The 128,032-nt window shown below is 40.2% G+C and overlaps 1 protein-coding gene and 1 pseudogene across 4 annotated transcripts; both read left to right on the top strand.

The window, feature by feature from the left end:
- PTPDC1 (protein tyrosine phosphatase domain containing 1) lies at positions 26,392-100,254 on the top strand. Of its 4 annotated transcripts, none has more exons than XM_018052507.1 (10): positions 26,392-26,765; positions 52,316-52,403; positions 83,879-84,050; positions 86,102-86,182; positions 86,406-86,524; positions 87,705-87,842; positions 89,549-90,804; positions 93,610-93,795; positions 95,982-96,092; positions 98,393-100,254. In XM_018052507.1, the coding sequence occupies exons 2-10, from the start codon at positions 52,322-52,324 to the stop codon at positions 98,507-98,509; spliced, it is 2,262 nt and encodes a 753-aa protein (XP_017907996.1). In that variant the 5' UTR covers positions 26,392-26,765; positions 52,316-52,321; the 3' UTR covers positions 98,510-100,254. The 4 variants fall into 4 exon arrangements, with proteins under 4 accessions (XP_017907996.1, XP_005684236.2, XP_005684233.2 ...); XM_005684179.3 differs by lacking the exon at positions 26,392-26,765 and adding an exon at positions 38,279-38,329; XM_005684176.3 differs by lacking the exons at positions 26,392-26,765; positions 52,316-52,403 and adding an exon at positions 83,005-83,394.
- Positions 75,677-76,306, top strand: LOC106502435 (annotated as a pseudogene).

Genomic DNA, 128,032 nt, shown 5'->3' on the forward strand with positions numbered 1-128,032 from the left:
GACAATGTTTTTGATTTTCAGTCAACTCATGAGGCACCCACTTACTGAGATTTTTCACCTTTCCAGTTTGCTTCAGATGCTGAATGACCATAAGATGGTTGACGTTGAGTTCTTTGGCAACTTCTTTGTAAGAGGATCAACTTTGATGATTCTCTCAGTTTGTTGTTGTCAACTTCCCATGGCTGGCCACTGTGCTCCTCATTTTCAAGGCTCTTGTTTCCTTTCTTGAACCACCTCTGCACTATATTCATTTGCAGTTCCTGGGCCAGATGCATTGTTGATGTTGTGTTATCTCCACTCCTTTACAATTCATTTTGAACTCGAAGAAGAAAATCGCTCAAACTTGCTTTTTGTCTGCCATCATTTCCCTAATTTAAAATAAATACGAAATAAATAGCAAGTAATGTCATTAGCAAAAATACATAAAGTGAGAAATGGGCATTAAAAATGTATAACACAACCACATTTATTTAAGAATGCATTCTAATATCAAATGGCAATGTTCAACAGTGCAAAGCCACAATTACTTTTGCACCAACCTATTAATTTTATTACCAGCAGATAGTACAGGGTCACAGCTAGAGCTGAAATGCGCACCACACCATCTTCCCAGTGGTTTGCTGAAGGGACGATGGCCCATTTTCCTTAGGTCATAGCTCCATATTTGATTCATTTGAAAAGATCAATGCAAAGCCTGTTGAATTCAGTCAACAGCTAACATCTAAAAGGTCAAAATCTGTCCCACTCCACAGTTTCATGATTGTCATGATATCATTTTTAATCCAGAAATACCTTTGAAAGTTGCTTTCATACCTATGATTGATCATGAGTCAGGCCTGGGACCTGACACCCTTTGATGCATGCTACAATGCTTGCACCTGGACATACCTATCCTTGAGCTAGAAAATACAAGGAAATTTTATGAGAGTAAAAATAATGGTGTATGTGCAGTTGGGACAAATTCTGGACCAAAAGACAAAAATCCCAACTGCCATTTCTGAAGAGCCAGGAGCAAAAACTGGGTGTCGGGAGCAAAACAGCGTGCTGGGCATGCCCCCAGCACTCAACACCACAAAGGGGTGAGCAAATCGCCTAAGCCACCCCTCCAGCCTGACCCCTACCCTCACCCCATACAAGGAATGAGCTTGCCCACCCTGCCCTTCCCCTGCTCTGGGGAGTAAGGGAGAGAATGTATTTCTTGTTTTTGCTCCCTCCTGTAGCTGGCACAGGAACCCCAATAAAGCCTTGCCTGAATTTCTTGTCACTTTCTTAAGAGGGCATAATTTCCCTGATCCTAGGTGAGAGGAAGCTCTACTACAAGTTACCCCACAGGGACTAGTGACTCTTCTTGGGGTAAAGAGTATTGAGGGACATAGGGAGGTAGAGGCTGGGATTGGTCCGAGAGACGGGGAATAGTACGTGACTGCAGAGAAGTGAGTGGCTCTGGAGAAGTAGAAATACTGTCAGAAGTTGGGGGAGCCTGGTGATCCCCTCTGAGAGATGGGAGATCATAGAAGGGGATCATATGAAATGTCAGGAAAGCTTCTGGTTCCCCACATTTTGGATTACAAGAGCTATATAGGGCAGGGTTTTGGTAAAGAACCTTGAAAGCCTGAACATAGGAAACTTCAGTCCACTTCCCCATCCTGCAGCAATAAAGATCCAATTGCAGAATGGTATTATAATTTAGAGACCTTTTTTTCAGGCTATTTTTCTCCATTTCCCAACAAACTTAAGTTTTTCCTTTCTAAGCCCTTCTATTAAAAAAAAAAAAAATTCCAGTTCTTAAAGATACACTTCAGAGGTGTTTCTTCTGGCTTAGAGAGGGATCCTCCCATGTCAGGTAACTTGCAACTGAGAACAAGAAAGTTCTACAAATGGAATCTGGTGTTCCAGAAACATTTACCAGGAGGATTTAACCTGAAGGGGTTCAGGGTGTCCCCCAAATTCCTTTCAAACCTGATGGGGTTTCAAGCATTCTCTACTCTGCTATCGAGATGTCTCTGGTCTTCTTTAGTGCTTCGCCCAAGGTGTCCCCCAGTGTGGCCGGCAGTGGGGGGGTAGCATTTGAATCATTGCAGACTGGTTGCCAGGATTTTCCTTTGGAGAGATCCATTGTCTACATAGCTTATGTCCTACGATAAGTCTTCCTATACTGGGGTGTATTGCTCATGATTGAGCATCTACAAAGTTTTTAATTTGGGCTTCTGGGTAGTGGTCAGCCAGATAGGCTGGTCATAACAATACATAGGCTGTCAAAGCCTGGAGTGAAGGAGTCCAAAAGATACAAAGAGGGACCTTTGGAGAAATTGAAGTTGGATGTTATGGAAGATGGCACAGGGTTCAAGGGTGGAGGCTGGGAGACAAAGAAATTCTCACAGTAAATTTTGGGCATTGAGTAAAGTAAGAGTCTAAATAGCAGAAGAATCCAAAATGCTTTGCCCTATATATCTGGCAGCTAAGACAGAATTGGGAATCGTCTGACAATTTTGTCTGACATAGACAGGACCGAATTTGGCAGAGCAGGGACACAGTTTAGGAATGATGTCCAAGAAATCCTCCCCTAAAAGGGCATGGAGATATAAAGTGAGAAGATACCTTGTTGTGAAAGTAAAGTGCGAACGAAAAGTATAGTGGAGGGTTCCACATTGGACAGTGAGAGAGCGAGAGAAACCTCATGGGCTCCTTCACGATGGGGAATCACATTTTCACCAGGTCCCAAAGGACAGCATCAGCTGTCACTCAAGTGATTATTATTTGTATCTTTGTGACCTGGGGAATACCCTTGCCACCCCCAACTTTGGGGGGAAGACTTAGTGCAGTGGGAGAACAGAGTTTATGCCCTGTGGGTATTGATAATAGAGCAAAGCAGAGAGCGAGAGAAAGAGGGCAAGAGAGACAGTCAGGGACCTCAAGTTGCAGTTGGGCAAGGCCTGCAGTTTACCTTGAGTTCCTGAGTTTTGGCACCAAATATGATCTTGGGGTTTCCCTGGTAGCTCAGACAGTAAAGAATCCGCTTGCAATGTGGGAGACCTGAGTTCAATCCCTAAGTTGGGGAGATTCTCTGGAGGAGAGCATGACAACCCACTTCAGTACTTTTGCCTGGAGAATCCCCATGGACAGAAGAGCCTGGCGAGCTACAGTGCATGGAGTCACAAAAGCTCAGACATGTCTGACCAACTAAGCACAGCACTGTGTGATCTTGGGTGGCCTCAGCGGTAATGGCTTGAAGCAGGGTTTAGGTTCCCCACCAGAAATTGAGCTTGGGCTGCAGCAGTGAAAGTGTGGAATCTTAACTCCTAGAAGAGTGGCCAGTGACAAGGCCCTGGCCATTCAGCTTTGCAGAAATGAATTCCCACAAAGACAGAAAATAGTGAAACAAGTAAAGTGTTTATTAAGAGGAAAAAGAGTACATGTAGATGACACACAGGCAGGCTCAGAGAAAGCTGAACCCTCATGGTGGTTTAAATTACTTCTATGGGGGCATTTCTTCTGGGTTTCCTCTGACGAATCATCTTGCTTTGCCTGGTTCTGAGTCTGTATTTGGTATATTTCAGGATCCTCCCATGAGTGCATGCACATCTCTTAGCAAAGATGGATTCCAGCAAAGAGGACTATGGGTATGTTGACATCACCTGCTACAGGGTGGTGCCCATTCCCTTTTTGACCTTCAAGGAGCTGTATAGTCAGGAAGGTCTCCTTGTGTTCAAGAATGAGAAATACATAGTCCCTTATCTTTTATTCTGGGCAGGACTGGCCTCTCCTACCTTCATCTTAGAGTGCAAATTCTAGCTGCTCAGCCTGGGGCCCATCTATTTCCTGCCTCAGTATCATGTTACAGATGAGGAAACTGAGGCGCAGAGAAGGGCCATGTGCTGTGCTGTGCTTAGTTGCTCAGTTGTGTCCAACTCTTTGTGACTCCCATGGAGTGCAGCACACCAGGCTTCCCTGTCCTTCACCATCTCCTGGAGCTTGTTCAGACTCATGTCCATTGAGTCAGTGATGCCATCCAACCATCTCATCCTCTGTCGTTCCCTCCTCCTTCTGCCTTCAATCTTACCCAGCATCAGGGTTTTTCTAATGAGTTGGCTTTTTGCAACAGGTGGACAAAGTATTGGAGCTTCAGCTTCAGCATCAGTCCTTCCAAAGAATATTCAGGACTGATTTCCTTTAGAATTGACTAGTTTGATCTCCTTGCTGTCTAAGGGACTCTCAAGAGTCTTCTCCAACACCACAGTTCAAAAGCATCAATTCTTTGGCTCTCAGCCTTCTTTATGGTCCAATTCTTATATCCGTACATGACTACTGGGAAAACTATAGCTTTGGCTATACGGACATTTGTCGGCAAAGTGATGCCTCTGATTTTTAATACATTGTCTAGGTTTGTCATAGCTTTTCTTCCAAGGAGAAGTGTCATGCTTGCAGTCACCACCTGCAGTGATTTTTGAGCCCAAGAAAATGAAGTCTGTCATTGTGTCCATTGTTTTCCCATCTATTTGCCATGAAGTGATGGGACCTGATGCCACGACCTTAGTTTTTTAAACGTTGAGTTTCAAGCCAGCTTTTTCACTCTCTTCTTTCACCTTCATCAGAAGGCTCTTTAATTCCTCTTTGTTTTCTATCATAAAGGTGGTGTCATCTGCATAGCTGAGGTTATTGATGTAAAGAATCAAGAAGCTGGCAACTTGCAAATGCCAATGAGTACAGACAACAGAAGCCCCATACACCCGCACCCAGAGCCAATTCTGTCTAGCCAAAAGAATTGGAAAAGGACAACCTAGCAAGACAGAAAACTTTTAGACCATAACTTTAAGACCTTAAAGAGCCAAATAGAAATCTTAAAACTAGAAAATGCAAATTAAAAACTCTAATCAAATATCACAGAAAATACTGCAGCTCTATTGCCATCCCCATCCTCAAAGAGTTACTGGGGAAGCTAGATGCCCACCCTCACCCACCTGACTGTAATGAGACAGCCTCTCCCACTCACCAGCATGGTGTTAGAGAAGGCTGAATGAGGACCTACGGCTTTTATCCCTATTTGATGGTAATGAATCCCTCCTCCACTCTGTCAGTGGAGACCTTATAAGTAGGGAATCTGAATTTCCACCCCAGCTGGGCAGTACCAAGGTGGTATTCTCCTTTTCTTACCAGTGCAGTGACAGAGGAGCCTGTTGAAACAAAGAATTTAAGTATGAAACAGTCTCATAGCATAATAATTATTATTTCCAGAATATAATAGAAAATCATTAGATAAACCAAGAAGCAGGAAAATCTCAACTTGATTGAGAAAAGACAGCAGAAGCCAACATCAATAGGACACATGCTGGAATCATACAGCAAGGGTTTTAAAACACCCATAAAGAAAATGCTTCAGTGAGCAAATATGAGCATGTTTGAAACAAATGGAAAAAAATAGAAAGTCTCAGAAAAGTAATAGAAAATATAAAGAAAGTAAAATTAATAGTTTAGAACTAAAAAATACAAATGAAAAAGTCAATGAATGGGTACAATGGAAAACAGAGAGGAAAGTACAGAGTGAAGAATCAATAAAGTTGAAAGTAGAATGATGGAAATTATCCAACTGAACAAGAGAAAGGAAACAGATTTTCTAAAAGTGAGCCTCCAATTCCTGTGTGTCACGATTGTCCTGTAATACAAATCTTACGTGTGTTATTGGAGCCTCAGAAGGAGAGGAGAAAGAAGGTGGGACTGAAAAGTTTTCAAAGAAATAATGGCTGAACATTTCTCAAACTTAGCAGATGACATAAACCTACAGATTCTAGAAGTTTAACCAACTCCAAATAGGATAAACCCAATGAAATCCATACAAAACATCACAAAGTTCTGAAAATGAAATACCAACGAATTTTTTTAAGAAAAAATTTTAAGCTTTTTATTTTGTATTGAGGTATTACTGATTAACAATGTTGTGATAGTTTCAGGTGAACAGCAAAGGGACTCAGCCATACATATACATGTATACTTTCTCCCCGAGACTCCCTTCCCATCCTGGGTGCCACATAACATTGAGCAGAGCTCCATGTGCTATACAGCAGGTCCTTGTTGGCTATCCATTTTAAATATAGCAGTGTGTGCAAGTCCATCCCAAACTCCCTAACTATCCCTTCCCCCTATCCTTCCCCCGGCAACCATAGGTTCTTTCTAAAAATCTGTGAGTCTCTTTCTATTTTGTAAGTAAGTTCATTTGTATCATTTCTTTTTGGATTCCACATATAAGGGATGTCATACAATATTTCTCCTTTGCTATTTGGCTTACTTCACTCAGTATGACAATCTCTAGGTTTATCCCTATTGCTGCAAATGGCATTGTTTCATTCTTTTAAATGACTAAGTAATATTCCACTGCATATGTGTACCACATCATCTTTATCCATTCCTCTGTTGATGGATATTTAGGTTGCTTCCATGTCTTTGCTATTGTATACAGTGCTGCAGTGAACATTGGGGTGCATGCATCTTTTTGGATCATGTTCTTCTCTGGATATATGCCCAGGAGTGGGATTATAGGGTCATATGGTAGCTCTATTTTTAGTTTCTTAAGAAACTTCCATACTGTTCTCTATAGTGGCTGTACCAATTTACATTCCCACCAGCAGTGTAGAAGGGTTCCCCTCTCTCCACACTCTCGCCAGCACTTATTGTGCATGTATTTTTTGATGATAGCCATTCTGGCTGTAGTTTTGATTTGCATTTCTCTAATAATTAGTGATGTTAAACACATTTTAAAGTGCCTCTTGGCCACTGTATGTTTTCTCAGGAGAAATGTCTATTTAGGTCTTCTGATCATTTGTTGATTGGACTGTTTGTTTTGATGCTGTTAAGCAACATGAGCTATTTATAAATTCTGAAGACTAATCCCTTATTGTTCACATCATTTGCAAATATCTTCTTCCAATTTATGGGTTGTCTTATCACTTTGTTTATTGTTTCCTTTACTGTACAAGTTTTTGAGTTTAAGTAAGTCCCATGTGTTTATTTTTTTTAATTTTCATTATTCTAGGAGATGGATTGAAATGTTGGAGAGTGTTCTGCCTATGTTTTCTTCTAGGTGTTTTAAAGCATCTGATCTCATTTTTAGGAAGGACCAAGAAATAACATTTTACCTATGGAGAAAGCCATTCAAATGCCCCTATTTCTCTTTAGAAACCATCCAGGCAGAAATAAGTGGCACAACATACTTCAAATACAGACAGAAAAGAACTATGAATGCAGAATTCTATATCCAGTAAAAATATCCCTCAGGAATAAGGGGGAAATCAAGACACTCTTAGAGGAAGAAAACTAAAATTTGTCATCAGTAGACATACCGCAAAAGATGTTCTTGAGACCAAAATGATAAAAGAAGGAATTCTGGAATGTCAGTGAGGAAGACAGAAAAACAGTAGGGGTAAAAGTATGAATAAACCCAATAGACTTTTCTTCTCTTCCTGAATACTCTAAATCACATTGACAGGGTTGGGGGTGGGTGGCAAGCAAGAAGGAAGATTTCTCTTACGGCCCTCACTTTCCTGATGGCAGTCTGTCACAGTTTGGATGGCACACCCTCTGCTTTCTCCTCTGATTTTATTCCACAGGGTACAGGAGAAAGAGCCCTGCACTATATGACCTGGTTATAGTCCCAGTTCTGTTACTGACTAGCTGTGTGATCTTGAACAAGCTAATTCCTCGAGCCTTCTCTGTAAGATGGGTATAAATCTACTGTATCTAGTTTTTGAAAAGAATTAAATAATTTTGTATTTAAAAGTACTTTATAAACAGAAATGTACTGCATTGATACATTCCTTTTCAGAGGATAGGCCCCTAACTTGGTCTAGGGTGTAGAGAGAAGAAATAATAACTGAGATGAATCATGAAGGAGGAGAAAAGAAGACGGGTGATAGGACAAGAGAGGAGCATGAACAAGGAAAAGGAGGGCTAGACAGATCTGGAAAAAAACCAATCATAGTATGCATAGTCAGATTAAAGAATTGAGGGAAGTGGGTGGAGAAGACATGATGCTAACAGTACAGGCAGGCAAGGCCGGAAAGCGCTTTGCATATCACCCTAAGGAGTGCGGACTTTTTAACAATGCGGTAAACGAGGTGTTTAAAGAGGGAGTGGGATGATCAGATTTGTGGTATGGAAACCTCCTTGTGGGTGGGGGGGAGTGGGCAATGTAGAAGGAGGTGTAGAAGCAGTCGGACTAGCCTGAGAGATCACTCAGGAAGCAGGAGCAGTAACCCAGGCCAGAACACAACTTAGGGTAGCCATAACACAGGTGGAGAAGAGCATCAGTTCAGTCGCTCAGTCATGTCCGACTCTTTGCGACCCCATGGACCGTAGCACGCCAGGCCTCCCTGTCCATCACCAACTCCCGGAGTTCACTCAAACTCACGTCAGTTGAGTAGGTGATGCCATCTAACCATCTCATCCTCTGTCTCCCCTTCTCCTCCTACCTTCAATCTTTCCCAGCATCAGGGTCTTCTCAAATGAGTCAGCTCTTCACATCAGGTGGTTGGAGTTTCAGCTTCAACATCAGTCCTACCAATGAACACCCAGGGCTGATCTCCTTTAGGATGGACTAGTTGGATCTCCTTGCAGTCCAAGGGACTCTCAAGAGTCTTCTCCAACACCACAGTTCAAAAGCATCAATTCTTCAGCACTCAACTTTCTTCACAGTCCAACTCTCACATCCACACATGACTACTGGAAAAACCCTAGCCTTGACTAGATGGACCTTTGTGGACAAAGTAATGTCTCTGCTTTTTAATATGCTGTCTCAGTTGGTCATAACTTTTCTTCCAAGGAGTAAGCGTCTTTCAATTTCATGGCTGCAATCACCATCTGCAGTGATTTTGGAGCCCAGAAAAATAAAGTCTGACACTGTTTCCACTGTTTCCCCATCTATTTGCCATGAAGTGATGGACGGGATGCCATGACCCTAGTTTTCTGAATGTTGAGCTTTAAGCCAACTTTTTCACTCTCCTCTTTCACTTTCATCAAGAGGCTCTTCAGCTCTTCTTCACTTTCTGCCATTAACGGTGGTGTCATCTGCATATCTGAGATTATTGATATTTCTCCCAGCCATCTTGATTCCAGCTTGTGCTTCTTTCAGCCCAGCTTTCCTCATGATGTACTCTGCATATAAGTTAAATAAGCAGGGTGACAATATACAGCGTTGATGTACTCCTTTTCCTATTTGGAACCAGTCTGTTGTTCCATGTCCAGTTCTAACTGTTGCTTCCTGACCTGTATACAGGTTTCTCAAGAAGCAGGTCAGGTGGTCTGGTATTCCCATCTCTTTCAGAATTTTCCGCAGTTTATTGTGATCTACACAGTCAAAGGCTTTGGCATAGTCAATAAAGCAGAAATAGATGTTTTTCTGGAACTCTCTTGCTTTTTCAATGATCCAGTGAATGTCGGCAATTTGATCTCTGGTTCCTCTGCCTTTTCTAAAACCAACTTGAACATCTGGAAGTTCACGGTTCACATATTGCTGAAGCCTGGCTTGGAGAATTTTGAGCATTACTTTACTAGTGTGTTAGATGAGTGCAATTGTGCAGTAGCTTGAGCATTCTTTGGCATTGCCTTTCTTTAGGATTGGAATGAAAACTGATCTTTTCCAGTCCTGTGGCCACTGCTGAGTTTTCCAAAGTTGCTGACATATTGAGTGCAGCACTTTCACAGCATCATCTTTTAGGATTTGAAATAGCTCAACTGGAATTCCATCACCTCCAATAGTAATCCAAGTAGTTCTAAGGAGGTGGAGTCCATAGGACAGAATGCCAGTGAGCAGGGAGGTAAAGGAAGGATGGATGACTCCTGGTTTCTGATTTGAACTGACAGATCAAAAGAGGTTCTTTCACTCAGTTAGAAGGAAAAGCAATTTGAGGGAAAGAGAGAATCCAGTTTTAGAATGTTGAGTTAGAGGTACCTGTGGGACAAGCAAGTAAGGGGGGCTAATAAACTGTTGGAACATAGGAGGGAAATGTGGGATGTGTGTAAACAGAAGACGCTCTTAGAGTGTTATTAAGATCACAGTCTCACAGCTTGTATGTGGATGTGCTATATCCAGAGGCTTTTAAACTCTCCACCTTCATTCCTCAGAATTTGTTAAAAGGAAACCAAACAGGGAACCCCTTTAAAAACACACATCTTAAAGGCTTTTTACATAGATTAAATCTTTATCATTCATGGTTAAGCTTGGAAACACTCAGATTCATAATGGTCTTTTCTAAGAACACCGCTGGGTTCTTTTCCAGGATGGAAGATCTGTAGCATGCGTAGTGTTGCAGTCAAGAATTTCCATCCACATTCAACCTACATCTCTTTTGTCTGGTTAAGCCCATTGCTTTCGGTTCTTATTCTCACTGGAAATAATTTCTTACTGTCAGCTTACACATTAAAGTTTATAACTTTAAACCTGTGATTGAACATTTCCAAACGTATGGATGAAAATTTTTAAACGCATTTGTCAATATGTTTCCAAATCTCAACTACAATTAACATTCTACGTTAATTTCTCATGCCCCTCCTTCCCATTGCCCACTCCTTGCCTGCCATAATGGACTTGTTTGCATTTCTGGAAGGCCCAAGGCCTTATTTTTACTAACTGTTTCTTTATAATGACTGGAAGTAAACTGACATGCAATTTAACATCAAGAGCAGAAATAGATCACTTCCTTTCTCTTGTGTCATAGTTTATTCATCTGTAAAACAAGAAGGTTGAATTCGATTGGAATTAGATGACAAGAATGGAACCCCTGGATTCCCAGGGGGCTCTCAGTGATGTAAACAAGAATAAGTAAGCTAATAAAATGGAACTTTTGCCCACAAGAAGGCCACAGAAGGAATAAACATTTACTAAGTACACAAGTACTTAGGTTTATGTTTCCTTGAAGTTGCATACTGAAGTAGGTATTTCCATTTTCAAATGAAGAACTAGCACACAGAAAGGGAGATAACTTTCCTAAGGCAGAATTGGCATTTTATAAAACTAAATAAAACAAAAACTCAGGTTTCTTTGCTTTTAAATGGAATTATATCAACTTAATAATTTAGCCAGGATTATCCAGTTAACTGGAGAAGGAAATGGCAACCCACTCCAGTATTCCCAGTGCTGGAAATCCTATGGACAGAAGAGCCTGGCAGACTCTTGACATTCCATGGGGTAGCAAAGAGTCGGACACCACTCAGTGACCAAACAACAACAACCAGTTACAGAGGGAAAAAAGGAAAAAGAAGTGGACTTTTGTTCGATAGATGCCATTCAAAATATGACTCATAGGGAGAGGCATACAATTATGTGTATCTTTCTCAATAAGGTTAGAAATCTATGGAATAGTTGTTTTCTAAAGCAAGGACCCTACCCTCTCAAAAAAATCCTAGGACTCCAAGAAAACCTTTTGATACACAGTATGTGCATTGATAACTAGCTGCCACAAGGTGGCACAATTTCTCAGTAAATGCAATGAGGTTGCGCGCATGCATGCAAAGTCACTTCAGTAGTGTCCAACTCTGAGAACTCGTGGACTGTATAGCCCGTCAGGCTCCTCTGTCCGTGGCATTCTCCAGGCAAGAATAGTGTAGTGGATTGCCTTTTCCTACTCCATCATTGAGGTTGGTCTAAGTCTAAAATCTCAAATTTGCCTTCTTCACTCAGAGCATCCTTTCTCTTTTAGAAACTCAGTCTGATTTTTCTATTTAATAAGGGCAAGCTTACATAAATGTGGTTATTCCTTTAATCTGGAATCCCTCCCACCGACTCTTATCTCCCTCCTCTCACTAACTCACATTCATCTTTAGCTTACGCCTACAATATCATTTCCTTAGAGACTCTCATCTCCCTGAACAAGGTTAGTTTCCTGAGAACATGCTCCTGGAGCATCTTTGCCCTTGGTCATACTTTATACTCTTGACATTTCTAACTTCTAGGTTTGAAGCTTCATATAAGGACAAACAACCACACTGATCTCGTTTGCAGCTCAAATCTGGAGGCCAGCCCAGTGTCTGAGTCATAGTGGGCATTCAATAATTAGCATTGCTCAATGAAAAAAGTAGTGGTAGACTAAACATTAGACAAATAGATGACCTCTAAGATTTCTTCCTCCAGATTTCAGGAGAAACATTGTTTCCCACCAAAAAGAAACAAAAGATGGACCAAGCTTCCATAATTTCTGGTCTTTAACTCCATATTGTGGTGCGAGACGATTAGCAACACTTAGGAACTACTTTATATTTCCTCAGTTAATGTCACACTATTATCCATAATTGTGTAATTTAACTATCCGCTTCTGAAGCTGTCATCTAGAGTAGTAATAAATGAGTCTCCTGTGACTGAGGAGAACAACTTGGATCTAGTGCGGAAAGGGGATTTCTTCCAAGCTTGCCTCTCGCAGCTGAACAACTTTCTCCCAGGAACAGGGTCTGAAATATGATATTTTCCAAGTGAAATGTGCTCTAACCAATTGGCTCTGTGCTTTGAGGCTGCTCTGGTTGGTGTGTGCAAAAAGCCTGAGCACTATCTATTGGGGAGATTTTTATATGATCTTTGCTCCTTTTGCCTTTGCATGCTAATAAAACTTAACTCAAATTAAATTTAATTCAACAGTGAACATTTGTTGTATGCAAGAAACTGTGCTGAGTCCTATAGAGATGTGAAAAGCAAGACTCCTGTCCTCAAGAAGTTTACAGTCCACTATTTCTAGCTGCTGTTGTTGTTCATTTGCTAAGTCATGCCTGACTCTTTTTGACCACACGAACTGCATCACTTCAGGCTTCCCTGTCCTTCACTGTCTCCCGGGATTTGCTCAAATTCACGTCCATTGAGTTGGTGATGCTATCTAATGATCTCACCCTTTGCTGCTCCCTTCTTCTTCTGCCTTCAATCTTACCTATCATCAGAGCCTTTCCCAATGAGTCAGTTCTTCGCATCAGGTGGCCAAAATGTTAGATTTCCAGCATTTCTTATTTCAGCACTATTAGTCATAGTTTACATTAAGTTCATATTTTGGACAAATGATTGCTACTCTTTAGGAGGGCCTAATGGAATCTTGAATTGGGTAACAGAAAGGGGTGATGGTGAGGTCATTGGAAAGGATAGATTCAATATGTGCATATTAATTTGATTATTCTCTCTGCAGAAAGTGTGTGTGTGCTAAGTTGCTTCAGTCATGTCTGATTCTGTGCAACCCTGTGAACTGCAGCCCACCAGGCTCCTCTGTCCATGGGATTTTCTAGGCAAGAATACTGACATGGGTTGCCGTGTCCTCTTCCACGGGACCTCCCCAACCCAGGGATCAAACCCACGTCTTTTACATCTACCTGCATTAAGTGGGTTATTTTACCATTAACACCACCTGGAAAGCCCAACTATAGAAAGTAAAGCACAACAAAACTATCCTTCTGAGGGTATATGCATGAGATTGAAGGATCAATAAGTATCAATTATGTGGAGTTAATATTAGAGAGGTGATAACACACTCAAATATTAGCACAGTTCAGTTCAGTTCAGGTCAGTCTCTCAGTCGTGTCCAACTCTTTGCGACCCCATGAACTGCAGCTCGCCAGGCCTCCCTGCCCATCACCAACTCCTGGAGTTCACTCAGATTCATGTCCATCGAGTCAGTGATGCCATCCAGCCATCTCATCCTCTGTTGTCCCCTTCTCCTCCTGCCCTCAATCCCTCCCAGCATCAGAGTCTTTTCCAATGAGTCAACTCTTCGCATGAGGTGGCCAAAGTACTGGAGTTTCAGCTTTAGCATCATTCCTTCCAAAGAAATCCCAGGGCTGATCTCCTTCAGAAAGGACTGGTTGGATCTCCTTGCAGTCCAAGGGACTCTCAAGAGTCTTCTCCAACACCACAGTTCAAAAGCATCAATTCTTCGGCGCTCAGCCTTCTTCACAGTCCAATTTGCACATCCACACATGACTACTGGAAAAACCATAGCCTTGACTAGACGGACCTTAGTCGGCAAAGTAATGTCTCTGCTTTTGAACATGCTGTCTAGGTTGGTCATCACTTTTCTTCCAAGGAGTAAGCGTCTTTTAATTTCATGGCTGCAGTCACCATCTGCAGTGATTTTGGAGCCCAAAAAAATAAAGTCTGACACTGTTTCCACTGTTTCCCCATCTACTTCCCATGAAGTGATGGGACCAGATGCCATGATCTTCGTTTTCTGAATGTTGAGCTTTAAGCCAATTTTTTTCACTCTCCTCTTTCACTTTTATCAAGAGGCTTTTTAGTTCCTCTTCCCTTTCTGCCATAAGGGTGGTGTCATCTGCATATCTGAGGTTATTGATATTTCTCCTGGCAATCTTGATTCCAGCTTGTGCTTCCTCCAGTCCAGCATTTCTCATGATGTACTCTGCATATAAGTTAAGCAAGCAGGGTGACAATATAGAGCCTTGATGTACTCCTTTTCCTATTTGGAACCAGTCTGTTGTTCCATGTCCAGTTCTAACTGTTGCTTCCTGGCCTGCATACACAGAGGTACCCTAATCTCCCTCTGGCATGTCCACTCCACCGCTCCAGCAATAATCAACTAACAGCTCCCACTGACTGAATACCCACCTGGGCTTTAGGATCAGCAGCTATTATCCACACCTTCACATGTACTGTTGCCTCTTTGTGCTGCTCCAACCTAGTGTGGCTGGGAAACCCCTTCCCTTCAAAACCCAATCCGAGCTCACAGATGCCTCTGACAAAGCCTCTCTTCCTCCTCTGGAGCTTCTGATCACTTTGTTGTCTTGGCTTATTCATATGGACACCATCCTCTCACATTGCAAGGCTGGAGCTGTGCCTCATTCCTACCGTACCTCCAACCCTGTAGCTTGGGTTTTTCAAGATGCTAGAGGGTGTCCTTCCCTCTGTGTGCTCCCTGAAGTCTGCCAAGTGGAGAGGAGTCCCTGGGGAGTCAGAAAGTCTCTTTTCCCTATATGACCACAGCTGTAGTAATTTTAGGGCTTTTCATGGGATTACTTTTCATGGGAAACTGTCCTAGAAAATCCCAAGAGGGCATCAGATGACTAGACACATCATTAGATTGATTACTATTCTCAATTCACATGTTTTCTCAAGATTAAAGTGCTTTCGTATGTACTATTTTCTTTCCGTCTTTATAAAAACACAGTTTTAAGAACCTTAGAATCATCTAAGCTGGAAGTACCTTAAAGAACATACCAATTCTCTTTCAAATGAAAATGAAGGCCAGAAAATTTAAAAAACTTGCTCTGAGTCCTAAGATTTAGCAAGAAAAGCAAGCTGCAAAACAAATTACCACAAATTTAATGGCTTAAGACAACACCCATTTATTAACTCACAGTTCTATGGGTCAGAGGCCCTGCCTGGCTCAGCATGACTGGCTCCTTGCTCAGGGTCTCATGAAGCTGTAATTAAGGCATCAGTGGGCTGAGTTCCCATCTGGAGCCTCTGCGGAAGAACCTACTCCCAAGTTCATCCTTACTGGCAGGACTCAGTTGCAGGATTGAACGCCCAGTTTCCTTGTTGGCCATTGGCTCTCAAATCCTTTCTACCTGGCCCCTCCATCATCAAGCCAACAACAGGACATCAACTCCTTCTAATACTTCCAATCTTCTGATTTGTGCCATGGCTACTAGCTACAGAAGATCCTCTGTTTTCAAAGGCTCCGTGTGATTAGGTTAGGCCCACCAGGATCCTCTCTTTTTCTTATCATCAACTGTGCCAGATAACATAACCTAATCACAGTGGGAAAACCCATCAGATTCAATCCCAAGGATGATTCAGGATGTATATGTGGAAAGTAGGCAGGAACTCTTGGAAAACAAGTTAGAATCCTGCCTACACACAGGGAATGGAAATCAGAGACATGGTTTTGATATCAGCTTCACTACTCACCATTTCTGTGGTTGGACATATCATTACATTTGATTGAGCTCATGTTTCTTCATTGGTAGACTGAAATTAATAAATACCCCACAAAGTTTCTTAAGTGTTAATGAGAAGATGGATATGAGGATGGCTTTAAGCTATAACGCATAACCTGGCAAGGTCTAGCTCAAGTTAATATGTACAAGTATGTGGCATCACTAGACTCAAAATTGCTGAAAGTTAGAGGAAAGTTTGTCTCTTCAGACCTGCCAAAAACAGGGGCTTCCTCCTCTGCAGTGTCAGCCTTGCAGTCATAATGACATGGAAGTTGAGGGCACCAAGGAAAGGAGAGGAGCTACAGGATTTCAAAAGGCAGTTTCCTCCTACCCAGGACTAAACTGTATGTGGTATCTGGACTGCTCTAGCCCTTGGCTAAAGCTGGGATTTCTTCAAGTGACCAAACAGTCCTGGACCCCCAAACTGACATGTTCATCTGATAAAGCTGGGGCCTAACTCAGAAAGGGAAGGCACAGCAGAGATGACTGGGCACATGTTTCAGCAAGGAAGACAGCTCATCTATCCCTCCCCACTCTCCAATGTTCCTTAGGGCAAAAACTGTGAGCTATGTTAACATCTAATCACAGCTCTCTTCATTTAGAACACCACCAAAGGGGCAATGTTCTAAAGGTACAAGTAAGCCAGCACATGCATCTGTAGGAGCCTCATTTTCTCTTCCTTCAGTGTAGCTTACTTTCTGAGAAAGGAGCACATAAACCTAGATGTAAATTGCTTAAGAAGGATGGCTTACATATACTAACCGTGTTTGCCCCTTCAGCAGAAGAAACCATTATGCGATGGTCTCCCTCAACCCTTTTTTGCTAAATACATAGAATAGAGCAGAGTCTGGCATAAAACAGATATTTCAAAAAGCATTTGCCAAATGAACAAATTTATAATAAAAGTAATGATAATAAAGCAGTGAGTTGGACCCATATTTCCTATTTCCCACCCATCACTCTTTCTAGTAAACCGTTTCCCACTGTATTGGGCTGCTGCTGCTGGTGGTGCTGCTAAGTCGCTTTAGTCGTGTCCGACTCTGTGCGACCCCATAGATGGCAGCCCATCAGGCTCCACCATTCCTGGGATTCTCCAGGCAAGAAAACTGGAGCGGGTTGCCATTTCCTTCTCCAATGCATGAAAGTGAAAAGTGAAAGTGAAGTTGCTCAGTCGTGTCCGACTCTGCGACCCCATGGACTGCAGCCTACCAGGCTCCTCCGTCCATGGGATTTTCCAAGCAAGAGTACTGGAGTGGGGTGCCATTGCCTTCTCCATGTATTGGGCTGCCTTTTGAACAGATTTAATAAGCAGGTGTTAAAGCTCAGGCTAAACTTGAATGTGTCAGCTCCTATATCCACTATAAATTCCAACCAGTCTGTCAAGTTAAATGTCTCTATAAATAGTCATGCAGCTGAGGACGTGAACAGCACGTTGACCATCTGTTGTCTTTCTTCCCTGGGGAGCTGAGTTGAAGGAATTTGAAAGGTTAATGAGCTCTCTCTAGCTCCTGTGATCTTGCATAATCTTTGGATGTGGGTCTTGTCCATTTTGGAAGATCAACACCCATGAAATACCTTGGGAGTGTACATGCCTATGCAATGATTAGAGGTGTCTCTCCTTGGTGATCTGTGACGTTTTTAGAGGCTCTAAAGGAATACTGGGAAATTACTTGGGCTTTGTAGTCAGCTCAATGTTTTAAACCTTGATTCCTCCTCTTAGTCAGATATCTTTGGTTCCTCTCTGATATTCTGTTTCTTCACATGCAAAATTGGAACAATAATATTAATAATATTTATATCATGGGGTTCTTATGAGGGTTAAATGAACTAAATACACAAAGCACTTAGTATAGAAATAGGCTCTTCATAAATTGGTTATATGATTGTTTGTATGTAACTAAATTTCCTCTTGAATACCTGTACATTTAGTTCTTGAAACCAAGCAAACATTTATTCCATAAACATTCACTAAGTGCTTAATAATATTCCAGTCCCTGTGCTAAATGATAGATGTTGAGTTAAGTGAGAGGATGGCTCAGGGGAAAGGGAGAGGAAATTAACACTGAGAACCCACACTGAGCCAGACTCTGTGCCAAGTGTTGGGAATCGTAGGCGAACAAGTCACAGAATTTGAATTTCATATCTGCTTTTGTTTCTTTATTTCACACATTAATTCATTTAAGAGACATCAAAGCTCAACAAGCCACTTTGGTGTACTGGTCACCAAAATTTCTTTTTGACTCAGTCTTCTTGAATTCCACTGGGGCAGGAGAGCGTACCTAAGAGACTTGCTTTACACTCCAGCCAAGTCTGAGGTCAGTCTTGGCCTCCCACTGCTCCCCAACTATTTTTGATTTCCCACTTGTAGTGAAGAATAACTCCACTTTCTCAATAGAAGCTTCAGTGCCCTGGGCCTCAATGTGATTGCCTTTGAAAGTAATTGTGTTTTGGCAAAAACATCCTGCTCTTTTAATTAAGGGCTTCTGTGGTTTGGTCCTTGTCCTAGATCCTTTCAATTTATTCCCTGTTGTCAATTTCATCACCAAGTATGTCCTCTTATATAATGTTATCATAGCACAAGTGACATAGTTCCATAACATTTCAGGAAAAAGTGCATTTTACTGGAAACAAAAGTACTCAGAGAACTGCATTATGAAGAAACATTCCACAGTGCTGATTTGTTCTCTATTTCCCACAAATCTACAGCAACAAGTGACTCATTTTAAAACTAGCTCTAGAGTTGCCCATCTAAAATCACTCAAGTAAAACACACACACTTGTCATGTTTGTCACAATTAATCAATCTTACAACACAATTCCAGAGCAATTAAAAGTTAAATAAGATATAAAACTATAAGAATTTTGGAACAACAAATGTGTGGAAATGTTTATACTTCTCAAGTGGGAAAGGTGTTACTGAGCATTGTAGCAAAGGCAGAAAGCATTAAGAAAATGACCAATAGAACTGATTTCTGAAAAAAATTTAAAACTTTTACAAGGCCAAGAATTCTGCCAAATATTGAAAAACATAAATTAGGGAAAATATTTGCAATCCATAAAAAGCAGTTAACATATAGTTTTTCATAGTTGCATGCTAGGCAAAAGTCATGAGAAGACAATTCACAAAACAAATGTCCTGTAAACATATAAACATGTTTGACTTTACCAATAAAGCAATACAGATTAAAACTATGAAACATAGTTTTTAACCATTAGAATAGTAAAGCTTAAATTTATGGATAAGGCAAGTATGTGCAAGAACTAGCAGTCTCATACATTCTTACTGGATGGGATTAATTTTTTGGATGGCTATTTTGTAATATGCAAATTGTTTTTAAAAGCGTATACCATTTGACTCAGCAATTTTACTTTTGGGCATTATCTTAAGGAAATAACTGGAGAAGTCACAAAAATGTATTGTAGCACTGTTTATAATAAAGAAGAATTTGACACAACCTTCTATCTACAGAGGGTAGTTAAATTATAGGACATTTGTACAGTATTAGGCTACTGTTATGGGCTTCCCAGGTGGCTCAGTGGCAAAGACTCTGCCTGCCATGCAGGACACCTGGGTTTGATCCCTGGGTTGGGAAGATCCCCTGGAGAAGGGCATGGCAATCCATTCCAGTTCCATGAATTTCAGGAACAGAGAAGCCCGGTGGGCTACAGTCCATGGGGTAGCAATTCTCACTCTTTTACTGGCTTCAAAGAAGCTGCCAGTTTGTAAGAGGGTCAATGGAGAGAACCACGCGGCAAGGAATTGAGGACAGCTTCTAGAAGCTGAGAGCAGTCCACTGCTGACAGTCAGCAAAAAAAATGGAACCACAGTCTAGAGCTGTAGGGAGATAAATCTTGCCAATAACAGCTTGGAAGCAGATACTTCCATGGTCAAACCTCTGATGGGACTGCTGTCCTGGCCAACAGCTGATTGCAGCCTGGCAACAAAAACTGTGAGATAATAAATAAATATTGTTTTAAGTCACTAAGTGTGTGGTAATTTGTTATTCAAAGCTGTCTATGTTATGTAAGGTAAAAAATAGTATGTTGTATGATCTTATTTAAATTAAGCTTACGTTTGAACAAATTTGTAGAAAAATGTCTTGGACAGTATAAGCCACTTTTATATATTTTAAATTTATGTATTTTTACATATAAAATTTATATATTTTAAAGGTAGTCCTCATACTTTTCTGCTTTCTTGCAATTTATTTTTCAATGATTTTTTTTTATAATTAAAGATAGGTATATTCTCATTTTCAAAAATAATATATTCAAAACCTTGGGAGGAGAGTGTATCATTTTTTTGTCATAATGATGCAATATTTGGGGGGGAACCTTGGAATATATTGAAATTCATTGATTTAAAGATAATGTAACATATTTCTGTTCATTAAGGTAATCTGTGAATATGATTAAACATGAATGCCCATCTTTTATTAATACTAGGGATAAAATGAAAATATGCAATCAGAGCTTTTGCACTGCTAAAAACAGCTCACATTAACTTGAGACAATTACATTATGGCTTATTTCAAACACAATTGCAAATAATTATCAGTTCAGTTCAGTCACTCAGTCATGTCCAACTCTTTGTGATCCCATGGACCACAGCACGCCAGGCCTCCCTGTCGATCACTAACTCCTGGAGTTTACCCAAACTCACGTCCTTTGAGTCGATGATGCCATCCTTCTCATCCTCTGTCGTCCCCTTCTCCTTCTGCCTTCAATTTTTCCCAGCATCAGGGTCTTTCCAAATGAGTCAGCTCTTTGCATCAGGTGGCCAAAGTACTGGAGTTTCACCTTCAACACCAGTCCTTCCAATGAACACTCAGGGCTGATCTCCCTTAGGATGGACTGGTTGGATCTCCTTGCAGTCCAAGGGACTCAAGAATCTTCTCCAGCACCATAGTTCAAACCATCAATTCTTCGGTGCTCAGCTTTCTTTATAGTTCAACTCTCATATCCATATATGACTACTGGAAAAACCATAGCCTTGACTAGATGGACCTTTGTTGGGAAAGTAATGTCTCTGATTTCAATACGCTGTCTAGGTTGGTCATAACTTTCCTTCCAAGGAGTAAGCGTCTTTTAATTTCATGGCTGCAGTCACCATCTGCAGTGATTTTGGAGCCCAGAAAAATAAAGTCAGCCACTGTTCCCACTGTTTCCCCATCTGTTTGCTATAAAGTGATGGGACCGGATGCAATGATCTTAGTTTTCTGAACGTTGAGCTTTAAGCCAACTTTTTCACTCTCCTCTTTCACTTTCAACAAGAGGCTCTTTAGCTCTTCACTTTCTGCCATAAGGGTGGTGTCATCTGCATATCTGAGGTTATTGAGATTTCTCCCAGCAATCTTCATTCCAGCTTGTGCTTCTTCTAGCCCAGCGTTTCTCATGATGTACTCTGCATAGAAGTTAAATAAGCAGGGTGACAATATACAGTCTTGACATACTCCTTTTCCTATTTGGAACCAGTCTGTTGTTCCATGTCCAGTTCTAACTGTTGCTTCCTAACCTGCATATAGGTTTCTCAAGAGGCAGGTCAGATGGTCTGGTATTCCTATCTCTTTCAGAATTTTCCACAGTTTATTGTGATCCACACAGTCAAAGGCTTTGGCATAGTCAATAAAGCAGAAATAGATGTTTTTCTGGAACTCTCTTGCTTTTTCCATGATCCAGCGGATCTTGGCAACTTGATCTCTGGTTCCCTTGCTTTTTCTAAAACCAGCTCAAACATCTGGAAGTTCATGGTTCACATATTGCTGAAGCCTGGCTTGCAGAATTTTAGGCATTACTTTACTAGCATGTGAGGTGAGTACAATTGTGCGGTAGTTTGAGCATTCTTTGGCATTGCCTTTCTTTGGGGTTGGAATGAAAACTGACCTTTTCCAATCCTGTGCCACTGCTGAGTTTTCCAAATTTGCTGGCATATTGAGTGCAGCACTTTCACAGTATCATCTTTTAGGATTTGAAATAGCACAACTGGAATTCCATCACCTCCACTAGCTTTGTTCATAGTGATGCTTCCTAAGGCCCACTTGACTTCACATTCCAGGATGTCTGGCTCTAGGTGAGTGATCACACCATCGTGATTATCTGGGTCACAGAGATCTTTTTTGTACAATTCTTCTGTGTATTCTTGCCACCTCTTCTTAATATCTTTTGCTTCTAGTCTGTCCTTTATTGAGCCCATTTTTGCATGAAATGTTCCCTTGGTATCTCTAATTTTCTTGAAGAGATCTCTAGTCTTTCCCATTCTACTGTTTTCCTCTACTTCTTTGCATTGATCACTGAGGAAGGCTTTCTTATCTCTCCTTGCTATTCTTTGGAACTCTGCATTCAAATGGGTATATCTTTCCTTTTCTTCTTTACTTTCACTTCCCTTCTTTTCACAGCTATCGTAAGGCCTCCTCAGACAGCCATTTTGCTTTTTTGCATTTCTTTTTCTTGGGGCCCCCAAAAATAAAGTGCCACTCTTTCCCCATCTATTTGCCATGAAGGGATGGGACCAGATGCCATGATCTTAGTTTTCAAATGTTGAGCTTTAAGCCAACTTTTTCACTCTCCTCTTTCACTTTCATCAAGAGGCTCTTTAGCTCTTCTTCACTTTCTTAAATAGGGTGGTGTCATCTGCATATCTGAGGTTACTGATATTTCTCCCTGCAATCTTGATTCCAGCTTGTGCTTCATAAGGAAACAAAATTACAACTTTAAAAACTGCCAAGCCAGAACATTCATTCAACTCAATAATGAAATATTTGAGATAAACTAACACGGCAAGTCTTCAATAAGTGCAACAACTTACCATTGAAGAATGACTGTCCACTTATCTCCCTTAACAGTAGATAGATTCAGAGCAGTGGCTAAGGTGTATTACTGAGGATATCATAATTGGAGATGGTGCCTGGAATAAACTGTTTTAATATTAACTAAAAAATGATTTCTATATAGTACAGATTTTCTGTAACAGGGATGATTAAATACAATTTAATTTTTGGCTAGAAAGTACAATAATCACAATAATTATAGAGTACATCTTTTCAGCAACGAAAATACAGTATTTGTACCTAGTCGTGAGATGTGAAAATGAAGTAACTAATCTCTAGGTTATTGGGTTTTCTAATGAAAATATTGTCAGTTGTGAGTACCATCCAATCTTGGAATCTTTTCATGGGATCCAAGAGCCTCACCAGCTCTATAGCGCAGATGTTTAAACACTCAACTCCCTATCCCTCATATTTTCCTCTCATCTGATTGGCTTTGCTTGTGTCAAGTGCCCATCCATTGGCTGGGGAAGCAGAAGATGTCTAAATTAAGAATGCCACCAAGAAAACTGCACACAAGATAAAAGTAACTCCACCCACCCCCACCCACCTCCCAAAGCAAGGAGACAATGGATGTTACCGGCCATAGCAATCAAACTCCTTAGCATGAATATGTGACCCATCATGATAGGGCACTGCCTAACTGTTCCACGTACTCTCCTATCCCCTATCTCTTCATACCCGGTAGTCAGTATGCCTCACCCTCTTTGCCATCTACATACTTTTGTACTACCATTCCTTACACTTAGCTGGTGGTCTCCAGTTCCATTTTCAATACCCCATTAGTCATCAGCTCTTTTAAAAATATATTATTTAGAGCCATCAGTTCTTTAGAAATTCTTCTGTGACAACTCCCTTCCCTCCCTTCCAGACTGGATGCCTTCTCATCTGTTCCATATCATCCATAGTATCATGATGTGTTCAAACTGTCTGTACTCTTGTCTTTCTCCCCCTTGACTGTGGAATCCCTAAAGGCAGGGATTATCTGACTAATACTTATGCTTAATGGAGCAGCATGTATTCAATAAGCATTAAAGTTTATTGCATGCAAAAAATCAGTCTCATTACTTACTGCTGCTGCTGCTGCCAAGTTGCTTCAGTCGTGTCCGACTCTGTGCGACCCCATAAACGGGAGCCCACCAGGCTCCCCCATCCCTGGGATTCTCCAGGCAAGAACACTGGAGTGGGTTGTCATTTCCTTCTCCAAGGCATGAAAGTGAAAAGTGAAAGTGAAGTCGCTCAGTCGTGTCCGACTCTTGGCGACCCCATGGACTGCAGCCTATTAGGCTCCTCTGTCCATGGGATTTTCCAGGCAAGAGTACTGGAGTGGGTTGCTAATAAACTCTAATATGGGCACTGTTCTCCCCTGGACAGTGTTGAGAAGTACCAAGTTCAACTTTTTCAGTTCTCTTTTAGCTTCGACTGTTTATCAAAAGCATTTGTTTGTAAAACATTACTATATCGGTGTTTTGACATAACTATAGTTTTACACTGGTATATTACCTGATGCCTGCTTCCTGCGCTTATAGGGGAGTGGCCTTATTCTCATTTTGTTTGATTCTAGTCAGCTTTAGACAGAGTAGAGTGGTCCTTCTTGACTTAGTACGTGAAATTATATTCCTGAGGCCCATATGCTTGTAAGATACCGTGTAGCAGCTCAGTAGTATATCTATATAATTTGGTATATCTATGGTTTGTCACTATTATCTTTCAGTGTTCATGTGCATGAGAGGGCTAGTAATGCCTGCCCACCTTGCAGGATTGTTGTGCATTTAAGAGGCAAATATATGTAAAGCATTTAGCACAGAGTCAGCCACAGAGTTTATATTTGCCTAGTAAGTTGTTCAGCACACCCAGGGGAAGGAATTATTTCTACTGAGTTGTGTGGTACAGGACCACTTGCAAGTGTTTATAAAAAGAGGTTGTAGTTGTTCATCCAAAGGCATTCTTCCTTCCTTTTTTGGAAGGGAATTTTATTGAGGACAGAAATATGCTTAGAGTACCATGCAAGGCCATGTTACTAAGTTCAAATCTGTAAGATGTAGATAGAAGTTCTTGGGTGGCGCTTCTGGAAGAATCCTTTCTAAAAGAGATTTTTTTAAAATCTGACAAATACTCAAGTCTGAATACTAGTTTCTTAGTCAAGTAAAATTGGTGTTTCATTTTGCAAAACAGTGACTAGTTAAGCTCACAACTCAAACTGTATTTGTTTAGAACAAATGGCAATGCCGTATCATATCATTCAACCTAATAGTCCAAATGCCTTTTCAGACAATCATCATAGAATTTTAAAGATACATATATCTCAAGGGTCAACTTTTGATAGTTAATAATTGTTACTGTGAAACTTTTTTTTTTTCTTTTTCTGCAAAGAGTAGTGGTGAAGAATACAATGACTACTAGTTCAAACTAAAACTAAGGTGATGTCTGAAGCTACAACCATTTTGGCCCAAACTTGGGGATAGAAGCCAACAGTAAGGATAGAGCGGAGTTTGCATTCCTGGGGTACCAACCTAACACCTTCTGAGAGAGGGGAAAAAAGCCTAAGGGTTTAGGATGTTGAAAGTTAGGCATGCAGGCAAACCCATCCTTCCATCTGTTAACGGAACTAGTGTGAGGCTGACTGCTGGGCCTTGATCTAATCCCAGTATTTCTGCCCTTGGGAACATCTGGGGCTAGCTGGAGGCTAGGTAGCCAGACTGCAGCCATGAAATTAAAAGATGCTTACTCCTTGGAAGAAAAGTTATGACCAACCTAGATAGCATATTCAAAAGCAGAGATATTACTTTGCCAACTAAGGTCCGTCTAGTCAAGGCTATGGTTTTTCCTGTGGTCATGTATGGATGTGAGAGTTGGACTGTGAAGAAAGCTGAGCGCCAAAGAATTGATGCTTTTGAACTGTGGTGTTGGAGAAGACTCTTCAGAGTCCCTTGGACTGCAAGGAGATCCAACCAGTCCATTCTGAAGGAGATCAGCCCTGGGATTTCTTTGGAGGGAATGATGCTGAAGCTGAAACTCCAGTACTCTGGCCACCTCATGCGAAGAGTTGACTCATTGGAAAAGACTCTGATGCTGAGAGGGATTGGGGACAGGAGGAGAAGGGGACGACAGAGGATGAGATGGCTGGATGACATCACCAACTCGATGGACGCGAGTCTGAGTGACCTCCGGGAGTTGGTGATGGACAGGGAGGCCTGGGGTGTTGCGATTCATGGGGTCGCAAAGAGTCGGACACGACTGAGCGACTGAACTGAACTGAACTGAGGTAGTCAGTAAGACTGGGGCTGGACTAGGATGACAACGGAGGAAAAAAAGGTGGAAAACAGGCTCTCGGTCCAGGGCTGAGAGGCTGGCCAAACCCCATACTGTGTCAGCCCTCGTCCCAAGTACTCCTTTCCCTTTTTTCTTCTACTGGTGTAGTCCGGGGAGAGCAGGGGGAGTCAAAACTGGACTTCGGCTACCCTCAGTCCCGCAGAACTGACCCCGAAACCACCCAACACCGTCAGCTGAACAGGCACTTAGCACGCCGCAGCCCCCTCAGCCCACTTTGAAAGCTCCCAGAGCCACCAGCCGCGTCACGGGCCATCTCAAGCTGCTATTGGCCCGCGCGCGTCACGTGCAGCAGCGCGCGGCGGCGATTGGTGCAGTGCGAGGCAGCGGGGACGCGCCGGGGATCGCGGAGGGAGCTTTGCCTCAGCCCCTAGAGCCCAGCGGCGGTGAATGGACCGCTAGGCGGGCGCGGCCTGGTCAGTCAGGCGGGACTGTGAGGGGCGGTAGTATTGCTTGTCCTGCTGGGCAGCGCTGGGGCCTCTGGGACACCTCGGCGAAGCACGGCCTGAGGGGTTCAGTTAGGGCTGGGGCGGAGGTCAGCCGGCGGACGGGAGACAAGTGGGGCGGGGAAGGCAGTAAAGCCGACCCGGCCGCCGCTACGAGGGCTAAGGATGAGAAGCCGCGGGAGAGGCGCGCGATCTGCTGTTAACTTAGCTGCGCCGGCGATTCCAGCTGCATGTTAAACGTCTGAATCCTCACGTGGTGAGTGCTGGCGGGCACCTCAGTGAGGGGGACTGGCCTGGGTATCGGGGCTGCAGGGCCCGGTTGCGAGGGGCCTCTCTCAGCCCCGCCCAGGACCCGACATCCTTCTGTAGGAGCTCTGGATTTTTAAATATCAGTAACTAATTAAAAGTAAATGAGTAAACTGAGGGGGAGGGCGGATGGGCCGGTTCCAGACCATCGGTTTGTGGCCAATGTAGACTAGATCCTGCTCCTAATTTGTGGTGTGACCTTGACCAAGTCACCTCTCTCGAGGATGGACATTGTCAACGTGGATGATGGTGCTCATATTTTTGAGGGGAAAAAGATCTCGGACAATACAATGGCTTGTGGCTTTCCAAAGGGCCACAAAACTTAAGTACTGTCTGTCTCGGACTGGGGAATTAGAGGAGAAAATGCTTAGAAAGGCTCCTGGGAGGAGAGGGGGTAGATGAGAAAAAGGTGAGAAATCCTGCTTTAAGGGAAGAGATAAAGAGACGTTCTAGTGATAGGTGTATATATTAGAGGATTAAAGCAAACGAGTTGGAAGAACTTGAAAGGTCGTCTATTAGAAAAGTTTTGTGACGCCTCACACGTACATACACATAATTTTACTTGGTCTCCAAAACAGACTGTCATTCCACCTTCTATAATGAGAAAATTGAGGATCCAAGGGTTTGGGTGACATGCTACAGTTAGAGCTATTTAATGAAGAACTGGAATTTAAACCCAAGCCTCTGTGGCTCCAAACCCATTCATCATGTTGCCTCTCAGCCTCTGTTCCAGTTATGTCCCAACCAAGAATTCTGCTTTGTGACTTAAAATATGAATACTCCCAGCCCGCCACACCCAAGAAACGTCAATTCAGTATCTGGGACCTAGCCTGGTAATCTGCATTTTAACTGTTACTAGGTGATTCCATTTTGGTGATCCAGGGACCATTTGGAAAACAACTACTCTATTTCCCACCCAGCCCCCACGTCCTCCTTGGGTGTACCCTAGGGATTCAAAAGAGCAGAGATTACATCTTTTCTTCTAAAGAGGTGGCCAACCAAGCTTTGGGAGAAGCCAAGGTTTATGAGCTAGCACCTTGCACAGCTCTCAGTTTGAGAAAGTGCTGGCAATTTTGGTTTTCTTTCTTCCTTCCTCCCTCCCTCTTCCTTCCTTCCTTTCTCCCCCCTTTCTCTCCCCTCTTTTTTTGTACACCTTCCTTTGTTGCTACTCTGATACATCTAAGAAAATGGCTCAAGGCATTTATTTTAAAGTCCATATTAAAATTTAAAACACCATTAAAAAAGTTTAAAAACCACAATTCATTCATAATGCTTCCAGTCTGTAAGTTTGCATGTTCTGTTGTATTGTTCTACTATTGATTAATAATCTCCCTCTTGTTAATCATATGGATTGTTCAAGTTCACACAATTTAGAAAATTCTTCTAGGAGATGAGCTTGAACCTCACAATTCCATTGGAAATCATAAAATTATGCTGAAGATAAACCTTAAATCACAGTTCTCTTAAGAGCATATCTCATTCTCCTTCCAAATGCCTCAGAATCTGAAGATTTTTCTTTAGTTCTAAAAATAAATGGTATTGTTGGTATGAATATGTATACACTGAAATGTTTCTTTTCCGGTGACTTTATCTGTTCTTTCCCATATCACTTCATTCTCACCAAAAGATATATTTAATTATTAATTCTTAATTTGCTTATATATTTCATGTTCTAAAAAATGTAAGTTAAATAATCAAAACATTTCTTTGCAATTATTAACTCTCATTTAATGCACTTTGCTGCTAAAAAGGTTTTATTTTTCTAGTTCTTATGGAGGCAATATGGGATAGAGGAAATAAAGTGAGTTTTGGTTTAAGGAAGACCTGGTGCTCCAACCGCAATTCCAACACTTTCAAACAGTGATCAATCTGATCACAGTAAATTGAGCAAATTGGATTTTTAAAGAAGCTATGAATTTTGCATTGTAACTAGTTACAGTGATGAAAAATTGAAACTATCTACTTACACTTGCATGAAAAAAAACTTTATTAATAGGGATTCTGCTTTAACATTTTCTCAGTTTGGTAATGATCATGTTTTCTTCTTTTTTTTTTTTTTTTTTGTCTTGTTTAAAACCTAACATTTGTTCTCTTGGGTAGTAAACCTTTATGATTTTAATCCATAACTTTTTGAGTGGCAGATTCTACTGCAAAACCATTAACTAGCCTATTCCAGTTGCTATGAAAGAATACTTCCTCTCTTTGTTCTTTCTCTTGGATGTGAATAGGTATTAGTCTTTGGCTCATACTTTGCTGTCTGGATGCTGCTGTGTTCATAGTGCGAGGAGCTGGCCATTGCAGGTGGAGAATGGTTTAGAGAAGGCCTACAAATAGTACTTGAGGGAAACAAAGGCATGTCTTTTTTGATCTTGGAGTTGTGTTTATTCACTACAGTTCAAGCAGCACCATTTCTTCTGCACACTTGATCTAATAGTTTGTGGCACTCTTCCCTTCAAAAGGAAGGTTGTCTGTCCCTATAAATGAACTCAGGACTTTATTTCATCAAAAATGTTTGAATACTTGTGCTAGACATTATAATATTTTAAATGGATCAATTATTATAGATTCTTAGATTCCTATATGTTTAAGAAGGGCCATATGATCTTAGCTACTCATGGAAACATTTTCTCATTTAGAATGATACTGTTTTCAAAGTCAATCCTAATATGTTACTTTTATAGCTTTATAAAGGCTAATTTAATTTAGCTCCAGGTGAAAAATGTTCTAGAGGATTTATATTTTCTCCATTTAAAAAATCTTCTGAGTTAGGGTTTAAATTGCCCAGTAGTTTAATTCGTGTTGTTTCTATGTTTTTATTTTATTATAGACACAATACTGTTTCCCAGGAAGTTTGCATATAATATGTATTGACTTTTAAAAATAATGTTTTCTAGAAATAAATAAAGATAGGTAAATATAAAGTCAATATCAAACTTGTACTGATAATCAGAAAATAAAATACACTCTGTTAATATTTTGGCATATGTTCTTCTGGTCTTTGTGTACCTGTTCTATTTACGTATTTCTTAATAAAAATGAGATCATACTCTGCATTCTATTTTATACCTTATATTTTTTAATTGAGTAGCATATGACAAATAAATATGCTTTTTACGTGCATAATTTCAGTTCTTTGTGAGCAGATGTTTTGTTGCTAAAATAGGGACCTAAGAATCTATTTATTAAATTAGTCTACAGAAACCCAGTCTACCAACCCAGGAACAGAATTATTTCTGTGCTCCTTTTTTACCTCAATTCTGTACCTCTTTCTCCCCACTGCCCATTTCCCCACCCCCAGGAGGGTTCTGTTGGGGAAGTCTCTGAAGGAAGTTTTATCTAGTCAGTTATACATTGTTAACACTTAAGTTCTCTTCTTTTCCAGTCTTTTCAGTAAATCCTTCAGAATTTTTATATTTTATTTTATTTGCTGGAGACAAACATCATGAGTGGATTTGGGAGGATTTGGAGTAATACAGGAAAACAAAATCATATGCTGGAATTCTTTCTCAGACTTATAGGGAAAGGAGAGATAACTGAATAAAAATACTCCCTGGGTATATGCTTTTATTCTTTCTCCCAGACAATGATGTTTTTAAAGGTCAGGAACTATTTATCCTTGTATTCCTCATGCCTCTCATAGTTCTTGGCTCCTAGTAGCAACTCAGGTATTTATATATGGCCTCATGAGTCCCTAACTGTCCTGGCTTCTTCCCCGCTTAACATATACTAGTTTATATGTCTCTTTTCAGTATGTTCCTGTATACTCTGTCTTCATGCTTTGAAAAATATATATATTTGCACAAAGACGCAATTATATACGATTAAAATTTGGAAAAATATCAAAGATCTAATTTTATTATTATTGAGGGTGTCAGAGTTTTCGATCATCATACAGTTATAACTAAAAACTGCATTATTTATTTTGTTGTTCAGATTGTTCCAGCATTTGCCATTGTGAGCTGTTTTAGTTGGCTTCTGAATCACTTTGAGATAGCCCTAGCAGTTTGTGTTTTGAGCACTTTCCTACTTTCTGGGCCAGGATCATCTTGTATATTCTCTACTCCACTTCTAAAATCAGCCATTTCTCTTTTTGTTTATCTTTGTTGTTTTTTACTTTTTTATTTTCCATATGGCTTTTTACAAGATATTGAATATAATTCCCTGTGCTGTACAGTAGGACCTTGATGTTTATCCATTCTATTAATATATATAATAGTTTGCATGTGTTAATCCCAAACTCCCAATCCATTCCTCCCCATCCCGCTTCCCCTTGGCAACCACAAGTCTATTTTCTGTGTCTGTGACTGTTTTGTAAATAAGTTCATTTGTGTCATATTTTAGATTCCACATAAATCATATGGTATCTGTCTTTTTCTAGCTTAACTTCACTTAGTATGACAATCTCCAGTTTCATCTGTGCTGCTGCAAATGACATTATTTCATTCTTTGTTTATGTAAAATCACATTTCCCTGGATCCTTTCATTGGAAAATGGTATTAGAAACCAGGACTTGCTCTAATCTGCTCATCATTGAAGCACACTTATTCACCCAGGCCAGGGAGGGGTACGGTGACCCCTGGGCTATGCGCGAAGTACCTGTGGCAGTGGAGACTGACAGGCAGTTATACTGGGGCAGGATCACTCTGGTGGGAGTCCCTCCCAGTGCCTGCAGAGGCTGAAGCAGATGGTTGAGGAAGGGGGTTGCAATGGTGGCCCTGCCCCTTCTGTGCCACTCAATAATGATGCCTTGCTTCTATGATGTCCCAGCTTTTTTGTGTAAACTTTCCTAAACTTTCCTGGTTGTGGGGCCCTTAGTCCTGTTACTTCAGGCTGCCTTTTCACAGCCAATCCTCCCTGAGTCCACTCTCTGAACCCCACTTTCCAGCACTCAGTGCCCTCTACACCAGGAGACACACAACTCATACTGGAGTGCTCAGGGTTGAGGCACAGACCATGCATGCATTTCTTACTTTGTTCTGCCTTCCACAGAAAGGGCCATCTCCTCTGATTCCCCAAAGTTCCCTTTCTGCCCCAGCTGTTCTCCCCACATTTTCTGAATGTGGGAACCTGTCCTCACCTTTAGCTTCCCGCCAGGATTGCTGGCCCCTTTTTTGATTCCTTTTCTTTTTTTCTTTCTTTGGTCCTACCTGGTTGTTAGGGGATTTTTTTTTTATCCATTTAGGTGTCCAGAGTCTTCCACTAATGTTCAGAAGGTGCTCTGTGAGAATTGTTCCATTTGTAGATGTATTCTTGATGTAATTGTGAGGAGAGACAAGTTCTGGGTCCTCCTATTCTGCCATCTTGACTTCTCCCTTAAAATTTTTTTCTTTAATGAATTTTGCTTTTAGTATTGTACTTAAAAACTCATTACCAAACTCAAAATCACACTGGTTTTTTCCCTAAGTTTTCTTACAGAATTTTTTTTAGTTTCTACATTTTACATTTAGGTCTGTGATCCACCTCAAGTTAATTTTTGTGTAAGATGTGAAGTTCAGTTTGTTGTATATGGACTCCCAACGTGTAGCATGATTTATTGAAAAGACTCTTCTTTCTCCATTGAATTGCCTTTTCACCTTTGTCAAAAATTGACAGTATTTGTGTAGGTCTGTTTCCATACTCTCTATTCTATTTCATTGATTGATGTGTCTATTCTTCCCCCCCCCCGCCCCGCCCCCATGTTCATTACTGTGAGTCTTGAAATGAATAATATAAATTCTTAAGCTTTTGCTTTTCTTTCCCAGAATTGAATTGGTTATTCTAGTACCTCTACTTTTCCACAAATTTTTGAAGTAAGTTTATATATTTCTATTAAAAAAAAAAAAACCTGGCTAGAATTTCAATAGGGATTACATTAGGTCACAGAAAATTAACATCTTTACTGATTAGTTGACTTTTATGTGTCAGCTGGAGTTCCAAAAAAACATCTATTTCTGCTTTACTGACTATGCCAAAGCCTTTGACTGTGTGGATCACAATAAACTGTGGAAAATCCTGAAAGAGATGGGAATACCAGACCACCTGACCTGCCTCTTGAGAAACCTGTATGCAGGTCAGGAAGCAACAGTTCGAACTGGACATGGAACAACAGACTGGTTCCAAATAGGAAAAGGAGTATGTCAAGGCTGTATATTGTCACCCTGCTTATTTAACTTCTATGCAGAGTACATCATGAGAAACGCTGGGCTGGAAGAAGCACAAGCTGGAATGAAGATTGCTGGGAGAAATCTCAATAACCTCAGATATGCAGATGACACCACCTTTATGGCAGAAAGTGAAGAGGAACTAAAAAGCCTCTTGATGAAAGTGAAAGAGGAGAGTTAAAAAGTTGGCTTAAAACTCAACATTCAGAAAACAAAGATCATGGCATCTGGTCCCATCACTTCATGGCAAATAGATGGGGAAACAGTGGAAACAGTGTCAGACTTTATTTTTTTGGCTCCAAAATCACTGCAGATGGTGACTGCAGCCATGAAATTAAAAGACGCTTACTCCTTGGAAGAAAAGTTATGACCAACCTAGATAGCATATTGAAAAGCAGAGATATTACTTTGCCAACAAAGGTCTGTCTAGTCAAGGCTATGGTTTTTCCAGTGGTCATGTATGGATGTGAGAGTTGGACTGTGAAGAAAGCTGAGCGCCAAAGAATTGATGCTTTTGAACTGTGGTGTTGGAGGAGACTCTTGAGAGTCCCTTGGACTCCAAGGAGATCCAGCCAGTCCATTCTGAAGGAGATCAGTCCTAGGATTTCTTTGGAGGGAATGATGCTGATGCTGAAGCTGAAACTCCAGTACTTTGGGCACCTCATGTGAAGGGTTGACTCATTGGAAAAGACTGTGATGCTGGGAGGGATTGGGGACAGGAGGAGAAGGGGACGACCGAGGATGAGATGGCTGGATGGCATCACAGACTCGATGGATGCGAGTCTGAGGGAACTCTGGAAGTTGTTGATGGACAGGGAGGCCTGGAATGCTGCGATTCATGGGGTCGCAAAGAGTCGGACACAACTGAGCCACTGAGCTGAACTGAACTGAACTGTGTACCTTTTGACTTTGCTAAACTCATTATGAAGAAGAGTTATTTGGTAGATTCTTTGGGGTCTTCTGAATACAGTTACATTGTCTGTGGTTAAAGCAGTTTTACATATTTCTTCCTTTCTAGCCTGAATACCCTTCATTTCTTTTTTTTTTATTTAAATACACTAGCTAGGACTTTCAGTATGAGGTTGAATTAGAAGTGATGAGACAGGACATCCTTGCCCTGTTACTGATCTCAGGGGAAATACTTAACATCTTATGCTCAAAATTATTCAAGCTAGGCTTCAGTAGTATGTGAACCGAGAACTTCCATATGTACAAGCTGGGTTTCAAAGAGGTAGAGGAACCAGAGATCGAATTGCAAACATTCATTGGATCATGGAGAAAGCAAGAGAATTCCAGAAAAACATCCATTTATGCTTCATTGATTATGCTAAAGCCTTTGTGGACCACAACAAACTGGAAAATTCTTAAGAGAAGGGAATACCACACCGCCTTACCTGTCTCCTGAGAAACTTGTATGCAGGTAAAGAAGCAAGTTAGAACTGAACATGAAACTACTGACTGGTTCAAAACTGGGAAAGGAGTATGACAAGGCTGTTATTGTCACTCTGCCTATTTCATTTACATGCACAGTATATCATACAGAATGCGGGCTGGCTGAATCACAAGCTGGAATCAAGATTGCTGAGAGAAATATCAACATCCTCAGATATGCAGATGATACCACTCTAATGGCAGAAAATGAAGAGGAACTAAAGAGCTGCTTGATGAGAGTGAAAGAGGAGAGTGAAAAAACTGGCTTAAAACTGAATATTCAAAAACTAAGATCTTTTTAATCACTTCATGGCGAATAGGAGGGAAAAAAGTGGAAACTGACAGATTTTATTTTCTTGGGCTCCAAAATCATTGCAGACAGTGACTGCAGCCACAAAATTAAAGCTTGCTCCTTGGAAGAAAAGCTCTAACAAACCCAGACACCATATTCCAAAGTAGAGGCATACTTTGCTGACACAGGTCTGTATAGTCAAAGCTATGGTTTTTCCAGTGCTCACATACAGTTCTGAAAGTTGGACCATGAAAAATGTTGAGCGCTGAAGAATTGATGCTTTTGAATTGTGGTGCTGGAGACGACTCTTGAGAGTCCCTTCGACTGCAAGGAGATCAAACCAGTCAATCCTAAAGGAAATCAACACTGAATATTCATTGGAAGGACTGATGTTGAAGCTGAAGCTCCAACACTTTGGCCAACTGATTCGAAGAGCCAACTCATTGGAAAAGAGCCTGAGGCTGAGAATGATTGAAGGTAAAAGGGGAAGGGAGCAGCAGAGGATGAGATGATTAAATAGCTTCACTGACTCAGTGGACATGAATTTGAACAAACTCCAGGAGATAAGTGTTGGACAGTGGAGCCTGGCATGCTGAAGTCCTGGTATGCTAAAGTCACAAAGAGTTGGACACAAGGACTGAACAACAGCAACAAAGAGAGGATATCCTTGCCTTGTTCCTGATGTTGGGGGAAAGCTTAGCATCTTGCTGTTGAGAATGATGTTAGCTGTGATTTTTAAAAAATAATCTGTATTAGGTTAGTGAAGTTCTCTTCTAATTTTTGAGAGTTTTTATCATTAATTGATGTTAAACTGTTTCTGCTCATGTATTATATGATCACATGATTTTTCTTGTTCTCTGTGTTAATATGATGTCCCATGGACAGAGGAGCCTAGCGGGCTACAGTCCTTGGAGTCACAAAAGTTGTAGGAGATGACTTAGCAACTAAACAACAACCATCACCACTTTAAGTGTACAGTTCACTAAGTATATTCATATTGTGTAAATTAAGTTGTACTTTTCACTTTCATTTAGTTCAAAACATTTTCAAATTTATCTTGAGACTTCTTAACCCATGTATAATTTAAAGTACATTGTTTAATTTCCAAATATTTTGAAATGTCTAGCTGTCATCTATTATTGATTTCTAGTTTTATTTTGGTATGCTCTGAGAGCATACTTTGTAAGGTTTGTATTCTTTTATATTTATTAAATTGTGCTTTATGTACCAGAATGTTGGTGAATGTTCCGTGTGTGCTTCTGTTGTTGGATGGAATGTTCTATAAATATCGGTTGGGTCAAGTTGATTGATGGTACTGTTCAGGTCATGTATATTGTTACTGATTTTCTGCCTACCTGATTTATCAATTCCTTGGAAACAGGTGTTGAACTTCCAGTTTTAAATACAGTCATCCTGCTTATTCACAGTGAATTGGTTCCAGGATCCCCCACCCCACCTTGGATTCCAGAATCCATGGATGCTCAAGTCCCTTATATAAACTGATGTAATGTCTGCGTATAACCTATGCATATCCTCCCAGATGCTTTAAAGCATCTCTGGATTACTTATAAACCCTATAAAATTATTTATAGATACGACGTAAATGCTATGTATGTGCGTGCGTGCGTGCTGAGTTACTTCAGTCATTTCTGACTCTGTGCGACCCTGTGGACTGCAGCTTGCCAGACTCCTCTGTCCATGGGATTCTCCAGGCAAGAATACTGGAGTGGGTTGCCTCCAGAGAATCTTCTCAACCCAGGGATTGAACTTGTGTCTCTTAATGTCTACATGCATTGGCAGGCAGGTTCTTTACCATTAGTGCCACCTGGGAAGCCCAAATGCTATATAAATGGTTGTAAATACAAGCTAAAGATTATGTATATAGTTAGTTGCAGGTATGTAGCAGATTCTTAAGTTCTGCTTTTTGAAGCTTTCTGGGGTTCTTCTCCCAAATATTTTCCATCCGTGATTGGTTGAATCTATAAATAGGATTAAGCTTCATTTGTGTGTGTGTGCATACTCAATCATGTCTCTTCAGATTTTCTGTTTTTTAATTACCTTTTTGTTGAGGTAACATTGGCCACAACATTATATAAGCTTCATGTGAATAATAATATATTTTTACTATGTACATTACAGCTCACCACCAAAAATTCAGTTTCCATCTGTCACCATATAGTTGATCCCCTTTACCTATTTCACTCTCGCCCTGATCACTCCTTCCTCTCTGGTGACCACTATGTTCTCTATATCTATCTATTTGGTTTCATTTATTCAAGTTTTTTATTTTTTATATTTCACATGAGTGAAATTACATGGTATTTATTTTTCTTCATCTGACTTATTTCATTTAGTATAATACTCTTAAGGTACATCCATGTTGAAAGATGATACTGAGCAGTATCATCTTGATACTGAGCAGTGTTCTATCATTTTTGTGACTGAGTAGTGTGTATTCTTGTGTATACATATCTATCTATCTAGGAGATGTATCACAGTGATTGGTTTGAGGATGTTGAATCAACTTGCTTTGATAGATCATGGTTTGGTTTGAGGATGTTGAACCATCCTTGCTTCTGTAGATCATGGTTGTGTGATCTTTGAATGTATTGTATTTAGCTTGCTAATATTTTGTTGAGAATTTTTATGTTTTTGCTTATCAGAGATATTGGCTATAATTCTCTTTGTGTTGTCTTCATTTGGTTTTGGTATCAGAGTGATGTCGGCTTTATGAAATTACTTAGCATTCCCTAGTTTTCAGTTTTTTTGAAGAGTTTGATAAGGATAGATATTAAATCATCTTTGAATGTTAGAATTTACATGTGAAGCCTCTGGTCCTGGGCTTTTGTTTGGGGGGAGGTTTTTATGTTTCCACTTCACTGTCTGTCTGCATGATTCAGTTTTGGGAGGTTATAATGATTCTAAAAATGCATCTGTTTCTGTGTTTTCAGTTAGTTGTTACATAGCTGTTCATGATATTCTTTGATAATTCTTTGTATTTTTGTGGTATCTGGTCTGCTCTATTTCCAGTGCTTTCTAATGCATTCTTTATGTCGTATTTTGAGTTCTTCAGCTCCAGAATTTGTTTGGTTCTTTTTTAGGGTTTCAACCTCTTTGGTGAACTATTATTTCAGTTCATTAATTTTTATCTTGAGCTAACTGAACCATTGAGCCTTTCTGAGTTTTCTTGTAGCTTGTTGAGTTTCTTCATGACAGCTCTTTTGAATTCTCTGTTAGATGATAATACTTCATAGTTTTAATTTTGTTTTGGATGAAATTGTCGTTTTCTTTTTGTTATAATGTTACTGTGGTTCTTCATGATGCTTCATGAGTTGTTCCTCTGATGGTGTATTTGAAATAGAGAATACTTTTCAACTGATTCTGATAACGCAAAAGTAATTAGAGGATTTTCTTTTTCTCTTCCAATAGGTGGCGCTATAGCACAAGTTTTTGTTTTCTCTGAGCTGCCTCTGGTTATATTTAGGGAGTAGCACTTTGCACCCTCCTCCACCTGATGGGCAGAAAGCAAAGATGAACTAAAGAAGAGCTTCTGGATGAAGGTGAAAGAGGAGAGTGAAAAGACTGGCTTAAAACTCAACATTCAAAAAGCTAAGGTTATGGCATCCGGTCCCTTCACTTCATGGCTAACAGGTGGGGAAAAAATGGAAGCAGTGGAAGATTTTATTTTGTTGGTCTCCACAATCACTGCAGATGGTGGGGCTTAATTGCTCTGTGACATGTGGGCTCTCCCCAGACCAGTGTCACCTGCAGCTCCTCAGACCAGGGATTGACCCTGTGTCAGGCAGATTCTTTACCGCCTAAGCCATCAGGGAAGCCCTGTCCTTTACTTTTCAGCCTTTACTTTTCCTTTACTTTTGTGTCATTGAATCTAACATGTCTTTTGTAGATTGTATATATTAGTAGTTTAGTTTTTTAGGGGGAGGATGAAATCTAATTTATGCTTTTTTGTCTTATGGTTTTGGGTCCATATTTTTAAGACTAGTTTTTTAAGATCAGTTTTAAGTTCACAACAAAATTCAGAGGAAGTTACAGGGATTTCCCAAATATCCTCTGCTCCAACAGATACATCACCCATTACCAACATTGCTTACCAGAATAACATATTTGTTATAATCTATGAACGTATGTTAATATATCATAGTCAACCAAAGTATCATTTACCTTAGGGTTCATTCTTTTATTTATTTATTTTTTAGTTGAAGGATAATTGCTTTACAGAATTGTGTTGGTTTCTGCCAAACATCAACGTGAATCAGCCATAGGTATACATCTGTCCCCTCCCTCTTAAACCTCCCTCCATCTCTCTCCCCATCCCACCTCTCTGGGTTTTTACAGAGCCCCAGTTTGAGTTCCTTGAGTCATACAGCAAATTCCCATTGGCTATCTATTTTACATATGGTAATGTAAGTTTCCATGTTACTCTCTGTTGATATGTTGATGTTGGCAATTTTATCTCTGGTTCCTCTGCTTTTTCTAAATCTAGCTTGTACATCTGGAAGTTCTTGATTCACATACTGTTGAAGCCTAGCTTGAAATATTTTGAGCATTACTTTGCACGCATGTGAAATGAATGCAGTTGTGTGCTAGTTTGAACATTCTTTGGCAATGTCCTTCTTTGGGACTGGAATGAAAACTGACCTTTTCCAGTCCTGTGGCCACTGCTGAGTTTTCCAAATTTGCTGGCACATTGAGTGCAGCACTTTAACAGCATCATCATTTAGGATTTGAAATCTTTATATATGCCCTATGATGTCAGTCATTTCAGCCTGAAGGATTCCTCTGGTATTTCTCATAGGGCAGATTTGCTAGCAACAAATTCTCTTGCTGTTTTTTTAGTCTTTGTTTTTAAATCTGGAGATGCCTTAATTTCTCCTTTATTTTTAAAGGAGAATTTAGCTGGATATATAATTCTTGGTTGACCATGTATTTCTTTTAGCACTTTGAAGATGATCATCTCACTGTCTTTCATCTTTTCTGATAAGACATAACTATCTGTTAACTTTCTTCATGGTCGTATTTTAGGCTACAACTTCCTCCACTCAGTTTTAGTTGCCTCTACTTCTATCTGCTTTCTTTCTTCCCAAATCCATTGAAACCTCTTGCTTCTTGTTCTGTGAGCTTATTCTTTCTAAAATTTCTTCTCACCAGGATCTTAGGAGGAAGGGGAAGCTAGTGTGTGAATTCAATCCACTACTTAAACCAGATGTTCTCTGTATCTTGCTATAGAAGGTCTGATCTAAGCCTGTGATTTCCCAGGAGCTACACATCTGCCCTTGTTTTCAGTTATCCAAGCTTGTCACTTAAGTGTTTCAAATATGTTTCACAGAATAGTGTTTTCTTTGAGAAGTAGTTCAGGAATGTAAAAGATGTAAAATCTTGTTATCCTTCCCAGTCTGTAAATAAATGGGAATAATAAGGTGAATAGTAAACTCTGCTTCATCTAGTATTTTAAGTTTTTCATGTTGAACTAGCTGCAATTTATTTTAAAAATTCTAAACAGTGTCACAGTATGTGTATTTAAAGGTGGATGTAATTATATGACCACAGTGTTTATATACTAAAAAGAATATTCAGATAATAAACATCTTTTGGTTAGGAATCCAAATTATGGTCTGCAAAATGATGTGGTATGCTGTTTTTTACTGAAAATGACTGATGAGGAGAATCTTTCTTGCTGATAACCACCTGCATAGCAATGCTGTGATTCCAGGTAATGTGTTTGGTTTAAAATAGAATTTTGATAGGAACATTAATGCCCAGGTCTCACCCAGGAACATGAGGCTTTTTCTAGATCTGGTTGATGATGTAGAACTTCTTAACATATTTCAGGAGGCTGTGAAGATTGGGTCAGAGAAAAAGAAGGTTTTATTTTTCTGGCAGCTAAATAGAACCCAGGAGACACACTTTCACAATAATTTATAGAATATGTGCTGCTAGGTAAATGCAGATTGCCTACCTAATGCATTGGTTCTCAGAGCATCAGGGTCACTGAAAACTAGTTAACAAGGCAGATTCTCAGCCCCACCCAGACCTACTGAGTGGAAATTCTCGAGGTGGGGCTGACCAGTCTGGATTTTTAGGAAAGCCCTCCAATTGATTGTGATGAGTGTTGAATTAGGATTTGTTGACTTTTTTTTTTTTAATGAATTTAGAAGTATCTGTGGTAGTGGCACTCGTGAAGATGGTTGAAACCTGTAGGAATAACCAGTCAGATGTAGTTGTTGGGAAAGAGTATGGAAACCTTGCTTATGAAGACCAGTTTCACCTATTGTTAACATCTTACCTGTTTTATCATCATATGTTTTGTAAACAGTCTGAACCAAACAGCATATTTCTTCAAATGATGAAATACTGAGAATGATACTGTAGTGTTGTTTTTCTCTGATCTGTGATTAGTCTCCTGAGAGCTGGGAACCTTCCCTAAGGTGTATTTAAGGTATGAGATCACAGAAGCCAGTGTGGTTCATAGCAAACTGCCAGACATAACGTATATTCAGAACAGTTGTAAGTTATTTCTCTGAGGACTTACCTAGTTAGAAAGGCTGGAGGGATTTGAAAAAAATAAAAGGTGTGTTTTAAATGTTGCTAACCTGTTCTCCAGAGGTGATTTGAGGAGAAAGGGGATTTTATATAGTTCTAGGGGTTTTTGTTGTTGTTTTGTTGAGGATGCAGACTTAGAGGTGGGATTCACAGTTGAGGACTTAGAGTTTAAAAGAAACTTGTTTTTATTTTGTTTTACTACATAAGGAGTCATAAGGAGTGCATTAATTCTTTTAAGGATAAAATACTACATACTGTGGTATTAAGAATCTGTTTTTTATAGCATCTGAGACACTAGATAAATCTTGTCAGCCCTTCATGATGAGGGGATGTGAATAGAATCTGTAATTAGCATTAGAGAAAGCATCCTAAAGGAGAGAAAATTTGGGCTGAGGGTTGAATTTATTGTCCTTGTGCATATTTGGCTAAAAAAAAAAAAAAAACCACTAGCTACGCTCCTTAGGGAATTAGGAGAAACACAAATTTTTCAGGTTGAAAATTGAAAAGATGTTGGAGATGTCACTGTGATCAGGGAAGTTAAGATAGAGAGAATGCCATTTCTTGCATTTGTGTAGTGGTGCTATTATTTATTTGATAGGCTCTTAGCAACAATCTTGAGATAAGTAAAGCATGATTACTCTTCCTCCTTTACAGATGAAAAACTGAGGTACAGAGAGATTAAATGATGGTGGTGTGGTATATGTTGGGTTGACCATAAAGTTCATTTGGGCTTTTCTGTAAGATATTATGAACAATATAGTTTGATATATATAGAACAATATAGAAAGTCCATATAATCAAAGCTATGGTTTTTCTAGTAGTCATGTACAGATGTGAGAGTTGGACCATAAAAAAGACTGAGTGTCGAAGAATTTATGTTTTTGAACTGTGGTGTTGGAGAAGACTCTTGAGAGTCCGTTGGACTGCAAGGAGATCAAACCAGTCAATCCTAAAGGAAATCAGTCCTGAATGTTCATTGGAAGGATTGATGTTGAAGCTCCAATACTTTGACCACCTGCTGTAAAGAGCCGACTCACTGGAAAAGACCCTGATGGAAAGGTTGAAGGCAAGAGGATAGGGCGGCGGCAGAGGACAAGATGGTTAGATAGTATCACCGACTCAGTGAATATGAATTTGAGCAAGCTGTGGGAGATAGTGAAGGACGGGGTGCTACATTCCATGGGGTCTCAAAAAGTCAGACATGACTTAGCAACTGAATAGCAAACAACACTGCAAATGACTGAACTCTTTGGCCAACCCAATATTTATTAAACAAATTTTTGAGCATCTACTGCATAACAGGCCCTTTTCTGGGCTATTAAGACACAGTAGTTGACAAAGCAGACAAAAATCTATGACTTGGGTAGAGAAAGGCAGATGGTAAATAGGATAAATAAGTAAATTATGTAATGTGCTTAGATATATTTTCTTTACAAGCCCTAAGGAGAAAAATGGAACAGGGAAAGAGAGCTGGTTTAAAATGTGAATAGGGTGACTAGAAGGGTTTTGAAGAGGATGGTGACATGATCCATCTGAAGTTAACAAGATCATTCTGGCTTCTGTGTTGAAAACAGACTGTATTATCAATCAGGTATGGAATTAGATCTGTGTACTGGCTCTCAGGTAATCTTTACAACTTCTAGAGAGCAGATAGTGAGTCTCAGAGCTGTTAGTGTGCTTAAGATCACAAAGCCAGTAAGTGCCAACAACTCTATTGAAAATATGTTTAGATTTTGTAACATTATGTTTAGACTAGCTGCATTTCTGTTTCTATTGGGAGGGGGGAAACTAAAATATGTAAAAGGGCTGTGTTGTTGATACTTGTCTTTGGTATAGCAGTGAATGAAGATTTGGAAGGAAGAATTGACAGATTGTCTGCACAGAGCAAGACAAATTTGAAAATACTACTGTGGAAAGGAGCTCTGAAGAGTTTCTTGAAAGGGAAGCAATTATAAATGGTGCAGAATCCAGTGTAGCTAAGTTCCAATGCATAGTGTAGCAGACTAAGGTCTGTCTTTATTGTTGAAAAGCTGTATGTATAGTGGTTAAGAGCACAAACTTTGGAGCTGAACTGTGTAAATTGAAATCCCAGTTCAAATCCCAGTTCAGATAATAGCTATGGCTTTAGACAAATGGTTTGACTTGATTTTGCCTTAGTTTCCTAATCTGTAAAATAGAGATAATGTACAGACTAAACATGTTCTTGCCGTAGAATACAGCAATCATGCTCCTTGATGTTTACCCAAAGGAGCTGAAAAAACCTTTGTCCACACAAAAACCTGTACCCAGATGTTTATAGCCACTATATTCATAAGTACCAAAACTCAGTATGGTACATTTAGAGAATGGAATATTATTCAGCACTAAAAAGAAATCCACTTTCAAGCCATGAAGACATGGAAGATGTTAATTGTATATTAGTAAGTGAAAGCTGATCTGAAAAGGCTACATAATGTATGATTTCAACTATATTGCATTCTGGAAAAGCCAAAGTATGGAGACAGTGAACAGATTAATTATTACTGGGATGGGGTATAAAGCATAACTAAATGGAGCATAGAGGATTTTTAGGGCAGACACAGTACTGTGTATGATACTATAATGGTGGATACATATCATGATTCTTTGCAACCCCATAGACTGCAGCCCACAGGCTCCTCTGTCCATGGAATTCTCCAGGCAAGAATACTGGAATGGGTTACCATTTCCTACTCCAGGGGTTCTTCCCAACCTAGGGATTGAACCCAGGTTCCTGGTGTCTCTTGCATTGGCAGGTAGGTTCCTTACCACTAGCACCACCTGGGAAACCTATGCATGTCATACATTTGTCCAGTTCCATAGAGTGTCCAACGCCAAGAGTGAATCCTAAGGTAAACTATTGACTCTGGGTGATTATGACGTATCAGTGTAGGTTCTTCTGTTATAACACATGTACCTCTTTGGTGGGAGGGTGTTGATAATGAGAGGCTGGGCATGTGGGAAATAGGGCGGGGATTTAGGGGAAAATCTCTGTACCTTCTACTCAGTTTTGCTATGTATCTAAAATTGTTCTAAATGTAAAATTTTTTTTTTAATGGAAATAATGGTGATACTCATCTAATAATGTTGTCATGGATATTATGAGTTGAGATATATAAAGCATTTGGAACAGGGCTTGGCATTAAGTAAGCGTATGTGTTATTATATTATTCATTAACACAAAAATATATAGATTGCGTAGGTTCACTCATAGACTTAGGCTTATATCCGTTTTTCCCCATACAAACTTAAATTTTTTAGCCACAGAAGCTTTTATCATGATTGCTGTGTAGAATCTAATCATTTTCATTGTATTTCTTTAAGTGTGGCAGAAAGCCTCTTATCAGAATGAGCTGGAGTATAAGTTTATGATAGAGATTGTTAGACCAAATTTAATAAATCATTTTGAGTATAGGCCAAAGAATCTGCATTTTCCACAAGCACTCAAGGTGATTTTGATACATGTTGGAGTGCTAATGCTTTGAGAGTCTAGGAAGAATATACCATACTTCTAATATCTCAGGCAGTTATTAATACAATCCCCATAAATTCTCTCCCAAAAATACATGTATAAATTTTGGCAGATCACTATGTATCTGGAAGATGGAAGAGAAAGTAGTGATGGGCATACCAGACCACCTAACCTGCCTCTTGAGCAACCTATATGCAGGTCAGGAAGCAACAGTTAGAACTGGACATGGAACAACAGACTGGTTCCAAATGGGAAAAGGAGTACATCAAGGCTGTATATTGTCACCCTGCTTATTTAACTTATATGCAGAGTACACCATGAGAAATGCTGGGCTGGAAGAAGCACAAGCTAGAATCAGGATGGCCAGGAAAAATATCAATAACCTCATATATGCAGATAACACCACCCTTATGGCAGAAAGTGAAGAGGAGCTAAAAAGCCTCTTGATGAAAGTGAAAGAGGAGAGTGAAAAAGTTGGCTTAAAGCTCAACATTCAGAAAATGAAGATCATGGCATCTGGTCCCATCACTTCATGGGAAATAGATGGGGAAACAGTGTCAGACTTTATATTTTTGGGCTCCAAAGTCACTGCAGATGGTGATTGCAGCCATGAAATTAAAAGATGCTTACTCCTTGGAAGGAAAGTTATGACCAACCTAGATAGCATATTCAAAAGCGGAGACATTACTTTGCCAACAAAGGTCCATCTAGTCAAGGCTATGGTTTCTCCAGTGGTCATGTATGGATGTGAGAGTTGGACTGTGAAGAAAGCTGAGCGCCAAAGAATTGATACTTTTGAACTGTGGTGTTGGAGAAGACTTGAGAGTCCCTTGGACTGCAAAGAGATCTAACCAGTCCATCCTAAAGGAGACCAGTCCTGGGTGTTCATTGGAAGGACTGATGCTGAGGCTGAAACTCCAATACTTTGGCCACCTCATGCGAAGAGTTGACTCATTGGCAAAGACCCTGATGCTGGGAGGGATTGGGGGCGAGAGGAGAAGGGGACGACAGAGGATGAGATGGCTGGAAGGCATCACGGACTCAATGGACGTGAGTCTGAGTGAACTCCGGGAGTTGGTGATGGACAGGGAGGCCTGGTGTGCTGTGATTCATGGGGTTGCAAAGAGTTGGACGTGACTGAGCGACTGAACTGAACTGAGCTGAACTGATGGAGAGTCAGTGCACAAATGAGCACTTTTGCAGAGTTCTCCTGGATTTGAGTTATTTGAAGAGAGCCAAGGGGGATTTCTGCTTCCAACCAAGATGAAATAACAGAGACCAGAATCACCATCCTGCCTGAAATAAAACTAGACAAAATATGTAAAAATGGTTTTGAACATTTGCAGGGGTCCAGCCCCAGTGGATCCAGGGTGATTTGAAGGGGAGACAGAGCAGGCAAGGAAAAAACCTATTTATTTATTAATATAAGATTAGATTAGGAAGAAATAGTGTAGTAGGAAAATTAAGTGGAGAAAAGAGGCTGAATAACTTGATTTACGTGGAAAGCCAATAAAGTTCCAGACAAGGAGCTTGCACCATCTACATTAGGCCACTGGTGTCCATTTGAATATCGGAGAGTGCCCCGCCTTGGGCTCTCTCTCTTATGGATCTTAGAAGTGGGGACAAGTAAGTAGTCATGGTGAGCCTCCACACCCCAGATGGGAATTCAGCCTGAAATTAGAGTAAAGAGGAGACACAGGGGAAACCAGTCCTTCCAATGACTGGCCCCCCCTCTATTGTCCTTCAAGGCCTTTTATACTTTTGATTATACATAGAGATCAATGGGTAATACAAAGTTATGCAGCGTTAGCAGCCCAGACTCTTATCAAAAACAGGCTTTTCTCTCTGCATACAAGTCTTAGGTGATTTACATCATCTTCCGGCCAAAAGGGCCAATTAACATTTTACAACCTTTCTTCTGATAAGGGTTTGTCAACCAGAAGACTTATTTGTGTTGTTCTTCCCAAAGTCTGGTGCCACTCTCAGAAAGCACTAAATAAAGTTACATTCTTACATAGCAAAGACACAGCAATTTATAACAAGTAAAAGGAGTACAGTGATTTATAACAAAAGAAAAGTAATTAACTCAAAAGTCTAGTGTTGCTAACATCAAAACTATTATATATCTTTTTCCATATCCCGTCTACATTGATTAACATCCTTCCAGGTGCCTAAAAGATAAAGAATATGGAGGCCTGGCAGCAATCATCGAGTCAACAGTGAAATCCTGTCACCAATATGATTTTTGGCTCTTTAGAAAAGGCTCTGTATCTTTAAGATGTTTTTAAGCTTTGTGCCTCTTGTGGTTGGGGGGCTGCAAGCAATTCACAAGCTGTAAGAGGTCCGGGGGAACCTGTTAGGCAAGCTAGAGAGTTATCAGAGGGGTTTAACTGAAACATCCCTTTCAAATGCAGAAGACTAAAGCCCTGATTTGACTTTTTCCAGAGAATATCAGAAGAGTGGGAAAGCAGGCAGATTCTTATTTTTGGGGGTACATGCTCAGGAAATACCAGGGGGAAAACCTGAGGTCTGATTAGCCTCGCCATCAGAGCTCTGCCACATGACCTTGTCACCGGTGGGATTCCTCACACTGGCTCCCGGCAGACATTGAAAAGCAGGCAGCTTGGAATCATGATCTTTGAGAGAGGACCAGGAAACACGGTGAGATTCAGGTTGCACCAGCTGCCTCCCTGGAAGCAGTTTGCATGCTGCAGTATGAGGAGTACCTAAACAGAGCCTTCTTGGAGATGTGTAGAGAGCCAGGATGGCTAGAATTTGCAGTGTAATATGTTGGAGAGAAGGGAGTAGCATGAAGAGAGGCTATAGAAACATGTGGAGGACCCTCAAGTTTTTGCTGGCCTAGAGTATTTGGCTGAGTACTGATCTGCACAGACTACCCAAGACTAGGGAAAGATACAGGAAGAAGTAGACAGAGCAGTTCCAGGACATTCAGGGGGCTGGAAATAGTTCATACCCCCACCAGTCGGAGAAGAAAAGCCTCATGATACCCAGAGCAGCAGGTGGAAGCCTTACAGAGTTGTGGCCTTAAGCAATGGGCTCAGTTCAGTTCAGTCGCTCAGTCGTGTCCGACTAAATTAGCCTAAAATGAAGGCAGCTGTGGAGCTGCCATACTATTGTCAGATAACTAGTCTAATGAGGCAGGAGAAAAGTGAGTAATTGAGACCTATTGAATAAGTAATGAGGATTTCCTTGTGGAGAAAGAAGGATTAAGTAAAACAGGATAAAAGTATGACTGGTTGTTCAGGCAAACAGGAAAGCTGTTTAATTTGTAAACCAGTGGAACCGAGTTTAAACAGTACTAGAGCTACTAGTACTTGAGCTACTAGAGTTTAGATGAAGGCACGTGATCAACAACTGCAAGAAGCATGAAAGGGAATCTGCACTGAATACTTTTGATAGCCCTACAGATACAAATGGGCTTCCTAGGTGGCGCTAGTGGTAAAGAACCCACCTGCCCATACAGGAGACATGAGAGATGCAGGTTCAATCCCTGCGTGGGATCAAGCCTCTGGAGAATGAAATGGCAAGCCACTCCAGTGTCTTACCTGGAGAATAGGGTTGCAAAGACTTGCAACTAAAGTGACTTACCATGCATGCATGCATACATAATACATGTATATAATATCTAACACATACAATAATTATTTTGTATTTTGTCTTTCATATTAGAATAAGCCTATAGGCATGGAAAACTTGATTACAGGTTTTTTTTTTTTTGTTGTTTAGTTGCTAAATCATGTCTGACTCCTTTGCAGTCCCATGGACTGTAGCCCGCTAGTCTCCTCCAACCATGGAATTTTCCATGCAAGAATACTGGAATGAGTTGCCATTTCTTTCTCCAGGGGTTCTTCCTGACTCAGGAATCAAAGCTGCATCTCCTGCATTGGCAGGTGAATTCTTTACTGCTGAGGCCCCAGGAATGCCCAATTGCAGATATAGCTAAAGGGTAAAAATTAAAAATTATTTAAAAAATTATATAGGTCCCCTCCACTTCCAAGTTCTTCTACCTATATCATTTTTTCAATTACTTTTAATTTTTAAGCTTTAGCTAGATCTTAATTAGCTAAAGCTTAAAATTAAAAATTGTTTTTTAAAAAAGGAAATAAAACAGGTAGCAGAACTTGTAAGTAAAGGGGAAAGGTGAAATGTAATAGTACAGATAAAACTACTTTTCTTATTTTACAAGGTAAGGAGTTAAGATACTGTTTAAAGTTGATGGAATAAAATATGGTTAAAGGATGTTACTTAAAATTACAAAGATAATGAGAAGAATTAAAAATGTTTTGATGTGTTTAGTGGAGAAAGATTTGGCATGGTGGGAGGTAGGTAGAGTAAATGAGCCAGTTTTCTCATTTTGGTGAATCATTTTAAAGATGATAAAATAGTAACCAGAAGTATACATGTAGTCATTTCCCCTGGAAGAACTAAACCCAGTGTTTACATTTTTTAACCTCTGGGGAGTAAAAGTTGGGCTGGGAGATAGGAATGGAGACTTTTCATTCTGTACCATTTATTTCATTGTAAACTTTTATATATGCTTCATTATCTGTGTTTGAATGTCCATTTTTTTAACCTCAAAATGTACTGCAAATCATTTTTAGCCTTTTTAAAAAAAACTATTGTGTCTTGATGTATCTTGGGACTTCTGAAAACACTAATGTGATGGTAAACCACATACACTGTGCAGACAGGGGAACAGATTGTTTTTGTTTTAATTTTTGATGATTACAGCCTGTATCTGAAGGTTAGATCTCAGCTCTGAGTACTAGGATATGAATAACTATAGAATTTAAGTAGAAAGGGCATCCATGTCTACGAAGTCTAGAACCATTGCGTATGAAAAATGTGGAAGAGAAGATCTGCTGGTGGATAGTCTGGGAAGATGTAATGCGAGAGTACATGATCGCTAGCCAGCTTTAGATATATGGAACAAAGGGTTTATTATTCTGTGTGGTCTCAGAGCAGATATTTACAGAGTAGCCACATAAAAAGAGTTTTTTACTAGAATTATGTGATGATGTCACTGTTACTTTTCAAAGATATTGTGGAGAGAATGCTCATATGGGTTAGGATTCTAACAGGACTTCTGAGGTTCCTCACAAATTTGAGTTTCTGAGGGCTGAGTTGAGAAGTTAATACAGTCTACAATCTTATTTGTACTTTACCCAAAGGGATAAGATTAATTCAACACTATTTAAAGCCATTTTGGGGGTTGTTTCTTTGGCCACTCTGTGCAGCATGCTGCTGCTAAGTCACTTCAGTCGTGTCCGACTCTGTGTGACCCCACCAGGCTCCCCCGTCCCTGGGATTCTCCAGGCAAGAACACTGGAGTGGGTTGCCATTTCCTTCTCCAGAGCATGAAAGTGAAAAGTGAAAGTGAAGTCGCTCAGTCGTATGGGACATGGGATCTTAATTCCCAGACCAGGGATCTAAACCCCTTCCCTACATTGAAAGTGTGGAGTCTTAACCACTGGACCACCAGGGAAGTTCCTAAAGCGATGTTTTCAATGAGTTTTAGGTGTTAGATCCATGAAACTCGGTCTAATATGCATTTCACCTCAGGATATGTATGCAGTGAATGTGTCCTTTACATCACACTCTCCCCTTTTCAAGAGACAGAGAAGAGCAAGTCATGGCTTCTCCTCTTGAGACCCCATGGTGTGCAGGGGAGCCAGTCCAGTAGTTGCATTTTATTACATCACAGCTGAAGAGCTCAGGGTGGCTTCAGGAGAGACTTAACAGAAAAAGTGACAGCTAGGTCTGTCTTGTCACCACATGCTGAATCACCTGGGACATGCTTCATAACTCCTCATCTATGGAACAACAATTCTGACTGCTCTAAAAATCCCGTGGTTCTAAAATAGTGATAATTGTTTTTTGGGAGTCAAAATATGTTTTAAAGGTCCAGAATTTTGAAAAGTAATATGGTAAAAATACTAAGTGTAAATCTGATCTTCATGGGTATTCTTTTAAATTAAATTTTGACTAATGAGTTTCCTGGAACAGCTTGTTCCATTAGTCCATTGACCTCTTGTCTTTGTGTAATATTTGTTTGAAATATTATGTACATTATAAATTTCATATTAATTAGTATGATACCAGATTTGTGATATGAATATTGCAGGAATTTCTTTTATCTTTCATGGTAGAATACATCTGTGATTTTAATTTCTGTATTTCTTTTGAAGGGAGACCATTTTATCAAGTAGGACTTGAAAATTTTATACCTATTGAACATATAAAACTTGATTTTAGTAATAAAATTTTAGTGAATTTGAAATTGTCAGAGGGTCACTGAAATTTGTGAAGTGATTTTTTTCCCACAAAAATAAATGCTCCAAGGAAAATATTAATTAAGACTGTATTTAATTACCACTTAGTTTATTGGTGCCAAAATTTTCAACAGATTTTTAAAGCATTTTTAAAAAATTAACAGTCACATAAAAATTAGTCTTTGACCCCCTAGTCATTGATGCTCAAACAATAAACATGGCTTTTCAAAGAAAAAGATCATTATTTAGGAAAAAATTTTAATACTGTATGTGACTTTCTGTTGTATCACAGTTAAAATTCCAAGCTTCTAATCATGGCTTTCTGGTGACCAGCCCCCATCCAGGAGCCATCCAGTAGCCCACCCAGAGTTAAGAGTTACCCCATTAGAACTAGAACAAAGGGTCTCCAAGGGTCCTTATCACTTAGGAATTTACAGGTGTCTAGTTGCTCTGTGTCAGGAACCAAGGAGAAGAAATCAATATGTGTTTTGTTTATTTCACAATCTGACACATAATAGGGGCTTCAGAAAAATGACGATTTTTGCTTTTTGACACATTAAAAGATTTACTTAACTTTCCTCAGTGGAAACCATAGCAACACAATGGTTACTTAGCCATATAATTTACTATGAGATAGATGAAGACTGTTAACTGTGAAGTAGTAACCCTCACTGAATTGAATTAGTAAAGAAGGAGGGATTTTGTTTAATTGCCTAGTGTACCATCGTGTCCACAATAAATGTTACCCCTTGAGCCTAGTTCAAGTACAAATTCCTTTTTTAAGCATTTCACCTGCCCTCTTGTTTGTCCCAGACTGCCTTGTAACACTTAGCACATGTTAGCATTGTGTCTACATCTTATCTTCCCAACAGTCTATAAATGTACAGGAAGAATAGGTCTTAACTTTTTTCTATCATTTCCTTACAGTCTAGCACAGCACTGTCCAGTAGAATATTATGTGAGCCACATATTCAAATTTGGATTCTCCAGTAACAACAAAAAGAATCAGAAAAATAATTTTAATAATTTATTTAACCTAATATATTTTAAAATATTTAATATAAAATCAGTGTAAAAAATTAAATATTTTATATTTTTTGTGCCATTCTCCAAAATCTTGTAGTTTATATCTATAGCATATCTCAGATCTATACTAGCCACATTTTAAATGCTCAATAACCACTTAGCTAATGACTGCTGTATTAGACAGTAGAAGACTAGCACATTTTAGGTGATTAGCAAATAAATATTCCATAGGCAAAACTTCAAAAAATAATCTTTTCCCCCCAACAGACTACCATGGCTGCAGGAGCCTTGCCTCAAAATGAACAACCATATTCTACATTGGTGAATAACAGTGGATATGCTGCAAACATGAAAGGTAATAGTTCTTTTGTTTTCTTATTAATTTTTATTTTATTTTATTTTACTTTATTTTTTCTTAAATTTATTTTTTAATTGGAGGAAAATTGCTTTATAATTTTGTGTTGGTTTCTGCCATACAACAACTTGAATAAGCCAAAATTATACATATATCACCTCCCTCTTGAGCCTCCCTCCCCTCCCCCATCCCACCCTACCAGGTCATCACAGAGCACAGGGCTGGACTCTCTGTGTTCTATAGCAACTTTCACCAGCTATCTGTTTTACCCACTATAGTGTATATATGTCAGTGCTACTGTCTCCATTCGTCCCACCCTCTTCTTCCCCACTATCTCCACAAGTCCATTCTCTACATCTGTGTCTCCATTACTCCCATGCAGATAGGTTCATCAAGTATCATTTTTCTAAATTCTGTATATATATACATTTAATATATGATATGTATTGACTGACTTCACTCTGTATAACAAGCTCTAAGTTCATCCCCCTGACTACCACCAACTCAGATTCATGACCCTATGGACTATATAGTCCATGGAATTCTCCAGGCCAGAAAACAAGAGTGGGTAGCCGTTCACATCTCCAGGGGATCTTCCCAACCCAGGGATTGAACCCAGGTCTCATGCATTGCAGGCGGATTCTTTACCAGCTGAGCCACCAGGGAAGCCCTTTTATTTTTATGGCTTACTAATCCATTGTATATATGTACGTCTTCTTTATCCATTCATCTGTTGATGGACATCTAGGTTCCTTCTGTGTCCTGGCTATTGTAAGTAGTGTTGCAATGAAAACTGGGTTATGTGTGTCTTTTTGAATTGTGGTTTTATCAGGGTTTATCCCCAGTAGTGGGAGTGCTGGATTATATGGTAGATTTATTCCTAGCTTCTTAAGAAATCTCCATAATGGCTGTATCAGTTTACTTTTCCACCAGCTTTGCAGGAGGGTTCCCTTTTCTGCATATCCTCTCTAACATTTAAGGTTTGTAGACTTTTTGATAATGACCATTCTGATTGGTTTTTGCCAAGAGAATGCACTGGTCATAGCAAACACCCTCTTCCAACAACACAAGAGAAGACTACACATGGAGATCACCAGATGGACAATACTGAAATCAGATTGATTATATTATTTGCAGCCAAAGTTGCAGAAGCTCTATACAGTCAGCAAAAACAAGACCTGGAGCTGAGTGTGGCTCAGATCATGAACTCCTTATTGCCAGATTCAGACCTAAACTGAAGAAAGTAAGGAAAACCACTATACCATTCACATATGACCTAAATCAAATTCCTTATGATTATACAGTAGAAGTGACAAATAGATTCAAGGGATTAGATCTGTTAGAGTGCCTGAAGAACTACGGACGGAGGTTCCTGACATTGTACAGGAGGCAGTGATCAAGACCATCCCCAAGAAAAAGAAATAGACAGTGGTTGTCTGAGGAGGCATCATAAATAGCTGAGAAAAGAAGAGAAGCAAAAGGCAAAGGAAAAAAGGAAAGATATACCCATTTGCATTACTTTGTCAACAAAGGTCTGTCTAGTCAAGGCTATGTTTTTTCCAGTGGTCATGTAATGATGTGACAGTTGGACTATAAAGAAAGCTGTGCGCCAAAGAATTGATGCTTTGAACTGTGGTGTTGGAGAAGACTCTTGAGAGTCCCTTGGACTGCAAGGAGATCCAACCAGTCCATCCTAGAGGAGATCAGTCCTGAATATTCATTGGAAGGACTGATGTTGAAGCTGAAACTCCAATACTTTGGCCACCTGATGTGATGAGCTGACTCATTTGAAAAGATCCTGATGCTGTGGAAGATTGAGGGCAGGAGTAGAAGGGGACGACAGAGGATGAGATGGTTGGATGGAATCACCAACTCAATGGACATGGGTTTGGGTGGCCTCTGGGAGTTGGTGATGGACAGGGAGGCCTGGCATGCTGCAGTTCATGGAGTTGCAAAGAGTCGGACTTGACTGAGCAACTGAACTGAACTGAACTGAATGCAGAGTTCCAAAGAATAGTGAGGAGAAATAGGAAAAGCTTCTTCAGTGATCAATGCAAAGAAATAGAGGAAAGCAATAGAATGGGAAAGACTAGAGATCTCTTAAAGAAATTAGAGATACCAAGGGAACATTTCCGGAGAAGGCAATGGCACCCCACTCCAGTACTTTTGCCCGGAAAATCCCATGGATGGAGGAGCCTGGTAGTCTGCAGTCCATGGGGTCGCTACTAGAGTCGGACACTACTGAGCGACTTCACTTTCACTTTTCACTTTCATGCATTGGAGAAGGAAATGGCAACCCACTCCAGTGTTCTTGCCTGGAGAATCCCAGGGATGGGGAAGCCTGTTGGGCTGCCGTCTATGGGGTCGCACAGAGTCAGACATGACTGAAGCAACTTAGCAGTAGCAGCAAGGGAACATTTTCATGCAAAGATGGGCTCTATAAAGGACAGAAATGGGATGGACCTAACAAAAGCAGAAGATACTAAGAAGAGGTGGCAGGAATACACAGAGGAACTATACAAAAAAGGTCTTCATGACCCAGATAATCACAATAGTGTGATCACTCACCTAGAGCCAGACATCCTGGAATGTGAAGTCAAGTGGGCCTTAGGAAGCATCACTATGAGCAAAGCTAGTGGAGGTGATGGAATTCCAGTTGAAGTATTTCAAATCCTAAAAGACGATTCTGTGAAAGTGCTTCATTCAGTATGCCAGCAAATTTGGAAAACTCAGCAGTGGCCACAGGACTGGAAAAGGTCAGTTTTCATTCCAATCCTTAAGAAAGGCAATGCCAAAGAATGCTCAAACTACCACACAATTGCACTCATCTCACACGCTAGCAAAGTAATGTTCAAAATTCTCCAAGCCAGGCTTCAACAATGTGTGAACTGCGAACTTCCAGATGTTCAAACTGGATTTAGAAAAGGCAGAGGAACCAGAGATCACACTGCCAACATCCGTTGGATCATCGAAAAAGCAAGAGAGTTCCAGAAAAACATCTACTTCTGCTTTATTGTCTGTGCCAAAGCCTTTGACTGTGTGGATCACAACAAACTCTGGAAAATCCTGAAAGAGATGGGAATACCAGACCACCTGACCTGCCTCTTGAGAAACCTATATGTAGGTCAGGAAGCAACAGTTAGGACTGGAGACGGAACAACAGCCCCGTTCCACATAGGGAAAGGAGTACGTCAAGGCTGTATATTGTCTCCCTGTTTATTTAACTTATATGCAGTGTACATCATGAGAAATGCTGGGCTGGAAGAAGCACAAGCTGGAATCAAGATTGCCAGGGGAAATATCAATAACCTCAGATATGCAGATAATACCACCCTTATGGCAGAAAGTGAAGAAGAACTAAAAAGCCTCTTGATGAAAGTGAAAGAGGAGAGTGAAAAAGTTGGCTTAAAACTCAACATTCAGAAAACTAAGATCATGGCATCCAGCCCCATCACATCATGGCAAATAAGTGGGGACACAGTGGAAGCAGGGAGAGACTTAATTTTGAGGGGCTCCAAAATCCCTGCAGATGGTGATTGCAGCCCTGAAATTAAAAGATGCTTGCTCCTTGGAAGAAAAGTTACGAGCAACCTAGACAACATATTAAAAAGCAGAGACATTACTTTGCTAACAAAAGTCCATCTAGTCAAGGCTATGGTTTTTCCAGTAGCCATGTGTGGATGTGAGTTGGCTTTAAAGAAAGCTGAGTGACAAAGAATTGATGCTTTTGAGCTGTGGTGTTGGAAAAGACTTTTGAGAGTCCCTTGGACTGCAAGGAGAGCCAACCAGTCCATCCTAATGGACTGAATATTCATTGGAAGGACTGATGTTGAAGCTGAAACTCTAATACTTTGGCCACCTGATTTGAAGAACTGACCCATTTGAAAAGACCCTGATGCTGGGAAAGATTGAGGGCAGGACGAGAAGGGGAAGACAGAGAATGAGATGGTTGGATGGCATCACTGACTCATTGGACATGAGTTTGAGTAAGCTCTGAGAGTTGATGATGGACAGGGAGGCCTGGTGTTCAGCAGTCCACGGGGTCACAAAGAGTTGGACACGACTGAGTGACTGAACTGAACTGATTCTGATTGGTGTTAGATGATGCCTCATTGTAATTTTGCTTTACATTTCTCTAATAGCCATTTTGAGCATCTTTCACGTGTTTATCGGCCATCTGTATCTCTTCTTTGGAGAAATACCTGTTTAGGTCTTCTGCCCATTTTTTGTTTGGGTTGTTTATTTTTCTGATATTAAGTTGTCATGAGCTGCTTTTATGTTTTAGAAATTAATCCTTTATCAGTTGCTTCATTTGCAGTTATTTTCCCATTTTACATGTTGTCTTTTCATCATGTTTGTAGTTTCGCTTGCTTGAGTGAGCGCTTGATTATTTAGAAGTGTTTTGTTTAGCCTCCATTTGTTTGTGTTTTTTACAGCTTTTCTTCTTGTAATTGATATCTAATCTTATAGACTTATGTAAGTGTTGTTACCATTGATGTGTGAAGTTAAAGTCCCCTAGTATTTCTGTGATACTGTAAATTTCTTCCTTTATGTATATTCATATTTGCTTTATGTATTTAGGTACGCCTATGTTGAGTACCTATATTTACAATTTGTAAATCTTCTTCCTGGTTTGTTCCCTGGATCATTGTGTTCTTTGTTGTAACAGTATAAGTATTGCTACTCCAACTTTCTTTTGATTTCCATTTTCCTGAAATAACTTTTCCTGTCCCATTTCAGTCTGTATCTGTCTCTAGATCTCAAGTGAGTCTCTTGTAGGCATCATATTTATGGAACTTGTTTTTGTTTCCACTCAGGGACTCTGCGTCTTCTGCTTGGAGCATTCAGTCAGTTTACATTTAACTTTTAAATTAGAAGTTAGCTTTTAGCTTTTGCTTGTCTGTAAAGCTCTTGATTTCTCCATCAAATCTGAACAAGAGCCTTGTTGAGCATTCTTGGTTGTAGGTTTTTCCCTTTCATCACATTAAGTATTTCCTGCCACTCCTTTTTTGGCCTGCAGAATTTCTGCTAAAAAATCAGCTGATAAACTTATGCGAGTACCTTTATATATAACTTGTTGCTTTTTCCTTGCTACTTTTAATATTCTGTCTTTAACTTTTGTCATTTTGATTGCAATATGTCTTGCTTGGCATTTTCCTCTGGAATAATCCTGGTGGGACTCTGCACTTCCTAGACTTGAGTGAGTGTTTTCCTTTCCCAGGTTAGGAAAGTTTTCAGCGATTATATCTTCAAGTATTGTCTCAGGCCTTTTTTCTCCCTGTCTTCTTCTGGGACCTCTATAATGCAAATATCATTGCACTTGATGTTGTCCCAGAGATCTCTTTAACTGCCCTCCTTTCTTTTTGTTCTTTTTTCTGTTCAGAGTCGGTGATTTCCACCATTTGTCTTCTTCCTTGCTGATCCATTCCTCTGTATCATTTAGTCTGCTATTAAGTTCTTTTAGTGTACATTTCAACTACTACATTCTTTAACTGTGTCTGGTCACTCTTTATATTTTTTAAGACTTTGTTTAAAAACTTCTGACTTCTCACTCTGTGCATACATTCTTCTCCCAAGTTCTTCCATCATCTTTAGGATTGTTCCTCTGAACTATTTCTTGAGTAGATTGACTGTCTCCACTTTACTTAGTTTTTCTTCTGGAGTTTTATCTTGTTCCTTCATCTGGAACATTTTCCTTTGCCATCTCACTTTGTGTAAGTTGTTATTTGTATTTTCATGTATGTGGTAAGTTAGTTATGTTTCTTGACCTGTGAGAAGTGGCCTGTGGGAGACATCCTATGTGTCTCAGCAGTGCATTTTTCTCTTGTTATCTAAGCTAGATGCTCTAGGGTTTCTCCCTGAGATGGGTGTGTGGATTCTTCTGTTATGGGGGCTATATGTACAGTCTTGTAGGCTTGATTGGCCCCTAGCCCATTTGGCTTTCAGACCCTGCATTGTGCAAATGCTGCTGGTTGCTGTTTCGCAAGACAGCACAAGGTCTGGTCACAAGGCAGCTGGCTACAGAACCCTTGGGAGCCTCAAGGCTAGTGCTGGCTCACTGGTGGCAGAAACCAGGTCCTGAAAACTCCAGGGCTGTTGCTTGGCCACTGGTTGTTAAAGCCAGATCCTGTGGTTAGTGCTGGTCTACTGATAGGCAGAGCCAGTTCCTGGAGTCCATTATAGGACCAGGGATCCCAGAACTCGTTTCAGGTAGTTGGTGGTAGAGGCGGGCAGGCTGGTTCCTGGACTTGGTTGTGGAGTCTGAGATGTCCTGAAGCTTCTGTTGGCCTGGTAGTGGACACAGCCAGAGCCCAGCTGCTCCCAAGGTATGGTCTGGCCTTCTGTGGGTGTCCTAGATCTGCAAGCTGCAGGATTATTGTTTCCTTCGATCTGGTGTCTGCTCCTTGTGATAAGCGAAGCTGTTCTAGAGGCTAGTGCAGGCTCCCTGAGGGGAAGGCCTGGTGCCTGCCTACTGGTGGGTGAAGCTGGATCCTGGCCCTATGGTGGGTAGGGCCATGTCAGGGGCATATCTTAGAGGTGGCTGTGGGCTCAGGAAGTCTTTGGAAAGCCTGTCTGATTATGAGTGTGCTGTGTCCCTCCACAGTTAGTTGTTTGGCCTGAGGTAGCCCAGCTCTAGTCCGTACAGGCTGTTGGATGAAGCCCATCTTTCCACTAGTCAGCCAATATGGCAGCTACCAACAGTAGTATTCACCTGGAAGAATGTTGCCAAGTGTGACTGCCAAAGTGTTTATATCCCCAGGGTGAACTATAGCTGCCCTGACCTCTGCAGGAGATTCACCATGACCAGCAGGTGGATCTGGCTCAGGCTCTTGTCAAATGACTAGTTTTGCCCTGGATCTTGATGTGTGTGCTTTTATGTGTTTCCTTTAAGAGTAAAGTCTCTTTTCCCACAGTTCTTTGGGGCTCCTGAAATGCCCCACTGGTGTTTGAAGCCAGATGCTCTGGAGGCTCATCCTACAGCACTATGGAGCCCTATGTAGGATTTAGAACACTTACTCACTCTGCAGTATAGTTACTTTCCAGTTGGTGGGTCATCCACCTGTGCTCAGTTGGCTTCAGTCATGTCCAACTCTTTGCAACCCCATGGACCATAGCCTTCCAGGCTCCTCTGTCCATGGGATTTCCCCTGCAAGAATGCTGGAGTGGGTTGACACGTCCTCCTCCAGGATCATCCACCTGTGGGTATGCAATTTGATTATATTTTGAGTCTGCCCATCCTACCCATCTCTTGGTTCCATCTCTGTCTTTAGTTGTAGGAGATCATTTCTGGTAGGTTCCAGTCTTTTTCATCCATGGTTTTTCTGCATATAGTTAGGATTTTGGTGTGTTCATGAGAGGAGGTAGGCTAAGGGTCTTTCTACTCCGCCATCTTGGCCACTCTCTCCTTAGTCTTTTAAGAAGCAGTGTTGAAAACAATGTTTATCTCCTTCATTTTCCTCTTAAATTATCTGGCTGTTCCTCTCATCAGGCACCTGCTTGCAGTTTGATCTTTCATTTCATTCTTCTGTTACTCACCAGTGTCACTTATAAAGACAATTCAGAAGCATGCTAGCCCTTCTTCTCTGTCTTTGTCTCTCTGTCATGGCCTTACAGTTCTGATTCTTACAAAGCTTCCCAGGAAAGGAAGTGTGCTGTTACTCAGACTCTTACTGCTACACTCACCCTCTCTCTTTCCTACTGTTGAAAGCTCTGAGCTGGAAGTACAACCCGATTTCCTGCCACTTTGGCATCACTGGTCTTGCTGCTACCACTAGCCGTTAGCCAAGAAACATGTTGAATAATTTTTCTTGGCAATACCCCTTGCATGATTTTCTTACTGCCTACTTTGGATTTTGCTCAAGTTCATTTTAGTGCTCCTCTGTAGGGATCTTGGAAGGGTTTTCTCCCTCTGAGTATGGATTTGATAATATAAGAAGTTAAGAAATAAAGGTCTAAAGGTATTGGAGTTAAATGCTTGCTGGGAATAATTGGTTCGTGAAGTTGGTTATGCTTCTTATTAGAATCTATCCACTCCACCAGAGAGAGCTCTTTCATCAAGAAAACCAAAGTTTTGCACTTCTGACCTTGTCTACCTGAAACTGTCAAAACATTGTTAATTGGCTATACTCCAATATAAAATAAAAAGCTTTAAAAGTAAATTCCAGGTCTTTATAGATCCTCCATCTCTCTGTGCTGTGTCTGACTCTACAGGGACTAATACTTCTGATAACTACCATCTGTGGACAACTTCTATGTGCCAGACTTACGACATATTCATTTCCCTGATTTTAGAAAGAAGAGGTATCTAAAACAAATGCTTTCATAATGGTGTCAGTTTGTTGCTTCTCTGGTAGAGGGGTTTTCCTCTATGTACTTTCCAGTTAATGAATGTCAGAATTCAATTAGCCTTTTTCCCCTTTCTTCAGTTGGAATGTTATGTCTTAGTTGGTGTTTCTCACCTGGGATTCTCTTGGCTTTTGAGGCAAAGCAACTCTTGATTGTACATGAGAGCCCTTAGCATTGAAAACATCTAGTATCTTTGCCCTCTTCATCTAGTAATGTCCCTAGGTCACAGTGACTATCAAAAAATCATATACATTTCCCGATGTCCCCAGGAAGGTTGTAACCCCTATTGTCATCCACTCACTAAGCTGATTTTTACCTTTCCAAAAGCATTTTTTAAATAAAATTTTCCTTATGTGTAAGTGTAGCTAATTTTTAACTAGGAAAAATTAGAAAAAATTTTTAAAACTTTATATGTAACTTTCCTAAACTGTATCTCATTTATGAAGACAGTCAGTTATACATTATTAAGTTAACATTGGGATAAGGCTAGTATACTTTTAAAATGTTGACTAATAGGTGATGAGAAATTCTAACTAAGGGATATATAAATAAAATACTTAAATGATTTTTAAAGGAAAATTGGAAATTCAGTAAATATTGAATTAGCTTTGGAATTAAACAGACCTCAATTTAAATCTTGGTTCTACTACGTTTGGAAGGGAAATCTTATTTTGGGGAAATTTCAAATATTCCCAGAAGTATACAGAGTACAATAAAGATTTCCAGGTGGGACCCACCTGCCATGGATGTACCATCCCCTAAGTAGGTATCATCACCCAACTTTAACAATATCAGGTCACTGGCTTCCTCCACTCATTTCCCCTACCTCCATATTACTTCATTTGATTCATTAACTGTATATCATCGTTGCAATAACTAAAAAAGTTAGCAATAGTTTCTTAGATATCTAAACATTGCTAAGATTTCTACTTGTCTCATAGATGTATCTTTAAATTGAGATCCAGCAGTATATATGATTTCATACATCATACATGATTGAGATGTATCTTACATATCTTTTAAATTTGGATTTCCCCCAGTCTCTTTTTCCTCACACTTTATTTGTTGAGGAAATCAGATTTTTTACTCTGTAGATTTTGCCATAATTTATATTTTGCTGATTATATCCTAATACTGTTTACTATAAATTGAATTGATAGAAAGATGTAGAGTCTGTAGTCAGGTTTTTTTATTGGCATGATATTTCACAGAAGGTGCTGTATTCTTCCGTCAGGATACTCATGTTGTCAGAGTTATTTCTTTTATTTTGAAATCATTTCCAACATACAAAAAAAGCACAAAAATTTTTCTATGTATTTTTCAACCAGAGACCCTCGTTCAAAGTTTATCAGCTGTCTCTGTAATACCTTTTAGTACCAAAAGGTTACTTGTCATGTTTTTTCAACTTCTTTTAGTGACCATAATTAGTCCTTTCTTGACCTTTATGAAGATTACAGGCTAGTTATTTTGCAGTGTGTTTCTCAGTTTGAGTTTGTCTACTGTTTCATCATAAGATTGAAATTTTTGGCAGAAATATCACAGAAGTGATTCTGTGCTTTTTGTATTCTCCATCCTGTCAAGCAATTCAAGATACCATTTGGTCATAAAACTGAAAATGTTAAGTTTGATCACATCAGTAAAGTTGTATCTGCCAAAAATTTACCTATTATACATTATTCTTTTTCCCAACATTTTATGGAGAGATCCACTGAGACCTTGTATATATCCTGGTCCTCATCCAGCTTTTACTCAGTAGTTTCAGCTTTTAATTACTACTATGACAGATAACTGAATGGAGGTTTTCTAATTCCTTCTTTCCTTTGGCATTTCTTCATTAGCATTCTGCTGTGAGAAATAACTTTCCCTTAGCTTTTATTTGTTCAGTTATTTCAGTGTAGATTACTACTACTTTGTTCAGTGGAATATCATCCTTTACTATCATTTGTTTGGTGCTCAAATATGATACTATAATCTTTGGCAACTTATGTTAGTGTATGTATATATGTATGTATGTGTATACACTTGTAGTTATTTTCGTTTTGTCTATGCATATTGAAAACCATGAATTCATGTTGATACTTCATATTCTAATCCAACACTATACCATCATTCTAGTTTTGCCTGTTTTTATGTTTACAGTTCCCTTCTCCAAGAGTGAGAAACCTGACTCTTATTATCCCCAATATGTTTGCTTATTTATTCAGCCCTCGTTTTCATAACCAGTCTCCCAGACCTGCTCAGCCATCATCTAGTTTAGCTCTTTTTTTCACATGGGGCCTACATCCTGCCAGATCATGTATCATATTCTATTAGATATCTTCCCGTGTTAGCTCTGACCTCTGCTAAATCACCTTCACTTAGCCTACCTTGTGGCTTTTTTATTTGATTGTATATACATTTTTAATAAAAATATTGAGATAATTAAGTACTAGCATGCAGTTGTAAGATATAGTACAAAAATATCTCATTTACCCTTTACTCAGTTTCTACCAACAGTAACCATCTTACAAAATATAGTACTATTTCACAGCCAGTATACTGACATTGTTATAGTCAAGATACAAGACAGTTCTGTCAATACAAGGATTCCTTCTGCTGCCCATTTATAGCCAAACCCACTTCCACCCATGACTTTTGGCATAGGTTTCTTTGGGTATATCCGCTTTAAGTTTCATTTGACCAAGGCCAATCTTTGAGGTTTGTTCTTATCCTTTTTTGAGGGCTTGCCTTTCTCAGCATGGAACCTCTGGAACAAAGGAGAGGGCTTAGGGCAGTCAGGGCTCCAGTATTTTCAGTGTACTTTGTTGAAAACTATAGAATATTGCTGAAAAAAGTTAAAGATTTAAATAAATGAAAAGACATCCTGTGTTCATGATTTGGAAGAATCGCTAAGATGTCAGTGCAACCCAACAGAATCTACAGATTCAATGCAATCACCATCAGAAATCCCAATGATTTCTTTGCAGAAATAGAAAAATTCACCCCAAAATTTGCATGGACTATTGAAAGACCCCCAAATTACCAAATAATCTTGAAAAACAAGAACAAAGTTTAAGAACTTGCATCTTGATTTCAAAACTTACTACAAAGATACAGTAGTTAAAATGGTGTGGTATTGGATAAAACAAAGACATACAAACAAATGGAATGGAAAAGCGATCCCAGAAAAAAACCTTGCAAATGTGGTCAGTGGTTTTTGACAAGGGTGCCAAGGCTATTCAGTGGGAAAAAAAAATAATCTTTTTATCAGTTAGTAGTGAGACAACTGTGTGCACATGCAAAAAAAAAAAAAAAAACTGGTGTTGAACTCTTACCTTCTGCCATATATGAAAATTAACTCAAAATGAAAAACCTGAGAGAAAACAAGATGGCAGAGTAGAAGGACATGGAGCTTACCTCTTCCCACAAATACATCAAAAATACATCTACATTTGGAGTAATTCTCACTGAATACCTACTGAATGCAGGCAGAAGATCTCATACAACCCCAGCTGCAAGAAAGATCAACGTATAAAATGAGAGAAAAAAATGGTAATTGAGATGAGACCTATGCCCCTTGGAGGGAACTATGAAAAAGGAATGGTTCCCTCACCCTGGGAACCGCCTTCATCATCTGAAAAGTCAGCTGGGACAGATAGGGAGCTTCAGAAGCTCAGAGGAGAGTGCACCAGCAGGCTTGTGTCAGACAGGGCAGAGAAAGACCAGCACAGATGGTCCTTGCCAACTTGCTATACTTCTGAGCCCAAATCATGCCCCTGCTGATGTGTGCAGTGGTAAGTGCTGCAACTTGAGCTTCAACAGACAGACCTAGGGACTGGACTTGGTTTGGCTATGTGGAGATAGCCCAAAAGGCCTGAAGTATGATCTGGGGATGTGTGTTCAAGATGGAACCCAGGTCTGCCATAGGAGCACCATTGTCAATGAGCTTGTAAAGGGAGGGGCATGGCCCTCCAATAGTAGCTTTGGTCTCAGTGTGCTAACAGCAGGAGTGATTTTGCTGCTACAAGATTTAGGAGCATGCAGGTGCCAGCAGGTTGCCCACATGTGGAAGCGGCTGAAATCTGAGCCAGTTACCAGTACTCTCAAAGTGGATGCAAAGGCATAGCTTTGGCGGGTTTTCAAGCCTGCAACTTTCTAGGGGCAATGACTGAAGGGACATCCATGCTGACTACTGGCAGTCCTACTGCTAAGGTGAGTCAAATATGAGCAGCAGCAGACTTCGTGGCTGCACACACATGGAAGTGGCACCAAAATGTGAGCCAACTACCAGCTTTCCCACCGTGGAAGTGGGGCCAAAGACAGTGCCTCCAATAGTGTACTTTGTGGGTGCACACACTGGGTGGCAGTTTACATCACTGAGCACAGTGGACAAGTCTCCTGGAGAGGAATATGCAGCAGCTTCTTTCCCACAAGGAGTAGTCCAATCCCAACTACCTCACACTGCAGCCTAGAACTGGATCTGGAGGCTTCTATTTCTACAACCGAGGAGCAAATCCTGCCTTCAACAGGGCTATGACTATCAAAGAACAAGGAGAAGGCTCTACCCAACATTGACTGCAGGCTCTGGTCACCATAACACCAAACACACACACACACACACACACACACACACACCCTCCTCTCCCAAGAGGATAATGGCCAGGACACCCTGAGGAAAGACATGGCAGGCATCCATACCAAATATAGCCCATGCGCCAAAATTACTGAACACATGCATGCTGAACATGAATACTCCCACATAAAAACGGATAAAGGCCCAATATCACTGATGAACATAGATGCAAAAATCCTCAACAAAATTCTAGCAAACAGAATCCAACAACATATTAACAAGATCATACATCATGACAAAGTGGGCTTTATTCCAGGGATGCAAGGATTCAATATTTGCAAATTAGTCAATGTGATACACCATATTAACAAATTGAAAGATAAAAACTAATGATTATTTCAATAGATGCAGAGAAAGCCGTTGACAAAATTCAACAGCCATTTATGATAAAAACTTCCCAGAAAGCAGGCATAGAAGGAACATGCCTCAACAGAATAAAAGCCATAAACGACAAACCCTCAGCAAACATTATTCTCGATGGTGAAAAATTGAAAGAATTTTTTCTAAAATCAGGAACAAGACAAGGGTGCTCATTCTCACCACTACAATTCATCATAGTTTTGGAAGTCCTAGCTACAGCAATCAGAGAAGAAAAAGAAATAAAAGGAATCCAGATTGGAAAAGAAGTAAAACTCTCACTGTTTGCAGATGACATGATCCTCTACTTAGACAACCCTAAAGACACCACCAGAAAATTACTAGAGCTAATCAATGAATATAGTAAAGTTGCAGGATATAAAATTAATACACAGAAATCCGTTGCATTCCTATACACTAAGAAAATAGAGAAATTTAAGGAAACAATCCTATTCACTATTGCAACAAAAAGAATAAAATACTTAGGAATAAATTTACCTAAAGAAACAAAAGACCTATATATAGAAAACTATAAAAGAAGTAAAAAAAATGATACAAATATATGGAGAAATATAAAATGTTTGTGGATTGGAAGAATCAATATAGTGAAAATGAGTATAGTACCCAAAGCCATCTATAGATTCAATGCAATCCCTATCAAGCTACCAACAGTATTTTTCACAAAATTAGAACAAATAATTTCACAATTTGTATGGAAACATAGAAAAACTTGAACAGCCAAAGCAATCTTGAGAAAGAAGAATAGAACTGGAGGAATCAACTTGCCTGACTTCAGACTATACTACAAAGCTACAGTCATCAAGACAGTATAGTACTGGCACAAAGACAGAAATATAGATCAGTGGAACAAAGTAGAAAGCCCAGAGATAAATCCATGCACTTATGGACACCGTAGGTGCTGAAGTGGCGAGCAGCAGCTGTGTGGCGCTGAAGTGGCGAGTGGCGGCTGCGCGGCACTGGAGCAGCGAGAGGAGATACCCCATGTCCCAGATCAGGAGCAGCAGCTGTGAGGAGATACCCCACGTGCAACTCAGAGAAACCACAGTAAGACGGTAGGCGCTGGAGCAGCTGTGAGGAGATACCCTACGTCCAAGGGCAAAGGAGAGAAGCCCCAGCAAGATGGTAGAAGTGGCGAATTCATGTTTAGAATGAAACCGCATTCCCGCCAGAGATGCTAAGAGGGCTCAAACAAACCTTGTGTGCACCAGTACCCAGGGACCCCACAGAGACTGAGACAGAACTGTGTTTGAGCATCTCCTGTGGACGTAAGGGTCAGCAGTGGACTGCCACAGGGACAGGGGCTCTGGGTGCAGCAGACTTGGGTATGGCATAAGCCCTCTTGGAAGAGGTCGCCATTAACCCCACCATAGAGCTGCCAGAGCTTACACAGGATTGGGAAATAGGTACTTGGAGGGCACAAACAGAACATTGTGCACCATGATCCAGGAGAAAGGAGCAGTGACCCCAGAAGAGTCTGACCCAGACTTGCCTGTGAGTTTCCAGGAGTCTCCAGTGGAGGTGTGTGTTGGTGGCGGCCTGCTGCAGGGTTGGGCACACTCAGTACACGCATGGAATCTTCTGAAGGAAGTCACCATTATCTTCATTGCTTCCACCATAGTTGGCCCCAAGTAAATAGCAAGAGAGTTCCAGAAAAACGTCTATTTCTGCTTTATTAACTATGCCAAAGCCTTAGTGGAAACTGTGGAAAATTCTGAAAGAGATGGGAATACCAGACCCCTTACCTGTCTCTTGAGAAACCTGGATGCAGGTTAGGAAGCAACAGTTAGAACTGGACATGGAACAACAGACTGGTTCCAAATGAGAAAAGGAGTACATCAAGGCTGTATATTGTCACCCTGCTTATTTAACTTCTATGCAGAGTACATCATGAAAAATGCTGGACTGGAAGAAGCACAAGCTGGAATCAAGATTCCTGGCAGAAATCTCAATAACATCAGATATGCAGATGACACCACCCTTATGGCAGAAAGTGAAGAGGAGCTAAAAAGCCTCTTGATGAAAGTGAAAGAGGAGAGCGAAAAAGTTGGCTTAAAGCTCAACATTCAGAAAACGAAGATCATGGCATCTGGTCCCATCACTTCATGGGAAATAGATGGGGAAACAGTGTCAGACTTTTTTTGGGGGGGGTTCCAAAATCACTGCAGATGGTGACTGCAGCCATGAAATTAAAAGACTCTTACTCCTTGGAAGGAAAGTTATGACCAACCTAGATAGCATATTAAAAAGCAGAGACATTACTTTGCCAACAAAGGTCCGTCTAGTCAAGGCTATGGTTTTTCCTGTGGTCACGTATGGATGTGAGAGTTGGACTATGAAGAAAGCTGAGTGCCGAAAACTTGATGCCTCTGAACTGTGGTGTTGGAGAAGACTCTTGAGAGTCCCTTGGACTGCAAGGAGGTCCAACCAGTCCATCTAAAGGAGACCAGTCTTAGGTGTTCATTGGGAAGACTGATGCTAAAGCTGAAACTCCAATACTTTGGCCACCTCATGAGAAGAGTTGACCCTGATGCTGGGAGGGATTGGGGGCAGGAGGAGAAGGGGACAACAGAGGATGAGATGGCTGGATGGCATCACCAACTCAATGGACATGGTTTGAGTGAACTCCAGGAGTTGGTGATGGACAGGGAGGCCTGGTGTGCTGCGATTCATGGGGTTGCAAAAAGTTGGACAGGACTGAGCAACTGAGCTGAACTGAACTAAATAGCAGGGAGGGAACACAGCTCCACCCATCAACAGAAAATTGGATTAAAGATTTACTGAGCACAGCCCCGCCCATCAGGACAAGACCCAGTTTCCCCCTCAGTCAGTCTCTCCCATCTCTTCTATAAGCCTCTTATTCTTTTCCATCAGAGGACAGACAGACTGAAAACCATAATCACAGAAAACTAACCAATCTAATCACATGAACCACAGCCATATCTAACTCTATGAAACTATGAGCCATGCTGTGTAAGGCCACCCAAAATGGATGGGTCATGGTGGAGAGTTCTGACAAAATGTGGTCCACTGGAGAAGGGAATGACAAACCACTGCAGTATTCTTGCCTTGAGAACCCCATGAACAGTATGAAAAGGCAAAAATATATGACACTGAAAGATGAACTCCCCAGGTGGGTAGGTGCCCAATATCCTACTGGAGATCAGTGGAGAAATAACTCAGGAAAGAATGAAGTGAGACAGCCAAAGAAAAAACAACACTCAGTTGTGGGATGTGACTGGTGATGGAAGCAAGGTCCAATGCTGTAAAGAGCAATACTGCATAGGAACCTGGAATATTAGATCCATGAATCAAGGCAAATTGACAGTGGTCAGACAGAAGATGGCAAGAGTGAACATCAACATTTTAGGAATCAGTGAACTAAAATGGACTGGAACAGGTGAATTTAACTCAGATGACCATTATATCTACTGCTGTGGGCAAGAATCCCTTAGAAGAAATGGAGTAGCCACCATAGTCAACAAAAGATCTGATATGCAGTACTTGGATGCAATCTCAAAAATGATAGAATGATCTCTGTTCGTTTCTAAGGCAAACCATTCAATATCACGATAATCCAAGTCTATGCCCTGACCAGTATTGCTAAAGAAGCTGAAGTTGAATGGTTCTATGAAGACCTACAAGACATTTTAGAACTAACACCCCAAAACGATGTCCTTTTCATTATAGGGGACTGGAATGCAAAAGTAGGAAGTCAAGAAACACTTGGAGTAACAGGCAAATTTGGCCTTGGTGTACAGAATGAAGCAGGGCAAAGGCTAATAGAGTTTTGCCAAGAGAACGCACTGGTCATAGCAAACACCCTCTTCCAACAACACAAGAGAAGACTCTACACATGGACATCACCAGATGTTCAACACCGAAATCTGATTGAAAATATTCTTTGCATTCAAAGATGGAGAAGCTCTATACAGTCAGCAAAAACAAGACTGGGAGCTGCCTGTGGCTCAGATCATGAACTCCTTATTGGCAAATTCAGACTTCAATTGAAGGACATAGGAAAACCACTAGACTATTCAGGTATGACCTAAATCAAATCCCTTATGATTATACAGTGAAAGTGAGAAATAGATTTAAGGGACTAGATCTGATAGAGTGCCTGATGAACTATGGACAGAGGTTCATGACTTTGTACAGGAGATAAGGATCAAGACCATCCCCAAGAAAAAGAAATGCAAAAAAGCAAAATGGCTGTCTGAGGAGGACTTATAAATAGCTGTGAAAAGAAGAGAAGCGAAAAGCAAAGGAGAAAAGGAAAGGTATACCCATTTGAATGCAGAGTTCCAAAGAATAGCAAAGAGAGATAAAAAAGCCTTCTTCAGTGACCAGTGCAAAGAAATAGAGCAAAACAGTAGAATGTGAAAGACTACAGATCTCTTCAAGAAAATTAGAGATACCAAGGGAACATTTCATGCAAAGATGGGCTCAATAAAGGACAAAAATGGGATGGACCTAACAGAAGCAGAAGATATTAAGAGGTGGCAAGAATACACAGAAGAACTGTACAAAAAAGGTCATCATGACCCAGATAATCACAATGGTGTGATCACTCACCTAGAGCCAGACATCCTGAACTGTGAAGTCAAGTGGGCCTTAGGAAGCATCACTACGAACAAAGCTAGTGGAAGTGATGGAATTCCAGTTGAGCTATTTCAAATCCTGAAAGATGATGCTGTGAAAGTGCTGCACTCAATATGCCAGCAAATTTGGAAAACTCAGCAGTGGTCACAGGACTGGAAAAGGTCAGTTTTCATTCCAGTCCCTAAGATGGACAGTGCCAAAGAATGCTCAAACTACCACACAATTGCACTCATCTCACACACTAGTAAAGTAATGCTCAAAATTCTCCAAGCCAGACTTCAATAATACGTGAACCGTGAACTTTCAGATGTTCAAGCTGGATTTAGAAAGGGCAGAGGAACCAGAGATCACATTGCCAACATCCTTTGGATCATCGAAAAGGCAAGAGAGTTCCAGAAGAACATCTATTTCTACTTTATTGACTGTGCCAAAGCCTTTAACTGTGTGGATCACAAGAAACTGTGGAAAATTCTAAAAGAGATGGGAATACCAGACCACCTGACCTGCCTCCTGAGAAATCTGTATGCAGGTCAGGAAGCAGCAGTTAGAACTGGACATGGAACAACAGACTGGTTCCAAATTGGGAAAAGAGTTTGTCAAGGCTGTATATTGTCACCCTGCTTATTTAACTTATATGCACAGTACATCATGTGAAACGCTGGGCTGAATGAAGCACACACCGCAATCAAGATTACTGGGAGAAATATCAATAACCTCAGATATGCAGATGACACCACCCTTGTGACAGATAGTGGAGAAGAACTAAACACCCTCTTGAGGAGAGTGAAAAAGTTGGCTTAAAACTCAACATTCAGAAAACTAAGATCATGGCATCCAGTCCCATCACTTCATGGCAAATAGATAGGAAACAGTGGAAACAATGGCAGACTTTAATTTTTGAAGGGCTCCAAAATCACTGCAGATGGTGACTGCAGTCGTGAAATTAAAAGACACTTACTCCTTGGCAGGAAAGTAATGACCAACCTAGACAGCATATTCAAAAGCAGACACGTTCCTTCGCCAACAAAGATCCGTCTAGTCAAGGCTATGGTTTTTCCAGTGGTCAGGTATGGATGTGGGAGTTGGACTATAAAAAATGCTGAGCGCCGAAGAATTTATGCTTTTGAACTATGGTGTTGGAGAAGACTCTTGAGAGTCCCTTGGACTGCAAGGAGATCCAACTAGTCCATCCTAAAGAAGATCAGTCCTGAGTGTGAGTGTTCATTGGAAGGACTGATGCTGAAGCTGAAACTCCAGTACTTGGCCACCTCATGCAAAGAGTTGACTCATTGGAAAAGACCCTGATGCTGGGAAAGATTGAAGACAGAAGAAGAAAGGGACAACAGAGGATGAGGTGGTTGGATGGCATCATCAACTCAATGGATATGAGTTTGAGGAAACTCTGGGAGTTGATGATGGACAGGGAGGCCATGAGTGCAGCAGTCCATGGGGTCCCAAACAGTCAGATATGACTGAGCAATTGAACAGAAATGATGGACACCTTATCTTTGACAAAGGAGGAAAAAATATACAGTGCAGAAAAGACAATCTCTTTAACAAGTGCTGGCAAAAGTGGTCCGTCACCTGTAAAAGAATGAAGTTAGAACACTTTCTAACACCATTCCCAAAAATAAAATGGATTAAAGATCTACAGGTAAGACCAGAAGCTATAAACCACTTAGAGGAAAACATGCAGAACACTTTCTGGCATAAATCATAGCAAGATCCTCTATGACCCACCTCCCAGAGTAATAGAAATAAAAAATAAACAGATGGGACCTAATTAAACTTAAAAGCTTTTGCACAACGAAGGAAACTATAAGCAAGGTGAAAAGGCAGCCTTCAGAATGGGAGAAATAGTAGCAAATGAAACAGCTGACAAAGAATTAATATCCAAAGTATATAAGCAGCTCATGCAGCTCAATGCAACCCAATCAAAAAATGGGCCACAGAACTAAACAGACATTTCTCTAAAGAAGACATACAAATGGCTAACAAACACATCACTCACTGTCAGAGAAATGCAAATCAACACCACAATGAGGTACCATCTCACGCTGGACAGAATGGCAGCCATCAAAAAGTCTACAAAAGTGCTGGATAGGGGGTGGAGAAAAGGGAACCCTCTTATACTGTTGGTGAGAATGCGAACTAGTATAGCCACCATGGAGAACAGTGTTGAGATTCCTTAAAAAACTAGAAATAGAACTGCTGTGTGACCCAGCAATCCCACTGCTGAGCATACACACCAAGGAAACAAGAATTGAAAGAGACACGTGTACCTCAGTGTTCATTGCAGCACTGTTTACAATAGCTGGGACACAGAAGCAACCTAGCTGTACATCAGCAGATGAATGGATAAGGATGTGTGGTACATATACACAATGAAATATTACTTAACTATAAAAAAGAATGCATTTGAGTCAGTTCTAATGAGGTGGATGAAACTGGAGCCTATTATAGAAAGTGGAATAAGAAGGAGAAACAGAAAGAGAAACACCAATACAGTATATTAATGCATAAATATGGAATTTATAAAGACAGTAATGACGACTCTATATGGAAGACAGCAAAAGAGACAGATATAAGGAACAGACTTTTGGACATGTGGGAGAAGGCAAGAGTGAGACAATTTGATGTATATTGAAACACGTATATTACCATATGTAGAGCAGGTGACCCATGCAAGTTCAATGCATGAAGCAGGGCACTCAAAGCTGGTTTTTTGGGACAACCCAGAGGGATGTGGTGGGGAGGGAAGTGGGTAGGGGGTTCAGGATGGGGAGACACATGTACACCTGTGGCTGATTCATGTTGATGTATGGCAAAACCCACCACAATATTGTAAAGTAATTAGCCTCCAATGAAAATAAATAAAATTTTTTTAAAGTAGCAAATTAATTCTGAAGAATGAATTAGTGAGCTGGAAGATAGAATAATGGAAATCACCCAATCACAGTTAGCAGACAAAAGGACAAATGAAAAGAAAAAATGAAACCAACATATTTAACCTATGGGATGCCATAGGTTACACATAATAGAGATTCCTGAGGGAGAAGAAAGACATAAGGGGATTGAAAATTCATTTGAAAAAATTATTGCTGAAAACTTGCTAAATTGAAAGGGGGAAAATATCTAGGTACAGGAAGTAAGTTCAGTTCTGTCGCTCAGTCGTGTCCGACCTTTGTGACCCTATGAATTGCAGCATGACAGGCCTCCCTGTCCATCACCAACTCCTGGAGTTCACTCAGACTCACGTCCATCGAGTCAGTGATTCCATCCAGCCATCTCATTCTCTGTCGTCCCCTTCTCCTCCTGCCCCCAATCCCTCCGAGCATCAGTCTTTTCCAATGAGTCAACTCTTTGCACGAGGTGGCCAAAGTACTGGAGTTTCAGCTTCAGCATCATTCCTTCCAAAGAACACCCAGGACTGATCTCCTTTAGAATGGACTGGTTGAATCTCCTTGCAGTCCAAGGGACTCTCAAGAGTCTTCTCCAACACCACAGTTCAAAAGCATCAATTCTTTGGCGCTCAGCTTTCTTTACAGTCCAACTCTCACATCCATACATGACTACTGGAAAATCCATAGCCTTGACTAGACGGACCTTTGTTGGCAAAGTAATGTCTCTGCTTTTTAATATGCTGTCTAGGTTGGTCATAACTTTTCTTCCAAGGAGTGTCTTTTAATTTCATGGCTGCAATCACCATGATTTTGGAGCCCCCCAGAATGAAGTCTAACACTTGTTTCCACTGTTTCCCCATCTACTTGCCATGAAGTGATGGGACCAGATGCCATGATCTTCGTTTTCTGAATGTTGAGCTTTAAGCCAACTTTTTCACTCTCCTCTTTTAGTTTCATCAAGAGGCTTTTTAGAATTGCTTAATTCTTCTAGTTTTTTGCTTATCTGAGAAATTTTTTATCTCTCTTTCTAAATGATAATCTTGCTGGGTTGAGTATCCTAGGTTGCAGGCTTTTTACTTTCAGGACTGAATGTATTGTGGTACTTTCTTCTGACATGCAAAGTTTCTGTAGAGAAATCAGCTAATAGCCTTACTGGGAATCCCTTATAACTGACTGAGCAACTCAACTGAATGGAAACATATTCTAAAGGAAATACTGGAAGGTCTTCTCTGAATAGAAAAAAGCAAGTGTCTATAGGGAAGGAAAAAAATCACAATAGGAAAGGCAAATATATAAAAGGATTGAAGATCACTTAAGCTAGTACATATGTTTTGAAAAGCAATAAAATTTTTTGTGAAAATGATTATGATAAACAGCAAAAGGATAAACAAAGTATAAAAATAGGATATAAAAATTATAAAATGGAGAGGAGTAAGAAAATGTAGATCTTTTAGAATGTGTTTGAGCCAATATGCCTACCAGTGTAAAACAAGTAGATATAGTAATGAGTTAACATATTTGAAATCTAGGGTAACCACAAGTCAAAAGCATAGATTCACAAAAACCAAAAAGAAAACTCAACCCTAATACAGTAGGGAAACACAAAAGAAAAAACAAGGAATTCCCTGGCATTCCAGTGGTTAGGACTCTGTTCTTTCACTGCCAGGGCTTGAGTTCATTCCTTGGTCAGGGAATTAAGATCCCACATGCCGCACAGTATGCCCCCCCCCCCAAAAAAATTGCTTTCATTGTTAGTGGACTAAATGCTTCAATCAAATAACACAGAGTGGCAGACTAGATAATAAAAGAAGATGCTGCCAACAGGAGACCCACCTTAGGGTGAAGGACACACATAGATTGAAAGTGAGGGAATGGAAAAAGGTATTTCCTCCAAATAGAAATGACAAGAAAGCAGGGGTGGCAATACTTATATCAAGCAAAATAGACTTTAAAACAAAAACCATAAAGAAAGATAAAGAAGGACACTGTATATTGATAAAAGGGTCAATACAAGAAGATACTACGCTCACTAACATATATGCACCCAATATAGGAATACCTAAAACAAATGCTAGCAAGAAAAAAGAAAAATTGATAGGAATATATTAATATTAAGAGACTTTAAAATCCCACTGACACCAATGGACAGATCTTCCAGACAGAAAAATCAGTAAGGTAACAGAGATCCTAAATGACACAATACAACAGTTATACTTAGATGATGTGCTCAGGACATTACATTCCACTCCCCCCCTCTTCCAAAAAAAAATGGAAAATAAATTCTTTTTAAGAGCACATGGAATATTCTCTAGGATAGACTACATATTAGAACACAAAACAAGCCCTAACAAATTTTAAAGAGCATAAATAATTTCAAGCATCTTTTCTGACCACAGGAGCATAAAACTAGAAATTAACCACAGAAAGAGAAGTGAAAACAAGGTTACATGGAAACTAAACAACATGCTACTAAAAAACCAGTGGGTCCATGATGAAATGGAGAGATTTTTTTTTAATTACCTCAAAATAAATGACAATGAAAACACAAATAGCTTTTCATGAAGATGGCGCCGAAGGCGAAGAAGGAAGCCCCTGCCTCTCCTAAAGCTGAAGCCAAAGCAAAGGCTTTGAAGGCCAAGAAAGCAGTGTTGAAAGGTGTCCACAGCCACAAGAAAAAGAAGATCCAGACATCACCCACCTTCTGGCGGCCCAAAACACTGCGGCTCAGGAGGCAGCCCAAATATCCTCAGAAGAGCGCCCCAGAAGCAAACTTGACCACTATGCCGTCATCAATTTCCTCCTCACCACCGAGTCAGCCATGAAGAAAATAGAAGACAACAACACACTGGTATCCATTGTGGATGTCAAGGCCAACAAGCACCAAATTAAACAGGCTGTGAAGAAGCTCTATCCCATTGACATGGCTAAGGTCAATACCCTGATCAGGCCTGATGGAGAGGAGAAGGCATATGTTCGACTGGCTCCTGACTATGATGTTTTGGATGTTGCCAACAAAATTGGGATCATCTAAACTGAGTCCAGCTGGCTAATTCCAAATATAAAAGTTTTCACTATGAAAAAAAAAAACACACACACAACTAGACAAAAAGAAGATGTGGTACATGTGTACAATGAATATTACTTGGCTATAAAAAAGAATGAAATAATGCCATTTACAACAACATGAGAGATTGCCATACTGAATGAAGTAAGTCAGATAAAGAAAGACAGGTGTTATATGAAGTCAGATAGAAAAAGACAGGTATCATTGCTTATATGTGGAATCTTTAAAAATGGTACAAATGAACTTATTTACAGAACAGGGGATCTTCCTGGCTCAGAGATCGAACCTGCATCTCTTACATCTCCCACACAGGCAGATTCCTTACCACTAGCACCACCTGGGAAGCCCCTGTGTATTTATGGAAGGAGGGCTGTTAGGAGGAGCCCTGTGTTGTTGCATTAGAATTGCTAACATCTGCATGAACTCTCAGTTTTCAACATAAATGCATGCATATATAAATATGGATGTCAATGTGTGGTGTATGTGTGTGTATACGTGTATATATTGTACGCATTCTTTAGTTCTATCCACTGAGAATGCCTGCAGGCAACAACTCTTTAACTGTAGTGACCACACCTAGCGTCTGGACTTGGTTTCTAAATATCATTTTTTACCATAAACACTAGAACTTATTAGATCTAATTATAAGGAAGCAGACACACCCAAATTGAGGAAATGTTCTACAAAATAACTGGTCTGTACTCTTCAAAAGCCAAAGGCATCGATATCAAGGAAGGACTGAGGAACTTGCTCTAAAGTGAAATAAATGAGAAGACAGCTAAAAGTGTGTGATTCTAAACGTTGTGTAGTATGATTTTACTATAAAGAACATTGAGATAAATCAGTGCAACTTGTGTGAGGTCTGAGGAATAGTGGGCAACTAATAATATATCAATTATAATTTTCTGATTTGGGGGAATTTTGGAGAATTTTATGTGGGAAATATACACTAACATATTTAGAGTAATGGAGCAGCATATCTGCAGCTTATTCTCAAATGATTCAAGAAAAAACATTCTTTGTATTATACTTAAAACTTTTCTAGAAGTTTGAGATTGCATCAAAAAGTAAAATCCTTTCCAAAAATTTTAAAAGTAAAACTAAATTGTTCAACTCTGTTGAATGTGTGCTAAAAAGTAAAAATAAGACAACCATAAAAAGGACCATCAGAGACCTGCAGTTCAGTTCAGTTCAGTTCAGTTCAGTCGCTCAGTTGTGTCCAACTCTTTGCGACCCCATGAATCGCAGCACACCAGGCCTCCCTGTCCATCACCATCTCCTGGAGTTCACTCAGACTCACGTCCATCGAGTCCGTGATGCCATCCAGCCATCTCATCCTCTGTCGTCCCCTTCTCCTCCTGCCCCCAACCCCTCCCAGCATCAGAGTCTTTTCCAATGAGTCAACCCTTTGCATGAGGTGGCCAAAGTACTGGAGCTTCAGCTTTAGCATCATTCCTTCCAAAGAAACCCCAGGGCTGATCTCCTTCAGAATAGACTGGTTGGATCTCCTTGCAGTCCAAGGGACTCTCAAGAGTCTTCTCCAACACCACAGTTCAAAAGCATCAATTCTTCCGCACTCAGCTTTCTTCACAGTCCAACTCTCACATACATACATGACCACAGGAAAAACCATAGCCTTGACTAGACGGACCTTAGTCGACAAAGTAATGTCTCTGCTTTTGAATATGCTATCTAGGTTGGTCATAACTTTTCTTCCAAAGAGTAAGCGTCTTTTAATTTCATGGCTGCAGTCACCATCTGCAGTGATTTTGGAGCCCCCAAAAATAAAGTCTGACACTGTTTCCACTGTTTCCCCATCTATTTCCCATGAAGTGATGGGACCGGATGCCATGATCTTCGTTTTCTGAATGTTGAGCTTTAAGCCAACTTTTTCACTCTCCTCTTTCACTTTCATCAAGAGGCTTTTTAGTTCCTCTTCACTTTCTGCCATAAGGGTGGTGTCATCTGCGTATCTGGGGTTATTGATATTTCTCCTGGCAATCTTGATTCCAGCTTGTGTTTCTTCCAGCCCAGCGTTTCTCATGATGTACTCTGCATAGAAGTTAAATAAGCCGGGTGACAATATATGGCCTTGACATACTCCTTTTCCTATTTGGAAGCAATCTGTTGTTCCATGTCCAGTTCTAACTGTTGCTTCCTGGCCTGCATACAGATTTCTCAAGAGGCAGGTTAGGTGGTCTGGTATTCCCATCTCTTTCATAATTTTCCACAGTTTCTTGTGATCCACACAGTCAAAGGCTTGGGCATAGTCAATAAAGCAGAAACAGATGTTTTTCTGGAACTCTCTTGCTTTTTCCATGATCCAGCAGAAGTTGACAATTTGATCTCTGGTTCCTCTGCCTTTTCTAAAACCAGCTTGAACATCAGGGAGTTCACAGTTCACATATTGCTGAAGCCTGGCTTGGAGAATTTTGAGCATTACTTTACTAGTGTGTGAGATGAGTGCAACTGTGCAGTAGTTTGAGCATTCTTTTGCATTGCCTTTCTTTGGAATTGGAATGAAAACTGACCTTTTCGAGTCCTGTGGCCATCATGAAACAGATCACAAATGAAAATAGCAAATGAAGTCAAATTTTCTTTTTAGAAGTTTATCTGTAAAGGGAAGGCAGGGGCTGGGGGACTCTCTGAAGAAAATGAATTATAGTGAAGGATCTGGAAGCAATGACTATTAATGTTTGTAAAAATTAAGATTTGCAATGGGGGAGTCTTGGAGAGGTTCTGTCTTCAGATATTTGAAAACCTTGCAAGTCAGAGAGATGCTTTATTTTTCATTTTTAACTTCCCTGATAGCTCAGTTGGTAAATAATCTGCCTGCAATGCAGGAGACACTGGTTCGATTCCTGGTTCAGGAAGATCCCCTGGAGAAGGAATAGGCTACCCACTCCAGTATCCTGGCCTGGAGAATTCCATGGACTGTACAGTCTGTGGAGTTGCAAAGAGTCGGACACGACTGAGCGACTTTCGCTTTCAAAGGGAGGAACCAGGACTAGTGTTTACAGAGAAATGGATTTTGACTCAACAGTAGAAAACATCTTGAGCTGTCAAACAGTGGAATAGTTAATTTCCTTGTGAGAAATGAGTCTCATGTCACAAAAAGTGGAAAAAAAGAAGCTAAAAAGTCAGCGTTCTAGTCTAGCTCCTGGAAATGACTGCTTTATTGACTTAGGACTGAGACTACATAGACATGTGACTAAATGGACATGAGACTCTATGGACATGTGTATGAGCAAGCTCCAGGAGATGATGAAGGACAGGGAAGCTTGGCGTGCTGCAGTCTGTGGGGTTGCAAAGGGTCAGACATGACTGAGCGGCTGAACAAGAACAACAACAGCCTATCTCTGTGGTTGTCAGAAAAAAAGTTTTTTTAGCTTTTAGATGTCTATTGAAAATATGGCCCTTCATAAAATTACTCTTGCTTTAAAACACTTCCATCTTATATAAAACATGAAAAATACTAGAAATTAAGTAGTCTTGTTGCTCCTTTTAAGAAAAAGGCTTCATTTTTTTTCCAATTGTTAATTTAAATGAATATTAAAATGTTAGTCTGAACAATTCATCATTAGCAATCTATATGATTCATCCCAATTTATAATTTTTAATTGATTTTTAGGATGTAATACAAAGTCTTACAGAGGTGTGAAACAAAAAGTATGAGTATTAGTAACTAAATTGATCCACAAAATGAATAAAATAACTATTTTTTTAAATAATACAAAAAAGAGAGACCAATTTGTACTAATTTGGTACAAGTTCTAACATGTTTTATTCCATGAATTAGAAGATAATCCCTTTAAAGTCATGGCATGATTGCTTTTTGGCAACATTCTATGAATGAAAACATGGGTATGTGGAGATATGGATTTCTGAGGTCACAGAGCTTGGCAAAATAGCTTATCAGAGACAGCATCTCTTGATCTTCATTTTAATGCTGTGTTCTTCTCTGACTTCAGGAAAAACCTGTGATTTGCTATAAAATATTACTCCTTTCCACTTGTATAAAGTTAGTTGTTCAAACATGTAAAGTCAAGTAAATAAAAATATGAGCCTTGCACACCAGTCATATCATCTCTGGTTTAATGAAGGAAAAAATAGAAGTAAAAAATTTTAATCCTGAAAATATATAATACCTTATTTTTAAACAATATAATAATAGCCTAAATAGTCAACAGCTAAAGAATGACTAGGTAAATTATAACGCATCAAAATCTTACGCATCCACTAAATGAAAATAAGACTAAAGCAAAATGGGAAGGTGTTGGCTATGCTGCTTAGTAAAAGCAGGGGAAATTATTTGCAATTATGACTACAAATAAATAGAAAATCTACGTGCCTGTGGACAAATATTGAAAGGAAGATGAGTTTAGGGGTGGAATGAAAGGTACTCTTCCCTATTGTAACATCATTTGGCATAAATAAAAACTGATTTTTAAAGGTGGATTTGGCTATGAATTGGGCATTTTTAAAGGAGTAGTTTGGAGCATGCAATAGTGAGGTTGACAGTTCTGACATGTCTTGGGGAATGGAGGCCTCTGCTCTGTCTGTCGTGCCCACAGGTGGGTAGCACTCCAGTTCAGCACCAGACAGTGCCAGTGTATGCCAGCACCCCTGGGTGCCCCAGGTGAGTGAGCAAGGCAAGAATATGCTGAGAGCGAGGGCTGCAGTCACCTTTTGGATTCCTGTTTGCCTTCACTCTACTTTACTGAAAGCCCAAACTCAGTGTCCCTGTCTGGTAACTCAGCCCACTAAGTGGTTGCATATTTATTTGAGGCCAGCCCAGTTCTTAAGATTTCACAGCAGAAATTATTCCTGAGATGACAGAAAAATCTTCCCTTCCTTAGCTTGGTCCAGACAAGTCCTATCCTCATCAAATTCATTCTCATTTTCAGAACTGTTGAGAGCAGAGTCACTTGGACTCTCATGTCCTTAGAGCTGCACAGATCAGGCATTTCCTGCTCACTGGTTGAGGCCTCCTAGTTGCTGCCTCACATGCATTTTCATCTCAGATGGAGATTGCCTGCTGGGTTTTCTATGGCACCTTCTCGTTATGGACTGCATATTTACTGACTTAAGTGTCTTGTTGCTGCTCGCTTAGACTTGAAGTCTTGGCATGCAGTGCAGTGTCCGCCCCTATACTATCTTGCTCCCACACTTACTGTCACTGTCCCAGCAGGCCCTCAGTCCTTGACTTCAATCCCTGTCTTTGCAGGGAGTGTTAACCCTGAGAAACTTGAGTCAGACTCCTGTTCCCCAACAGCAGACTCAGACTTCTTATTTTGAGCATTTAGGGCCTCTTGACATCAGGTTCCAACATGCTTTCCTCACCACATCCTCTGTACTTTCCTTTCCTTTAAAACTGTGGAAGCTGTGCCTTCTGAATAGACTACATTAGAAGAAATTCTTTTTCATTGCTGTTTACAAAATGACAGGGGCAGGATGCTACACTCAAATTTAGACACCAAGTTGAGCTGCTGTATCTTATTTGACAAAACATATCCATTTGGAGAAATGGGGATGTGTTTTAAAAGGAGCAAGCTTTAAAGCATTATTAATTATTAAAATAGAACAGAACAAAGCAAAGAGCCCTATCTGTGACAGTAGTTTGTTTCCATCTGCACATGGCCAGAATACCATTTGGAGAAACAGAAAGAGAAAAAGACACGGGGTGGGGTGAGGGTATTGCAGTTTGACATTAACAAGAGAGGAGGCGGACAATGGGTGGTTGTTAACAGTTTCTGTGTTCTTTATATCCTTTATCCTCAAGTTGCAACCTCCCCCTCATCCAGTTCCTTTAAAAAATGTGATACTTAGTGGATTTTCTTCCTGTGTCTCTGCCAAGACATTATTGAAGCTTCTCTTTCCCCTTAGTCAGCAACAAAAGACACAGAAGCATGTCTTTTGAGTTTTTGAGGGCTGTAGTTATGACTGCTATAACTATCCAATAACCAAGAATTGGATTTTCACATTCTGAAAATAGAAATATGAAAATAAATGTCTTTGGTTAGTATACCAGCCCTCAAGATGTCTTTATTTCTTCTCTCCAAGCATTTCTTAAGTTGTTCTATAAAATAATAGAGGGTTTCAGGTTTCCAAGGTGGCCCACTGATAGTCTACCTCTAGTGCAGGAGATGCGAGTTCAGTCCCTGGGTCGGGAAGATTCCCTGGAGAAGGAAATAGCAATGCACTCCAGTATTCTTGCCTGGGAAATCCCATGGACAGAGGAGCCTGGCAGGCTATAGTCCATGAGACTGTGAAAGAGTCAGATATGATTTAGCAACTAAACAAAAAATAGAGGGATTTTTGGCTTTGAAAAATGATGTTTTAATGATGTTAGAGGTATCTAATATGTCCCACTTTATTACAACTAACTTTTTATCTGCCCTGTTCCAGAGAGGAGTAGAAAGAGAATATTTTTCAAAATATTCAGAGAATAGATACGAAAGGAAGAACAAAATTTCGGTATTTTAATAATGTGTGTGTTTGCATCATAAAGACATTTTTCTAAATTCATTACAATATTTTAGATATAATTCTCTGAGCAGTCAGATCTTTTTGACGGTATTTGAGAAACAGTAGAAAAGTCACATTTTAGGTATAATCTATTTAAAATACATGTTATTCTTCCCTGTATTCGAACAATCTGTTCAAAACACAATCCATTCATAAGGGATTTTGCTTGTACAGATCTGAGTGGGAATCAGTACTTTCTTTGTTTGTCACTATGGAAACAAGTCAGCCTATCCTGAACAGCAGTTAGATCACGCAGAGTGATGCTCACATCTCAGTGTAACTTCATCATGGAGCAGGCTGGCGCTGACATCTCGCCTCCAGCTCTTCCCTCCTGGAAGCCCAGCACCATGCAGGATCCACCCCGGAGGCTTTCTGCTGTGCCATTCCTCAGCTCCTTTTTCGAGGGTCGTCGCCACTCTGCCTCCGACCCTATCCTGCGGCTGCAGCAGGGGCGGCGCAGCTCTGCTGCCAAGGTGCTGTCCTCGTCCTCTCTCCAGGTGATGGTGGCCATGTCCTCTGTCAGCTGTGCTGAGAGAAACCCAACTTGCCCCGAGAGAAAAAGTAAAGCTCCTTTTCTTCTTAAAGATTGACAACAATTTTGAGTTTAAATACAATGATTGTGAAGAAGCTATGCTGTGTTTATACCTTTTAAAATTTTGAGAATTCTGTGTTATACTTTTTATTGTCTGTTATGCTAAGAGATTCAGTAGACATGCAATAGATAAAAATGATTGAATGTTTTATGTTTTTTTCATTAAAAATGTAGTTCTTGTGTAAAACTCATTTCTTTGTAGAAGATCTGCTGTAACAGTTTCTTCCTTTTCATTACCAGTACCCCATATGGAGATTCTTGTGTGCAAAGGCCTTTTCCGAAGTAAAGGATAGTGCACTTATATGAAAGGGAAACAGTTTTATTCCTGACAAAATGAAGGGGATTTAGCACCAACTTGTCATGCAATCCTGAGAGAAATTGGAAGCTCTTTCCCTTGTTACTATTCCGTTTGGGGAGTAGGACTTTAAATCTTCCCTTCTTCGTCTGTTCTAGGAAATTCAGGACGTCCAACGCCAAAGTATACAAAAGTTGGAGAGCGTTTGCGGCATGTCATTCCTGGACATGTGGCCTGTTCTGTGGCATGTGGTGGCAAAGCTTGCAAGTATGAAAATGCAGCTCGCTGGAGTGAACAGGAACAAGCTGTTAAAGGGGTCTACTCATCCTGGTAAGTGATTCTTTCAGTCTTTGATAGCTCCCACCTACTGCTAAGTAGGAAAAGGAAATGGAGTTGTAGGTGATGGGCAGAGGAAGTAGCCTGTAGAAGAAGGAATGTGGGATTTTGAAGTCAGAGGGCCTCACCTTCCATCCCTGGCTTCCCCTCTTGACAATCTGGCCTACTCACAGGCACTCTGAACCAGTTTCCTCATCTGTAAAATGGAAATAATGAAACCAACCCTATAGGATTTTTTTTTTTAATAAAGTAGAATGTTGTAGGTAAAGTATCTTAAAGAATTGGTAACTAGATAGATTTTAAATTTCAGAGACTGCTAGAAACAATTAAAATATTCAGCTATAAATTTGAGAAATTATGAGGTATATAGGTAGTTTTTCACTTTCATGTAGGTGAACTTTAGCCTCATTTTTATTTTGTTCCTGTACTCTGTATAAAAGGATACATTTTCATACAAATACACACACTTCCAGTCTGCCTCAGTAGAGGGTGGTATAAGTTGTCAGTTCAGTAGATGATGTAAAATGCTTTCATTGTTTATGGTATGTAAGTGTAATTCATTCATTATTGAATCATGCTGTTTTTATTATTATTAGCAAATTGTCAAGTATACCTTTTTTGATATAGTGATATCTTTGAAAAATTCTGATATTTAAAACCATATTTGGAATGCACTAAGAAGAATTCACTATTTAAATAACTCTGCTGGTGAATCATTTTATAGAGTAAGAATCCATGTACAAATCAGATATTTGTCAGCCAGTTTATTAACCTCCAGCCCTGTACTTTTTCACATTGGATTTGTTGGGTACATGTGTAGTGTTATAGTCTGGGGTCCACTGTCGTTACCTTCATCACTACCTTTCTTAAAGAGTGTCATGAAAAAGCAAACACTACTCCTGAGATGTGGCCAGGCACATAAATTTATAATAATGCAGCTTAAGGTCACATTAACATTTCTGGTTTATTGTTGACTAAACTCTCTTGTTTTCACCTCTGCTGTTTTTGCATTACATCTCTCCTAATCTTACACTAAGTGCTATTACATTTGGGGGATCCCAAACCTTCGTGGTTCCCTGTTTTTAGATATTGCCCCAGGCACGAGAGATGGTATCTTTCTGAATCCTGACCTGCTCATCTGATGTCTCTGTTACTCCTCTCAGGTTCTTGTAACCCACAACTTGTGACAGTCTATCTTAGGTATCTTTCACCAGACCACTGGTGAGAAATTTGATCAGAACAGAGGGAAGTTAGAGCCCTAGTGAGAATGACAGCCATTTACTGGGCCTCTGTCCATTTGTACACTCAGTAAACATCCATTTGATTACAGGCCAGTCACAGTGCTAGACATTTTCAAATTATTATGGTCATAAAACCCTTTTAAGTAGGCATTGTTAGTGTCATCTTATTGATAAGGAATTGAAGTCCAGAGAGACTAAGTAATTTGCTGCACAGCTGGAAAATAGAAAAGCCAGCATTTGAAACCAGGCCTGACTGACTCCAAAGTGATTTTTTTTTCTAAATCATAATAACTCAGCATTTATTCATAACCACATGCCAGGATTTATGCTAAAAGATTTTATAGTCACATCATATTGAATTCTCACACAAACCCTATAAGGCAGGCATTATTACCCTCACTCAACACATTAGATAACTGAGGTATAGATAACTAAAGTAACTAAAAATGCTTCCCAGCTGGCCCTCCTCATTTAGTCAGTAACCTCTGGATAACTAATCCAGGATGTTACTTTTGCTGCATGGAGCTGAGGTTTCTCCATCATTCTGTCATGGCCGCTAGAATCTCATGAAAGTCCTTGAAGATACTTTGCTGGAGCCCGTAAATACATTATGTTCTGGAATTGTTTCCAGGGATTTAAGAAGTGAGGGTTTCTTATAGTCCTAATCATAATACAGAATTGAAGCCAGATTTGTATAAGGAGATTCTTATCTTACAGTATTGTTGAAATCAGAGAAAAAGTAAGGGCTTGAAATCTTACTTTCTCAGTTCTGTGCATTTCATCAGTCCCTTCTCCCATCTGTAGGGTCACTGATAATATCCTGGCCATGGCACGCCCATCCACTGAGGTCCTGGAGAAGTTCTGTATCATTGAGCAGTTCCGAAGGTAAATGTTGTATGTTTAGACACTGTAATAAGCCAGCTTATGTCTTCTTTTCCAACTGCTTTTGACTTAAAATAGAAGTCCTTTCATTTTACCAACAGAAATGTGAGGAACTTATTTCAAGTAAGATAAAGTTTTAAGAGTAATGTTTATTAATACCAAAAATGGTTATTTTTTGTTAACACTACCTCCCCAATATGACTAATTTTCTTCTTTTTCCTTTAAGCCATGGGATAAAAAGTATCATTAACCTGCAGCGTCCTGGTGAGCATGCCAGCTGTGGGAACCCTCTGGAACAAGAAAGTGGCTTCACATATCTTCCTGAAGCTTTCATGGAGGCTGGCAGTAAGTCCTTCCAACCTCCTTTCCATACGTTACCAAGGACAGAACTCAGAGACTTTTGTCTGCTCAGTTCTTAGGTTAAAAAGGTGATGGAAACAAAGTTCATGCACAGTAGTAGGGCTTCTGAAAAGTGAAGATGAGATAACTTTGTCTTTAAATATCTTATTTAGTATTGGTGTTGAAAGTACAGAATTTCTTTTTTCCTGTGAGAGAGATCTTGAGAGGAGATCTTGTAGAAATAATACCTGCATAATTAACAGAAACAGTATGTCAGACCCATCATCTCATTTAATCCTTAAAGCATTCGTGTAATGTAGTTGTTCTAGACTTCCCTGATGGTCCAGTGGCTAAGACTGTGCTCCCAATGCAGGGGGCCTGGGTTCCATCCCTGGTCGGGGAAGTAGATCCCACATGCTGCAACCAAGACCCAGCACAGCCAAATAAATAAATGAATGTTTAACTATATATATATATATATATATATATATATATATATAGTTGTTGTTCTGTTTCACATATGAGGTCACACAGACTGAGGAAGTTCTGACTTGCCCAGGATTACACAACTTAAACATAGCAACAGGATTAAAACCCAGGACTTATTTGTGCTTTTTCCTACCGCATAGCTCTACCCAGTGGGTAGGGTGTGGGGATTCTGTATGTGACAAGTCCAGAAGCTTATCAGTCACAGGAGCTTTAGCTTAGAATCCCCTGAACATGTGTCATTCACACCAAGCTGGAAAGGATCAACCTATGCCACTTCTACAACTTGAAGTTCATGCTAGCTTTTTATCCCACTAGTTAGAAAAACCTGTATGTGCCACCTCATGTCATTTATCAGTCAGTCAGACATGTTTCAGTGCTTAAACAAGGTTGCATGCTTTCCCTCCATGGTAGAGTAATCTTGGCATAGGTCATCAACTTTAATTTATAATCCTGCTTTTCATTATTGCTGAGTTTCAGCAGGAAATGTGTTAAATAACACAGAATATGCTTTTTAAGAAATGCTAACAGTAAATTTACTGGAAATGGGAAAAGCCTGTTATTTTAGGTCTACACATCCAGTGAGATCTGCGTGTTTTCACAGCTGTATATTTTTCATGACTTCACTCAGTTTTTTCAAATGTCTTTGCAAGTATTTCTCCTATATGTTGATTTCTTCTTGTTCTTTTTCATTGTCCAGTTTATTTCTACAACTTTGGATGGAAGGATTATGGTGTAGCATCCCTTACCACCATCTTAGATATGGTGAAGGTGATGACATTTGCCTTACAAGAAGGAAAAGTAGCTATCCATTGTCATGCAGGGCTTGGTCGAACAGGTAAATTCTAGGGGGTGGTTTTATTGCCTTTCTGTGTATTTAAACATATAAGGAAAAACATTTCCTAGTTCTTAAGGATAGTTTTCAGATTCCTATCGAAGGTTTGGAGTCAAATGGAGCAAGTCAATAAAAGATACTTGAAATATCTTAAATAGATAGTTTCAGTGACCATATATCCATGAGAGTATTTTTTGAATGATTTAGAGTTAAAACTGCATCATATTGAAAAATAGGTGGGTTTCCATAGCTAGCTGAATGACCTTTCTGATTTTCTTCTTTAAAGGAAAAAAGTCAATACTTTTGTTTTTAATACATAAGTCTTTTTAAAATTTTATCTTCATTAACCAAAATAATAATGGAAATAGCAAGCATTGTTTCATCCAATAATCTTTTTAAGTTGTTAGCAACACTGTAAGTTTTGAAGAAGGTTAATTTGCTGTATCTAAAGTGACAGGACCATGATTTAAAGCCACTGCTATAAGGATTTTGTTTGTAGAGTCTTAACTGTGCCTAAATTCTGTATAAAAATCAATGATTTTACTTTAAAATGCAGCAGAATATCAGTGCAATGCCGAAACTAGGGCACAAAAAGGATGGAATCTTCATTGGTCATCTAATCCAGCCAGACACCAGAGTCTGACTCTGTTTACAATGTACCCATGTACTTACCGCTGGCCTTCCCACTTACTGGGGAGGGGAATGGGGACGTAGTTCTGCTTCAGATTGTCAGCTCTCATGGTTGAGCCAAGATCTCAGTGTTCTAGGGATTCCACGTGATAGTTCTGCAGATATATCATACTTGCCCTAAAGAACTGCCTTATCCTAGTGAGAAAGATATGTTGGACCTTATGTCATACTAGGAAACCAGGCATTTTTCAGAGGTTCTGATTTTCATGTGTAATGAGATTCAGAAACTTCATGAATCACACAGATGTCTTTTGATTTGCCTTTTACTTGATGTTAATTAACTGTTGTATTTAAATTTATCACCTTTTTATTATTCATTTCAGTTTAGTATTAATGGTAGTACATAATTTTTACACTGTTAATGTGGTCTTCCTTACTATTAAGTACTTATAGAAAAGTATCTGTGGTCTGGAGGAAAATATATATTAGTTTAGGCATTAGTTTCTTCTTAAAGAAGAAACTGCAAGAGAGGAAATAGATTGTGAAAATGAATAGTCGCCAAAGATAAAAATACCCAAGTGGGAAAAATGCAGGTCTGGAATGTGCCACCAATTGATGTCAAAGCTGAAAGGGCTGGGAAGTTCCAAGCAGAACGTATGGAGTGATTGAATAGAAATTTTTAAGAACTGTTCAGAGTGGAAAGCAGTATTGGCTTTCTTCCATGTTGGAGTTGGGCATAATGAGGATAAATGAAGCAGGTCATCAGTTCATTCAGTCATTGCCCTCCACACTCAGCCATCCTTCCTTACTCCACACATGCTCAGGTTCACTGTGACAGTACTTGTGCTTGCCCTGTGGTAAAGAGGTGACCAAGGGTTCTAAGTCAAGGGGAGGGTTACCATAGAGACAAGTAAATAGGTGAACCCGTGTACCAAAAGTTTAAAAGTTATCATTGTTCTTAAAATGTTCCTATATATATATATGGTTTCCTAATACATATTCAAATTTTAAAATCATCAAAGAGTATAACTAAAAATATAAATTTTTCTCATACCAATCTTCATTTCTTCATTGTTTAGGTGTTTTAATAGCATGTTACTTAGTTTTTGCAACAAGAATGACTGCTGACCAAGCAATTATATTTGTTCGGGCAAAGCGACCTAATTCCATACAAACTCGAGGACAGCTACTCTGTGTAAGGGAATTTACTCAGTTTCTGATTCCTCTTCGCAATATATTCTCTTGCTGTGACCCCAAGGCACATGCTGTCACCCTAGCACAGTATCTCATTCGTCAGCGGCATCTGCTTCACGGATATGAGGCACGACTTCTGAAACACATACCCAAAATTATTCACCTCGTTTGCAAATTGCTGCTGGACTTAGCTGAGAACAGGCCAGTGGTGACAGAAGAAGTGGCCGACATACCTGGCCTCTCAGCTGAAATTGAAAAGACTGTTTCTGAGATGATCACAAGGCAGCTGGATAAGGAGTTACTGAGACATGACAGTGATGCATCAGACACTTTCACCCCCAATGCAGTGGTGATGGATTTTGAGAATCAGGATGTGGTTCTTTCCAGTGAGCAAGAGTTGGACCCTCTTTGGAAGAGGCGGAATGTCGAGTGTCTTCAGCCCCTGGCTCATCTGAAAAGGCAGCTCAGCTACAGTGACTCAGATTTAAAAAGGCCCGAGTCGCTTCTGGAGCAAGGGAGGACTCCATGGACAGTGCCTGCCCAAGCCTTGCTTTGCCATAATCCCAGGCAGCAGAAGCACATAAGCCGTTGTTACTACCCACAGTCTCCACAACTAGATTTAAATAAGGAAACGCTGGTCCGCAATACATTTTCTTTCTGGAATCACACTAAATTTGGAGTCCCAGAGGGACTCAAAGATGATGGGTCATCAGTTTTCCATAGGACGAGCATTCCAAAGGAAGTACAGAGAAGTAGAACCTTCTCTTCAGGAATTTCAGGTTCATACAACCCTGGGGAACCAGTCGCACCAAACTTTGCAAATATTCCTAAGGGACCAAACTGTTCTCAACAGAAAGTATACCACTGTGAGTGTGAAAGTCACGGTGGTCGTGGCCCAAGCTCTGTTGCAGAGGATGGTGAGACTTGCCGCCGCCCTGTGGACTGTGGGTCCAGTCCCAAAGCACAGTTCTTGGGGAATGAAACTCAGAACAGCAAATACCTGTCTGAAGTTGCTGCACATATGGCTTTACAGTCTGAGTTGAGTGTTGAAGCAAGGAGAATACTGGCAGCCAAAGCCCTGGCAAATTTAAATGAGATTGCAGAAAAGGAGGAAGTGAAAAAGAAGGTAGAAATGTGGCAGGTATTTGTATTTCATTTAATTATTTATGAGTAGGAAATATTTTTGTCAGAGCAAAAGTAATACACTTTCCCAAGTTCATTTGTTTTCAGGAATTTGAAGACATTTTGGTATAATACATAACTTTTGAATGTCAAGTTACTCAGCTGTAATACCAAATTGCTGTCATTGAAACAACAGACACAGGTCTCTTGTATAGGTTCATTTCAGTCTCTGTGAAAGAAAGCACTTAGTGCTCAGCAGTCATCAGTGTGCTTGACTGAACATGGCAATGATAGTGATTGATGACAATAGTTTCCTTCTTCCTTGCTGGGCCTGTGGGACTGATGGCCAGATGGATAGACAGCTGTAGGAACTGACCTGAAGCATCTCTAACCTGAGCCCTAGCAGGGAACCACACTTGGAGAACCCTGAGCTGAGAGATAAAATGAAATAGAGACAATTCTTTCCCAAAGCTCATTAACCCAAGTATCAAGTAAGGACAGAAAGATGAGTGATGAGTGCTGACTGCTCAGCAATCCCTCCCCAGCCCAACAAACAAGGCAGGTGTTGGATTCCAGAAAGCAAATGGGAGTAGCCACAGAGCCCCTGTGTCCACTAGTTTTATCTGAGATTGAGTCCCTGAGTTCTATTTCTTGGCTTTTACTTAAATTAGAATGTGACATTTTAAACTTTAACATCGTTTTGTGTTGTACTTTTATGAGGGAGATGTCTAAAATCATGCTCTCTGCCTAGAATGAGCAGCTGATTAGAGAGAAGACAAGCCTTATAAACCTAGTTATGGTAAACTGCCCAAATGTAGGGCTGACCTGGGGAGGCCTGGCTCAGTGATATTTTGGCTTGTTAGCCCATAATGTACCATGAATTATTTGTAGCTGCTTTTGAATCTCCTACCACTAATCAAGCAAGGTGTGTACACTTTCCAGGAGGTCAGGCCTTCTAGGTGCAGAGGCAAGAAGAGGAGGCATGGAGCCTGCCTTCACCTACAACTGTTTGACAGGAGGAGAGCACTTCCACATATGATTTTTTCATCAGAATTGTAGTGTTTTGCTTAATCAATAGTTAAATGTATTGCTGTCTTCCAACGTGAAATATTTTCTTTATTTCGTACTCCAAGCTGAACAAACATTCCACTCAGTAGGCGGGTCTCCTCCGCCTAACAGCCACAGTAGCTAGCGGCAGGACCTCCGGTTTCAGGCTTGACAGCTCACCACCCCACCGTAGGTCTGCCCCACATGACCAGTTTGAACACATAATATATACAAAAGCATTTTCTAGATGTAGATACAACTCTATCCTTTAGATAGGTTTTCCTTTTTTCCTTTCTGGATTTTATTGTGGGTCTTTCAGTAATAAAGAAAATCAGTTGAATTCTGTGTATCCCTAAGGCCCTTTCACATTGTTTCATGTGATTTTCACAGTAATCCTGTGAGACAGATGATACTATTTACAAATTCTTTGTTAACCTTTCAGTACTTACAAACTAAGTATCACAGGTGAGAAAACTCACAGAGGTCAAGTGATGTGCTTGAGGTCACGTGGTCTGAATGTAGCAGAGCCAGGGTACAGTTCATGTGTTTAATACTTTTCATCATCCCTGATGTTTTTCCTAGCCCCACTGGAAATTTTCAGAAAACAGCAATGATGTAATGGTCATTTTACTAAGAGGGTCTGTGAGTCATGTCGTTTCTGCATAACATAAAATTGAATAAAAGCTACTCTGCTATGTACATGATCTATGAGATATGAAGGACTATGCATAACTAAAAGTTTGGGCTTATTTAGGAGAAAATAAAGAGAAACCAGTGCTGGAGGACCCTGATAGCATGAGAAAAACATCACAGACTGGGGTAGAGCAGATCTGGGTTGGGAATGTGCCCTCTTAGTTTGGGCTCCTGGGCAAGTTACTTCTTTCATGAGCCTCCCAGTACATTCATCAGTAAAGGGGACTTCTATGCTGGGTTGCTGTAAGAAGCAGAGAAAAGGCTTGTGTCATCATTCCTGTCATACTACAAGTTTTCTATGAGTATTAGCTTGGGTGAATGAATGAATGGTGGTAATTATTCTGCTTATTACTATTGCAAACATGTATTTTATTTATTAAAACATAAATCTGAACCCTCTCAGAATAAAAATAGTTACCTTACTTTCCCCCCTACTCTCTGTGAGGTAAAGTTTTAAAATCTCCTTAAATTATCTCCAGGCATTTGGAGTATTGGCAAAACTTCCTAGTTGTTTTACCCTGTCAAATTCAGACTGCAGGACTTGTTAAATTTTACATGGGATTCTAAAAAGGAATTTGAAAAAAATAGGTTATATATATCATATTTATTAACTTTTTGACACTTTTATACTTTTTCATTTACCATTCAACTTTCTTGCAGTAAATATTTGTTTTGTTCCAAGGAGCCTGAAAAGAAAGTTTCCTTCTTGAATTGTTTCTGTGGTTTCTGAATGAAATGGAGAACTCGGGTTAACTAATCCTTCTTAGTATCAGAAGCATTAACAGCCCTCTCAGTTTATTCAGCCCACCAGTGGGGTGGGGATGAATTTCACAAAGGGAAACTGAGGCTTAGAGAAATCAAATGTCTTAGCCCAGGGTAAAAGTGGGACCACTGGGAGGGGTTCCAGTCCCCACCTCGGAGCCTGAGACTTTACTCTCCTGGAGAGCCTAGGGCTCATCAGATGTCACAGCATGCCTCCCTACCCTCCTCTCCCTCACTTTGTCTCTCTCTCTGTACCTTTCCCTCCTCTCTTGTCCTGTCCGCTCTGCTTTCTCTTTCTTTTTCTTTCTCCTTCCCTTTTTAGAAAGAACTAAATTCCCGAGATGGAGCTTGGGAAAGAATATGTGGCGAGAAGGATCCTTTCATCCTGTGCAGTTTGATGTGGTCTTGGGTGGAGCAGCTAAAGGAGCCTGTGATAACCAAAGAGGACATGGACATGTTGGTTGACAGATGTGCAGATGCCTCGGAAGCACTGTTCTTATTAGAAAAGGTAAAATAGCTGTTGAACAGTTGATGAAGTTAACTGAGGCTCTCAGTACAAGTTTTACACACTAAAAATAACCATTTTGAGAAAAAAGGACTCACACAGAATTCTATATTGAGGTCTAATTTAAAATTTTCCAAGGTAAGGGAAGAAATGCATCCCCAATGTAAACATTCAGAAGATACAAAAATGAAATGGGAAAATACCCATAACCCCAGGTTCAGTTCAGTTCAGTTGCTCAGTCGTGTCTGACTGTGACTCCGTGAACTGCAGCACGCCAGGCCTCCCTGTCCATCACCAACTCCCGGAGTTCACCCAAACTCATGTCCATTGAGTCGGTGATGCCATCTAACCATCTCATCCTCTGTCGTCCCCTTCTCCTGCCTGCAATCTTTCCCAACATCAAATGAGTCAGGAGAGCTACTTTAAATATTTTCATTGAAACATTTTCAAGTTTTTTCTTTCAATCTTATCAACACATATGTTAACTTGGAAAAATTATTTCACATAAAATTTTATACTTCATTTTTGCTCAAAATTATAACATAATGTTTTTCCATGTGTTTTTCATAAATGTAACCTTAAATGGGTAGATAATACTCTAATATGAGATATGCTATAACTAATTACTTTCTCATTTTCAGGTATTTGTTTCTACTTATTTACTGTGAGCATATAATGTGACTAACTGAAGTGGGTTGGAATATACATTCAGGGAGGGGGGTTCATGTTTGGGAACGCATGTAAGAATTAAAGATTTTAAAATTTAAAAAATAAAAAACTGAAAAAAAATAAAAATAAAAAGGGTGTGTATCACATATCCATTTATGTGTATAATTTTGTATATATAAAATATAGAAGGAAAAATAAGGAACTGATAATGATGGTTGCCTTTAGAGAATAGTAATAAGAGACAGTGGATCTAGAAAGCAAGAGAGACTTCATTGTAGATTCTTTTATACAATTCAGTATTTTTAACCATGTAGAGATAGTAAGTTTTCATCTATAAATAGGATTTGTTTTGTTTTAGGAAACAATGTTACCTCATAATCAGCCTTGAGTAATCTGCTATGCTGTGGTATAAACATTTCATTGCTTCCAAATCTTCTACTACTAACTACTGCTTAATATAGGCACACAGAGATACACACAGGCATTTGTGCACAGTTGTGTGATGCCCATGAGCATTTGAATGACAGAGATTAATCCGGAGCAGGGATAAGGAAGGCAGTTAACTTTCACTGATTGGGTGGCAGTGGGCCAGGCCCTTGCTAGGTCATAATTTCTTATTTTCACCTTTGTTCATCTCCATTGCTCAGAGAGGTAGAGGCCCCACTTTTCAGAAGAGGGAGTGTGAAGCAGTTTGCCCACAGCATGCAGCATGTGTCAGAGCAGGATACGAACTCTAGCACTGAAGTCCTGTACTTTTCTGTCTCATTGTGCTATTTCCACATTATTCACTCTAGTTCTCACATGCAGGGTGTTTACATTATTTACAGTTTTGATACAGATCACTGTAATGATAATTTGTGATTACATGTTTTCCTGCATTTCAGATTATGTCGTTGGAGTAGATTTTCAGAAGTAAAATTAGTGACTCAGTGGACAGGGTGTGTTGGATGCAAATTGCTCCAGTGATAGGGCTTCTCCTTTGCTTCTCCAAAGGAAGCAGCCCTTAGGAGTTAAGCTGGGGACTCATTCTTCAGGGACCTTTCCCCTTATGCTTTAGCATGTTCCTGGAGGGCTGTGGTACTCTTTCTTCTGTCCTTCCCCGTTCAGTATTGTCTGCAACTGGCAGGACATGAAGGCGCTGAGTGCTGAGTACTCAGCTGTCTAGTACACATACTTCTGTGAGGTGCCAGTATCTGCTAGGTGTATTGAGTGACTGTCTAGAAACAGCAAGAATGAATCATCTTCAGTACACTGCATGGAAGGCATTCGATTAAAAATTGCACTTATCTTCAGATTCAACTGTATTTTGTGTAATAAATAACCAGCTTTGATATTATCTCCTGAAAGCTGTTCAGATTAACATATAACAGTAAACACTGGTAGAGCCCTTGGTAGATAGTTTAGTATTTGAGGTAGTAAATACTTGATTGCAAACCAGTTCTTGGCTCAGCAGTTGTTTTGAGTTTATTTCTTGAGGCATTTTCCAGACAACTTGTTTGATTTTGATTTCTGCAAAACAGGGCCAGCAGCAAACTATTCTTTGCGTGTTGCATTGCATAGTGAGCCTGCAGACGATTCCTGCAGATGTGGAGGAAGCTGTTCTTGCCCGTGCCATTAAAGCTTTCACTAAGGTGGGTTGCACTCCTCCTTCCCATTTCATACCACAGTCAGCATAATCTTAGTAAATCAGAATCCAGAGGTCATCAGCCTTCTCTAAAATAAAACTTTTGGCCATGTTTCCCTTTAGTGGAAATATGTTTGACATTTTATGAAAGTTACAGACTTTTGGCTAAAAAATACCAGTTTTCTAACAATGATATGAGAAAAGGCTGAACGGTGGGTTTTTTGAAGGAAAACTTTGAAACAAAGACCTTTTATGTAGAGAGAAACAGTTGAGTGTTGAGGAAATATTTTAAAATCATGTGCCTAGTAGAATTCTAACCCTAGGAAAGAATCTTTTCTTCTTGAGCCAGTTCTACTTTGGGTCTGAACAAGAAACCACCTATTGAGAATTTAACATCCAGCTTTGCCAGTTCAGAACAGTGTCTGGTTGGCAAATCCTAAGCAAAGTTTCCTTTCCATGCACATCCTTTTGTCCTGCAGTAGTCTTTCCTGACTGAAGAAAGATGCCAGATTTCATGGCAAAAGAAAAGGTTTCCCTCAGCTAATTTGTTTTGTGTCTCTTGTATGTGATACCAAAATATCATTAAACAAAGAACCCTGTTTTTTGATGACAGTGTCTTTGGCAAACATTTATATTAATAGCAATTGTTATTTGTACTCATACGCCATTCTCTTTCCCCATCCACTCTTTCCAAAATGATGTCCTTACAGATTTCTGTGTTCCGCATCAGGAGCTTTTTTCTTCATCTAGAGCTTTACAGCACTAACCACTTTGCATCCTCTCAGTCAGTCTCTTTGTGACTATTTCCAGAGTTAGCACATCAAAACCAAATTATGTGATCTTTTACAACTGTGTTTATGTTTTCATAGACCCAGAGATTACCTGCTCTGTGGGGAGGGTTGTGGTTTGGTGTGTAACAAAGTATGCAGTTCAGGCCATTACTAATGTTATTAAGTTTTGCAGATAGGATAGACAAAACAATGATTAAGATAAAGTTAAATTTCTGAATTTAATTAAAAATAAGTCCTTATTACTGGTCTCCCTGAAAGCAGTAGGAATTCTTTACAATTTCTGTTAACCTTTCACAGCAATACTAATGAAAAGTTAAATATACTGGTTGTTCCAAATATGTCTATAAAAACATTAGAAGACTGTTCTTGGGTCTCTTTGCTTGTGTACAGTCTTAGGAATAGAGGCCCTGATAGCTTTTATTCCAGACTGGCTCGTGAAGGAAATCTGTGTAGCGTCTGCTTCCAGTGTAATAGATCAGATTTCCTTCAGGCCACAGCTCAGCAGCCTTGGCACAGCTCCCTCATCAGACACTGGGGAGTTCCTCAGTGGTGAGGCTGACTCCTCACTTGTGTGGCCTCCACTTGTGCCCCTCTGCATCATCCCCAGGGGGCTTGGAAGGCAAGGGAACCCATGTGATTATGGAGTCTGCTGCCTTCAGCCATAAAGTTGTTTGCCCCAACTCTGTCATGTCTTCTGCCAGTGTCCACAAGTTGTGTGAGACCCTTCCCAGCCCCCCTGGAGGGAACGGCCTTCCTGTCTCCCTCCAGAAGGGAAGGGATCACTGGTCAAGGAGTCCTGATCTTTCCTAAGGAGTTGCACATTTGGCAGTGGAAGTAGGGTGGAGGTGTGGTGATTGCTCTGGTGCTCTGTCCTAATGTCATTGCAACCCTGCAATACAGTGAACTTGGATAAACAATCCAAATATGTGTACATGGTGCCTTCCCACCAATGGGAAAGGAAATTAACTTTTACACAGAGGTTTTTACAAGTGTCATGCCCGTGTTAGATCTTCCTATTTTGTACTCACGGAAATCCTAAGGAGATGGATGTTGTGATCTCCATTTTACAGAAAGGTTAGATATGACCCGAGGCTACAATTGCTTACAGAGAGCTAGGCTTCCTATTCAGGTCGCCTAGTGCAACAGTTAAGCTGGTGTGCATTGTTTTAATAAGGAGACTTTCCCCTTAGGCCAGCCATGGTTGGTCTCTGGATTCAAAACCCCCATCACACTCACTGTTGGCTTGCTTCATAAGTACAGTACCTATCCAGGCACTAGATTTAATTGTTTTAGTTTTCATTTCTAAGTTTAGTATTGACATAAGTGGCAGTTCTAATACACTACTTTAATTTAAACTAATATGTGAACTGTATTGTGTGTCCTTTTTAGTTATATGTAATTTTGTTTGTAAGTTTTGTTTTTCTCCCCCCCTTTCTTTTCTCCCAGAATAAAGACTGGTTATAGTATCCTGAATTCTTGTTATAGTATACTGAATATAAATTTTCTTTATCACTAGGTTAATTTTGATTCTGAAAATGGACCAATAGTCTACAACACCCTGAAGAAGATATTTAAGCACACACTGGAAGAAAAAAGAAAAATGACAAAAGATAGCCCTGGGCCTGGCATTTAGTGACGCTGACTTTCCCTTCATGACTGTTTCAGACTTGAAGATCTGAGTGGCATTTCTGCTCATAGCTGAACAAATTGAAGTGTGGAACTGCTTCGTTTCATAGCACTGTATTTCAGATGCTCTCGGTTTGTGCTCAGAAATGCTTGTTCCTGTTTGGAGCAATTATTTATTTTAAAATATCCTTCAGTTATATTATGTTAAAAAATTGCCATAAAGTCAGTGCCACTTCTTTTATTTATGTATTTATTTAACTGAATTAATATTGTTGTATTAATATTTTAAGAATGTGGTATTTACATCCTTGTTCTTTTTTGACATTTTGGGAAAAGTTGTAACTCCTCTTTCCAAAACAATTATTTTGTTGATGGAGCTCTTCTCTTTATTGATGGAATTATCTGTTTACCAAATAGATAATTTTAATAGTAAAACTTTAATGTGTATGCCCTGATACATGACCTTAAGGAAGTCACCAAGTGTCTTAACTGTATGATATTTGTTATAAGAAGGCTATTGTTACATTTTAAAGGATTTTTTTACATTTGTTTGAATTTTTTGTTTTTTCTTTTTATAAATGTGGCAAAGAGTCTCAAACGTATTATTTTTGTGAGTGTTTTAGTTTTACCTTAAAGGATTGACAGTACAGTGTTTGGGACTTTTTACTGTAGGAAATAGGCTTGCTCTTTGTCAGGCTTCCTGACAACCTCACTGACCTCTGCTGTCAGAGGCAGAAGGAACAGTTCTTAACACATCAAGCCTTATTTCCACTCTCCTGGGCTGTTGCTGAGCTGAGCAGCATCTTTACAGAGAAAGTAGGATCGGTGACAAGCAGTGTAGGAAGCTGCAGGACTCCAGCAGAGCTGTCTTACAGGGGCGGGCGCCATAGCCACAGCCACTCCCCAGAGGCGGTTCTGTTCATGCTGATGGGGTGATAGAGCATGAGCGTCAGCCCACACGTCCTAACTCTACTGTTTCATAGACCCAGTTGCCTCAGGGCTTTATCTTTGGTTGCTTTTCTGTGAGAATTTAGATGTTTAAATTGAATTTGACTCATTGTAGGCTGCATTCACCCTACTGGTTTTAGATAAGAGGAAGTAATTGCCTAAATTATTTAGTTCCTTATAAACCAAACTATCAGTAATCAAAGCCATTAAATAATATTTAAGTGAATATGTGGGGCACAAGAGGCCAAGACTCTTATTTTCCCAATAAAAGTGATACTAAACCAGTTTCAAACTAAAGCTACTACTTAATCTTAAAGACAAAATTTCAGAGAGAGTAACTAATTTACAAGAAATGAAATTTCTCCAGCTTGTACATTTCTGAATCAACTCTAGTACATCAAAAATGTCTGTCATTATTGGTCTTACTAACTCTAGTGGCAAATGCCATACTGTTTGAATTTTTAGGAAATCAAATCCAGTGAATTTTAGTGAACTGGTTTGCCCATTCCTGAAATTTCTTATTTTCAAGTGCCTGATCTGGGAAAGACAGGGAGAAAACAATTACATTTATCCAAAGGTACATTAATAAAGATAATGTATTTTATACCTAAAAAGATATCTATCCTCATCTTTGTCGGTCTCAAATGATCATTTCAGATTAGAGGATAGATCCTGCACAGCCATGCTGTGACCACAGCAGTGCCTGCCTAAAATCTAAGTGTACCACTCTGAAAAAGAGAGATGGTGTGATGAATCAGGTTGTATACAGGTTTTGTATTTATTTGAATAAAAGTGGGGAAAAAGCGCATGATCTTTGTCTTGTACTTCTTTAGTTTAGTGCTCTTGAGATCCTGATGATAAAGATTTGGCTTTGTGATTAGGATTTCCTACTGAGCAGACTGAGTAGTCAGCTGGCCAGGCTCTAGTCAGCCCCGACTCTGTTGGTTCAGAATGACCAAGGGGTGGAGACAGCCAGATAGGATTCTAAGAGAAATATGGGAGGAAAATCTCAAGGTCAGCAGGATTCCTGCCTTCCAGTATTTGAACTGGTGAAGAGTTCTCTGTAGCCCAGAGGATAGAAGTCTACCTACTAGAAGAAGTTACAGGCCTACAAAAATTCAGCTCAGCAGAGTGGAAAGAGCCAAAACTGCACACATTCAGAACTTAACTACCATGGCTGAGCACATGCATTGTCTTGATTACTTCTCTTACCAGGCCAGGAGTGAAATACTTCTCATACTTGGCTGATGAAAGGATTCCCCTCTGACTGACTTTGAAGTATGTTCTCCCTCTTAAGGCCCTTTCAGCACTGGACTCCATGAGGGCATTACAGAGCACTGCTTTATCTGTAACTTCAGTGGGAATATCCTACAAATTTTGTCCTCTGAGAAAGACTGAGCTCACTCTATTGCTATTATATATGTGTGTGTGATACACACACGCAAACATACATACATATATAGAAAGTGCATGATTTCTTGCCACTTCTGTTTTTTCCTGTTTCAGAGAACTTGCTGATGCTCTTTGAGATGAAGTGCTGCTATTTTAAAGTTGCTTCATCTGTTTGCATAACTCAGAAACACTATGCTGATCTACTTTCTCATAGCTTCAACCAACTTCCCAGTTCTATCTGAGAAAGAGTATGTGCTTTCATCACTCTGGATTCCATGAAAATAAACATATATCATACTTCAATAGAGAGGAAGTTTCTGTATTTCTCTCTTAAATGGAGGACACTTGCTTATATGCTTGGGTGCTATTTCTGGCTGTTCTCTAGAGGTCTGAAAAAGTTTCCAGAGATAGTATATTGTAGACAGAGTGTGTGCCCCAAGTTCTTGATATCTGAAGGCCCCCAAATAATTTGAGGATAATTTGATTAATTGTTTAAAGTGACAGCTTACTCACAGGATCTTTGTTGTTCAAAATTACTAAGCATTGATACATTTTCAGTAAGAACCACATTTCCTTTGCTGCTTTTTATGAATGTGACCCAAGAGTAACACCTTACCCAAGGAGCCCTTTTCAGTATTGAAGTGAAAGTTGCTCAGTCGTGTCCAACTCTTTGCAACTCCCAGAATACTGGAGGGGGTAGCCTATTCCGTCTGCAACGGATCTTCCCGACCCAGGAATTGAACCAGGGTCTTCTGCATTGCAGGCAGATTCTTTACTATCTGAGCTATCAGGGAAGCCCTAATATCTGGGCTTCCCTTGTGGCTCAGCTGGTTAAGAATCCACCTGCAATGTGGGAGACCTGGGTCGATCCCTGGGTTGGGAAGCTCCCCTGGAGAAGGGAAAGGCTACCCACTCCAGTATTCTGGCCTAGAGAATTCCATGGACTGTATAGTCCATAAGGTCACAAAGTCAGACACGACTGAGCGACTTTCACTTTTCAGTGTTAGGTGGTTGAAAATTATTTACAGATAAAATGACAGGAGAAAGATTCAACAAATCCTGTTACTCAGCAGTGGATTATTTTTTAGTTATGCTTTTAAGCATGAGCTGATCTCTGATTAGCCCAGCACTGGCTGACAATAAAACTGATTTACAAGTAATCACAATGGAGCCATTCAACAGTAGAGCTGTAGTGAACCTTCGTTCTAAATCGTCAATTAAAGTAGCTAGTCACTAAAAATAATGTCCCAATAAGATTTTAATATCATAAAATCTTTTGCCCTGAAAAATAAAAGTTTCATACATCCACTGTAATTTACATCACAAGAGAAGGCTATTATGCCCTTGCCTCCTGGCTTTCTTGATTAAAATTAAAAGATGTTTCACTCTTCAGATTGCCTCTTTGGGAGAAAAGTTATATTTTTAGAATACATTCCCACTTACCTAACCATTTGATTACAGTCTGCAAATATTACTTGGTTTTGATTTAGTGAATTGCCTTTTCATTTCTTTCTCCTCTTAAGAATAAAACAGACTACTCAGACATTGAATTATATTGAACCATACTGAATGGCCATTTCTGCAGGTCAAAAATTATCAAATATGGGCCATTTTGTACAGTTCAACCGAATACTAAATTTCATTTTCCCGGGGCCAGTAGGTGACATTTTCTAAATTATTTTAGCAAAGTTTAGATGATCAGTTACTTTCTAAGGATATCCTTTATGTTCAGAGTTCCAAAAAAAAGAAAGAGCTTAATATAAAACTATTCTTTCAGCAACTGATTTGTGCTCCTCTGAGCTTCCACTCCGCTGATGCTGGGGACACCCAGGAACCATTCAGTCAGTCATCCCTCCATCAGGAGCCAGGTCTAGTTAGTGCAGGTCTGTGTGTCTCCTGTTGATGCTGTCTCCTTCCATCAGCACCCAAAATGGGTTCTGCATTGTCTGCCACTTAGCTACCCGCTTCAGCCCACACCTGCATTCTTTCTATACAATGGTGGAAGAGTAATTCTCAACACTTTGTTATTGTTAATTCTGAGTGTCCTTCAAAACTCAGCTCTGCCCCTTCAAACTATGTATTAATTAACAGTTTGTTAAATGTAATTAAATTCAACTACCTGATGACCCCAGAGGTAGGGCGGTGTCATGAGCTGAATTAAGTCCTAAAATTCATATGTTGAAATCCTAACCTCTAGTACCTCAGAATGTGACTGTGTTTGGAGACAGGCCTTTTAAGAGGTGATAAAGTTTAAAAGCAAAGTCCTCCGTATGTGTGTCTCATGTGACTTAAATGTAAGATGCTGGATTTGTTGGTATTTCTTTTCATCCATGAAACTGCTACTCCTGGTGTAACACTGGTGCATAGGGAGGACTCAACAAATATAATATGGGTAAAAGGGAAGAGGGTTGAGGAAAGGAAAGTAGAGCCCTGGTGTCAGTGTATATAGGAAAAAATACCTGGGTCAGTTATGTTTAAAAATTGGGTTATTTGCAAAGCAGAGATAGAGACACAGATGTAGAGAACAAATGTTTGGACACCAAGAGGGGAAGGTGGGATGAATTGGGAGATTGCAATTAACATATGTACACTATTGATACTATGTATGAAATAGATAACTAATGAAAACCTACTGTGTAGCTCAGGAAACTATGCAGTGCTCTGTGGTGACCTAAAAGGAAAGAAAACCCCAAAAAGGGGATATATGTATATATATAGCTGTGCTTTGCTATATGGTAGAAACTTAACATAGTAAAGCAACTATACTCCAGTAAATATTAGTTTAAATAAATAAAAACAAGGAAGTGGAGTGTATAGGGGCATAACAGAATATAGCTTTGCTTTGCTATATGGTAGAAAATGTATAGTTGCTATACATTGTAAAGCAATGTATAGTTGCTATACATTGTAAAGCAACTATATTCCAGTAAATATTAATTTAAATAAAAACAAGGAAGTGGAGTGTATAGGGGCATAACAGAATATAGCTTCGCTTTGCTATATGGTAGAAAATGTATAGTTGCTATACATTGTAAAGCAATGTATAGTTGCTATACATTGTAAAGCAACTATATTCCAGTAAATATTAATTTAAATAAATAAAAACAAGGAAGTGGAGTGTATAGGGGCATAATGGAAGTAATGGTTCTCCACTTCATTCAACAGGCCTCCCTGATAGATCAGTTGGTAAAGAATCCACCTCAATGCAGGAGACCCCAGTTCAGTCCCTGGGTTGGGAAGATCTGCTGGAAAAGGGATAGGCTACACACTCCAGTATTCTTGGGTTTCCCTTGTGGCTCAGCTGGTAAAGAATCCACCTGCATTGCGGGAGACCTGGGTTTGATCCCAGGGTTGGGAATATCCCCTGGAGAAGGGAAAGGCTACCCACTCCAGCATTCTGGCCTGGAGAATAAAACATCCCATGCCAGTAGACTATGCCAAGTTACATATATCTAGAGTAAGCACTAGGAAAACTGTAGTAATATACTCACTATAATCAAGATGGAATTTTTTGTATTTTCAAATAACTACAACAGGAAAGAGAAGAAGAATGAGGAATACAGAAAACAAACAAACACAAATAATAAAATGGCTGACAAATTCTAACAATTACCTAAATTCAGATGGTCTAAATGCACCAAAGACAGATTGGCTTTGCAGATAAAAATGACTAATAAATCCTACCTTCCAGAAAGATTAAAATACAATGTTATAGATAGGTTATATCATACATTACTTATTAAAAACAGAATGGTTTATTAGATAAAGTAGACTCTAAAGCAAGAAAATTACAGAAACATTTGTTTCTGTTGTTTAGGCGCTAAATTGTGTCTGACTCTTTTGCAACCCCATGGGCCACAGCCTGCCAGGCTCCTCTGTCCATGGGGTTTTCCAAGCAAGAATACTGAAGTGGGTTGCCATTTCCTTCCCCACAGAAACGTTACACAGTGATAAAAGGATCAGCCCACCAGGGACACATAATTTTGAGTAAGTCCACACCAACCATCAGAGCTTCCAAATACATGAAGCAAAATCTGGTAGAGCTGAAAGGAGAAATAGACAGAGCCACAGTTAGGCTCATAACTTTACCATCCCACTCTCAGCAACTGAGAGACTGTGCAAAGCAAAGAAAGCAAAGCTGTAGAGTCACTGAAACATGTGCACGCATACAACAGTGGCTTCCACATACACAAATGCACACAACAAACATAGGCTCCTAGGCAGCAGTTCTGACTGGTTTATCTCAGGACCACTTTGCTCTCCTAAGAATCAATGAGTTCCTCAAAAAGCTTTCGCTTATTTCTGTTATGTAATACTTATCCATTTTTATATATGTATTATATAATTATATATTATATAATTATATAAAATTATACATTAATATAATTATATAACAATTATATTGTTATAATATGTAATTATATAATGTATAATTATACATATAATAATTATAACAATTATATAATTTTACATATTATTATATATAATTATATTTTATATGTATATATATAGGGCTTCTCCAGTGGTGCTAGTGGAAAAGAACCTGCCTGCCAATGCAGGAGACAATAAGCGTTTGATCCGTGGGTCGGGAAGATCCCCTGGAGAAAGGCATGGCAACCCACTCTAGTATTCTTGCCTGAAGAATCTCATAGGCAGAAGAACCTGGTGGCCTATAGTGCATGGGGTTACAAAGGGTCGGACACAACTGAAGTGATTTAACATGCCCAGACACACACATACACACACACACACATATATATATTAGTAATTGACCCATTCAGTACTTCTTAATATAAATATTTTTAAGCTAGTGGCATTGTTTTTAATTTTTGCAAATCTCCAAGTTCTGACAAGAGAAAACAACTGGATTCTCATATCTGCCTTGCATTCATTTTGTTATACTATCACACATCTTGTAACCACTGGAAAACTGCACTGTACATTCATGAGCGTGAGAAATGCAAATAACATCTTAATACTCTAATGAAAAATAAAGGTTGCAGACACCTGAGTCTCAGGTCCCCTACAGGTATCCCTGACAGCGTATGGCCTCTATCAAGTCAAAACTAACAGTCCAAAGCTCCTTTCCAAAGCCTCCCACAAAGGTGATGCTGCTGGAAGTGGATTCAGTTTGACAAGGAGAGAGAAATGAGTGCAAAGGAAGAGGGAAAGGAAAGTTGGGAGAGGAACGGAAAGTATGAGGTTTTTTTGTTTGGGCTATTTTTTTCATCACTTTTCAAAAACCACAGAGAAAGACATCCTGAAACTATAAAGCTAGGGAAGCAGTTCTGCCCCATCTCATATAACATGAACAACAAACCCATATACAATTATTTAAAAAAGATTAATGGGTTAAATTTGGAATAACATTCCTATAAATAATGAAGGAATGCAGAGATATATGCTTGCAAAATAAAGATGTCTAATATTTAAGTGAGCTTTAAAAATTAAGATTATAGATGCTATGATAGGATAGCAAAAAAATAGAATATGAAAAATTCAGAAATGAGATGATTGGTTAAAAACAAGGTCTGAAAAAAAAAGATGAACTCGAAAGAATTAGAAATAAAGAGGAAAATTTTGAGAAACTGGATATTAAACTGATGGATGTGCTATGTGCTATGCTGCTTCAGTTGTATACAAATCTTTGTGACCCTCTGCACTGTAGCCCACTAGGCTTCTCTCCATGGGATTCTCCTGGAATGGGTTGCCATGCCCTCCTCCAGCAGATCTTCCTGACCCAGGGATTGAACCTGTGTCTCTTATGTCTCCTGCATTGGCAGGTGGGTTCTTTACCACTAGCACCACGTGGGAAGCAAAAAAGCAAATAAGTCCGAGAGAAACAAAGGAGGGAAGGAAGAAAACAAATTTACAAAGTAAAGTTTAAGAAGATTTGAGAAAAGTGATAGATACAGAGGACAAAGAAGATTCAACATAAGTATAACAGGTATATCCGAAAAAGAAAGCTGAAATAATGGGAAAAAATAAATAATACTTTTAAAAACTACACTATTAAAAAAAATTACTCAGTGAAAGAGCAATGTACTTACAAGTATATACTAAAAATTTACTCCATTTACATGGAAAAATCAACCCAGACTGGTCAACAGTGACACATACTCTAGGAAAATCATTGGTTTTTAAAGGAAAAACAAAAGACTCTTTGGACAGACAAAAGACCAAGTTATTTAAGCTTCCAGTTCAAGATGGCAGAGTAGAAGGACATGCACTCATCTCCTTCTGCAAAAGCACCAAAATTGCAACTAGCTGTTGAACAACCATTGACAGGAGGATGCTGGAACCCACCACAAAAATATATCCCATGTCCAAAGACAAAGAAGCCGCAGTGAAATAGAAGGAGCACAACCACGATGAAATCGAATTCTACACCTGCCGGGTTGGTGACCCATCAACTGGAGAACAATGATACAAAAGGAGTTTTCCCACTGTTGTGAAGGTGCTGAACCCCATGTCAAGCTTCCCAGCCTGGGGATCCAACAAAGAGACTGGGAATTCTCAGTCTCTTTGAAGGCCAGCGGAATTTGATTATAGGACTTCCACAGGACTGAGGGAAACAGAGTCTCTAGTCTTGGAGAGTACAAACAAAATCTTATGTGTACCAAGACCAAGAGAAAAGGAGCAGTGACCCCACAGGAGACTCAACCAAAGCTACCTGCTAATGTTGGAGGGTCTCCTGTGGAGGCATGGATCGACGGGCTTACCACAGGGAAGGGGCCACTGGCAGCAGTAGTCCTGGAAGGCCCCCATTGGCATACACCCTCTTGAAGGTCACCATTAACCCTACCATAGAGCCCTAGACCCCAGGGATGAGTTGCCTCAGGCCAAACAACTAACAGTGAGGGAGTACAAAACCTCACTCATCAGCAGATAATTGGATTAAAGTTTTACTGAGCAAGGCCCTGCCCACCAAAGCAAGACCCAGTTTTTCCCACTGCCAGGCCCTCCCATCAAGAAACTTACACAGCCCCTTAGCCTCGTCCATCAGAGAGCAAACAGAAGAACCAAGAAGAGCCACAATCCCACAGCTAGAATAAAAACTACATTTAGTCAGTTGGTCAGTTCCGTCGCTCTTCGTGTCCGACTTTGCAACCCCATGAACTGCAACACACCAGGCCTCCTGTCCATCACCAACTCCCGGAGTCTCCTCAAACTCATGTCCATCGAGTTGGTGATGCCATCCAACCATCTCATCCTCTGTCATCCCCTTCTCCTCTCACCTTCAATCTTTCCTAGCATCAGAGTCTTTTCAAATGAGTCAGCTCTTCTCATCAGGTGGCCAAAGTATTGGAGTTTCAGCTTCAACATCAGTCCTTCCAATGAACATTCAGGACTGATTTCCTTTAGGATGGACTGGTTTGGTCTCCTTGCAGTCCAAGGGACTCTCAAGAGTCTTCTCCAACACCACAGTCCAAAAACATCAATTCTTCGGTGCTCAGCTTTCTTTGTAGTCCAACTCTCACATCCATACATGACTACTGGAAAAACCATAGCCTTGACTAGATGGACCTTTGTTGGTAAAGTAACATCTCTGCTTTTCAATATGCTGTCTAGGTTGATCATAACTTTTCTTCCAAGGAGCAAGCATCTTTTAATTTCATGGCTGCAGTCACCATCTGCAGTGACTTGGGAGCCTAAAAAAAATAAAGTATCTCACTGTTTCCACTGTTTCTCCATCTATTTGCCATGAAGTGATGGGACTGGATGCCATGGTCTTAGTTTTCTGAATATTGAGCTTTAAGCCAACTTTTTCACTCTCCTCTTTCATTTTCATCAAGAGGCTGTTTCGTTCTTCACTTTCTGCCATAAAGGTGGTGTCATCTGCATATATGAGGTTATTGATATTTCTCCTGGGCATCTTGATTCCAGCTTGTGCTTCATCCAGCCCAGCATTTCTCATTTTGTACTCTGCATAGAAGTTAAATAAGCAGGGTGACAATATATAACCTTGACATACTACTTTTCCTATTTGGAACCAGTCTGTTGTTCCATGTCCAGTTCTAAATATTGCTTCCTGACCTGTATACAGATTTCTCAGGAGGCAGGTCAGGTGGTCTGGTATTCCCATCCTTTGAATAATTTTTCAGAGTTTGTTGTGATCCACACAGTCAAAGGCTTTGGCATAGTCAATAAAGTAGAAATATGCTTTTCTGGAACTCTCTTGCTTTTTCAATGATCCAGTGGATGTTGGCAATTTCATCTCTGGTTTCTCTGCCTTTTCTAAATCCAGCTTGAACATCTGGTTCACAGTTCACGTATTGTTGAAGCCTGACTTGGAGAATTTTGAGCATTACTTTGCTAGAGATGAGTACAATCGTATGGTAGTTTGAGCATTCTTTGGCATTACCTTTCTTTGGGATTGGAATGAAAACTGACCTTTTGCAGTCCTATGGCCACTGCTGAGTTTTCAAAATTTGCTGGCATATTGAGTGCAGCACTTTCACAGCATCACATTTTAGGATTTGAAATAGCTCAACTGGAATTCCATCACCTCCACTAACTTTGTTCATAGTGGTGCTTCCTAAGGCCCACTTGCCTTCACATTCCAGGAAATCTGGCTGTAGGTGAGTGATCACAGCATCATGATTATCTTGGTCGTGAAGATCTTTTTTGTACAGTTTTTCTATGTATTCTTGCCACCTCTTCTTAATATCTTCTGCTTCTGTTCATACAATTTCTGTGCTTTATTGAACCCATCTTTGCATGAAATGTTCCCTTGGTATCTCTAATTTTCTTTAGGAGATCTCTAGTCTTTCCCATTCTATTGTTTTCCTCAATTTCTTTGCACTGATTACTGAGGAAGTCTTTCCTTGTTATTCTTTGGAACTCTGCATTCAAATGGGTATATCTTTCCTTTTCTCCTTTGCCTTTGGCTTCTCTCCTTTTCACAGCTATTTGTAAGCCCTCCTCAGACAGCCATTTTGCTTTTTTGCATTTCTTTTTCTTGAGGATGGTCTTGACACCTGTCTCCTGTACAATGTCACAAACCTCCGTCCACAGTTCATCAAGCATTCTACGTATCAGATCTATCCCTTAATCTATTTCTCACTTCCACTATATAATCATTAGGGATTTGATTTAGGTCATACCTGAATGGTCTAGTGGTTTTCCCTACTTTCTTCAATTTAAGTCTGAATTTGGAAATAAGGAGTTCATGATCTGAGCCACAGTCAGCCCCTGGTCTTGTTTTTGCTGACTGTGTAGAGCTTATCCATCTTTAGCTGCAAAGAATATAATCAGTCTTATTTCGGTGTTGATCATCTGGTGATGTCCACGTGTAGAGTGTTCTCTTGTGTTGAAAACTGCATTACAAAAAGTTAATCAGGATGAAAAAGCATAAAGTTATGTCCCAGACGAAGGGACAAGATAAAACTGCAGAAAAGCAACTGAATGAAGTGGAGACAGCCGACATTCCAGAAAAAGAATTCAGGATAATGATAGTGAAGATGATGCAAGATCTTGTGAAAACAATGGAGAAGATGTAAAAACTGTTTACCAAAGATCTATAAGAACTAAAGAACAAACAGATGAATAATACAGTAGAAGAAATCAATAGCAGAGTAACTGAGAAAGAAAATCAGGTAAGTTATATGGAGGACAGAATGGTGGAAATCACTGCCACAGAACAAAGAATACAGAGAAAAGAATGAAAAGAGAAAAAGACAGCCTAAGTGACCCCTGGGATGACATTAAATGCACCAACATTGGCATTATAGGAGTCCCAGAAGGAGAAGAAAGAGAGAAATGACTAGCCTGAGAAAATATTTGAAGAGATGATATCTGAAAACTTCTATAACATGGGAAAGGAAACAGTCAATCAAGTTAGTAAACACAGAGAGTCCCAGGAAGGATAAACTCAAGGAGGAACACACCAAGACCCATAGTAATCAAACTCACCAAAATTAAAGACAAAGATAAAATATTAAAAGTAACAAGGGAAAAATGTCAAATAATAAACAAGGGAACTCCCATCAGGCTATCAGCTGATTTCTCAACAAAAACTCTATAAGCCAGAAGGGAATGGCATGACAATATATTTAAAGTGATGAAAAGGAAGAACCAAAAATACTCTACCCAGCCAGACTCTCCTTCAGATTTGATGGAGAAATCAAAAGCTTTCCAGACAAGCAAAATTTAAGAGAATTCAATACCACCAAACCAGCTTTACAACAAATGCTAAAGGAATTTCTCTAGGCAGGAAACATGGCAAGGAAAAGACCTACAGAAATTAAACTCAAAACAATTAAGAAAATGGTATTAGGATCATACGTATCAATAGCTACCTTAATTGTAAGTGGATTAAATGCACCAACCAAACAATAGACTGGCTTGGCAGATGAAAACATGTGCATGAATGTACTGACACTTACCACATCACTCTACTTGACCTCCCAAACTGTATGTAATTATTTTATATTGTTAGGTTAATCATGTTTGCATTATGATTTTCAACTGTAATTATCTTATTTTTTTTGTCTGGCTATTGATTGTGAACTAAACAGCCTCTTGATGAAAGTGAAAAAGGAGAGTGAAAAAGTTGGCTTAAAACTAAACATTCAGAAAACTAAGATCATGGCACCTGGTCTCATCACTTCATGGCAAATAGATGCGGAAACAGTGTCAGACTTCATTTTCTTTGGCTCCAAAATCACTGCAGATGGTGACTGCAGCCATGAAATTGAAAGACGCTTGCTCCTTGGAAGAAAAGTTATGACCAACCTAGACAGCTTATTTAAAAGCAGAGACATCACTGTGCCAACAAAGGTCCATCTAGTCAAAGCTATGGTTTTTCCAGTAGTCATGTATGGATGTGAGAGTTGGACTATAAAGAAAGCTGAGCACCAAAGAATGATGCTTTTGAACTGTGGTGTTGGAGAAGACTCTTGAGAGTCCCCTGGACTGCAAGGAGATGCAACCAGTTCATCCTAAAGGAAACCAGTCCTGAATATTCACTGGAAGGACTGATGCTAAAGCTGAAACTCCAATATTTTTGGTGACCTGATGTGCGAAGAATTGACTCATTTGAAAAGACCCTAATGCTGCGGAAGATTGAAGACAGGAGAAGAAGGGGATGACAGAGGATGAGATGGTTGGATGGCATCACCAACTCGATGGACATGAGTTTGAGAAAGCTCGGGGAGCTGATGATGGGCAGGGAAGCCTGGCATGCTGCAGTCCATGGGGTCGCAAAGAATTGGACATGACTGAGTGACTGAACTGAACTGAACTGATTGTGAAAACTAATAAACCACTTTTACTATTGTTATTATGTAACTATTACTCACTTAACATCATTGTATCATGATCAGTTAACAGAAAAGTAACAGAATACTATATCACTAAAACTACCATCTAATAGAAAAACCTGTAATCACTTTTTAAAATGCAGATGCATATCAGAATTATCTTGGAATTTTTTGAAAAATACAATGCCCAGATATTTCTTTTTTCCTCTAGAACTCCAGATATGTTTCTAATGAGCAGCCATGTTTAAAACTACTGGACTCTATGATGATCTTTTACTTTTATTTAGTTTGTTTCACTTTTTCTATTTCATATTCAGTGCTCCCATTACGTGTAGCTTATGTTTTCAATTTCTACACCTCTTTTCTTGATATTCTTTTTCAAACTTGTATCATGTGCAGTAGAAAAGCCGTTGTTCACATATATATAAATAGTATATATAATATATGTATCTTAGAAAATGTATGAATTTTTGCCTAACTAAAATTTTATGACATTTTGACTCCACTTGTTTGACTTCAGTTCAGTTCAGTTCAGTCGCTCAGTCATGTCCGACTCTTTGCGACCCCATGAATTGCAGCACACCAGGCCTCCCTGTCCATCACCAACTCCCGGAGTTCACTCAAACTCATGTCCATTGAGTCGGTGATGCCATCCAGCCATCTCACCCTCTGTTGTCCCCTTCTCCTCCTGCCCCCAATCCCTCCCAGCATCAGAGTTTTTTCCAATGAGTCAACTCTGCGCAGAGGTGGCCAAAGTATTGGAGTTTCATCTTCAGCATCATTCCTTCCAAAGAACACCCAAGACTGACTTAGTATGAATAAAATGCTAGATGTCTAATTTAAAAACAATAGATATGCAATAAGCAACAAAGATTTACTATATATCACAGGGAACCATAGCCAACATTTTGTAATAACCTATAATGGAAAATAGTCTGAAAAATAATATGTATGTATATGTATAACTGAATCACCTTGCTTTGCACCTGAAACATTGTAAATCAACTATATTTCAATAAAATATATATATTATGAAATGAAAAATTTTTTTAAAGACCAAGCCATTCAAAAGGGAAGTAAAATTAGATTGACTTCTGACTTTTCAAAAGCAACACCATGCCAGAAGCTAACGATACTCACACAAGTATCTTGCTAAGATGTCAATATTATCTAAGCTATGTACAGATTTGATACAATTCCAACAACATTTTTTAAAGAGATGGAGAAAATTATTTTCTTTCCAAATCATGCAGCTTTTATATATAAAGGCCACACATGTGTATCAACATAAAATAACTCAGAGAATATTATTCACTTGAGTCCTTCCCGAGGAGTCTTCTATGACTCAGGGTCATTCTAAATCTAGCCCAATGCTTGTCTGTGTACAATGCATGAGCCATAGGAAAAGTTTAAAATGTCCATGAGCCCAAGTTTATACAAATAAGTGAGCAATAAATAACTGGGAAGATGAGACAAACCTCCTATGAAGAATTCCAGATTAATTTAGGTAGATACTCTTCTGTTTCCCCACTAAAATGCACTCAGTAAGTTGCTTCCAGAAAGTATAAGGTGGAAGGGGCTGAGGAAGGGAATCAGTTTACAGTGGCAAAAGCTGCAAACAGCTCCTGGCCAGAGAATCAGAGTCAGCATCATCAGTGTTAAGTCATGTTGATAGCATCTTCCCCTGATGTTGGAGAAAGGCACTTTACCTCCGTGGTGGTGGTGTGCTTCAGTCACTAAGCCGTGTCCGACTTTTTGTGACCCCATGGACTGCAGCATGCCCTGCTCCCCTGTCCTTCACTGTCTCTTGGAGTTCATTCAAACTCATGTCCATTGAGTCGGTGATGCCATCCAACCATCTCATCCTCTGTCGCCCCCTTCTCTTCCTGCCATCAATTTTTCCCAGTATCAAGGTCTTTTCCAGTGAGTCAGTTCTTCACATCAGGTGGCCAAAATATTGGAGCTTCAGCTTCAGCATCAGTCCTTCCAATGAATATTCAAGGTTAATTTCCTTTAGGATTGACTAGTTTGATATCCCTCTATGGTCATCCTCCCCAAAACCCATAATTCTACTCTAACCATGAGGAAAACATCAGGCAAACCCAAACTGCTGGACATTCATCAAAAAACCTGGGAAGTCCTTCTCAAAACTATCAAGTTAATCAAGGACCAGAAAATCTAAGAAACTGTCACAACCCAGGGGAGGCTAAGGAGACGTAATAACTAACTGTGATATCCAGGTTTGAATACTGGAACAGAAAAAGGACATTGGGGTTAAATTGGTGAAATCCAAATAAAGTGTAGAGTTTAGTTAAGGGCAATGTACCAATGTTGATTTCTTAGTTGTGACAGACGTATTGTGGTGATATAAAATGTTAACAATAGGGAAATTGAGTCAAGAACGTACAATAATTCTACTATTTTTGAAACATTGGTGTTAGGCTAAAACTATTTTTTATTTCTTTTTTTGGTAGTATGGCAATTAAAAATTTTTTTATATTGGAATATAGTTGATTTACAAGATTCTATTAGTTTCAGGTATATAGCAAAATGAATTACTTATGCATATATTTGCTCTTTTTTAAGGTTCTTTTCCTGGATAGGCCATTACAGAGTACTGAATAGAGTTTCCTATGATATACAGTAGGTCCTTATTAGTTATCTATTTTACATAATAGTGCATATATATCAATCCTTGTCTCCCAATTTATTACCCCCCACCTTACCCCTTGGTAACCATTAAATTAGTTTCTGCATCTGCAACTCTCTTTCTGTGCTAAAACTATTCTTTAAAAGCTTATTGTTTTAAAAAGACAATCTTAAGGTGTATTATGGACTAAATCTCGGTAGTTGTCCAAAAAAGTCATGTATTGAAACTGTAACCACCAATGTGTCTGTTTGGACATCAGGCCTGTGAGGAGATGATAAAGGTTAACAGGCCCTAAGGGAGGGGCCCTAATCTGAGAGGGCTGGTGCCCTTATAAGAAGAAGAGACACCAGACTCTCTCTCTCTCTCTCCCTTGTAGGAACGCAGGGAGAAGATGGCTGCCCACAAGTCAGGAAGAAAGTCCACACCAGGAACCAAACCTGCCAGACCTTAACCTCAGACTTACAACCTCTAGAAATGTGAGAAAACAAATTTCTGTTGTTTAACTCACCCATTCTGTGGTGCGTTGTTATAGCAGCCTCAGCAGACTAATACAAGGTGTGTGATGATGTGTGGTAGTTGTGTGCACAAGAGGCAGAAGAGCACTACAGAGAGGGACAATCTGATTGTGAATTTGTGATGCTACGGTACAGAGCAACCTGCGAAATATTTGCCAAAACTAGAAACTGAATCCGGAAAAGGCAACGGCAACCCACTCCAGTACTCTTGCCTGGAAAATCCCATGGACGAAGGAGCCTGGTGGGCTGCAGTCCATGGGGTCGCTAAGAGTCGGACAAAACTGAATGACTTCCCTTTCACTTTTCACTTTCATGCATTGGAGAAGGAAATGACAACCCACTCCAGTGTTCTTGCCTGGAGAATCCCAGGGACGGGGGAGCCTGGTGGGCTGCCATCTATGGGGTTGCGCAGAGTCGGACACGACTGAAGCGACTTAGCAGCAGCAGCAGCAGAAACTGAATCACATCTAAGTTTATCAGAGGATCATGTGGAAGACAACATGAGGATACAATCAGAATCTCCATTCTCTGAGAAACTATACAGGACAAGTGACCTGGTTTCTTGAATAAAGCAGTCACGAAGGAAAAATTAAGGAGAGAATCTATAGATTTTAAAATACCTATCTGCCAAATGCAACATATAGACCTGGGCAGAATCCTGATATTAACAAACTATTATAAAACAGTGATGACAACATATAGATATTTGACGATATAATGAAACTGTCATTTATGTTTTTTAAAAGTCATATTTTAGAGATATAAATCAAAGTACTTATACATAAAATGATGCAATGTTTGCAATTCATTTCAAAATTATCCAATGGGGGAGAGGGTCTCCTAGGATCTGGGCAGAGTTATAGATGAAGCAAGATTGGTCATAAATTAATAATTGTTAAAGTTAGTTGTTGAGTATATGGGGATTCATTTTTTTCTATTTTTGTATACTTTTGAAATTTTTCAAAAAGCAAAGTTTAAAAAAAGAAAAGCAATATGCGCAACATATTTTTTTAACTTACATAAGTTTCTGTATATGACCTTCCCTTCTAGCCAAGATGGAAAAAAGCAGGGGCCATAGATATCTCACTCCTGTAACAAATACACACACACACACATGGCCCATCACCACTACCAACAACAGCAACAATGACAATATTAGGAAACTGGACCTCAGGAGACAAAAGACAGTGATCTCTGAGATATGGGAAACAAATGCTTTGAGCCTCACTATTGACACAGCTTACTGCTCTGAGAAAGTTTCTGTGGCAGAGGAGAGGGGACTGAGAACAGCTTTGCAGCTTCCTACTGGAGGAAATGGAGCTGAGAGTCAAGAGGGACCAGGAAGCTAGAACTTTTGGACAGAGTGCCACCAAGGAGGGAGCTTCACAGGCCCAGAGATCTGCAGAGGGACCCCTTGGGTGCTCAGCTGAGTACTGATCATCTCTAGGATGAGGTCATTACCATACAAACAAAGAGAAAAGAAGAAGAAAAAAAAATGAGACCTCATTGCCAAGGGTCAAGAAAGAGCATTTGACAAAATCCAACATCTATTTCTGATAAAAGTTCTCAGCAAACAATAGAAAAGAACTTCCTCGATCTGCCAAAGGGCATCTACAAAAAGCCTATAGCTGATGCCATATATAAGGATGCCATGTGTAAGGATGATGTCCCCATAAGATTAGGAACAAATCAAGGAGACCTGCTCTCACCAGTCCCATTCAACATTGTACTGAAAGTTCTGGCAAGTATAGTCAGGCAAGAAAAAGATGTCAAAGGCATCAGGAGTAAAAAATAAATGGTTTCTGTCATTAGACATAACCATCTATGGAGAAAATCTGATGGAATTTGCAGAAAAACTATGAGAATAAGTGATTTCATAAAAGTGAAAGGATACAATATCAATATATAAAAATCAATCCCACTTCTATGTACTAGCGATGAGTAATCTGAAATTGAAAAATAAGGGCAGGGCATCAAAAAGATGAAATACTAAGGGATAAATCTGACAGAAGATGTAAACAACCTGTTGTATTAGATTTTTAGGGCTGCCAAAACAAATTATAACAAATTTGGTGGCTTAACAATAACAGTAATTTGTTCTCTCGCAGTTCTGGAAGCCAGAAGTCTGAAATCAAAGTGTCAGCAGGGCTGCGCTCCTTCCAAAAGCTCTAGGGGAGGATCCTTCCTCCCTCTTTCAGCTTCTGCTGACTTCAGGCACCCTTCAGTGTGTCTTGGCTTGTAGTATCATAACTCATGTCATTATCACTCATTATCTTCATGTCACCTTCTCCTCTCTCTCTGTCCTCTACATGAGGACACTTGCCATTAAACTTAAGGCCCATCTGGATAATCCAGGATGACCTCCTCATCTCAAAACCTATAACTATATCTACAAAGACCTTTTTACTAAATAAAGTCACACTCTCAGACTCTGGAGATTAGGATGTGGACATATCTTGAGGGCTGGAGCCGGGGCTGGGGGGCAATGATTTAATTCACTACACTTGTTCACTGAAAACTACAAAATATTGGCAAGAGAAACTTACACCTAATTAAGACAAGTTACACCTCTCCAAGAGTCAGAGGATTCAAGATTGCTAAAATGTCATTTCCCTCTAGGTTCTATGCAATCCTATCTAAAACCAACCAGGCTTTTCTTGTAGAAATTAACAAATAGATTTTAAACTTTAGGAGAACTTCCTGGCAGGCCAGTGGTTGGGACTCAGCTTCCACTGCAGGGAGCATGGGTTCAATTCCAGGGAATTAAGATCTTGCAGGCTGTGCAGTGCAGAAAAAAAAAAAAGATAAAATTTATATGGAAAGGCAAAGGACCTCATACATCCAAAACAACTTTGAAAAAGAACTAAATTGGCAGACTAACACTACTTGATTTCAAGATTATTATAAAGCTACACTAATCAACTGGACATGGAACAACAGACTGGTTTCAAACTGGGAAAGGAGTACGTCAAGGTTGTATATTGTCACCCTGCTTATTTAATTTATATGCAGAGCATATCATATGAAATGCTTGGCTGGATGAAGCACAAGATGGAAACAAGATTGCCAGGAGAAATATCAATAACCTCAGATACGCAGATGACCCCACCCTTATGGCAGAAAGTGAAGAGGAACTAAAGAGCCTCTTGATGAAAGTGAAAAAGGAGAGTGAAAAAGCTGGCTTAAAACTCAACATTCAAAAACACTTAGATCATGACATCCGGTCCCATCACTCCATGGTAAATAGATGGAGAAACAATGGAAACAGTGACAGACTGTTTTCTTGGGCTCCAAAATCTGTAGATGGTGACTAGCTGTGAAATTAAAAGACGCTTGCTCCTTGGAAGAAAAGTTATGACCAACCTAGACAGCATATTAAAAAGCAGAGACATTACTCTGCCAACAAAAGTCCATCTAGTCAAAGCTATGGTTTTTCGAATAGTCATGTATGGATGTGAAAGTTGGGCCATAAAGAAAGCTGAGCACCAAAGAATTGATTATTTTGAACTGTGGTGTTGGAGAAGACTCTTGAGAGTCCCTTGGACTGCAAAGAGACCAAACCAGTCAATCCTAAAAGAAATCAGTCCTGAATATTCACCGGAAGGACTGATGCTGAAGCTGAAGCTCCAATACTTTGGCCACCTGATGCGAAGAACTGACTCATTGGAAAAGACCCTGATGCTGGGAAAGATTGAAGGCAGGAGGAGAAGAGGACAACAGGGGATGAGATGGTTGGATGGCATCACCGACTCGATGGATATGAGTTTGAGCAAGCTCCAGGAGTTGGTGATGGACAGGGAAGCCTGGTATGCTGCAGTCCATGAGGTCACAAAGAGTTGGACATGACTGAGCGACTGGACTGAATTGACACTAATCAAAACTGTGATATTTTGTACAAATAGATCAAAGGAACAAAAAAGTCCAGAAACAGACCCACATATACATGAACACCTGATTTTTTACAAAAGTGAAAGGCAATATAATGGAGTAAGGATAGTCTGCCCACAGATGGTGCTGGGACATGAAGAAAAGTACTTGGATCCATATCTTGCACCATCTACAAAAATCAACTTTCAAATATAAAATCTAAAAGTATAAACTTTCTAGGAGAAAATATATGTTACATTAGGTAAGCCAGAGGTTTAGATATGACACCAAGAGTGTTGCTGTGAAAGGGCTGGCTGCCTGACCTGCATGGAAGCCAATACTATGGTACAGACTTTTGAGAAAAGAAAAAACTTTATTGAAAGATCACCAGGTAAGGAGATGGGAGGCAGGGCTCAAATCTGTCTCCCCATCCAGGATTTCAGGTGAAATTTAAGGGGTGAGCTGATTGACAAGTCTTGGATCAGTCCGTATATTGTGATCAGCTGCTGGAAACTGGAATTTCCTTACTGAAGGACTGCTCACTTCATAAAGGGCTCCAGTGGCAGCATTTCTAGTCTTCGAGTTTTCTAGACTGAAGATTCTTAGTTCTGGTGTCATTTGGGAGACACGCGTATTGCAATGCACAGGGCTGTCTCTGCAAAGTAGCTCCAGGTTTGATTAATCAACTTGTTTTAAGGAAGGAAAATCTGATTAAACTACTCGGTGTTTAAAACTTCTGCTCTTCAAAAACACTGTCAAGAAAATGAAAAGACAAGCCATAGACTAGGAGAGAATTTTGCAAGACATATAACTAATAAAAGGCTTGAATCCAGACTATATAAAACCTCTCAGAATTCAACAAAAGGAAAAAAAACAACCTAAATTCTTTAAAGTGCAAAAAAGATTTGTATGCAACACCAAAGATACAAAGTTGACAGAGAAGCACAAAATGAGATGCTAAGCATTATCAGTCAGAGGAATACAAATGAAAGCCACAATGAGATATCACTTCACATCTTTCAAAATGGTTAAAATGAAAAAGACTGACCATACCAAGTGTTGGTGAGGATGTCAAGAAACAGGAACCAACCTGCACTGCTAGTGGGGATATAAAATGGTACACACTTTCGAAAACAGTTTAGCAATACCTTAAACAGTTAAACATGCACCTGCTATGTGATCCAACCATTACGTCCCTAGGCATTTACCCAAGAGGAAAAAAATGTGTATGTCCCTACTAAGACTTCTACATCAGTGCTCACATCAGCTGTATTTGGAATATCCCAAACTGGAAACAACACAAATGTACATGAGCGGGTATGGAGATAACTAAATTTTGGTTTATCTGCACATGGAATGCCATGCAACGATAAAAAGGAATGAACCATTGAAACAGCAACAGGAATGAAAAAAAGAAAGAAACAGGAAAGAATCTCAGCCTAATTGTGCTGAGTGGAAGTCAATCCTCCCCCCACAAAAGTACATATTGATGATTTCAGTTCAGTTCAGTTCAGTCGCTCAGTCGTGTCCGACTCTTTGCGACCCCATGAATTGCAGCATGCCAGGCTTCCCTGTCCATCACCAACTCCCAGAGTTCACTCAGACTCGCTCCATCAAGTCAGTGATGCCATCCAGCCATCTCATCCTCGGTCGTCCCCTTCTCCTGCTGCCCCCAATCCCTCCCAGCATCAGAGTCTTTTCCAATGAGTCAACTCTTCGCATGAGGTGGCCAAAGTACTGGAGTTTCAGCTTTAGCATCATTCCTTCCAAAGAACACCCAGGGTTGATCTCCTTCAGAATGGACTGGTTGGATCTCCTTGCAGTCCAAGGGACTCTCAAGAGCCTTCTCCAACACCACAGTTCAAAAGCATGAATTCTTCGGTGCTCAGCCTTCCTCACAGTCCAACTCTCATATCCATACATGACCACAGGAAAAACCATAGCCTTGACTAGACGGACCTTAGTCGGCAAAGTAATGTCTCTGCTTTTGAACATGCTGTCTAGGTTGGTCATCACTTTTCTTCCAAGGAGTAAGCGTCTTTTAATTTCATGGCTGCAGTCACCATCTGCAGTGATTTTGGAGCCAAAAAAAAATAAAGTCTGACACTGTTTCCACTGTTTCCCCACTATTTCCCATGAAGTGATGGGACCAGATGCATAACTCTAGAAAATGGAAAAGTAATCTGTAGTGCCTGGAAACAAATGTGTGGTTGTCTGGGGTAGGGCATGGCAGGAAGGGAGGAGTCACAAAGGAATACAAGGCGACTTTGGAGGAGATGGATATGGTCAATACATTGGTTGTCATATTGGTTTCATGTCAGAACCTATCAAACTATACACTTTAAATACTGTATGCTGATTGTACCTCAGTAAAGTTGTTTAGATAAAATAAAAATGTGTAGATGATGAAAGAACATTTTGAAAAGGAGAACATTAGATGTTCACAAAGGTTTACTCTGGGAGGGGATTGGAATGGGTCGTTACTGTCAAAGGGGACTGGGGCTTTAAGTGCATTGTTTGAAATTTTTTTTAACACAAATAGGCCCACATATTAACTATGTTATTTTTTAAAGTTAAAAAAAAATGGCTGACACACAAGCGGGCTCTGATGTTTGTTGACTCAATCTTCAGAGAACCTTTATGAGCTTTAATATTTTTACAGTAGGAATTTTGTTTTTACAATCTAAAATACCTTTAAATGAATTGAAATGTATTTCTTATTTTAAATATTATTTTTTCCTGAGAATTTCTGAAGGACTGAGTTTGGAAAAATCTGCTTTTTAACAGATGTCTTACGTTCTCTCCTCAGTATTTTTCTAGACTCTGACTAATGCATGAAATTTTTTGGCCACCACCCTCAGAACACAACCTCTGTTACCAGATGTTTGTCTTCCTGCTCTCTATATTTAAAGGATTCAGAGAAGATGTAGCCGTTAGAGCCGCATAAGGATTTTTTTCAACAATTAAAAATTTTGACAACCACAGTATCCACAAACTAATTAAATTGAGGCACAGAAACCTCAGTTTAATTAAAGAGCTTCAGAAAAAGTTCAGCCAGTTGCCTCCTGCAATGGCACTGATGGTGTGCCCAGGAGTCATCACCCCAGGAATTCTGATAGACAGAGACTCCTGGCTGCTGCCCAGGGACTGTGAGTCATGAAGAAACTCTGTATAAAATAAACCTTCAGGCAAATGAGAAATGGTCCTTTAGAAAGTACTGTCTGAGCCACAGAGCAGAAAGTTGAATTAAATATGGGACCATCTAAATTCTTTCTCTCTGGCATCATCCATTCAATCCTCACTTAAGCACCTTCAGGTCTCCTATCCCCTTCTTAGGAACTGGGGATGCACAGCTGGCTCTGCTCTAGGGGAGGAGGAGGAGAGGCTCCCAGGCTGGGGAGGATACTTGAATGTGGCCCACAGAAAGTAGTGGGATGAGAATTCTAGACAAAGACACAATCATGGAAGGGCTTCTGGCCTTTCGTCCTGAGACCAGATCACTCTGTGCCTGGATTGTAGGAGAGGCTGGGGGAGAGAGAAAGCTAGAGATGGTTTTGGTGCCAGTTTTCAAGGGACTCCCTCCTTTTCCACTCTTTTAAATCCATATTCCTTTACTTTCTTTAGATCAACTCGGTGTTGACTCCAAGTCCCCATTTCCCCCCAGAGCTGATGAAATATCTGATTGAGGTTGTTCTGGGCCCCAAAATTTTGCTGAGGTTCATGGATCATTTGGAGCTGAGATGTTGAATATCCCACAGGCCTAGGACCTCTTCCCCCACTGGCCCACTGGGCTTGTGGCCTAGGTGCCTTCAGCAAGGCTGGAACACATATATATTTTCTCCTTTAAATACCGAATTGTGTCCTAGAGGCTGGCACCTCCCAAGCAGCCAGAGATTGAGCCACCCTCCAAGATGAGTGTATAGATGGCTGTACATGCTGTCTGCTTCCCTAGAAATCCTGACAAACAGGGCTCCAAGAGTGCAGAGACCTGTCTTCTGATTTGGGATCCGCTCTTGACCCTGAGGAAATCACTTTTCTTTGACCCTTTGTCTGACACTGGCCAAGGAGATGGCTTGTGCAGGAGCTCTTGTAACAGTCAGGAGAAGGTGAAAAAAGGACTGTGACCCTCTCCAGGGCAGCCATGGGGGGCATTCTGATGGGGAAGGGGGTCGATCATCTCCTGAAGCTGTCTCTGGCACAGAACACTGATGGGATGACCAGGAAGAAACGAGGACCTCCAGGATCTGTTCCTCCCCCAGCTCCGAAAACCAGGCTTGTCTGGAGAAGCCCCTTCCTGGACTCTCTCCCAGTGCCTGATCTCACATTTCATTCCTTCTCAGCCCTTCACAGCATGACCAGCCACCCTGGCTCAGCCACCTCCCTCAAGAAGGCTGTCACTCCAGTAATTGCTTATTTTAAATTCAGGTTTATTATTAATATATATGGAGCTTCCCTAGTGGCTCAGTGGTAATGAATGCACCTGCAATGCGGGATACATGGGTTCAATCCCTGGGTTGGGAAGATCGCCTGGAGAAGGAAATGGTAACCTACTCCAGTATTCTTGCCTGGAGAATCCCATGGACAGAGGAGCCTGACGGGATATACAGTCCATGGGGTCACAAAAGAATTGGACACAACTTAGTGACTGAACAACAACAAGAAATATTAGATATAATTAATATACAGTCAAAGTTTCTGCTTTTCATGTTCTTGTTGTTCAATCGCTAAGTTGTGTCCAACTCTTTGCGACCCCATGGACTGCAGCACACCAGGCTTCCCTGTCCTTCAACATCTCCCAGAGTTTGTTCAAACTCATGTCTGTTGAGTTGGTAATGCCATTGAACCATCTCATCCTCTGCGACCCTCTTCTCCTCCTGTCCTCAATCTTCCCCAGCATCAGGGTCTTTTCCAATGAGTGGGCTCTTTGCATAGATGGCCAATGTATTGAAGCTTCAGCTTCAGCATCAGTCCTTCCAATGAATATTCAGTGTAGATTTCCTTTAGGATTGACTGGTTTCATCTTGCAGTCCAAGGGACTCTCAAGTGTCTTCTCCAACAATACAGTTCTAAAGCATCAATTCTTTGACATTCTGCCTTCCTTATGGCCCAACTCTCAGCTCCACACTCGACCACTGGAAAAACCATAGTTTTGACCATATGGACCTTTGCCAGCAAAGTGATGTCTCTGCTTTTCAATACATTGTCTAGGTTTTTCAAAGCTTTTCTCCCAGGGAGAAAGTGTCTTTTAACTTCATGGCTGCAGTCACTACCCACAGTGATTCTGGAGCTCAAGAAAATGAAGTCTGTCACTGTTTCCCCATCTATTTGCCATGAAGTGATGGGACTGGATGCCATGATCTTCATTTTTTGAATGTTGAGTTTTAAGCCAGCTTTTTCAATCTCCTCTTTCACCTTCAATAGGTTCTTTAGTTCCTCTTTGCTTTCTGCCATAAAGATGGTGTCATCTGCGTATCTGAGGTTATTGATATTTCTCCCGGCAATCTTGATTCCAGCTTGTGCTTCATCCAGTCCAGCATTTTGCCTGATGTACTTGGCATATAAGTTAAATAATAAGCAGGGTGACAATATACAGCCTTGACATACTCCTTTCCCAGTTTTGAACCAGTCTGTTGTTTCAGGTCCAGTTCTGATTGATGCTTCTTGCCCTTCACACAAGCTTCTCAGGAGGCAGGTAAGGTGGTCTGGTATTCCCATCTCTTGAAGAACTTTCCATGGTTTGTTGTGATCCACACAGTCAAAGGCTTTGGCATAGCCAATAAAGCAGAAGCAGATGTTTTTCTGGAATACTATTGCTTCTTCATGTTCTGCTGCTGCTGCTGCTGCTGCTGCTACTAAGTCACTTCAGTCATGTCCAACTCTGTGCAACCCCACAGAGGGCAGCCCACCAGGTTCCACCGTCCCTGGAATTCTCCAGGCAAGAACACTGGAGTGGCTTGCCATTTCCTTCTCCAATGCATGAAAGTGAAAAGTGAAAGGGAAGTCGCTCAGTCATGTCCAACTCCCAGGTACCCCAGGTACTGTAGCCCACCAGGACCCTCCAACCACGGGACTCTCCAGGCAAGAATCCTGGAGTGGGTTGCCATTGCCTTCTCCGTCTTCACGTTCTAAGTTTTGACAAACACACACTGTCTCGTAATCACCACCACAGTCAGGATACAGGACTGCTCCATGCATAGGGAAAGCCCCTTCCTGTCCTTTGGCAGCCCTCACCCCCGGCCCTGCACCCAATCATCTGCTTTCTGTCCCTATGGTTTTGCATTTCCAGAATGTCAGACAATATGCAGCCTTTGCAGGTCTGGCTTTTCTCAATTTCACAAAATCCATTTGCCATTCGCCAATGCTGCGTCCATCTGTCGTTTGCTCATTTTTGAGCTGAGGGAGTTTCTGTTGTGTGGACGGACCATGGAGTGTTTATCCATTCCACCGAGGACACTTGGGTTGGCTCTAGCTCTTGCCAATTATGAATAAAGGACATGACGATATATGAGCTTGGGTAGGTTCTCCCCCCAAAACTTGGTTTTGGTTTCTCTTGGTAAAAAGCTTAGGAGAGGGATGGCTGGGCCAGGTGGTAAGCAACTTTATAAGACGCTGCTCTTTTTAATTGTTTCCTCCAGAGGCTTTACTTTCTCACCTCTGCCTCCACTTCCTCCCTTCTCCTGCCCAGCCTTCACTTTGTCCACAGATACATGGGCAATTGTCTTTCAGCTACATCCCTTTGTCTCCAACCCTCCTTCAGTCTCTAGGTTTCCCTCTACTCTCTCCTTGCTTTCTAAAGGTGTGTCTCATCATACTCATCCCCCTCAGCCTCACTGGGACCTTGCCTTCTGGACACCAAACTGCCACCTGCACCACTCAGGACTCAGGGGTCTCAGGACCTTCATACCCTGAGCCCTCCTGCTCTGTTTTCACCCTTCCTTCAGTGACATCCATCCTCCTGGGTCCACCCAAGGGAAACCTTTCTCTGTGTGGCTTCCTGGGGCCCAGGCCAAGTGATAGCAAGAGTCTGGATGCAGACTGCTGCCTCCCTGACCCACCTGCTGTTGACTGCCAGGTCCTGGAAGGCAGGGATGGCTTCTCATTAAAGTCTGATCCCCCATTCCAGTAGGCAGCTGGCACAGATTTGGTGTCCAAGGCTTGTGAGCCTGCCCAGCCAATATGATTTAAGCATTGAGGACATTTACACTTTACCTACAAGAAGTCTAGAGCCAGCTCACTGATGTCAGTATCAACAGTCTGGGTCAGTGCCTCTGCTTATCCTCAGGGATTTACCTATCATAGATGGCTGCTGTAGCTCCAAGATCATGTCTTTACACAACTGTCAGTTCAGTTCAGTCGCTCAGTCGTGTCCGACTCTTTGCGACCCCATGAATCGCAGCAAGCCAGGCCTCCCTGTCCATCACCAACTCCCGGAGTTCACTCAGACTCGCGTCCATCGAGTCTGTGATGCCATCCAGCCATCTCATTCTCGGTCATCCCCTTCTCCTCCTGCCCCCAATCCCTCCCAGCATCAGAGTCTTTTCCAATGAGTCAACTCTTCGCATGAGGTGGCCAAAGTACTGGAGCTTCAGCTTTAGCATCATTCCTTCCAAAGAAATCCCAGGGCTGATCTCCTTCAGAATGGACTGGTTGGATCTCCTTGCAATCCAAGGGACTCTCAAGTCTTCTCCAACACCACAGTTCAAATGCATCAATTCTTCGGCGCTCAGCCTTCTTCACAGTCCAACTCTCACATCCATACATGACCACAGGAAAAACCATAGCCTTGACTAAATGGACCTTAGTCGGCAAAGTAATGTCTCTGCTTTTGAATATACTATCTAGGTTGGTCATAACTTTTCTTCCAGGGAGTAAGCATCTTTTAATTTTATGGCCAAAAAAAAAGAGTGGGATATTTCCCCTTTTTTATGGTGGAAAAATTTCCCAGTAACTTTCTGGCAAAATCCCCCTAATGTCTCATTGGAGAGAAGTGGGCCATGTAATGAAGCTAGCCTAAAGATCTGAGTGACCGGGAACAGAGATGATATTGCTTTGGGGGTCTTGCCTCAGTCAAGGACACCTCAGGATGGAGCACCATATTGTTCTTCATCCTGTTCGTGATGCTAATTGTCTTGCTATTCACACTGTTCGCTGAACCCATGGTAGATAAGGTGCAAGTGGGAAAGCTGGAAGAAAACTTGAGAAGCTGTAGGAACTGCAGACATGTTTATTCTCAACTGACTGATGCAGCGGCCGTAGCTGTAGACGCTCTATATTTTCTCCTCTGGTGGCTAACCCAACGGACACAGCCATGAGGCAGCAATAAATGCTTTCTAGGTGGAGCTCACATGTCTGAGTACCGCACACAACCTGTGACCAAGTGAGTACTTCATGAAGGGCATGCGCAGTGCTATAAATGATCTCAGCCATTACACAGTCATTATTTACAAAACATGGGGCCAGAGAGCCTGAATACGCCATCTTAGCTAATTTGCTCTTTCCCTACAAACACTCTGGAGTCTTTAGTGTAGCTGGGGACCTGTTAGCAAGACAGAAGACAACACCTCTGCAGAGTAAGCAACAAGCTCTGCTACACTGTCCACAATCCTTTCTGTTGTAAGATGGTATTCTCAAAATGCTTCTAGCTTATCACCATGGCTTATAATACTTGCTGCTTTGTTTTATCAGTTAGGATTGCAAACCCACTTCATGGTGGCTTTGCTTACTCATGTACATTGAGCTGGAGGGAGGTGAGTACCAGCATCAGTGCTGCTAATCACTGATGTTGGGCTTCACATTTGTAAGCCTCATGGTTGCAAAGTGGCTGCTGCAACTCCAAATTCTACATTTTCATACAAGGCAGAAAGATGAAAGAAACTGTGTTGAAATTTGCATCA

Source organism: Capra hircus, chromosome 8 (genome assembly GCF_001704415.2).
Source record: "Capra hircus breed San Clemente chromosome 8, ASM170441v1, whole genome shotgun sequence".
Taxonomy (NCBI): Eukaryota; Metazoa; Chordata; class Mammalia; order Artiodactyla; family Bovidae; genus Capra; species Capra hircus.

Coding starts and splice junctions, on each gene's coding strand:
- PTPDC1 (XM_005684176.3), top strand. CDS start 83,094: ATGCTCACATCTCAGTGTAACTTCATCATGGAGCAGGCTGGCGCTGAC. Junction 86,183..86,405: donor ATCATTGAGCAGTTCCGAAG/GTAAATGTTGTA, acceptor TTTTCCTTTAAG/CCATGGGATAAAAAGTATCA. Junction 93,796..95,981: donor CACTGTTCTTATTAGAAAAG/GTAAAATAGCTG, acceptor TCTGCAAAACAG/GGCCAGCAGCAAACTATTCT.